General features: G+C 43.8%; 2 protein-coding genes across 8 annotated transcripts in view; both read right to left on the reverse strand.

The window, feature by feature from the left end:
- Positions 1–11,519: 11,519 nt before the first annotated feature.
- On the reverse strand, positions 11,520–72,588 carry exd2 (exonuclease 3'-5' domain containing 2). 2 transcript variants are annotated; one of them, XM_087990109.1, is made up of 10 exons: positions 72,268–72,588; positions 70,724–70,794; positions 45,403–45,906; positions 42,775–43,031; positions 35,667–35,796; positions 29,607–29,935; positions 18,906–19,012; positions 17,000–17,135; positions 14,156–14,512; positions 11,520–12,609 (listed from the first exon to the last, which is right to left on the reverse strand). In XM_087990109.1, the coding sequence occupies exons 3-10, from the start codon at positions 45,742–45,744 to the stop codon at positions 12,393–12,395; spliced, it is 1,875 nt and encodes a 624-aa protein (XP_087846235.1). In that variant the 5' UTR covers positions 45,745–45,906; positions 70,724–70,794; positions 72,268–72,588; the 3' UTR covers positions 11,520–12,392. The 2 variants fall into 2 exon arrangements, with proteins under 2 accessions (XP_087846235.1, XP_087846236.1); XM_087990110.1 differs by having other exon boundaries at positions 72,185–72,588.
- A 30,185-nt stretch (positions 72,589–102,773) lies between these two features.
- Positions 102,774–144,179, reverse strand: part of pacs2 (phosphofurin acidic cluster sorting protein 2) — a 297,732-nt gene continuing 256,326 nt past the window's right edge. For 3 of the 6 annotated variants that reach the window (XM_043698193.2, XM_043698191.2, XM_043698189.2), the window contains 8 exons: positions 140,497–140,605; positions 138,053–138,085; positions 127,099–127,141; positions 119,450–119,492; positions 118,826–118,958; positions 112,121–112,353; positions 111,771–111,884; positions 102,774–110,096 (listed from right to left, as the gene is read on the reverse strand). In XM_043698193.2, the coding sequence (XP_043554128.1) occupies positions 109,978–110,096; positions 111,771–111,884; positions 112,121–112,353; positions 118,826–118,958; positions 119,450–119,492; positions 127,099–127,141; positions 138,053–138,085; positions 140,497–140,605 (827 nt within the window). In that variant the 3' untranslated portion in view covers positions 102,774–109,977. The remainder of the gene's footprint in view (positions 110,097–111,770; positions 111,885–112,120; positions 112,354–118,825; positions 118,959–119,449; positions 119,493–127,098; positions 127,142–138,052; positions 138,086–140,496; positions 140,606–144,179) is intronic. The other 3 variants (XM_043698194.2, XM_043698192.2, XM_043698190.2) reach the window with 1 other exon arrangement.

The following is a 144,179-nucleotide window of genomic DNA, read 5'->3' on the forward strand; positions in this document are numbered from 1 at the left end:
GCTCTTCGGATACTTGGTGTGGACTCAATGGGTCAAATAGGAGAAAGTGAGGACCGCAGATACTGGAGATTACAGTCGAATGGCCTCCTTCCACACCGCAGGGATTCTACATTTCTATTCTATGATTGTCAGACATGATCTAGGAGCTATTTGCTAGATGCAGAATTGATACTGGTTTTGTATGAGTATTAGCTTTCTTTCATAGACCATTGAATTGGTGTGTATAGGTTAGACATGTCATTTCTATAAGCCTAGTAAACAAAACTAAAGCTGATATATGTGTTGGACTATCTAACCAGTACACTACTTTACAATGCATCCTATTACACAAGATGCTTACATTGGCAATATGTATTGTGTAATGCAAGCAAATATGTCGTCAATGAATAGAGTCCCACTCATGAATCACTGTGTAAATGCACCAATCAGATGGCATCAGATGTGTCAGGATTAGATCATTAGGCTATGCTGAGTTAGCCCCTCTGATTCGAATAGCAATGAGTGGCTTTAACAGCTGTTGGAAGGGTGAATTCAAGTTGCAAGGATGCTCACCCTGATGGCAATCTAGTGAGGTCTGTCAGAATGTGCATGGCATGTCAAGCAAGATCACAATAGCTATAATCCAATCGATACACAGCGCAGCTCTCAGTTAACTGAAACACACCATTTAAAGTCAAGTGTCAGGTGACTGCTACACTCGACATAAGGAAAGAAGTTATTAAAGTATTGTATGTAGTTCAGAGCCAAGATGATTCATTGTTAAGTAGAAAACAGATCTACAACTTCCAATCTATGAAGTGTAAGGGGGATGCACAAAGATGATGCTTGCTCTTAACATGATCCCACGCGGGGGGCTGTTGCATTGTAGCTAGCACAAGGTTCAGTCTGACCAGAAAACTCTCCTGTTCTTAGAACTGCAAAAGATGTTTTGGAAGACGTTAAAGGATGCTGGTCAACTTGTTTGGTTGCGTTATTATGTACCTTTTATGGCCATCAGGTTCTGAGGTGAGATTTGAACTTGAATCTTCTGAGCCACAGGTAAGGACACTACCACTGTAACACATGATCTCCTATATCTATAAGAGAGAGAAATTGGGAAGGCAAGTGTAAAGAATTTAGGAAGAATGTCAACAATTACTTAGCTAACTTGGGAAGCTGAAAGAGCTTATTGTATTGCTTTAGAGTCAGAGGCCAAATCTGTGTGTTTGTTCACCCGTTCACTCATTTTAGCATACAGGTGAAGCAAAGATGCAAACCAATGCTGCAAAAAGGAGTGGTCTCACTTGTGAGAAAACTACAAGTCGGTGTTCAGGTAAAGTTACATTACCAAAACAAATGGATTAATATGTCTGCATTAATATGTCTCTCAGCTGAACAAAGCTGTTCAAAGGGAGATTCATCTAGTGGTCCTTGCAGATGAGAGTCTAGTGAAGATAGGTCAATTTTCCCCAAACTAGATATGAATTATGGCTTTCGATCTTTCAGATGAAGAATCCAAATCCCCAAAACTTCTTCACTTCATTTAGGAGGTTTTTTTTAATTGACTACCTTCTTGAATCACACCAACGATTATTGAGCAGAGGATGCCAAGTACTATACTCTTAAAGTGGACAGAAGGTAATCTGCCAGAGAGATATAACTTACTTTATTATTCCACTACAACAGAGTGGGATGCCAGAGGGAGAGTACTGTTGCAACGCTTCCAAGAATCAAGGTTTTGCCTCAGTAACAAATGGGTTCGCCATTCAATGTTTAGGGAACATTGTGAATGGATAGGAATCAGAGCTGTTTGTCAGTAAACCAAAGCAATTGAAGAATTTCCATCTCCTCCCAATTTCACAGAGATTTATGGGAATGTGCCACATGTGGGGCATCCTTACTCAACTCAGTACATGTGAATCTGTGTCTGTTGCTAAGCCAAGACCAAGCACAAGTGTTGGGAAGACACCAACAAGTCTTACTCGATAGGATATGAGAATTGCACTGGATGTAGTGGCTAATTGTAATCCAGAACTGCCTGTGGATGCTGCTGTAGATGCAACATTAACGCACTGGGACATACAATTTCCCAGATTTTCCAACGAGATGATAAACATAGATTAGTGTATTCCCATCTCATTCTTTGACTAGAAGAGAGGAAGATACAGTGCAACTGAAAAGGAGCTACTGGGTAGATGTGCGAGACCACAATGAGCCATTGAATCCAGTCAAACTAGAGATTCCCCTTATAAAGTAATTCTATTTTTGTGGATAGTTACCAAGAAAAATAATTAATCTATTAAAAACTTAGTTTAACGCCTGGGTAACTATTAAAACCATTCCCCAGCCACCTCTCCAATTTATCTCCAACCCCAGCAGGCTCCAAATTCCGCACCCATCTCTTCATCAGCAGCCACAACATCTTCACCAACCCCCACGCACCCAAGCCCACACTTACCTGACGTATCTACCCTTTCACAGCAGATGTAAAAGTGTCTGGCAGCGCTGCTGGGCGTTTAAATCTCAGAACACGGCACAATGACCGCAGACACATTTTGACTTCCCTCAACTATCCCACACCATGAGGCGGTGTTGGACTGGGGTGGACAAAGTCAGAGGTCACACGACACCAAGTTACAGTTCAACAGGTTTATTTGAAATCACAAGCTTTTGGAGCGCTGCTCCTTCACCTGACGATGGAGCAGTGCCCTGAAAGCTTGTGATTTCAAATAAAGCTGTTGGATTATAACACAGTGCCATGTGACTTCTGACTTTATCCTGCTCTACAGATAGCACCACGTTTCTGAAGGAGTGGGTATCGGAATTCCTGGATAAAAATTGTGGAGCTTGGTACTAATGTGAAAAAAAAACTAGTGAGAAAGACAATGATTGTCACTTCTCAGACTATCTGAATTTATAGCCCTTTTTCAAATAAGAACACTGTACTGTACAATATAGCACACTACACAGTACATCAGCTATGGTCTTACAAATGCCCTGTACATTCTCAGTGAAATGGTGTGACTTTTATATTCCACACTCCCAGCAATAAACACCAACAATTCATTTGCCTTCCTTGCTGCAAGTGCACTCTAACTCTTTGTGATTCACGTACTTGGGCATCTGGATCCCTCTGTGCCACCCAGTTCTACGATCTCTTCCCATTTAAACAACAGATTAATGTTCACTTCTCCCTGAGTGAGAAGAGATTACTTTATTTTCAGAAAGTTAAACAGGAAATACTTTGTCACCAGAAATAGTAAACAATTGCATTATTTAAGAGAAAAATACTAAGTATTTGTGATTATTTGAAGCAAGGACTGAATACAGACCTTTCATGTTTCAACTTCAACAGACTGGCAGGTTTATTATTTCTATATTAGAGGAACCACTGTTCAAGCAGGCAGCATATAACTTATGAATATCAGTCCTACGTGGATGTATTTATTGGAATATACAGATGCAAAAGACGATTGGAAACTGGATTTGTAACAACACTGAACAAAGAATCATGCTTTGTTATTATGATAAATTGTCTTTAAAACTAACATTTTATGGAAGCAAATGATGAACTTTGGGTTTAGAGTGCTTGCCTTGCCACATTGTGCAGCAGTCAGAAGGTTAGGGGCTCCAGTCCCACTCCAGAGCTTGAACATATGCATAGACTGATGCCCCAACTCTACCACTTAGAGAACGCTGCAGTGTAGGAAGTGCTGTCTTTCAGAAGAGACGTTAAACTGAGGTGACATCTGTCCTCTCTGGTGGCAGCTAATTATTCCCCGGAATTATTTTGAAGAGAATCTGGAGAGTTTCTAGCCTTGTTTGTGGCTGAGTTATAACAACCGACTGCTTTGCTTTGTAGATAGACCCATATGCGCAAAGTGCAATTGTTTAAAGAGGCAAACATGATATTTTGAGCAGCCATGGAGTCCTGAGTTTGCCTGTGAAAGAAATATATCACCTTTACTCCCCATTCTTTACCAACAGCCCCACAAATATTTCCTTTTCAGCTATTACCCAATTCACATTCAGATCTTCCTATCCAATCTGTTTCAACCGTCCGATCAGCCAGTGAATTCCAGGACTTAATCACTTTGTAAAAGTAATCTTCATTAGTCACCAACATGTTTTTGCTATTTGTCTAAAAGCTCTGTGTTACCAAGCTTCTTGTCAATGGGAACAACTTCTCCATATTTACACTATCAAAACTGGACCAATAAATTAAATCTCCCCCTAGTCTTTTATTGTTGCACGGACAACAATCTCAGTCTGCCCACGCAATCTACTTGGGACATCAAAACATAAAAGTTGGAGCAGGACTAGGCCATTTGGCCCTTTGAACCTGCTCCGCCATTCAATATGATCATTTAACTCTGATCCCTGTTTCCACTTTCACCCCATACCCCTTGATCCCTTTAGCCCAAAGAACTATATCTATCTCCTTCTTGAAATCATTCAATGTTTTTGCCTCAAATGGTTTCTGTGGCAGAGAATTCCACAGGTTCACCAGTGGAGAAATTTCTCCTCATCTCAGTTCTAAATGGCCTATCCCAATGGCGGCACGGTGGCACAGTGGTTAGCACTGCTGCCTCACAGCGCCAGAGACCCGGGTTCAATTCCCGCCTCAGGCGACTGACTGTGTGGACTTTGCACGTTCTCCCCGTGTCTGCGTGGGTTTCCTCCGGGTGCTCCGGTTTCCTCCCACAGTCCAAAGATGTGCAGGTCAGGTGAATTGGCCATGCTAAATTGCCCGTAGTGTTAGGTAAGGGGTAAATGTAGGGGTATGGGTGGGTTACGCTTCGGCGGGTCGGTGTGGACTTGTTGGGCCGAAGGGCCTGTTTCCACACTGTAATGTAATCTAATCTAAATCCTTAGACTGTGACCCCTGGTTCTGCACTCCCCAGTCATTCATGAATATCCTTCCTGCATATATCCCATATAGCCCTGTTAGTATTTTAAAGGTTTCTATGGATCATTCTTACTCATTTAAACTCCAGTGAATATAGTTCGAACAGCCTCATTCCTGATGAAGGGCTTATGCCTGAAATGTCGATTCTCCTGCTCCTCAGATGTTGCCTGACCTGCTGTGCTTTTCCAGCAGCACACTTGACTCTGATCTCCAGCATCTGCAATCCTCACTCTCTCCTCCCTGCTCCTCAGATGCTGCCTGATTGGCTGTGCTTTTCCAGCACCACACTCGTACCTCTGAAGAAAGCTGATGGAACAAAGCAAAAGGATAAGAAAGTGGTAATCGCCATATGAACTGAAATAAAGCCCTTGTGGAGAACAGCAGGAAAGAATATAAATTAATACTGAAAGGGAAATTTCTGTTTGATGGTTGGAGAATACTGAATACCTTCATCCCTTTTAAGTCTCTCCCCTGCTGAACAAGCGAGCTGAAAGTATTCCAAAGTGCATTATTTACTCTGCTCTCAGGATAACTATACATGACTCTTGAAAATACAGATCGGGCAGCGAAATCCGAATGAGTATTTGCCACAATGGAATTGCTGACAGGGTGGGCAGGTTAAAGTTAAGTCTGTATCTGGCTTCAGTGATCAGCACATTCCTTGTTTAGGGCTTTTCTTAACAAAAAAAGATCAATCGCAATCACAACGATGGACAAGATAAATTGACATGACCTAGTTTCAGGACTCAGTATTAAAAGTGACTCAGCTGAACAGCTACTTAGCTGTAGCTCGTTTACTTTTAGTCAAACTTATAGAACATCGAACATACAACAGTACAGCATAAGACAGGCCCTTGACCTTTTATCCTACTCTCAGACCACACTCAACCTACATACCCTTCATTTTACTATCATCCATGTGCCTATCCAAGACACTTCTAAATGTCCCTAATGTATCTGACTCTACTACCATTGTTGGCAGTGCATTCCACACACCCACCACTCTCTGTAAAGAACCTACCTCTGACATCTCCCCTAAACCTTCCTCCAATAACCTTAAAATTATGTCCTCCCATGATAGTTATTTCTGTCCTGGGAAAATGTCTCTGGCTATCTACTCTATCTATGCCTCTCATCATCTTGTACACCTCTATCAGGTCACCTCTCACCCTTCTTCACTCCAATGAGAAAAGCCCTAGCTCCCTCAAACTTCCTTCATAAGACATGCCCTCCAGTCCAGACAGCATCCTGGTAAATCTCCTCTGCACCCTCTCTAAAGCTTCCACATCCTTCCTATGATCAGGCAACCAGAATTGAACACAATATTCCAAGTGTGCTCTAACCAGGGCTCTATAGAGCTGCAGCATAACCTCGCAGCTCTTAAACTCAATCCCCCTGCTAATGAAAGCCAACACACCATATGCCTTCTTAACAACCCTTTCAACTTGGATGGCAACTTTGAGGGATCTATGGACATGGAATCCTAGGATCCCTCTGTTCCGCCACACTACCAAGAATCCTGCCTTTAACCCTGTATTCGGCATTCAAATTCATCCTTCCAAAATGAATTACTTCACTCTTTTTCAGCTTGAACTCCACCTGCCAAAACTTATCAGCCCAGTTCTGCATCCTGTCAATGTCCTGCTGCAACTTACAATAGCTCTCCACACAATTCAACACTGCACCACCTTCATGTCATTGGCAAACTTACTAACCCATTCTTCCACTTCCTCATCTAAGTCATTTATAAAAATCACAAACAGCAGATATCCTAGAATCGATCCCTGTGGAACTCCACTAGTCACCAAGCTCCATGTTGAAAACTTTCCATCTCCTCCCACCCTCTGTCTTCTATAGGCCAGTCAATTCTGTATCCAGACAGCCAAATCTCTCTGTATCCCATACCTCCTTATTTTCTGAATGAGCCTACCATGGGGAACCTTATCAAACGCCTTACAAAAATCCATGTACACCACATCCACTACTCTACCTTCATCAATGTGTTTTATCACATCCTCAAAGAATTCAATAAGGTTTGTGAGGCATGACCTGCCCCTCACAAAGCCAAGATGACTATCTGTAATCAAGCTATGCTTTTCCAAATAATCATAAGCCCTGTCTCTCAGAATCCTCTCCGATAATTTGCTCACCAGTGACATAAGACTGACTGGTCTGTAATTCTCAGCGTTATCCCTATTGCTTTTCTTGAACAAGGGAATAACATTTGCCACCTTCTAAACATCTGGTACTACTCCAGTGGACAGGGAGGACGCAAAGATCTTTGTCAAAGATGCAGTAACCTCTTCCCTTGTTTCTCATTTTTAAATTTTGGGTATATCTCATCTGGCCTGGGGACTTACCTATCCTCATATTTTTCAAAGTTTCCAGCACATCTTCCTTCTTAACATCAACCTGTTTGCACGTGTCAGTCTGTTTTGTGCTGTCCTCACAAACGACAAGGTCCCTCTTCCTAGTGAATACTGAAGCAAATTCATTAAGGACCTCTCCTACCTCCTTTGACTCCATGCGCAAGTTCTCTCCACTATCCTTGATTGGCCCTATCCTTACTCTTGTTCTTCACATAGCTGTAGAACACCTTCAGGTTTTCCTTAATCCTACCCGCCAAGCCTTTTTCATGCCCATTTCTCATTCTCCTAAGTCATTCTTCCTGGCTACCTTCCACTCCACTAGAACCCTGTCTGAACCTTACTTTCTCAACCGTAAGCTTCCTTCTTCCTCTTGACTGGATGTTCCACATCCCTGGTCACCCAAGGTTCCTTCATCCTACCAGCCCTTCCTTGCCTCAGTGGGTCAAACCTATCCAGCACTCGCAGCAAGTGCTCCCTAAACAATCTCCACATTTCTTCCCTACATTTAATGTCCATTTATGTGGTGCTTTTCACATCTTCGGGACTCCCCTTTCTGATGAATTACTTAGTCACTTTTTAAAGTTTTATTTTAGCCGTTCTGTGCACAGAATTCTGTTGAACAACTGCTTTCTAGTTTTAGACAGTGTTGGTTGAAGATAAATGTTGAACAGGACACACAGAAAACTTCCAGAGTGTCTTTCGCATTCACTTCAACAGGTGGATGGGGTCTCATTTAGCATCTGATCTGAAAGACTGCATCTCAAGCCTTGCTGTCAACTCCTGGAATAGATTGCAACCATAGTTGGGAGGCAGATATTTGTCCTGGTCGTTATACAAGTGTTTCAGCTGTCTCGCCCTCAATCCTTGTGTGCCCTATATTTCAACGCCTGCCCTGTAATAATCTTCCATGCTACCTCACACCCTAACATCTCTACAGCCATTCAAACAGTATCCATGCCCAGAGCTCAGGAATTAGGAACCATTTGAATTTTTTTAAGAATGGCTAACAATCTAATAGAACTCGCATTCATACAAATCTAACACTGAAAATAACTCTCATCCACAGACAAATTGAAATATTTTACATTCCAAGTTTCTAATCAATGATAAAAACCTGCTTTTGAGAAATGTCAATCAAGAGCTCGATTGAAATTTCAAGAACAGATGAAAATTTTTATTTAACCTAAAAGAGGTGCCCCTACAGTCAAAGCAAAGAGTTTTTAAAAGAATTTTTGTTGACTGCTTTAGCCTTTTATTTCTATTTTAAAGGGGTGGGGATTTAAAAATTCATTTCAATATATTCACCTGTTTAAGAATACGTAAGGGTAATCCAACAATTTGTGAATTAAAGCCCTTGGTACGGTGAAAATGCGGCTGGTGTGAACTCAGTAGCATCAGGTAAAATTAGTGCTCAGTTCGGTTTTCAACCTGCGTCATTCTCATCCCTCTCCTCCATTGCAAAATGGGACCTCCATATCCAGGTCCAGCCCATTTTTAAAGGTCTCCAGAGCTGGGTTTGACTCTCAAAAGTCTGGCCCCAGACTTATGGTTAAAAACATAACACCAAGTCAGTTTGACACTTGATTTCATGCAAATCATCTCATTCTTTGCACTGTTCCCAGCAATTGCAATTAAATATAATGATGAGGCATTTCTACAGCATTTTCCACCACCCCAGAATGTCTCAAAGTGCTCTAAAACAATTAAATATTTTTGAAACGTAGTCACTATGTAACATGGTAAACACAGAAACCAATTTGTGCAGAGCAAGTTTCCTAGAAAACGTGATAAAATATGTTCTTCAGCAATTTTGGTTGTGGGATAAACACTATCAGAGCACTGTATAAAACATGACTTTTCTTTTTGAAAATGGTGTTTGGTTTTCACTGCAGACACTCAACTGGTCTCTGCTTAATGCTTAATTCATCAGTATCATTCCAAATTCTATGTCCAAGTCTCTGGAATAGGACTTGAACATAAAAGATCCAAGTCCGATACCCTGGGCTGGCTGAAGTGATAACTTAATGTCTTGGTTTCTTGTGTGGTTTTATGTAGTGGTAGGAACTAATAGGATGAGACATCCGAGTTAAATAGTTTCGTCGACAGGGGAGTGACCCCACTTAACGATTGAAGGTTAAACAGCCGTAGAAAGTGCAAAGGATGTGAACCATCCAGACCTAGGAGATGATTTAAACAAACCAACAGAAGAACTCTTTAGGAAATATATATTCTCTCAAGATATCTCAAGCAATATAGATAATGAATTACTTTGAAATACAGTCAGCCTTGGTATGTAAACATTTGACTGTCAAATTGGTGACTGCAAATGGCCTTTATTTGAGTCATCATCTTGAAATGATTACCATTATCTCTAAGATAAAATTCTAATATTTAAAGTATCCTGGCAAAACACAATGGAGCTATTGAAGAGACGGAAAACTACAAAACGTCGTGGTCTGGTGTCAGCTAAACACAGAAATAGCATTTATTCTAAGAGGTACCTACATTATTCAACAATACATATGTAAGGATTCACCACAATGCAGAAATACTCTGTAGTGATCTGCTCAAGGAGACTAATCAATCAGTAAAAATGTTCTGTGCATATCATATACTAATCCAATTCAACATATCATCTGTTCAACTTACCATATAAACTCAAGAAAAAGTTGATCTCATGTAAAAGTCGACCCCCTATTTTTAGCCAAAGCATCTAGAATTTTCCATACATCTCGGGTAAAAGTCGACCCTAGTTCTTCACAGATAACAGGTAAACATTTGAAAGTCAAGAAATTATCCTGTACATAAATGTTATTATGAGGAAATGATTTTTTTTCATGCTATTATGTGTTTTGATGTACTATTCACACCAATTTGATGTAAAAGTTTAAGATGCATCAGGATAGAGTCAAGTGACAACATCCCTTTGACTGCAGCTGAGCTGAGCTCAGTTCCCCTCTCGCACTCGTGGAGTACAGTCACATACCGAGTTGAACAGTGATTTTGCAAGATTTTAATGAACTTTTGAATTTGACATGTTTAAGATGTACCATGTAATTGTAATTTAAAGCCGTATTATATTTCTACTTCACTTTTTGAATGTATAAACAAAAGCTTACGAATTCATTTTTGTTTCTATGGTCTTTATCTGGTAATTGGCATAATTCATTGTGTTTTTTTTCTTATTTGTTTAGAGATCAGTGGGGCTTCTGCTAATGACATGGTATTTTGGATGGTAGGATGAAGTTCAACCCCTTTAAAAGTAGTATCCAAGTTATAGTCGAAGCCATAAATTTAAATTTAAAAAATAAAGTCTAAAAATTCAATTTTTATATGAGTATATATGGTTGTGAAATATATTTAAATAAATCGTTACACTGCCAGCATATTTTTATTCCTTGTATCTTTTTTGGGGAGGGTCCTGTGTACTAGAACAGGAGTACTAGAACAGGCTATGGTTGTCGTCTACTCTCCTTCTCTCCCCTGAAACAGTCTGGGTACAATGGAAATCCAGAATCAGTGTAACGAAAGCTGTGCAGTCACATCTGGAGGCAACTTTACATTGCCTTCACTGATCTCACCATGCAAGCAGAAGCAATCTATTTAAGCTGAGGAAAATTGGCTGTCTGCTGAGACTTCCTGTCTGCTGAAACTTCCATGCTCTTTCCATGATAGCATGCTGGGTTGGGTCAGTTACACCAGGGCAACATCACAACACTGAGTTGCATAGTCGTCAGACAAGGTTGTGTTCTAGCGCCAATATGCTTTGGCATATTCTCTTTACTGCTGTATGCCTTCAGTTCATTCACATATCATGACTGATATCAATGAGGCCTCAGTATTCATTGAAAACTAATTGCTGGCCAGGACACAGCAAGGGACTTCCATAGCCTTCTTCAAAAGTGTCTGTCGATCTTTCACTCAAATCAAGATAGTCGGTCAAACAGATTGGGTTGGCATTTCTTTCAACAGTACAATGGTCCCTCATTAGTACACTGTAATGTCGGCTAGATTTTGTGCTTGAACCTGCAGATTCAGAGACAATCGACAATGTAAGTCAACTGAGAGAATGATTGTTTGCCTAATGAATGAGAACTACTTGGATCATGTGATCTGCCCATTTCTCAACAACTAAATAATGGGATGGGATTCCTCAAGATGGACAGAAGCAAAATGCTGTGTGTAAGTGGCTCATGAGATCATCTGCTCAGGGAACTAAATTGGGTGATGGGAGAAAAATATTCAGGCACAAGACAATTAACTTATATTTGTAAATGATGTGTTTATTGAAGGCTCACTTGGTAAACCGTTTGCAACAAAGAATCAGGAATGTACATGCATCACATTTAGTCAGTGTTAACCCAAGACATGATTACATGGGATGAACAACTACAACGTGTTAAGAAAGATGCGTCCTCCTGTAGAAGGGCTGGGCTCAAACTGGACCCGCAGAACTACACAAACGTTATAACAGAAATTTTCATTTTCGGACAATGCAGAGAAAGATTTTTATTCTGAAACCACTTTTCTACTAATGAAATGAATCAAATATTTGGAAAGCCCCCATCTATTTTCTGGGAAACATGAATTAGCTTTGAAAACTGTATAAAAGCTAAAATATATTTTACTGTTCTGATCGGTTCTGGATGAGCAACTCTGACAAAATCTGATTATGTGATCCTCAAAAGCAGGTACAATGACTAACCTGCAGTATTCCAGATGGTATGTACTGAGATTGGAAGTTCCCTCTGCTATTGTAAACTGTTGCATCTCTCAAGCAGAAGATTCACTTATGCCTCTGGTTCAAATATATTGTTTTTATTTAAAAAATATTTTTTTTTAAATAAAGCCCTAATTTAAAAATGTACTTTCAGTGACATTGTACCAGATGTTATATTTGCAAACCAAACCTCTAAAATGTGTTAAAATTTGATAATTGTTCAGTGTTTTATTTAACTGTTCACCGTTTCAGCAGCTCTCTCCCACCTTCATAAATTTAATAAAAAAAAACTTGCAGTCCTTCCCAGTGCTTCACGAGTAGGTTGATACAAGTGGCTCATGCATCAGCATTGATCATTTCCACAGTCTTGAGAAGCAATTGCAAAAATAAAACAAAGAACTGAATTGCATCTTCTTTACGTCAACTCGATCTTCAGGTCCTCCCCATACTTGCGGATGAGCTTGCTGTGATTGTGATCCACAGACCACATGGGTGGAAGGTGCCGGGGCTGCATGTAGTCCAGGAAATGATGGCGCCAACGTTTTTCTAAAGACATTAGGGCTCGGAGACCGCCAACTGCACAGGACTGTGTCACTTTCAGACCATGAGGGACATAGCTCTCATTGAATACCCTGAGAGAGGATAAAAGAGAAGTGGATAAATGCAAAGTCATTAGATTCATGCATCATACCTCATGTCAGGGCAAAATTTACATTAGAATTTAAAAGTCACAAGAATCCTCTAAGTAGAAAGAAATACATGGTTGTGCTGATACACTTGATGACGCTTCATAAATACCAGTTGGGCCAAATGGATCGTTTCCATGATGCCTGTTCTTTGTGATTTTGATGATGAAATTAATATAGCAGCATCATGTTAGGGAACAAAGAAAAACTTTGCAACTAAAGTCCCAGCAATCACATTAAGGCAAAGCTTCCTCTGATTTACCTCCAAAAATGCACTTTAGTCTGCAACCTTAGATTGACCCTTGACACACACACCCAGGGTTTCAAATTCCCCACCAATTACTGTTGTAGTCCCAGTAAAACCATTGACCATTTGGAACTAGGCAGTGGATCTATCTTTATCTTCTCACAGTCACTACATATCACTCACCTATCAAACTAAAGCAGGTTGTCTGGTGATTGTCACATCATTGTTTGCGAAACATTGCAAATTTCCTCGATTATAATAGTGACACACTGCTGTCTGTGCTGACACACTGCACTATGAAAATGGAAGCCTTTTGTTTTATAATTGAAGATTATTTTCCAACATGAAGAGAAGGAATATATGACTGATACTTCTGAAGTGGATTCCAGTGAGCTTACTGGAAAATGAAGGCATCAATATAGAACAGCAGTCATAGAGGAAGATTTAGGCAATGCTTTACCAAAAATAAAATGTATTAAATAATCAACTGTAAGTCCAATACTAAACTCAAGTTCACCAGAGGACAGTTAATTACTTCCTTGTACTTCAGTGCACATAAAATGATCTGGATTTTTAATGTTGAATATGAGGGTTACGATGAATGCCCCCATTCCAACTGTAGCATGGAATATCACCCATTGGGAGATACATGTATAATGCATTGACATTTGTTTCTTTGTCTATAAAATTGTAGGTCCATTTCCCAGCTGATCAAGGTTTCATGAGGGGAAGGAAGCAATTCAGCAGTTTAATTCTTATTTGCAGTAAGTCTTCTTCACCTGCCAATCCTTTGCTCACTGACCTATGCCAATTCCCAATCTGTCAACACTATGATTTTAAAGTCATCTTCTTTATGTCCCTGGTTTCACCCCTTTATACCTGCAATAACCTCTTTCTCCAGACCCCAAACCCTTAGGGTACCTTGCTTTCAACTAATTCTGGGTCTCTTGCGTATCCTATCACTCCAGAAATGGCTGCCAAGCCTTCAGTTCTCTGGGCTCTGGAACGTCCTCCTCAAACCTCTGCCTTGTGCACATTCTCTCTCTCGCTCTCTAAGGCACACCTCAAAATGAACTTCTTACAGACTAATCTTTTTTAGTCATCAGCTCTACTGCCTCATGTGGCTGGTTGTTACTCATTAAGGTCCCTGTGAACCATTTTGGGATGTTCTTACTACACTTAAAGCACAAGATAACTGTAAATTGCTTAGAGTAAAGGTAAGATTGGAATCAAAAGTTCTCTCACCGCGTTTCCAGTGACGCTCCTTCTTCAAGGATCTCCCTTGTCAATGTCTCCTTACCATAGAAAGCCTTCAGGATATCCTGAAGCTCTTTCCTCCGAGTCTGGGGAAGGCCCTCAGCACGCAGCAAGGCCCGTGCTCCAGAACGCACCCGCCTGCGACCCGGATCCTCCAGTAGGCGAACACTTTCCTCACAACCAATCGGTGCATTGAACTCTGCAGCCAGCTGCTGCTTTAGAACATTGTCATAATAGTTCGAGGTGGCATGGCAGGCAGTGCATAAGAGCAGGACGTCGTGAGAATTGTGGTCTTTCATTTGGACCGGGAAGTGTCTCCGGTATTCATGGGGAACAATGTTCTTCCTAAAGAAGCACAAATCATTGAATTTTAGATAAAATAGTTGGAATGAAAACTGAAAATATGGGTTACCCAAAGTAGCCAGAATGGGAATGATTGAGTAATGTTTGCATTAATCACACCTTGAGAAACTATAACTTCACATTAGTATGTATCTATCACTCTACGCTCATTGATCTGCACTGGCATCCAGTCTGGCAACACGTCAATATTAAAAGAAATGCCTTTCCTCAAATACCTCAGTCTTAACTTTCCCTTTCTCCTTGAGTACTATAACCCTCTGATACACACTGCATACATCCAGTGCCAGTGCAAGTGACTCTTCAAAATGATGGTTGGAGTGATAACCATGTATTACGTATTGGATGGTGCTGACATGCTTCAGCATTGTTGCACTTAAGTAGGAAGTATTCAATCACATCCCGGGTCATGTCCTGTAGGTGGTCAAAAAGTTTTGCAAGTAAGGAGATTTGTTATGGGTCGAAAATAGCTAGCCTCTGATCTGCTCTTGCAGTCAAAATGTGTGCTAGACTAATTAAGCTTTGGATGATGGCGATCTTCATGATATGGATGGTGAGGAATCTGACTAATGTAATATCAAAAGATGATTTTGGAAGTGGTCATTAGCCTTGCATCTGTTTATTGCACGTATTACTCACCATCTGTCAGCCCAGGTTGTGCTGTTGACCACGCTTTGTTGCATTCATTATCTTGAGAAGTTGTGAATAAAACTGAACACCGCAATCATCAGCGGATATCCTGACTTCTGACCTCATTACAGACAGAAGTTATAATAACTATGTTTTATTTTAAAAATGTAAATTGGAAAATGGAAGCTTGGACTACTGTAATGCAGAGGGAAAAAGACAATGTGTTTTTTTAATAACTGGAAGCAAATGAAAACTACAGAGGAACCTTGATTATCCAAAGGACCCAGGTGGGCAGTATTTCGTTTTATTAATCGAATTCCAAATAATTGAATACAGGATAACATAGTTTAACCGAGCATCGGGACGTTGCCATCTTACTGGATAATCGATATCTGAATGCCAGATAATCGAGGTGCCTCTGTAGCGGATGTTTGCTCATTGGTTACACAAGAACTGTAACTTTTGAAAACTCGGAATTTGAACCTTCCGAGACATAATCTGTCATGAAATGCATTTGGGAATTAAAGAAAAACGTCCAGTAACCGCGTTTGACTGGGTTTAAGTAGCAGTTTTGTCACAGGAGTAAAATAAGAAAGCATTGGGCATAAAAACCTGCAAGCAAACCAAATCCCCTTTTTCAAAGATATCCTCCTCCAGTTAGTTATTGACTTGTCCATCATGATTTATGGCTAGATTGGCAGGACTAATTAATTGATTTTGGGATTGTTTAGCTTTGTCTAACATGCTGCCTACCTCCTTAAATCAAGGCCCTATCTCTCTTTTCAAATGAGCTTAGAAGAACCTACTATTCCAAGGAAGAGTAGGGGAGTTACCCAGCGTCCTCTGCTCAATATTTACTCCACAGTCATAGAGGTCTACAGCACTGAAAAAGGCCCATCAGCCCAGGATGTCTTCGCTAGTCAAAACGACCTATTTAACTATTGTAATCCTATTTCCAGCACTTGGCCCACAGCCTTGTATGCCTTGGCATCGTAAGTGCACATCTAAACACTTTGCAAATACTATGAGAGTTTCTGTCTCTATCATCCTTACAGACAGGAAGTTCCAAATTTCCACTCTCTGGGTGAAAAACAACCTCCTGTCCTTCACTTTAAACCTATGCCCCTTCCTGTCTGCCCTGTCTATGTTCCTCATAAATTTTACATATCCCAATCATGACCCCCTCAGTCTCCTCTGCTCTAAGGAAAACAAACCCCAGTCTATCCAATCTCTCTTCATAACTTTAACATCCTACTACATCTTTCCTGCACCCTGTGGGTGAAATGAGTTGTAAAATTCCTCATGTCCCTTTTATGTCTTCTATCATTGATAGGTCTGCTTTCAGCTACCATGAGCCTCAGAATGCAGAATTCCTTCCACGTCTCTCTCCTTCAAGGCACACTTGAAAAACTTCTTCGACCAATGTGTGTTTAGACTGTTCCACGATCACTTCACATCGTTAAATTTTCTCTGATAATGCTTCACCTAAAGTGCTTTACTTTAACATTCCATAACATTAAGGGTACTGCACAAGCATAATATGCTTTTGTTTATCAAGTCAATGCCTTATGTCAGCATATTCCAAAACGACATATTCCAAAACCAGTTTGCAGACTGATGTGGAAGTGCTGCAGACTGATGTGGAAGTGCTGAAGCCTGGTAAAGCTGAGGGTAAGATGAAGTCTAATTTATAATAAGTGTTATACAATCAGGTCAGGGCAAGCAAAATATCCAAAGTTCTAAGTAAATAATATGTACGGAAATATACAAAAGCATCTCTATTAGCTATGACGGATGAGTAAGAGATATCAATGTTTATTCCAGTGTCCAACACCACCTCACCTGATGTAAGACTCTCTCTTGCCACACACAACACAAAGGTTTTCCTTGGTTGTCAAATAATAATCTTCTTGAGATTCAGGTCTTCCTGATGGTTCAAACTTCAACTTCACAACAAATGGGTCCTCACTGATGAGCTCTAAATAAAAACACACGTTCATTCAAACTCAGAACACAACACTTTTAGATTTGAGGAACAAAAAAATCATATCACCTTCCTAGCCACGATTCAGGTTAATGTGGACACATCTGATGGCAGCCAAATGGAGTCAATTGAAAAGGATAGACAGGGGGATCCCCTGCTTTAACCCCAGGCTGCTAGGATGACAGACACAGGAATCTTAGAAAACTTAAACACCCATTTAACAGTCCTGACCAAAGAGCAGCAGGAAGAAGTGGTCACTCGACTACGGAAATTTAAAGGAACCTGCAGAGATCAGCCAGGGCTTACCTCACTAATAATTCGTAACAAAAATGTGGGAGAACACCACTCCCTACCCCATCCCAATACTGTTCTGCTGGAATTTGCACTTGCAGCCCTTATCTTAAAAATTGCTCACATTGTGAGAAAGAACAATATCAACACTGTTGCTCTTTCCCAAGTGTGAACCTATAGAATACAACAGGGGAACTGACAATGCACCTCTTAGCTGTGTATTGACTTTCAAATGTGAAAGAGAGAAGGAATGACACATTTTCACTAGGTTAACCAAACTGATCTCTGGGATGGCATATGAAGAGAGACTGGATCAGTGATGACCATATTCACTGAAGTTTGGATGAATGAGGCCAGATTTCACAGAAACCTATAAAATTCAACAGGACCAGACAGGATAAATGTGGGAAGGGTGTTCGCGAAGATCCAGGAGTCCAGAACCAGGGGTCACAGTTTAAGGATATGGGGTAGGCCACCTAGAACTGAGTCTAGATCAGAGTGCCTGATATTTCAGGCAAAGATTTTCCTGCTCATCGGATGCTGCTTGACCTGCTGTGCTTTTCCAGCGCCACTCTAATCTAACTCTGATCTCCAGCATCTGCAGTTCTCACTTCCAACTAGAACTGAGATGAGGAGAAATCTCTTCACCAAGAGTGGTGAGCCTATGGAATTTCCTGCCACAGAAAATGGAGTGGAGGCCAACAGATTGAATATTTTCAAGGAGGAGATCTTATAGTAGGGACATATCTTTCTGAGGGGTAAAGGGATTAGAAGCTATGAGGAGAAGCAGGAAGAGGATACTGAGTTGGATGATTAACCATGATCATACTGAATGGCAGAGCAGATTCCAAGGTTCTGAATGGCCTATTTGTGTTCCTATTTTCTATCTGTTTTCTTTGAACAGAAAGCTTGTTAAAAATATAGAACGATTAACATGCACAGAGTCGTCAAAATATTGAACAATGGATCCTCAATTAGAAAGGTAGAAATTATTTAAGTTGGAACTGACTCCTTAATGGGTCAACAACAGAACCAAAGTTCACCTGGTTATGAAGTTCTGAACCTTGGTGGAATCTGCTCTTGACATTACAACAAAGAACAGCAGGCAGCACTGCAGACTGATAGCCAAGGCTGCGACGAGTCCAAGTCTCCCTGAAGCCTAGTTCCAGAAAGATTCTTATATTTGCCTGCAAAGTAGACCAATTCCTTGTACCCCCAGGATCATCTTGCTGCGCCAACACCAACCTTAAAGGAATCCTGCAACTCTTGCCGTCAGTCAACTGGACATGCCTGGGAGTGGGGGATGTGTGTTGTGTTGTGGGTGTGGGTGTGAGAGTGTGGGTGTGTCCAGTCTGTCTCTCTCTCCTGTCCATAACAGATGCAACTATTTTCAGTATTCTTCTGTAATTCATTGTTCTCGGCAGTGGCAGCATAGTTCAGTCTCTTTTGCTCTCAAACTGAAGACCAACCTACCCCCAATGCCCTTGTCTATGTACCATTGAGCCTTCTTCCTGTCACAGGTGCACAGAGGTTGTCCATCTGGAGCATGGAGGAAGCAATTGTCATAGAGAGGCGATTTCCTGAAAAAAGTGAAATAATTAGCAATGATTCCCTATGAAGTAATCATCAGAAACACACCTGCAGAGGACCTGAACAATCATCTGCCATGAATAGCACAGCTCCATGTGCTAACAGAGGTTAACATTCGAACCAATGACAGTCAACCTTAGTCTTTGAAAATGCTATGTCTGCACTCACTACCCTTGTGCACAAGCTGATGTCATGCTTTTTGTCACACTTTATGTCAAATGCAAGTGACTTTCAGATTTGTGCATTTAATGTGGAGACTAACTACTGGATTCCTTCAATGTTTTTTCAGAACTTTTCACCGATGATTCCCCCGAAACCTCTGCAATCTAGTTTTCTTAAAAACTTGGATGAAATAAAATGCAGAATTTACAAGAACGTTTTTTAATGCTTGCTGAAGTTTTACCTGCAGACTACAAATCTCATTTTTGGGTTGATCAATTTGCTCAGGCTGGAGACTAGGAAAACTACATCAGGATTGTGCAGCTGAGTAGTGTGCAGAATATTTAACTTCCCAGGTTGCACAGTACTGTTCAGCCAGCTATACTGATGAAATATTCCAACCACTTCTGACCAAGATTTTCTTGAAAAGTTAACTCTTTGAATAGTAGTTTAGAGAAAACATTTTAAAATCTTCATTTAGGTAAAACATTTATTGAGACTTTGAAAAGAAGTTGTGTGTTATACAAAGGGATTACACACCGTAACATGCATTAAGCTAAGAAACGAAACATTTCCTCCCCATCTCTGGAATCATAGAATCCCTATAGCGTGGAAGCAGGCCATTGGTCCATTGAGTCCATACCGACCCTCCGAAGAGCATCCCACCCTATCCCATGGCTAACCATGTGGCCTATATATCCCTAGGTTCTATATGAAATTTAGCTTGGCCAATCCACCTAACCTGCACATCTTTGGACTGTGGGAGGAAACCAAAGCAAAGCACCCACAGAAAACCAACGCAAACATGGGGAGAATGTGTAAACTTCACAAGTCGACGAGGGTAGATTGGAACCCAGGTCCCTGGTGCTGTGAGGCAGCAGCGCTGACCACTGAGCCACCGTGCCACCTGTTGTCATGTAAAACACTAAACAGGGAATGTAATGAGAGAAAATGTGAGTTTTGCACCTTGGCAGGTAGAATAGAAGAGGTCAATATTGTTTATATGGGTAAAGACTACAGAAACCTGCAGAAAGGTTTGGGGTCCTAGTGCATGAATCACAAAACGTCAGCAGACAATTTCAGCAGCTAATAAGGAAGCAAATGGAATACTGGCCTTTATTTCAAAGGGAATGGATTATAAAAACAGGGGAGTCTTTCTAAAACTTCACAAAGTTCACAAGTTAGACCAGATCTGGAATACCATGAATAGATTTGGTTTCCCCTAATGTAAAAAAAGATGTATTAGTATTGGAGATAGTCCAGCGAAGGTTCATTGGGTTGATCCTAAGAATGGAATGACTTGCTTATGAGAGAGTCAAGAGGTCAAGTAGTTTGGGCTTGTACGCATTGGAGTTTCGGAGAATGAGAGGGCACTTTATTGAAACATAAGATTCTTCGAGGTCTTGACAAGGTAGATGCAGAGACGTGGTTTCCCTTGTGAGAGACCATTCATTTAAGGCAGAGACGAGGAGGAATATTTTGTTCCAAAGAGTGTGTGGAATTGTTTATTATGGAGGCCTGTCAAAGCCGGATGGTTAAGAATTCTTTGAGGCTGAGGAAGACAGATTTCTAATCTTTTAAAGAATCAAATGTTAAGGGGATAAGGCAAGAAAATAGTACTGTGGATTATCAGATCAGGCATGAACTAATAGGCTAAGCAAGAATCAAAGTTGTGGAATAACACCAACATTCTTGAAAGGAATAATGGGAGCACACTGCTCTTTAGAAACGAGAAGTAGAATTCTGGAAAGATATCCCACAAAAGAAGATAATTAAGATTTTGAGTAACAGATCTTGGAGGCACCATAACAATTTGCATTTACACAGCGCCTTTACCACAATGAAACAGCCCAAGGCATTTCAGATGAGCATCATCCAAAAAGCTAATAAGGAGCTATAAGACAAAAATGTAAAAATTTGGTCGAAAGGGCTGGTTTCAAAGAGATTCTTAAATTATGACAGAGACGGAGACATTTAGGGGAGGGAATTCTGCAACTGAAGGCTTCAAAAGCAGAAGCATGGCTGTCAGAGCAGCACAAAAAATACCAGGTGCTCGGGCAGGCAGAAGAGACCTTAGAGAGTTGGAGGAGATTGCAGAGATGGGGAAAAGGACAAGGCCGTGAAGACATTTAAGAACACTGAGGCAAAATCTAAGAAGAAAAATAAAGGAAGCTCAACCTAGCCCCAAGTGGGAAAAAAAAACTTCACAATGGTTTGGGGAAAGATGAGGGGAAACAGAGATCATGATACAAATGCTGCCAGAAACACATTATTCCAATAAAACAATCAATGCTTGTGGCACCTCAACTCAATTGAAGACTGATATAGAGGGATTTGACAATGAAGTCATTATGCATTGATGTCCTGCACCGGTTTATTCTTCCTGGTCCCCACAACCTTCAGCTGCTTCAGTGACCTTCAGTTTGCACAAGGTCAGAAGTGGGAACGTTTACTGATGATTGTACAATGTCCAGCACCACTTGCAACTCCAAACCTAGACAGACAGAGATAACTGAGGGACTGGTAGGGCCCTCAAGTTTAGATGAAAAGAGGCCAGGGACTGCATTGGAATCTGGTGCTATTCATTTAGATTTAAAGCTGCCTGAGCATGAGGAGAGAATGAAAAAATACTGGAGAAGGAAGGAAAAAGTCAAAGGAAAGCAGAAATAGATAACTGGAGAGAACTGTAAATGGAAAATAAAAACAGGAAGTGAAAATGAGAATTGCAGCTAGAATTGCAAACTAAAATTAGAATTGCAAAAGGAAAAGAAAGCATGGAGACATGCAGATAAGCTTAAAATGATGTGACTGAAACAGAAGATGCACTAAAGTGGAGAGAATCTGAACCATAATTTGAAATCCAGTAAGGAAATGTTTAAGTTTGCATAGGTCCTACTCAAATTAGAGAAAAAGATTTCAGAGACAATCTTCATGTGGTTTGAGAAAATGGCTAGGCAAAAGAGGGCTGTACATTGCTGATGGGAGTAAGTTGACAGGTTAAGCACAGGAAATTCATGCATCACTCTCAGTGGAGGTTTCTCAGCTCAATGATGTTATGAAGACAACTATATTGATGGCATGTGAGCTAGTCCCTGAAGCATTTAGGCAGTGTTTGGAATTTTAGGGAAACTGCCAGAGCTAACCTGCACAGGGAATCCCTGACTTATGAGCGCTCGTACTTACGGACATAATCCCATGCAAGGGTGTCATTTTAAAGATCCAACATATGAATATTTTCTGTACTTACGAACAGCTACTTTATGCTGTCCTGCATTGAGTTCCGACCTGCGCATGGGCTCGAGAATGGAACCCATTTGGAACCCTGGGGCTGCCTATATTGAACTGAAAAGGATTTCGCGAAGTCATTTTGGTATGTTGGATAGAAGCATTAGAAGCTGAAACCACGTATGAAGCTGTTAGAGAGATTATGCACTTAAAAGAATTTTTAAAAACTCACTACCTTCTGTAATAAGAACCCATGGTGAGGGCTAAAGGGTTGCATTTCCTAGACAGACAGCAATAATGCCCAATGATTAACAGCTAATCCACGAAATGTAACCTTTTATCCCAGTCACTGTCAGAAATACAAAAAGCATAGAAAAGTAAAAGGAAGGTGAGAGCCAAGAATGAATAGCTGGGAATACCCCAGGGTCTCCTCCTCAGATCAAAGGCAAAGTACTAAGGGTGGAAGTGAAAACTGGAAGCCAGTGTGTTTCCATTGTAGAAAGGTGGGGCCTTTGTTTCAGAATGCTGGAAGCTGAGACTCATTGGAGCTCTTAAGAGTGCATCTGAGTAGGAAACTCAGAAGGAAAAGGCCACGGATCAGACAGCAGCTTTAACTATAACGAAGAGACACTACGGTGAGTGCAGAAGTTGTACATAGGGTAGATGAAAGATTTGAAAGGATTTTATCTAAAAATAAGCTAACCCCCTTTTCTTCAAAGAGATCATTCAAGCTCATAACTACACTAAGGAGTACAGAGGTTATTTAAATCATGCTGCTGGAAGCCCAAAGTGTTGGTAAATGGATAAATGGAGAGTATATCCAGGTTCCATTGTACAATGCCCAATTGGATTGAGACTTGTTGGCTGCACAAGTGGTAGTTAAGAAATTATCTAGCAGCAGTGAAACCTATGGCTTTGCCTATAACTACAAAAAACCTATCTAAAGCTAAGAAAACGGAACAATCGTCAAGAGTAGGTTCTGGGTATTTTTCCATCATGTAGTGACCAGAGGGATGGTTAAACAAAGTTCATCACCAGGGGTCATAGTAACAATGCATGTAAAACATGTTGTTAGGGTGGCTGAAATGACCTAAGGAAGATAGTTCAAAAGAAGCATTTGGCATGTTTTTATTAATTAAGTCTCAGGATGCTACATCTGTCTGTCCACCCTGAAGCTGAGGGTAAATGCCATTACATCAAAAACGGAGCTCTGATAAGGAGATATCCTCACTAATTACAGAATGAAGACTGGATGGTTCTTCATTAAATAGTGGTTTGCCTCAATACTATAAGGAGATATGAAATTCTTAATGTAGGGCATGTAAGAATATACAAAATGCAGGCATTGATATACATTTATTTTATCTAGCCAAGATTCCATAAGGATGTAGTGCGGTTCCGTAAAACATATCACACATGTCAGGTGGTAGGAAAATAACAGGTAATGAAACTACTACCTTTGAAACCCATACCAGTTTGTTGAAGAGCCATTCAGTTGAGTGGTAGTGGATTGTGTAGAATCATTACCAAGAAGTGAAAGTAGGACACCAGTATATCCTTACAAAAAGGATAAATCTTACTAGACTACAGGGCTGCTCTCATTAGAAAGAGATGACTGGTAATGGTTTAATCTGAGCATCATGACATATCAGGAAAGGGGAGAAGTAGAGAAAAATAATCCTTCATAGCAACCTCAACCAGTACAGAAATTGAACCCACATTATTAGTATCACTCTGCATCTCAAACCAACTGTCCAGCCTACTGAGCTAAACCAATCCCAATTATGGATATGACAACCTGATTTACAGAAGCTATTCCTTTAAGGACAGGTACAGTTATGGTAGTAATAGATAAATTAATTTAGTTTTTCAAGCATTATTGACTAACACTTGAGATAAAGTTAGAATCCTGAGCAGACTTTTTGTTTAAAGATTTCCAGGAAATCATTAGCAATTTGAGCATAAAACAATTGAAGTCAACTGCATTACATCCACAAGCCCAGGAAACTTTGGAAATCATCAGAGACGTAAAAACCATGATTAAGGCATACTTTATTGAAAGCCCATGAATTTGGACAAAGGATTAGATTTCTTACTATTTTCTGCCAGATATTCCCCAAATGAATCTCCTGAGTCTATTTGAACTGAGTTATGGTCAGGAGATTAAAGGACCGTTAAATTGACTGGGGAGAACTTCTTGAACCAAAAAGACAAATCTGCAAAGTTGAATTACGCATCTAGCAAAGCTCACAGGAGCATGTAGAGCACAAGAGAACCTGAAGGTCTCTTAGGCAAAAATGTGAAAATAGGCAGATAAACATTCAGCAACTACTTTTCAAGGAAGAGATGACATATTGGTAGTGTTGCCTCTGCAAGGTGAGCCTCAAAGCGAAATTTAGTGGACCATAAAACGTAGTTAGGAGCATTAGTAAAATGATTTATCTGGAAAATATACCAGGTCATAGGAAGAAGAATTGGTTATGCCACATAAATGTGTTGAAAATATATCATCATAGGGAACAAGTGTGTCGAGGTTGCAAGAGTAGTTGAAGATGACACAAGAAATAAGAGTAAGGTAGGAGAGGCAAAACTCATACAGCCTCACTCACGTGAGTGTTCGGACAGTTCATAAATTGAGTCATAGAAAGTTACAGCACAGAAAGAAGCCCTTTGGCTCATCATATCTTTGTCAGTCATCAACCTTCCATCTACGGTAATCTCATTATCCAGCACTTGGCCCATAGCCTTGTGTGTTATCATGTTTCAAATGCTCATCTAAATACTTCTTAATTGTCTTGAAGATTCCTGCTATTACCATTCTTCGAGGCAGTTGAGTTCCCTCTGGGTGATAAACATTTCCTCCAATCGTCTCTAAACCTCATGCTCCTTACTTTAAAATGGCTACTGATCCCCCCACTGAGGGGTACCATTTCTTTCCAACTATCCTGTCTAAACCCCTCAGAATTTTATACACCTCAGTCAAATCTCCTGCTCAGTCTTCTCTGCTCCAAGGAAAACAACCCCAGCCTAGCTAGTCTCTCTTCATAGCTGAGTCGCTCCAGCCGAAGCAACATCCTGGTAAACGTGTTCTGCACCATGTCTACTACAATTATATTCTGCATATAGTATGGCAGCCAGAACTAACTGAACTTATATACAGCTTCATCATAACCTCCCTGCATTTGTATTTAATGCCCTGACTAATAAAGGCAAATTCCATATGACTTCTAAGTATCTACCTGCCCTGCTGCCAACTGGAGGATCTTGTGAGACTACTGAGGAAGCGTGAGGTAATCTGTAAAGATACACCTGGGTGAACTACAATAGCTAAACATAATGTGGACATAGGACAGTCAGGACCCATAAAACAGTATCCTTATAAGTTGAGACCACAAGGTGGAAACAAAGATTAAAGTAGCTGGAGTTCACCAGTACTACTGGGTTATTAAACTGATTGGATCAACTGGACTTTCTATAGTTCTAGAAAGGTAAATATAGTCACATCGACAAGTTCATATCTAAATCCACGGTTAGAAGACTGCATTGATCGAGTTGGTTATGCTTAAGATTAATCTATTGAAGTGCTATAGCCAAGTGCCAGTGACATCACAGGCTATTGAAATAGCTTAGGTAGCACCAAATGGTTTGTATTAATTTAGAGTGATGCCATTTGGATGAAAGAACACCTCAGCTACATTCCAAAGGCTTATAGATTGAGTTGTAGTTGATGTTCATAACTGTAGTTTATTTAGACAAAATTATAGTATATAGTGTCACATGGGAAGAACATAAATGATTTGGATGTGAACATAGGTGGAATAGTTATTAAGTTTGCAGATGACACCAAAATTGGAGGTGTAGTGGACAGCGAAGAAGGTTACCTCAGGGTACAACAGGATCTTGATCAGATTTGAGCTATAGGCAGAATAGGCTGGGGCTGTTTTCCCTGGAGGGTCGAAGGCTGAAGGGTGACCTTATAGAATTTTACAAAATCATGAGGTGCATGGATAGGATAAATAGATAAGATCCTTCCCCTGGGGTGGGGAGTTCAGAACTAGAGGGCATAGTTTTAGGGTGAGAGGAGAAAGATATAAACAGGACCTTAAGGAGTAACTTTTCCACGCAGAGGGTGGTGCATGTATAGAATGAGCTGCCAGCGGAAGTGGTGGAGGTGGGTACATTTACAGCATTTAAAAGACATCTGGATAGGTAAATGAATAGGAAGGGTTTAGGACATGGGCCAAGTGCTAGCAAATGGGACTAGATTAGGTTAGGACATCTGGTTGGCATGGATGAGTTGGACCAAAGGGTCTGTTTCCGTGTGGGCTGTAATCTCTATAATTCTATGTAGAAGGCCTGTTTAAGCAATTATAGTTGGCTAGTTTAATCATAAATTGAGCTAGAATTCAGGAAAGAAGAAGTAATTTACCCAGGTCATACCACAGGTCAAGGACAAGTGTTACAAAAGACAGTGAGACTGAATGCTCTAATAGAACTCACTGTTCCTAAAGCTAAACAAAAACATAGAATGTTACAGTGCAGTACAGGCCCTTCGACCCTCAATGTTGTAGTCATAACATTTTTAGGAATGTGTAGACTTTACCAGAAATTCATGCGTAATAGCTGTGTCTTGAACAAATTTGTTAAAAGAACAAACAAAAATGGCACAGTCAGCAGAACACCATCTCTTGAGAAGCTGAAGGGACAATCTAATAAGAAACAGTGCTGGTTGTCCCTATTTTTCAAGACTTTTCAAATTGGAAATTGATGAAAGTGACTTGAGTGCAGTTTTCTTGCAGGATGAAGAGTCAGCAATAGAAAAGCCAGAAAGAGAGGGGATTTAAGATTGACTGGCATTTTAACACTTTGAAGTTTACATCTGACAGTAACAAAAAATTCTAATTCACACTGAGTATAATGAATTGGCCTTCAGTGAAAAGTCGAAAACCAGGAATTCCAGGCTATTTAGATGGAATTTTTTTATTGCAACTATTTAAATTTTATTCACATTGCCGTAAAAGATAATATAATTGATGATACATTGTCCAGAATGATAAGTGCTAGGAATAAGTTAGAAGTTTCAGAAATTCTAAGATCGTAGATTACAATATAAGAATCCAGTAGCACCACTGCAGTTTTGTCTCTCAAGACCATTTCCTATTGCTCTCAAAAAATAAGTTTGTCACAGTGACATCATAGGCTAGGAAAGTCTCCAAGTCCAACTACGCATCAGTTACATTACCCAACCCTGTAAAAGATCTGAGGAAGTGGAAGCTCCATTCCTTTCTGCTTGTTTTGCAGCCAGATTCTACAGCAATCTAACAGGAATCTTCCAAATTGACACCAATATTTAGAAATTAAAAGCTTATGTGAGTTGCACCATGCGTCATTCACATTCTTGATTTAAGATTCAATTTGTCTGGAGCAGACTCTATCAATTAAACTAATCGTGTCCTCCGACCTGGCCAAGTTCTGGGTTTTCTCCAGGTGGTCCAGTTCCGGCCCACAGTCCAAGATGTGCAGGTTAAGTGGATGGGCTCTGCAAGATGTGTAGGTTAGGTGGATTAGTCACGGGGATTTCAGGATTGTATAATGGGGAGGGTCTGGGTTGGATGCTTTTCGGAGGGGGTATGGCTGAATTGCCTGCTTCCACGCTGTAGGGATTCTATAGTTCCAAGTCAAAATCAAGAGACTGAATAAATTGCACTGGTTAAAAAAGGCTCCTCAAATTATGCACATTTTTATGGAAACAGAGAAATCTGTAGGCATGTCTTAAAACAGATTATATTTGCTAAGAAACTAGCTAGTGAACACTGACAAAAACAATTTTTTCAAGTGGGCTTTAAATGACTTAGAGGTACATGAATGGACATCCTAAAAATTTGTATTTTTGGTAATAGACTCAGAAATATATATCAAGAAATGCTTAATAATTACTTTCATAATACAAAGGAACTGCTTATGCTTATTGCTATTTGTGGGGTTTTGCACATTCCCTATTTTACTGTGGTCAAAAGTATTCATTAGTTGTAGAGAAGCATTTTCAGATGCCCCGAGGTAATGCAATGTATTATGTATGACAATATGGTGACTCTGTTCAAAAGGTGCAAGAGATCCAGCAATGAGGCAAGATGCAAAAATGGAGAATGGCTATTTCATGGCAGGGAGCAGGTGACCAGTACCTATGAATCAGTGCAAGCAGAGAAATGGTAGATTTAGGTGACATAGGGACTATTGGGGCTGGTAGTGTTCAACAGTTTGAAGAAAGAATAAAGTAAATACATTTTCAAAATAAATCAAAATGCATTTTGAATATTACAAGAGAAAATATATTTAGAATTTTAAGGCTTATTCAATTTTCAGTTGAACCAAAAATTTATACCATTTACACTATCCACCCCTGTCAAAGGTCTGGGAAAGTGGAAGCTCCGTTCCTTCCTGAACCTTTTGGATAATACAGTTATAGTAACTTGTACTTTTCAAGTTCCAGTTTTGGCTCCATCTTAAACAACATTGATTAATTCAGCATGACAATCTGGAGATTCCTTATGTTTGGTAGGAGTTTAAATGCAACTTCCTACACTCAGACTGTGGCAAAGTAATTGATTAAAACGATAAATTTCAATATCACAATAAACTCTTATTCAGAAGAAAGGGCCACTTGGCTTCGGTGATTTTAAGGAACTCTCAGAGTTCAAGAGAGCAACTAGAACAGGTTCTTAGATCATTCCACTTTTACACTTCGCAACCCAACAAAGTCAAACTTGGCCAAGCGTGACGTACAAGGTAAATTCAGGAGAAGGGACAAGAGCTGAAGGGCAAGTGTTCAGAAATGGTCCATTCACTGAAATGGTAGGAGAGCAAGGAGACCAATTTTCTGATCAAAGCATCAATTTGAGGGGGAAAAATCAACAAAACTGTGTGTGAAGGAAACTGGTAAAGGACCATCAGCAAGTTTCCAGCCCCTTTTCATATCGGAAAAAAAGCTGCCACCTATTTTGTTCTCTCTTATGAAACACAGCCACACATATAAGTGGAAACACAAGAATGCACCGATACCAGATCTTTCTTAACCACCAGCTAGCACACTGCAGCACCAAGATGACCTGATCATTTTCAATCACATAAGGAAATCCCAGCTACAGATATACTAGATTGTGTACAAGTTAGAAATTAGCACACAAACTATATCTATTTTACCTGGCAGAATATCCCACCCCTAGCGGTTTGTGTTGAGTTTTTCTTGGATCTGGGGTGTTCAGGTGTGATGCAGATTTCTGGTTTGCCCCAAACTTCTTGTTTCGCCGTCTCTGTTGCGAGTTCACGTCTCCTGTTCCATCTTCCCCTCTGCTACTTCCCATCTTGCCCTTAAATGGGACATCTATCAGGCCCTGGCACCGTGCCAGCATCTGCTTCCAGGTGGGCTCACAGTCACATGGCACACAATTTTCAAGTAGTGCAGAACCGAATCCCAGCAACTGAAAGTACAGAGCCACTGATATCTGGGCATCTTGTGCAGCATAGGCTACCTGAGGGCACAAAATAGAATGCAGAAGTGAGATACAAACTAAAACCATTACCCAAAACCTGCAAATGTGTCAAAACAAATTACTGTGTGTAATAAGAGACTGGTTGGTGAATACTAGAGACATAAGAACAGGAGCAAGCCATGCAGTCCCTTGTGCCTGTTGTGCCATTAGATTATGGATACCTTTGATATAATCACATGTTTGGTGAACATAAACACACATCAATATCAGATTTAGATCTAACAACTAATACAGCACCCACTGCCATTTTCTGAAAATAAGCACAACATTTTAGATGACCCTTAGTGCGTGGAAGTGTCTTCTAAACTGAACTCCCGCAATTTTTTTCCCAATACTAGATTCCCCAGGCAGTGGAAATAACTTCTCCAAATCTACCCAATCAGTGCTCTTAATACCTTGAAAACTAGAATTAATTTTACACTTTGTCTTTCAAGTTCCCAAGGATAGGTCCTTAAATTATGTAATCTGTCCTCATCTGTTAACCACTGGAGTCCAGGTCACATTTTTTGTGAATCGATACTACACTCCCTTGAAGGTCAATTTGTCCTTGCTAAGGTGTTTGTTTGTTTGTTTTCAATGCTTCTGAAGTGTCTAACCAGAGCTGTGTATAGCTGTATCATGACTTTTGATAGCTCATACTTTAGTCTTCAAGATAAAACCATTCAACATTTTATTAGCATGTTTTATTATCATTCAGACACATCCTTGATAGCTTCATGATATGCATAAATGGACCTCCGCTGTTTCTCGCTTTTCACCATTTAAAAAAACATTCTGGTCTATGTTTTTTGGCCCAAAGTGGATGACCTCACACTTGCGTACACTAAAATTAATTTGTCACATTTTAATCTCAGTGATACTAACAGTTATTCTCATGTTTAATAGAACAAAAAGATCTAAGGCTCTACACAGGGGTATTGGAAAATGATACCAAGCCACATAATGAGGTATTCATTCAAGTGATAAATGTCTTGCTTAGAGAGGTAGGTTTCAAGGATATCTTAAGGGAAGGAAGCAAGATAGAGAGGAGGAGAAGTGCTGGGAGTGAATACCTGAGCTTAGGGGCTCAGATGCTGAAGACGTGGCCACCAATGGAGGAATGATTCAAGTTCAGAATCCTCCAGTGACCAGAATGAGAAAAGCACAGATGTTCCGGGGCCATGTGGAACCAGAACATTAAATCTTTTTTTAAAACTTTAGTCACTAGGAAGCGGGTATTGCTGCCTGGACTGCATTTGTTGCTCATCCCTCAAAAGGTGGTGGCACCTTCTTGAACCAGTGAAGTCAATTTGCTGTAGATGTACTCAAAATAATGTTAAGGAGGGAATTTCAAGACTCTGAGCCAATGGTACTGAAGGAACAGGGATATATTTCCAAGTCAGGATGGTGTGTGGCTCAGACTAAGATACCTTAATGAATTTCTGCAGAGCGTCGGCATTTTTTACACAATTCGTGTTTCTGGTCTGAAGTGCATTACCCAGAAGTGTGGTCCAGGCAGAGCCAACTGAGGCATTCAAGAGTGCACTGGATGACTAGAATTTTTAGAATTAGAATTAGAATCCCTACAGTGTGGAAACAGGCCCTTTGGCCCAACAAGTCCACACCGACCCTGCGAAGAGTAACTCACCCAGGCCTATTCCCCTACCCTATATTTACCCCTGACTAACCTACTCATCCCTGAACACTATGGGCAATTTAGCATGGCCAATTCACCTAACCTGCACATCTTTGGATTGTGGGAGGAAACCAGTGCACCCGGAAGAAACCCACAGAGACATGGGGAGAATGTGCAAACTACACAAAGACAGTTGCCTGAGGCTGGAATCGAACCTGAGTGCCTGGCGCTGTGAGGCAGCAGTGCTAATCACTGAGCCACCATGCCACCCTTAATATTTGAATGTGCAAAGGTATAGGGAAAAAGGCAGATGAATTGCACTAATCTATAATTGCTCATTGTGATTGCACCAGCTGTCGAATGTGCTGAATGACATCCTCCAGCACCATAACAATTTTGCGATTCTACGAACAGGATGGGAGATTTGAGGGAGGGAATTTGAAAATAAGGATGGAAATTGTAAAATCACAATGATGACTGATTGGGACATAGCACTCAGTGAGTACAGGAGCGATAGGGTCTTGATGTGATACAAGACAGAGGCAGTGTAGCTTTAGAAGACCTCAAGTTAAGGGGGGATAGAATGCAAAAAAAACAGCCAGAAGGCAATGGAGCAGCCAAGTCCAAAATTATCAAGATATTAATGAAAGCTTCAGCAGCAAATGAGCTGAAACAAAAGCGAAGTCAGGATATTTTGATACCAATTTCAAATTACTGACTTGGTTATGTTTATTTGGTGAATTCCAACCCTGATGTAAGATGAGCTTCCTTGGGGGTGACTGGCATGATGGCCTTTTCTGGTAGAAATACACAATATTGAACACATTTTCCATGTCCTTATTTTGACCAAAGTCAATTTTTTTCTTGACTTCTCTTCATTCTTTCTCTGATGTAATTGTCAAAGTTTTGTATTGATCGCTTGTAAGTTTCATTTCCTCGTCCCTATTTACACCTCTTACTATCTGTCTTGTCAACTTCTGTTATTCTTTAGAGCACTCCCATTTATCATATCCTATTTTTATGCATTCTTTATTTTTGTTAAGTTTTGTTTCACTTTATTCTTCACTTCTCAAGTCACCCAGGGATTGTATTCCCACCAAATGTTAGTTTTTGAAAATCTCCTAATAACTGACAAGAAGAAATTAGATTAGATTACCTACAGTGTGGAAACAGGCCCTTCGGCCCAACAAGTCCACACCGACCCTCCGAAGAGAAACCCACCCCCTATATTTACCCCTGACTAATCCACCTAACACTATGGGCAATTTAGCATGGCCAATTCACCTAACCTGCACATCTTTGGACTGTGGGAGGAAACCGGAGCACCCGGAGGAAACCCATGCAGACACAGGGAAAATGTGCAAACTCCACACAGACAATTGCTCGTGGCGGGAATTGAACCCGGGTCTCTGGCGCTGTGAGGCAGCAGTGCTAACCACTGAGCCACCATGCCACCCACCCTGTTATTTTTAGCCATTTTTAGATCTGTGCACTTTACTGTGGGAAACCTCAGTTTCAACCTGCTGAAGTTGGACTTGCCTAAATCTATCATCTTAGTAGATGGTTTGTATTTCTCCCCTTTCAAATACATTGGACACAACGATATTATTATCACTATTTGATAAATAAGCACACATCAATAAAGCCATTTCTCATTACCAAATCTAATATGGGCTGGCCCTTTTTAGGTCCCTGGAATATATTGTTACAGAAAACTACATAAATAACAGGATAATCCTGCTACTTTTTTAACAGGTGCCTATTTACTTATTCCAATGAAATTTGAACTAAACTCCTTGCATTAAAATCTGTCTGTCTTTACTACATGATAGCCCAATCTCTGGTATTAGTTCTGAGTGAGTTAAAGCAGAGGGCCAAAATGTAACTCCCAACTCAGTCTTAAATCCTTTCCATTTCTTAATTCTACCCATTACATTTTAACTGCCTCTCACATTCGTGATGGGAAATTGTGCCATTTTGACATAGCCTGTGCCAGTGGCTCAATCTTTCCTCATTCAGCTATGGTTTAGCAGTAACACCAAATGTTAGTTTTTGAAAATCTCCTAATAACTGACAAAAAGAAATTAGATTAGATTACCTACAGTGTGGAAACAGGCCCTTCGGCCCAACAAGTCCACACCGACCCTCCGAAGAGAAACCCACCCCCTATATTTACCCCTGACTAATGTATCTAACACTATGGGCAATTTAGCATGGCCAATTCACCTAACCTGCACATCTTTGGACTGTGGGAGGAAACCGGAGCACCCGGAGGAAACCCACGCAGACACAGGGCGAATGTGCAAACTCTGAGTCAGAAAGTCATGGGTTCATGTCTCACTCTAAAAACTTGAGCATAACATTTGAGGGGATATGTACCATCAGAAGTGCTATTTTTTAGGTGAGGTATTAAACCAATGTTCCACATGTACATTCAAATAGATGCAAAGAAGGTCAATTAATTCAGTTGGCTCGATGGTTGGTATGTGATGCAGAGTGATGCCAATAGCGTGAGTTCAATTCCTGTACCGGCTGAGGTTACCCTGAAGGACTCTCCATCTCAGCCTTTCCCCTTGCCTGGTGAGCCTCAGATTATATCATTACCAGTCGTCCCTCTTTAATAGTTACCTGTCTGAAGGTAGAGCAGGCATGTTCTCATTGATCTGCTCAGCATTAATCTCTCAAACAACATTTTTAAAAAAGATAATCTAGTTATTATCTAACAGCTACTTACGAGAGCTTACTGTGCACAAATTGAATGCTGCATTTTCTACATTACAGCAGTGACTTGAGAATACTTCGGAATGTTGAAAGCATTAAAATCATTGTAAAAATGCATATTATTACTGAGATCTTACTGATGTCACCATTTACTGTCATTAAGTATGTGCTCAACAAGGAAATATGACATTCATTTTTTTTTAATAAGCACTTGATGTTATTGAGGGCCAAATTAAGCTGGCATCCTGAACATGGTGACTACTTACATGAATAAAGGATGTTTTATCTGTTAAAAGGTACTAATGTGCTCTGCAGGAACCTAATGAAACCAAACATTTTACAGCCAAAAAAGGAAACGATACAACAGATGATAAGGAAAAGGTCCCTTAAATGAGAAGAGAGGTGTAGAAAGGGAAAACCAAGGGAATTCCAAAGATGAGCACTTGCGCAGCTCAAAACACAGCTTGATTCTACTTTGATTACATACAGTAAAATAAGAGTAAATTAAGGCAAGACACAGCTGCCAAAGGTGGAGCATAGAAAGTCAGATACCATATAATCCCTATGGTGTGGACACAGACCATGTGGCCCAACAAGTCCACACCGACCGTCCAAAGAGTATCACACCCAGACCCATGTCCCTACCCTATAATCCTTCATTTCCCATGATGAATGCATCTAACTTACACATCACTGAACACTATGGGCAATTTAGCATGGCCAATCCACCTAACTGGCACATCTTTGGACTGCAAGAGGAAATCGGAGCATCTGGCAGAAACCCATGCAAACAAAGGGAGAACACGCAAACTCCACACAGACAGTCGCCCGAGGCTGGAATTGAACCCGAGTCACTGGCACTGTGAGGCAGCATTACTAACTACTGAGACACTGTGCCAATGTGTGCAACAGTTGAAGATCACAAGAGACCAGGGTTAGAGGAAAGCAGAATTTTGAGGCAGGTGGTGATGGAGGACATTACAAAAATAGAGATTTAAGGTTTTGGAGGAGTTGAAACACAAAAATGGGAATTTTAAAATCCATGCACCTTGCAGTCAGTGAGCATAGGGATGATGCTTGAGTAAATATGAATTAGGAAACAGGCATAAAGTTACACAGGAACTGGTGTTTACATAGGAAGAAAGGAGATTAATTCTACTTTAGTCTGAAGAAAGGATGGGCTTTCTGCAGCAGATAGGCCAGTGACAGATGATAGCAAGAAAACGGAAGCTGTGATTGGGAATCACCACAGACCTTTCCAAATCTCTGATGAAATGGAACACAAAGGGGCTTACCTCTCAAACAAAGATACATGAATACAAAGTGCTTGCAATATTCCAAATAATTTTATAAACTCTCCTTTAACAAGAGTACCTGTTCGTTGGAGAGTTCTTCTGCCTCCCAATTGCTACACCGCAGATGGAGGGACTTGTCAAGGGTATAATTTAAGATGTCTTGAGCTAAGAACTTCAGACTGGGGGAGCACGCAAAGCTATTCTTCCTGCTGTAACAAAGAAAAGGGGACCTGGATTAATAGCCGAAAACTGCTTTAAATATACATCAACTAAACAGGCAGCAAGGAAACGCTATACAGCAGATTATAATGTAGCATCAAGCATCCTTTAAAAGTATCATAATAAGTTTGAAGTAATTTGAAGTAATACATCCAACCATGTGTGTTTGGAATCTAGATAAAAGGAAGCCAAATAACTCAACCCTCATTGTTCAAAATTCCAATATATCATACCCCTTTGGAATACATTAAACTATTACAGTTTCAATATCAGTCCATAGCACAGAACTCCAACTAAACCAACACCTTTCCCTTTGACTCATGATGAAAAGAATTTCAATGGCCTCTAAACTTTCCCTAATTCGTTCTTATTTTGCAGGATTCAATCAAAGTAAATTCTATTCACTCCAACCTCAATTCCCAATCTCTCACACAGAAACACACATATTTCATTGAAAACTCATTGTAGGTTTCTGTAGAACAGCTGACATTTAAGGGTTGGTTGCCCAGTAGGTATTTTCAATGGTAAAGAGGACTCATTGTTTGATGCATAACAATTTCTACATTACAGCAAAAGTATATTTGCCCTATGAGTGCACAACAAAGTGCAACTGTTTTCTGGACTATTTTGTGACCATTTTTCTCATCAGTAACTGACAATGTCTTTGGTGCAAAATTACACAAAACTTGAGATCATATACTGTAGCATCAGGCACCCTTTAGAAGTACCATAATTACTTCAGATTTCAGTATGAACTTATCCAAGGAATTCACTGCTATACTTTGAAAAGGTCCTCTGCCCTTCCTGCCTGTCTACAAAAGACTGTGTCAGGTCATTGAGTATATTTAAAATGGAGATAGATAGGTTCTTGATTGTAAAGAGAATCAATGGTTCCGGGCAGAAAGTGGGACAATGGGGTTGAGAAACGTATCAGCCATGATTGAATGGCGGAGCAGGCTGGATGGGCTGAATGGCCTAATTTCTGCACCTGTGTCTTATGGTCTGAGGATCAAATGCTTCCAAAAGCTGAATTCAAACGTGATAGTTTTATCCAGAGTTTGACTCTGTGAATTACATCAGATTGTGTAGCATTTCCAATGTTCCAAATACCTCAGTATCATTCAGTTGTGTTGAGGAATATGCTTCTACTTTGGTATAAATAAATTTGAAAACCATATACATTTCAAAAGTTGTACCATGTTGAAATTTACAGATTTTTAAAGAGACACTGGGTGTGTGCAAGAGACGGAAAAGTGAATGATTGCTTTCTGAATATACATCAGTTGCAAGCTTTTTGCATACTGCAAAAAGAAACTAAGAGAAAGACTTACCTCGTTTCATATTAATTAAATTTTCAAAAATGTTCAAGCCTATACTATAATAACAGAAAAGATCATTCGAATACATTCATTCCTAACACTCAGGAGAGACAGAAGGACACAAGAGCAAGAGAAAAAGAACAGGAAGCTTCTCTATTTTATAAAGAAAGTTTAAAATGAAACAAAGCTTCTGTTAATGTTAGATTGATCTAGTAAACAGGCATTAATGTTAAGTGTTAATATCAATACTTGGAGTTAAAGAGTAAGCAGGTGAGGGGTGTTAATTGATCAATTTCCCATCCACTCCAAGAGTGTGCAATAACATCTCTGAACAAATTGATTAGAAAATATCTTTCAGAAAGGTTATCCATATCGTCAAAATAGCCCCATGTGTACACACATTGCACATGGCAGGAGTGTTTGTTTTTTTTTATACACTACCTTTTTACTGGAACTAATTACATTGAATCATTAAGATTATTGATGCTATATTACTGTTTGCCTTCTTCAACTGCTGCCTACATTCCAGCACATATCAAGTCCTGTTCAGCTACCACATTAACTGCTGCTGCTGTTGTCATCATATCAAGATGAGGCCATACATGACATCACCAGGCTGGCACTGGAGATTGGAGCTGATGAAGTGAACTTTGCCTCTTTGGCGGAGTAGATTTCTTGATTCATTGAGGAGACAGGGAGAACTGAGACAGTGAACAAATCAATAAGCTCTCTGTTCAGGGAAGGAGCCGTGTCTTGGTCTGGCACGGTGGCTCAGTGGTTAGCACTGCTGCCTCACAATGCCAAGGACTCAGGGTTTGATTCCAGCCTCCAGCGACTGTCTTTGTGGAGTTTGCATATTCTCCCTGCATCTGTGTGGGTTTCCTCCGGGTGCTCCGGTTTCATCCCACGGTCCTAATGTGCAGGTTAAGTGAATTGGCCATGCTAAATTGCCCGTAGTGTTCAGGGATATGTGGGTTAGATGCATTAGTCAGGGGAAAGGTTAAGTAATAGGGTAGGGGAATGGGTCTGGGTGGGATACTCTTCAGAGGGTCAGTGGGGACTTGTTGGGCCAAATGGCCTGTTTCCACACTATAGGGATTCTCTGAACTCACCTTCAAGTTTGGATCCAGTTAATATTTCCTCGCGTGGGACAGATAGAAAGGGAGGGTAGCAACAGGAAAAGTCCCCTGGCTATGGGGCAAGTGAGATGAAGTGGGAAGTTTGGATGGAAGACAAATTGATGAACAAGAGGCGAGAGGCAAAGATACAGGGTTCGAGCAGGCCGTTTAGTGCAAGGCTGACAAAAACAGTATCGTAGAAGGGTTGGGAATGTAATAATAGTGAGATGGTGGAGGAGAAACATGAAATGGAGGACAACATGTAACGGTTGAGGCCATATTTTCCATACAACCATCAGTCTGATGCATCAGATAGCTGTTGCCTGCTTTTCCCATCGTAATTCGCCATAATGCCCGTTCCTCCTATCACTGTTCCCAAGCCCTCACTTACTGAGATTAAGTGAAATGAAACAAAGTACTGTGGATGCTGGAGATCTGAAACAAAAACAGAAATTGCTAAAGAAACTCAGTGGATCTGGCAGCACTTGTGGAGAGAAAACGGGGTCACTGGGTTTAAAACTTTAACTCTGTTTTCTCTTGATAGATGCTGCCAGACCTGCTAGGTTTGTCCAGCAATTTCTGTTTTTGATTAAGTAAAAAGGATCTATTCTTGGTCATTCCATTAAGCATGAAAGGAACTGAATACATATCATCACAATCAAGCTGACAGCATAGCATGCTTCAATAGCCCAATAACATTTGTGTAATTTTTCCCATTTGCATAAGTTGGGAAATGGACAATTAAAATGAACCATACTCCATAAGATTTATAAATTAATCATTTACAGCTAGGTTTGTAGACATTCTTTACAAGCATAAAAATTATTGGACTAACATCACTTATATCAGACTCCAACAGTACCAATAATCCAGATAGTTACTGGGGTATTAAAATGCTTTCCTCAATTTAAAGTCTGTGTAGAGACGATTAATTATTATGGGTCAATGTGAATTCAGTTTTCTAAGGCCTTTTGTAATCTGTTATAGAACCACTTGAAAAAAAAAAGGATTCCCACATCTATAATGTTTAAAAGCCAATTTAGAGCACTGAACAGTAAATTTGAATATCTCTGCTTCCTCACTCTCCACGGGAGTTGTACCGGAGGATTGGAGGGAGGCGAATGTTGTTCCGCTTTTCAAGACGGGGAATAGGGAAATCCATTCATTTAATTCAATTTTGTTTGAGAGACAATAATTTTTTTGAGAGCATGTTGTTCGATGGGCAATTAGCTTTCCAGGAGTTTCTTTCTATGGCAGTTACTCTCTGACCCATTTTCAAAATGGCTGCCTTCTTATACCTGCCAACATTGGATCGTCTCATTGGTTTGATGCTGGCAAATCAATAAATTCAAACTCAATTATGCTTTAGTATCCTGGGGCATAGTTTAAACTGATGGGTTAAATTTGAATAGTTGTCAAAACAATAACCAAAACTCAGGTATCCATTTCACAGCCAAATGTTACATATTTTCAATTTTCCACTATACTCTGGGACTGCCGACTGGCTGTATACACTGGTGCTAATAATCTCTCAGTTCAGAATATCACTCTCTCTCTCTTAAAGGTACAGTGCACACCTTCAACTTCATAACAGTACTTAAAAATTGATAAGGGACCAGAAGTGATGAGACGCATCTGAGAATATTATAGGGAGTGAGACTGGAAACTGCAGAGGCACTGGCAACAATCTTTCAATCTTCCCTGGATTCAATGATCATGCCGGAGGCCTGGAAATTTTCAAAAGTAACACCCTTGTTCAAACATGTGTGTATGGATAAGCCTAGCAACTACAGTCCAGTAACTTTAGTGGCAGGGAAATTTCTTGAAACAATTATTTGGAATAGAAGTAATAGTCACATAGGGAGGTGTGAGTTAATTAAAAAGAGCTGGTATACATGGCCTTCTAGAAGGCATTTGATACAGTATTAAATAGCAGACCTGTAAGAAAACTTGTAGCTCATGGAATAAACAGAATAGTAGCAACATGGATACAAATTGGCTTAAGGATAGGAAATAAAAGAGTAATAATTAACAGATTTTCCAGGCTGGAGGAAGATTTGTGTTGGAGTTCCCAAGGGATCAATCTTGGACCCTTGCATTTCCTGATATATATTACTGATCTTGATCTTGGTGCACAGGGGACGATTTCCAAGTTGTGAATGATGCGAAATTTGGAAGTACTATAATATGAGGAAGACTAGGTAAAACTCCAAAAAGGACAGTGACAAGTCGGTGGAGTGGATAAATGCATGGCAGGTGAATTTCAATGTAGAAAAGTAAGGTGATAGATTTTGGGAGAAAGAACATAGGAATAGAGTATGAAATAAAGATTTACAAGGATGTTGCCAGGGTTGGAGGATTTGAGTTATAGGGAGAAGCTGAACAAGCTGGGGCTGTTTTCCCTGGAGCGTCGGAGGCTGAGGGGTGACCTTACAGGGATTTACAAAATTATGAGGGGCATGGATAGGATAAATAGGCAAAGTCTTTTCCCTGGGGTCGGGGAGTCCAGAACTAGAGGACATAGGTTTAGGGTGAGAGGCGAAAGATATACAAGAGACCTAAGGGGCAACCTTTTTCACGCAGAGGGCGGTACGTCTATGGAGTGAGCTGCCAGAGGATGTAGTGGAGGCTGGTACAATTGCAACATTTAAGAGACATTTGGATGGGTATTTGAATAGGAAGGGTTTGGAGGGATATGGGCCGGGCGCTGGCAGATGGGACTAGATTGGGTTGGGATATCTGGTCGGCATGTCAAAGCTGGTGTATTTACATGCAAATAGTCACGAACAGGGACAGGTCGGATAAAGAAAGCAGTTTGTAAAATGTACAGTACCCTCAGTTTTATTAATAGGGCCAGAGAGTACAGAAGCAACGAAGTGATGCTGAATGTGTATCAGACCTGTTGGACCACAACTGCAATAGTGCATACAGTTCTAGATGCCGTGCAAAAGACAGGATGCGAACACATTGGAGAAAGCAGTTTATGAGAGTGGTTCCAGGGATGAGGAACTTCAGTTATCAAGATAGATTGGAGAAGTTGTGACGTTTCCTTTGGACAGGTGATGGTTAAGAAGAGATTTAGTAGCTGAAGGTAAATTGTTCCCTCTCATTAAAGTATTGAAAACAAGAGGGAAAGGCTATAAAGTTACTTGTAAAAATTAAATGTGACATGAAAAAAAATTGAATGCTTCACCATCTGAAGCATACTGCCTGAAGTGTAGTGGAGGCAGGTTCAATTAAGCATTCGAGAGGACATTAAATTATTATTTAAATAGAAACAATGTGGAATAGCATGGCAAAATAGAACAGACTGTCACCACTTCATCAGTCACAGTTCAGATATGATGGTCCTTTTGTACTATAACAATTCTGTAATTCTAAATTTAGCATTGCATTACTCAACAAGGTTGTGAGTGAGTCTGTCTGTAGAATTTGTGATTCAGTTTACAGAGGAACCTCAATTATTCAAGTATCTCATTCGGTTAATCGAATTCTAGATAATCAAATGCCAGATAACATAGTCTAGCCAAACATCGGGACCATGCGATCTTGCCGGATAATCCGATATTCAAATAACTGAATACGAAATAATCGAGGTTTCTCTGTATATGAAACCAATTATTACAGAAGTTAAAGTTCATCTCTAGATTAGCTTAAAACACCAAACAGAAGGATATTTTTTAAAAAACCTAAGTCAATTTTGAAAACAGACATGCATAACCTCAGAAAGAGGGAGAAAGAAAATTCTCAATTCTGCAGAAAATAATAAAAGTTTTTACAAACATTATTTCATAGGCTGTTCACTGGACATCTATAGGCCATCACTGGAGGTAGTAGTTTTGAGCTGCCTTATTGAACTTCTGCAGCCCTTAGGTCCACTTGCAAAGTTATCAGGAAGATATTTCCAGGATTTGGCCCAGTAATAGTAAAGGAACAGTGATATGTTTTCAAGTCAGAATGGTGAGTGGCTTGGAGGGGAACTTGCAATTTGAACTAAAGGGCACTATTCAGCCTCCTGACTATGTTCCACAATTCAATGACATAATGTCAGAAGTCACACAACAATAGATTATAATCCAATAGGTTTATTTGAAATCACAAGCCTTCCGACACTTCACCTGATGAAGCAGCAGCGCTCCAAAAACGTGATTTCAAATAAGCCTGTTAGAATATAAACTAGTGCCATGTAACTTCCGATTTTGTCCAACCTAGTGCAACACTGGTACTTCCACATCAATGAAATAACTGTTGACCTGTATGTTAACTACATCTGTAATCTTTGCCTAACAAAAACTTGTTGATGCCAATTCTGAAAGTTTCCACTGGCTTTCCAAAGGCTTTTCTTTCAACTTTATTGTGAAGGCATGTTTCCTGACATCAACTCATTTTAAATCCTGATTTTAAGATATGGCTCCTCATTCTAGAATCTACTACCAAACCCCTTAATTCCATTATACCTTGGCTTTCCATAAGCAACCAAATATAGACTTAGTCTTTGCAATCTGTCCTCATAATTCAACCCATCACGAACCTCTGGCGCATGGCCAAGTATCTCACATCCAAGCAGCCCCTGACCATAATGCAGTAATCTCGGAATAACTTGCAGCCATCTTCGAAAGCATCAACACCAACTTTTAGAACACTACCATTCCCCAGTAGGTCGAGCAAAGTTTTCGGCATCAAGCGACCATCCCTGATCATCTGGGGCATGCGGACAAGAAGGCAGAAGCCACTGTAAGATGCAAGCTGAAGGAGAGACACTGGGTTTGGTTTCCCCTTTATAGAAATCTGAAAAATAATTTCAAGATAGCAAGTCAAATAAATGTAATTGTTGCCAGGGTTAAACTAAAAGATTAAACATTCCAGAGACAGAAATATAACCTACAAAAACAAATCAGTTAAATCCAGTCTACTCACTCTTTCAGAAGTGCAAGTTATGCTAACTTCCATCCCAATAACTGCATTATACATGCTTTCAATGTAACCAAATTTCCCAAGGTACTTTACAGAAGCTTTGTCAAACAACATTTGACATCAAGTCTCAAGACCAGAAAGCTTATTAAACACAGGTAGATATGATTGAAGACCTAAAAGGCGACAGACAGACAGGTTTGAGGAAAGATTGCCAAATGTCAAGGATGAGGAAGTTGAAGACAGCCACCAAAAGTGGAGTGCAGGGATATGAGGATGTACAAGAGGCCAGAACTGGGAGGAGCACAGACAGTAGAAGGCTATAGGACTGGAGGAAATTACAGAAATTGGAGTGAGTGAAGCTAAAGGGATTTGGACAATGTCGAGATGGTTTTGATCCATCAGGAGTTAAGATAGGCTTATGAACATACCGTCAAAGGATGAACTGGACTGATGCAAGGTACGGTACAGGGAGCAGACCTTGAGTGAACAAAGGGTGATAGCTCAACCAAGAGAGTATCAGGATAGTTGAGGTAACAAAGAGGTGGTAGGGGTTTCTGGAAATGAGAGGTCTTTTACTTAAGCACCCTGCAGACTATGTTTTCTAACTGCACATTCCAACTTTGTTAACATCAGTGCTGTGCTCTGGTTTTAGAGGCAGTGCCTGACATACAATACTCACAACTCAGTCTATCCTCTCCATAGCACCTTGCATTTAGTAAATGCTGCTTTTGGGTGCTATGGTTGCTGCAGGCTGACAGATGGACAGCAAGGCACTAAGGGTGACACGGCTGACCATTCCTTGAGCTGGTAATAAAATATTTCACTCCATCGTGGGGCTTTACAAAATTGGGTTACATACTTGAAAACTTGTGGAGAAAGCCTGGGATTTAGCACATGGTTTTGTCGAGGTAAGGGGAAGTTAGATAAACATAGCGGAGAATGCAATAGAGGTCAAATGAAGTAAGTTGTGAAGACATTCATGTGGAGTATAAATCCGCTAAACTAAATGATTTATTTTCATGTAGTTCTATGCATGGAAGTTCAGGGTCAACTTAGAAGACACAACTGGAAGCAGTTTACTTCAACTTTAGAAACTGGCCAAGGAGAGAGATGGAGTCAGTAGCAAGATAACTGAGTTTATGGGGGGACTGAAAGCAATGTTTTAGTCTTTCCAATAGTTAGTTGGAGGGTATCATTGATCAGTTAAGGAACAAGACAAGTCAGTTTACTTGCATGCATGTGCAACTCCAAGCATTAGAGTCAGTCTTCAGCAATACCAGACCACAGGCCTTGGAAAGTCCATTTTCCAAAGGCAGTGTGCTCCACAGTATCCAGGTACCAACAATTTAAAATGCACCGTTTTATTGTCCATTTCTGGAATTTTTTTCTACAATATTTAGTACATTTTTCAATAAGACTGATCAGTGGGTTGTACTCTCCTCTCTCAAGCTGCAAGGTTGGGGCTTTGAAGCTGACTCCAGAGTTCAGCACAAGGAGGCATGGCTGAAGTGATATCCTCTGAATCAGCATTAAACTGAAGCCTTGTGTGTCCTCAGATAGACATGAAAGATCTCTTAGCACTACTAAGGAATTCTCGCTAGCATCCTAGCCAATATTAATGGCTCAATCAGCATCACTAAAGAAAACATAATCTGTTTAGCTATTACCAAATTTGTAGCAGTCCGTGTGCAAGTTGATTACTGTTTTCCCATATTCAAACTATGACTGCACTTCGAAAGAACAAGTACTTTGTCCACTATGAAGCACTGCAAAAATGGAGGAGCTGCATTATAAGCAGAGATACAGTCGGTAACACAGAGTGCTGAGGGAAGGTTTCTCTATAAAACATGTTTTTCAGACGGGACATGACAACTCTGGAGGAAATGGGACTTGAACCCTGGCCTCCTGGTCCAGAGATGGAGACACTGTCACTGCATCACAAGAGCCCCTGTGGGAATGTATTATTCTGTGACAGAGTGAACGAGCTGGATTAACATCAGTAGGTACAGTCAGTAAAACAGGGTGCTGAGGGATGCATCACTGAGTGACCATGTAGGGGAGCTGATTAAAATCAATAGAGATACAGCCGGTAACACAACATTCTTGGGGACAGGTGACTGAGTGAGTCAGGGACCTGGAAATATAATTCTTAAATTTTACCACCTAATTTCAAGTAATTTGCTTTCAATCCCATGTGGGAAGTGCAGAGCAACAGAAATCGACAGATGTTATCAATACCACTTACCCATTCACAGTCAATTCCTATGAGGGGGTAATTATCCAGTTCTGACTTCAGCAATGGCCAGGCTTGCTCCCATTCATCCTCTGACTCCACTATGAAGGCATCTGCAGAGAGCAGTTTTCCCACCAGCAAACTGGGATTGACAAAATCGTCTGTATTATCTATTTGGCAAGATTCCTCTCCATCAGTCTGTGTGGTTTCCTCTCTTTCCACACCCTCTTCATTCTGGTTCGCAAGAGCCTTCTTCCATTTGGGACTTTTAAAGGCTTTCCACAAGTACAGGCAGCCAACAGCAGTACCCAGTAACGTGGCTGCTGTCACCACTAAGGCTTGCGGCCGGGACATGGTTTACCAATCTTCTTGAGGATCTGACTCCGTCCACACATTACTTGTCAGATGGAAGGGACAGGGTGCAGCTTCCTACAGAACAATGTCCTTAGTCGAAGCTCGAAGCACTCCAAACAAAGCTACCTGCTTTACAATTTTCCAAAGAACATGATCATCAGGCTGTAAAATAAAAAAAAACTTTAGTGTCCTTTCTTTGGCGCACTACAGAATCAGAGGTTCGGTTCGCGTTAGCTGGTTTGGAATGCAAAGTGAAAGCAACAGTGCAAGTTTAACTTCCACACTGGCTAAAGTTACCATGAAGGTCCCACCTTCTCAATCTTGCCCTTCACCTGAGGCGTGATGATCCTCAGGTTAAACTGCCTGTCATGAGTGCAACGTTATTCCAAAACCTATTGTCGAGCTAAATGCCTAAGTGATTCCCTATTGTATATCTCACCCAAGTCCTTACAATCCATTTTTAATATCCAGGCAAGTATACTCTGGTATTCTGTTCCTGTTCCCTTTTTATAAAGTTGGTGGCCCTTTGCTAATTTCTAAAATACTTCCAGTTCTTGCACTTGCTCCTGCTCTTTGCAAAATTTTAAGCTAGTTTTAATCTAACACAATCCTTAGGTTCCTCAGCAGCTGATGGATGGATCTTACTGAGTTTTTGTTCTTGAATAGAATATGTTATTGGTAAAGTTTCTTTAAATGCTTCCCTCTGTTATTTACCCAATTAAGCTCTCCCCTCATGTTTACATTCCAGTATAATCTATTCTTAATGTTATGATCATTATTTCACAACCGATTTTTAATATGAAATTACTGATGAACTCTCCTTCATTGCACATTACTGGGTCTAAAATAGCGTCATCTCATTTGTTCTTCAACATACAGTTCCAGGAATATGTTATGATAGTATTTTACAAGTACGTTAAGGCCTTTGCTAATTTGATTTATCTAATTGATATGAAGTCTAAAATCCCTCACAGTTAGTACATTGCCTTTGTTATAAGCTCCAATTATTTCCTGCTTAATACTCTGCCCAACATTGTAACTACTTTGATGAAGCCCATAAACTACTTCCACCAAATGTTTTGGATGGGCTGGGGGGGTGGGGGGGGGTGGGAGAGGAGGAGGAGAGGGGCCAGGGTGCAGACAGGTTCTGGGGCATGGTGGGATGGGTGGGGGGTGGGGGGGGGGGAAGACGGGGTGGGGGAGACGGGGGGGGGGGGGGGTAAACAGGAGCGGTTGGGGCCGACGGGTTCGGCGGCAGGGTTGGGGCAGACGGGTTGGGGGCAGGCAGGCAGGATGAGAGGTCAGGGTTGAGGGGCGGGCGGGTAGGGTGAGAGGTCAGGGTTGAGGCGCGGGCGGGCGGGGTGAGAGGTCAAGATTGAGGGGCGGGCGGGGTGAGAGGTCAAGATTGAGGGGCAGGCGGGGTGAGAGGTCAAGATTGAGGGGCGGGCGGGGTGAGGGGTCAAGATTGAGGGGCGGGCGGGCGGGGTGAGGGGTCAAGATTGAGGGGCGGGCGGGCGGGGTGAGGGGTCAAGATTGAGGGGCGGGCGGGCGGGGTGAGGGGTCAAGATTGAGGGGCGGGCGGGCGGGGTGAGAGGTCAAGATTGAGGGGCGGGCGGGGTGAGAGGTCAAGATTGAGGGGCGGGCGGGCGGGGTGAGAGGTCAAGATTGAGGGGCGGGCGGGCGGGGTGAGAGGTCAAGATTGAGGGGCGGGCGGGGTGAGAGGTCAAGATTGAGGGGCGGGCGGGGTGAGAGGTCAAGATTGAGGGGCGGGCGGGGTGAGAGGTCAAGATTGAGGGGCGGGCGGGGTGAGAGGTCAAGATTGAGGGGCGGGCGGGGTGAGAGGTCAAGATTGAGGGGCGGGCGGGCGGGGTGAGAGGTCAAGATTGAGGGGCGGGCGGGGTGAGAGGTCAAGATTGAGGGGCGGGCGGGGTGAGAGGTCAAGATTGAGGGGCGGGCGGGGTGAGAGGTCAAGATTGAGGGGCGGGCGGGTGGGGTGAGAGGTCAAGATTGAGGGGCGGGCGGGCGGGTGGGGTGAGAGGTCAAGATTGAGGGGTGGGTGGGTGGGGTGAGAGGTCAAGATTGAGGGGTGGGTGGGCGGGGTGAGAGGTCAAGATGGAGGGGTGGGCGGGCGGTGTGAGAGGTCAAGATTGAGGGGCGGGCGGGCGGGGTGAGAGGTCAAGATTGAAGGGCGGCGGGGTGAGAGGTCAAGATTGAAGGGCGGGCGGGGTGAGAGGTCAAGATGGAGGGGCGGGCGGGCGGGCGGTGTGAGAGGTCAAGATTGAGGGACGGGCGGGGTGAGAGGTCAAGATTGAGGGGCGGGCGGGCGGGGTGAGAGGTCAAGATTGAGGGGCGGGCGGGCGTGGTGAGAGGTCAAGATCGAGGGGCGGGCGGGCGGGGTGAGAGGTCAAGATCGAGGGGCGGGCGGGCGGGGTGAGAGGTCAAGATCGAGGGGCGGGCGGGGTGAGAGGTCAAGATGGAGGGGCGGGCGGGGTGAGAGGTCAAGATGGAGGGGCGGGCGGGCGGGGTGAGAGGTCAAGATGGAGGGGCGGGCGGGCGGGGTGAGAGGTCAAGATGGAGGGGCGGGCGGGCGGGGTGAGAGGTCAAGATGGAGGGGCGGGCGGGTGGGGTGAGAGGTCAAGATGGAGGGGCGGGCGGGTGGGGTGAGAGGTCAAGATGGAGGGGCGGGCGGGGTGAGAGGTCAAGATGGAGGGGCGGGCGGGGTGAGAGGTCAAGATGGAGGGGCGGGCGGGGTGAGAGGTCAAGATGGAGGGGCGGGCAGGGTGAGAGGTCAAGATGGAGGGGCGGGCGGGGTGAGAGGTCAAGATGGAGGGGCGGGCGGGCGGGGTGAGAGGTCAAGATGGAGGGGCGGGCGGGCGGGGTGAGAGGTCAAGATGGAGGGGCGGGCGGGCGGGGTGAGAGGTCAAGATGGAGGGGTGGGCGGGCGGGGTGAGAGGTCAAGATGGAGGGGTGGGCGGGCGGGGTGAGAGGTCAAGATGGAGGGGTGGGCGGGCGGGCTGAGAGGTCAAGATGGAGGGGCGGGCGGGCGGGGAGAGAGGTGAAGATGGAGGGGCGGGCGGGCGGGGTGAGAGGTCAAGATGGAGGGGCGGGCGGGCGGGGTGAGAGGTCAAGATGGAGGGGCGGGCGGGCGGGGTGAGAGGTCAAGATGGAGGGGCGGGCGGGCGGGGTGAGAGGTCAAGATGGAGGGGCGGGCGGGGTGAGAGGTCAAGATGGAGGGGTGGGCGGGCGGGGTGAGAGGTCAAGATGGAGGGGTGGGCGGGCGGGGTGAGAGGTCAAGATGGAGGGGTGGGCGGGCGGGGTGAGAGGTCAAGATGGAGGGGTGGGCGGGCGGGGTGAGAGGTCAAGATGGAGGGGTGGGCGGGCGGGGTGAGAGGTCAAGATGGAGGGGTGGGCGGGCGGGGTGAGAGGTCAAGATGGAGGGGTGGGCGGGCGGGGTGAGAGGTCAAGATGGAGGGGTGGGCGGGCGGGGTGAGAGGTCAAGATGGAGGGGTGGGCGGGCGGGGTGAGAGGTCAAGATGGAGGGGTGGGCGGGCGGGGTGAGAGGTCAAGATGGAGGGGTGGGCGGGCGGGGTGAGAGGTCAAGATGGAGGGGTGGGCGGGCGGGGTGAGAGGTCAAGATGGAGGGGTGGGCGGGCGGGGTGAGAGGTCAAGATGGAGGGGTGGGCGGGCGGGGTGAGAGGTCAAGATGGAGGGGTGGGCGGGCGGGGTGAGAGGTCAAGATGGAGGGGTGGGCGGGCGGGGTGAGAGGTCAAGATGGAGGGGTGGGCGGGCGGGGTGAGAGGTCAAGATGGAGGGGTGGGCGGGCGGGGTGAGAGGTCAAGATGGAGGGGTGGGCGGGCGGGGTGAGAGGTCAAGATGGAGGGGTGGGCGGGCGGGGTGAGAGGTCAAGATGGAGGGGTGGGCGGGCGGGGTGAGAGGTCAAGATGGAGGGGTGGGCGGGCGGGGTGAGAGGTCAAGATGGAGGGGTGGGCGGGCGGGGTGAGAGGTCAAGATGGAGGGGTGGGCGGGCGGGGTGAGAGGTCAAGATGGAGGGGTGGGCGGGCGGGGTGAGAGGTCAAGATGGAGGGGTGGGCGGGCGGGGTGAGAGGTCAAGATGGAGGGGTGGGCGGGCGGGGTGAGAGGTCAAGATGGAGGGGTGGGCGGGCGGGGTGAGAGGTCAAGATGGAGGAGTGGGCGGGCGGGGTGAGAGGTCAAGATGGAGGGGTGGGCGGGCGGGGTGAGAGGTCAAGATGGAGGGGTGGGCGGGCGGGGTGAGAGGTCAAGATGGAGGGGTGGGCGGGCGGGGTGAGAGGTCAAGATGGAGGGGTGGGCGGGCGGGGTGAGAGGTCAAGATGGAGGGGTGGGCGGGCGGGGTGAGAGGTCAAGATGGAGGGGTGGGCGGGCGGGGTGAGAGGTCAAGATGGAGGGGTGGGCGGGCGGGGTGAGAGGTCAAGATGGAGGGGTGGGCGGGCGGGGTGAGAGGTCAAGATGGAGGGGTGGGCGGGCGGGGTGAGAGGTCAAGATGGAGGGGTGGGCGGGCGGGGTGAGAGGTCAAGATGGAGGGGTGGGCGGGCGGGGTGAGAGGTCAAGATGGAGGGGTGGGCGGGCGGGGTGAGAGGTCAAGATGGAGGGGTGGGCGGGCGGGGTGAGAGGTCAAGATGGAGGGGTGGGCGGGCGGGGTGAGAGGTCAAGATGGAGGGGTGGGCGGGCGGGGTGAGAGGTCAAGATGGAGGGGTGGGCGGGCGGGGTGAGAGGTCAAGATGGAGGGGTGGGCGGGCGGGGTGAGAGGTCAAGATGGAGGGGTGGGCGGGCGGGGTGAGAGGTCAAGATGGAGGGGTGGGCGGGCGGGGTGAGAGGTCAAGATGGAGGGGTGGGCGGGCGGGGTGAGAGGTCAAGATGGAGGGGTGGGCGGGCGGGGTGAGAGGTCAAGATGGAGGGGTGGGCGGGCGGGGTGAGAGGTCAAGATGGAGGGGTGGGCGGGCGGGGTGAGAGGTCAAGATGGAGGGGTGGGCGGGCGGGGTGAGAGGTCAAGATGGAGGGGTGGGCGGGCGGGGTGAGAGGTCAAGATGGAGGGGTGGGCGGGCGGGGTGAGAGGTCAAGATGGAGGGGTGGGCGGGCGGGGTGAGAGGTCAAGATGGAGGGGTGGGCGGGCGGGGTGAGAGGTCAAGATGGAGGGGTGGGCGGGCGGGGTGAGAGGTCAAGATGGAGGGGCGGGCGGGCGGGGTGAGAGGTCAAGATGGAGGGGCGGGCGGGCGGGGTGAGAGGTCAAGATGGAGGGGCGGGCGGGCGGGGTGAGAGGTCAAGATGGAGGGGCGGGCGGGCGGGGTGAGAGGTCAAGATGGAGGGGCGGGCGGGCGGGGTGAGAGGTCAAGATGGAGGGGTGGGCGGGCGGGGTGAGAGGTCAAGATGGAGGGGTGGGCGGGCGGGGTGAGAGGTCAAGATGGAGGGGTGGGCGGGCGGGGTGAGAGGTCAAGATGCAGGGGTGGGCGGGCGGTGTGAGAGGTCAAGATGGAGGTGCGGGCGGGGTGAGAGGTCAAGATTGAGGGGCGGGCGGGCGGGGTGAGAGGTCAAGATGGAGGGGCGGGCGGGCGGGGTGAGAGGTCAAGATTGAGGGGCGGGCGAGCGGGGTGAGAGGTCAAGATGGAGGGGCGGGCGGGCGGGGTGAGAGGTCAAGATGGAGGGGCGGGCGGGGTGAGAGGTCAAGATGGAGGGGCTGGCGGGCGGGGTGAGAGGTCAAGATGGAGGGGTGGGCGGGCAGGGTGAGAGGTCAAGATGGAGGGGTGGGCGGGCGGGGTGAGAGGTCAAGATGGAGGGGTGGGCGGGCGGGGTGAGAGGTCAAGATGGAGGGGTGGGCGGGCGGGGTGAGAGGTCAAGATGGAGGGGTGGGTGGGCGGGGTGAGAGGTCAAGATGGAGGGGTGGGCGGGCGGGCGGGGTGAGAGGTCAAGATGGAGGGGTGGGCGGGCGGGGTGAGAGGTCAAGATGGAGGGGTGGGCGGGCGGGGTGAGAGGTCAAGATGGAGGGGTGGGCGGGCGGGGTGAGAGGTCAAGATGGAGGGGTGGGCGGGCGGGGTGAGAGGTCAAGATGGAGGGGTGGGCGGGTGGGGTGAGAGGTCAAGATGGAGGGGTGGGCGGGCGGGGTGAGAGGTCAAGATGGAGGGGTGGGCGGGCGGGGTGAGAGGTCAAGATGGAGGGGTGGGCGGGCGGTGTGAGAGGTCAAGATGGAGGTGCGGGCGGGGTGAGAGGTCAAGATTGAGGGGCGGGCGGGGTGAGAGGTCAAGATTGAGGGGCGGGCGGGGTGAGAGGTCAAGATTGAGGGGCGGGCGGGCGGGGTGAGAGGTCAAGAGTGAGGGGCGGGCGGGCGGGGTGAGAGGTCAAGATTGAGGGGCGGGCGGGCGGGGCGAGAGGTCAAGATTGAGGGGCGGGCGGGCGGGGCGAGAGGTCAAGATTGAGGGGCGGGCGGGCGGGGCGAGAGGTCAAGATTGAGGGGCGGGCGGGCGGGGCGAGAGGTCATGATTGAGGGGCGGGCGGGCGGGGCGAGAGGTCAAGATTGAGGGGCGGGCGGGGCGAGAGGTCAAGATTGAGGGGCGGCGGGGTGAGAGGTCAAGATTGAGGGGCGGCGGGGTGAGAGGTCAAGATTGAGGGGCGGGCAGGGCGAGAAGTCAAGACTGAGCGGCGGGCGGGCGGGGCGAGAAGTCAAGACTGAGGGGCGGGCGGGGCGAGAAGTCAAGACTGAGGGGCGGGCGGGCGGGGCGAGAAGTCAAGACTGAGGGGCGGGCGGGCGGGGCGAGAAGTCAAGACTGAGGGGCGGGCGGGCGGAGCGAGAAGTCAAGACTGAGGGCGGGCGGGCGGGGCGAGAGGTCAAGATTGAGAAGCGGGCGGGCGGGGCGAGAGGTCAAGATTGAGGGGCGGGCGGGCGGGGCGAGAGGTCAAGATTGAGGGGCGGGCGGGCGGGGCGAGAGGTCAAGATTGAGGGGCGGGCGGGCGGGGCGAGAGGTCAAAACTGAGGGGCGGGCGGGCGGGGCGAGAGGTCAAGATTGAGAGGGGCGGGCGGGGTGAGAGGTCAAGATTGAGGGGTGGGTGGGCGGGCGGGGTGAGAGGTCAAGATTGAGAGGTGGGTGGGCGGGCGGGGTGAGAGGTCACGATTGAGGGGTGGGTGGGCGGGCGGGGTGAGAGGTCAAGATTGAGGGGCGGGCGGGGTGAGAGGTCAAGATTGAAGGGGCGGGCGGGGTGAGAGGTCAAGATTGAGGGGCGGGCAGGGCGAGAAGTCAAGACTGAGCGGCGGGCGGGCGGGGCGAGAAGTCAAGACTGAGGGGCGGGCGGGGCGAGAAGTCAAGACTGAGGGGCGGGCGGGCGGGGCGAGAAGTCAAGACTGAGGGGCGGGCGGGCGGGGCGAGAAGTCAAGACTGAGGGGCGGGCGGGCGGAGCGAGAAGTCAAGACTGAGGGCAGGCGGGCGGGGCGAGAGGTCAAGATTGAGAAGCGGGCGGGCGGGGCAAGAGGTCAAGATTGAGGGGCGGGCGGGCGGGGCGAGAGGTCAAGATTGAGGGGCGGGCGGGCGGGGCGAGAGGTCAAGATTGAGGGGCGGGCGGGCGGGGCGAGAGGTCAAGATTGAGGGGCGGGCGGGCGGGGCGAGAGGTCAAAACTGAGGGGCGGGCGGGCGGGGCGAGAGGTCAAGATTGAGAGGGGCGGGCGGGGTGAGAGGTCAAGATTGAGGGGTGGGTGGGCGGGCGGGGTGAGAGGTCAAGATTGAGAGGTGGGTGGGCGGGCGGGGTGAGAGGTCACGATTGAGGGGTGGGTGGGCGGGCGGGGTGAGAGGTCAAGATTGAGGGGCGGGCGGGGTGAGAGGTCAAGATTGAAGGGGCGGGCGGGGTGAGAGGTCAAGATTGAAGGGGCGGGCTGGGTGAGAGGTCAAGATTGAGGGGCGGGCAGGGTGAGAGGTCAAGATTGAAGGGGCGGGCGGGGTGAGAGGTCAAGATTGAAGGGGCGGGCGGGGTGAGAGGTCAGGATTGAGGGGCGGGCGGGCGGGGTGAGAGGTCAAGATTGAGGGGCGGGCGGGCGGGGTGAGAGGTCAAGATTGAGGGGCGGGCAGGGCGAGAAGTCAAGACTGAGCGGCGGGCGGGCGGGGCGAGAAGTCAAGACTGAGGGGCGGGCGGGGCGAGAAGTCAAGACTGAGGGGCGGGCGGGCGGGGCGAGAAGTCAAGACTGAGGGGCGGGCGGGCGGGGCGAGAAGTCAAGACTGAGGGGCGGGCGGGCGGGGCGAGAAGTCAAGACTGAGGGCGGGCGGGCGGGGCGAGAGGTCAAGATTGAGGGGCGGGCGGGCGGGGCGAGAGGTCAAGATTGAGGGGCGGGCGGGCGGGGCGAGAGGTCAAGATTGAGGGGCGGGCGGGCGGGGCGAGAGGTCAAGATTGAGGGGCGGGCGGGCGGGGCGAGAGGTCAAAACTGAGGGGCGGGCGGGCGGGGCGAGAGGTCAAGATTGAGAGGGGCGGGCGGGGTGAGAGGTCAAGATTGAGGGGTGGGTGGGCGGGCGGGGTGAGAGGTCAAGATTGAGAGGTGGGTGGGCGGGCGGGGTGAGAGGTCAAGATTGAGGGGTGGGTGGGCGGGCGGGGTGAGAGGTCAAGATTGAGGGGCGGGCGGGGTGAGAGGTCAAGATTGAAGGGGCGGGCGGGGTGAGAGGTCAAGATTGAAGGGGCGGGCTGGGTGAGAGGTCAAGATTGAGGGGCGGGCAGGGTGAGAGGTCAAGATTGAAGGAGCGGGCGGGGTGAGATGTCAGGATTGAGGGGCGGGCGGGGTGAGAGGTCAAGATTGAGGGGTGGGCGGGGTGAGGGGTCAAGATTGAGGGGCGGGCGGGGTGAGAGGTCAAGATTGAGGTGCGACAGGGTGAGAGGTCAAGATTGAGGGGCGGGCGGGGTGAGAGGTCAAGATTGAGGGGCGGGCGGGGTGAGAGGTCAAGATTGAGGGGCAGGCAGGGTGAGAGGTCAAGATTGAGGGGCGGGCGGGCGGGGTGAGAGGTCAAGATTGAGGGGCGGGCGGGCGGGGTGAGAGGTCAAGATTGAGGGGCGGGCGGGCGGGGTGAGAGGTCAAGATTGAGGGGCGGGCGGGCGGGGTGAGAGGTCAAGATTGAGGGGCGGGCGGGCGGGGTGAGAGGTCAAGACTGAGGGGCGGGCGGGCGGGGTGAGAGTTCAAGACTGAGGGGCGGGCGGGCGGGGTGAGAGGTCAAGACTGAGGGGCGGGCGGGCGGGGTGAGAGGTCAAGACTGAGGGGCGGGCGGGCGGGGTGAGAGGTCAAGACTGAGGGGCGGGTGGGCGGGGTGAGAGGTCAAGACTGAGGGGCGGGCGGGCGGGGTGAGAGGTCAAGACTGAGGGGCGGGCGGGCGGGGTGAGAGGTCAAGATTGAGGGGCGGGCGGGGTGAGAGGTCAAGATTGAGGGGCGGGCGGGGTGAGAGGTCAAGATTGAGGGGCGGGCGGGCGGGGTGAGAGGTCAAGATTGAGGGGCGGGCGGGGTGAGAGGTCAAGATTGAGGGGTGGGCGGGGTGAGAGGTCAAGATTGAGGGGCGGGCGGGCGAGGTGAGAGGTCAAGATTGAGGGGCGGGCGGGGTGAGAGGACAAGATTGAGGGGTGGGCGGGCGGGGTGAGAGGACAAGATTGAGGGGTGGGCGGGCGGGGTGAGAGGACAAGATTGAGGGGTGGGCGGGCGGGGTGAGAGGTCATGATTGAGGGGTGGGCGGGCGGGGTGAGAGGTCAAGATTGAGGGGTGGGCGGGCGGGGTGAGAGGTCAAGATTGAGGGGTGGGCGGGCGGGGTGAGAGGTCAAGATTGAGGGGTGGGCGGGCGGGGTGAGAGGTCAAGATTGAGGGGTGGGCGGGCGGGGTGAGAGGTCAAGATTGAGGGGTGGACGGGCGGGGTGAGAGGGCAAGATTGAGGGGTGGGCGGGCGGGGTGAGAGGGCAAGATTGAGGGGTGGGCGGGCGGGGTGAGAGGGCAAGATTGAGGGGTGGGCGGGCGGGGTGAGAGGGCAAGATTGAGGGGTGGGCGGGCGGGGTGAGAGGTCAAGATTGAGGGGTGGGCGGGCGGGGTGAGAGGTCAAGATTGAGGGGTGGGCGGGCGGGGTGAGAGGGCAAGATTGAGGGGTGGGCGGGCGGGGTGAGAGGGCAAGATTGAGGGGTGGGCGGGCGGGGTGAGAGGTCAAGATTGAGGGGTGGGCGGGCGGGGTGAGAGGTCAAGATTGAGGGGTGGGCGGGCGGGGTGAGAGGTCAAGATTGAGGGGTGGGCGGGCGGGGTGAGGGGTCAAGATTGAGGGGTGGGCGGGCGGGGTGAGAGGTCAAGATTGAGGGGTGGGCGGGCGGGGTGAGAGGTCAAGATTGAGGGGTGGGCGGGCGGGGTGAGAGGTCAAGATTGAGGGGTGGGCGGGCGGGGTGAGAGGTCAAGATTGAGGGGTGGGCGGGCGGGGTGAGAGGTCAAGATTGAGGGGTGGGCGGGCGGGGTGAGAGGTCAAGATTGAGGGGTGGGCGGGCGGGGTGAGAGGTCAAGATTGAGGGGTGGGCGGGCGGGGTGAGAGGTCAAGATTGAGGGGTGGGCGGGCGGGGTGAGAGGTCAAGATTGAGGGGTGGGCGGGCGGGGTGAGAGGTCAAGATTGAGGGGTGGGCGGGCGGGGTGAGAGGTCAAGATTGAGGGGTGGACGGGCGGGGTGAGAGGTCAAGATTGAGGGGTGGGCGGGCGGGGTGAGAGGTCAAGATTGAGGGGTGGGCGGGCGGGGTGAGAGGTCAAGATTGAGGGGTGGGCGGGCGGGGTGAGAGGTCAAGATTGAGGGGTGGGCGGGCGGGGTGAGAGGTCAAGATTGAGGGGTGGGCGGGCGGGGTGAGAGGTCAAGATTGAGGGGTGGGCGGGCGGGGTGAGAGGTCAAGATTGAGGGGTGGGCGGGCGGGGTGAGAGGTCAAGATTGAGGGGTGGGCGGGCGGGGTGAGAGGTCAAGATTGAGGGGTGGGCGGGCGGGGTGAGAGGTCAAGATTGAGGGGTGGGCGGGCGGGGTGAGAGGTCAAGATGGAGGGGTGGGCGGGCGGGGTGAGAGGTCAAGATGGAGGGGTGGGCGGGCGGGGTGAGAGGTCAAGATTGAGGGGTGGGCGGGCGGGGTGAGAGGTCAAGATTGAGGGGTGGGCGGGCGGGGTGAGAGGTCAAGATTGCGGGGTGGGCGGGCGGGGTGAGAGGTCAAGATTGAGGGGTGGGCGGGCGGGGTGAGAGGTCAAGATTGAGGGGTGGGCGGGCGGGGTGAGAGGTCAAGATTGAGGGGTGGGCGGGCGGGGTGAGAGGTCAAGATTGAGGGGTGGGCGGGCGGGGTGAGAGGTCAAGATTGAGGGGTGGGCGGGCGGGGTGAGAGGTCAAGATTGAGGGGTGGGCGGGCGGGGTGAGAGGTCAAGATTGAGGGGTGGGCGGGCGGGGTGAGAGGTAAAGATTGAGGGGTGGGCGGGCGGGGTGAGAGGTAAAGATTGAGGGGTGGGCGGGCGGGGCGAGAGGTAAAGATTGAGGGGTGTGCGGGCAGGATTGAGGGGTGGGTGGGCAGGGTGAGAGGTCAAGATTGAGGAGTGGGCAGGCAGGCAGGGGTGCGGAGGCTCGTGCACGGTGTGCTGCTGCCTTGTCTCCTGAATGGGGGAAAAACTTACCTGAAAACTCCAAGCCCAGAGGGAATCAATTAACCGAATAATCAATTATCGGAACAAAATAGTGTCCACCCACCTCGTTCAGATAATCGACGATCCTCTGCACATGGAAAGATACAGCAAAGCATCCACAGATACTGCCTGAGGCTAACAGGATACCAGCATAATAGACACAGAGCATTGATGATTAGTGTAAGGCGGGTGGGGGACATTAGTAATGTCTACTGTCCGCCGGAGTGTCTGAGTCCAGCCATCACCTTCAATAGAAATGTTATCTACCTGAGACTGCTTGTATACAAGTGTTAATACTTCAGACCTGCAGTAATGGAAATGATCACGACCACTGAAACTGACAATGATTTTGTAACGTTCTCTGTAGCTGACAGCTGTGCTGACGATCGTGTGTGTCTCTCTCTCTCTCTCTCTCTCTCCCCCCGGAGTTCGGGTTTCTTTGTACAATAAACTCTGTCGTTGAATCCCAATTCTGACTCCGAGACTGGTGATTTTTCCCACAACAACTGGCACTGTGCGCAGGGTCTCCTATTCCTGGTGTTCTGGTCAAAGGCCACAATCGGAGGCTGGGGTAAGAGATATTTTGAATCTGCAAATGGGAAGAGTCAGACTGGGCCAAAGACAGTTTATAGGGTATATCATTGTAGTGTGTAACCTGTGTGATAGTACTGGGTTGTGTATAAGTGCAGGTATATGGAGTGTAAGTGGGAAAGTGTACTAACTGGTGTGATAAGCAGTTGCTTGTGCTGAAACGACTAGAGGACAAGGTAGTGCCTGCCTCAAAAACTGCCCTAAACCAGTTATTAAGAGGGATAGCCCCCTCCCCATGCAATGGTTGGGAATTGAAGTGGGAATTGTGGCACCAAGGGCACTAGGAGTTGTGAAGCACAAGTGGCAATGTTGGTTAACATTGGACTCTGCAGTGGCGAGCAATGCAGAGTCCAGTTAGAGCCTAGTTGAAGGTTGGGTGCTGTCTGTTATTGTGTTACTCTGACCAAGAGCCAAACTCCAGTTTGAGCAGCACATTACCAAGGTGGGAAGCGTGGACACTGAGTAATTGAGATACCCTGTCTGTCTGTAGCAGAATGACACAGCTTAAATAGTGGTGGTGGTCGGGAGGGTATAAAGTCCCTCCGATAGAGAGCACATCAGGCTTGAGGTAGGTTTCTGGGCCGATTGGGTGGTGTTGGAACAGTCGAGGTGGCAGGAATGGTAGAGGTATCCTGGAAGAGAGTACATCCTACTGAACCAACATTCCCAGCTGACCTGTAGGTGCCGACTAGTAGTGATGGCCAGGAGGGTAGAGAGCACACCTTGCTAGGAGGCTGCTACCACCATACGGACAGTGCTGGGACAATATTAGTTGCCAGGGGATAGAGATGTCCCACTGGTTAAGGACACTTTACTGTTGGTGGTATCCGGGGGGTACACAATCTGTGAGAAGGCAGATCAGGATTTTAAAGAGAATACTGCAGGTTCCCTTATTGAGAAATACAAGGCAGGCAGACGAGCGCTGACAGAACAGATGAAGAAAGGGGAGTTGGGATCCATCTTAGACATTAGTACAGCAGCGGAATTGGATGACAAAGAAAAACGAAATAAAACTAAAAAGATAGGGGTAATGTTAGTGTACCAATGAGCAGGCCTAATTGAATAAGTAGATGCCTCCACTAGCAGGTGGGGAAAAGGCCAAGAATGAATTGAGGAGCTGGAGGATAGGATAAAGGAGCTAGAACAAAGATTAGAAAAAGTACAGGAGGAAAGGGAGACGGACTCTCTCCCCTCCTACAAAACAGTACAGCAGAGACGAACTGCTCCCTCAGCAAAGCAAGAGCTGTAACAATATAATTAGATTAGATTAGATTACATTACATTACAGTGTGGAAACAGGCCCTTCGGCCCAACAAGTCCACACCGACCCGCCGAAGCGCAACCCACCCATACCCCTACATTTACCCCTTACCTAACACTACGGGCAATTTAGCATGGCCAATTCACCTGACCTGCACATCTTTGGACTGTGGGAGGAAACCGGAGCACCCGGAGGAAACCCACGCAGACACGGGGAGAACGTGCAAACTCCTGAGGCGGGAATTGAACCCGGGTCTCAGGCGCTGTGAGGCAGCAGTGCTAACCACTGTGCCACCGTGCCGCCCACAATCTAGCACCAGTCACTGGGGGGGGGGGGGGGGGGGGGGACACAGAGTTGCAGACTATAAACCCTTTACCCGAGGAGAAAGGCAACAGATCCTGGGCTCCCTGGGCTAATTACAGCCCCGAAATGCAAACACGATGTTCTGGGAAGAGCTAGGCAATATATGGGCAGGGCACTGACTGCACTTGAGGGATATATACCAGCTGGAGGAGAAAGTGAGGTCTGCAGACGCTGGAGATCAAAGCTGAAACTTTATTGCTGGAACAGCACAGCAGGTCAGGCAGCATCTAGGGAACAGAAGATTCGACGTTTCGGGCACATGCCCTTCTTCAGGAATGAGCAGAGAGTGTTCAGCAGGAGAAGATAAAAGGTAGGGAGGAGGGACTTGGAGGAGGGGCGTTGGAAATGTGATAGGTGGAAAGAGGTCAAGGTGAAGGTGATAGGTCGGAGTAGGGTGGAGGCGGAGAGGTCAAGAAGAAGACTGCAGGTCAGGAAGGCGGTGCCGGGCTGGAGGGATTCGGCTGAGACAAGGTGGGGGGAGGGGGGATGAAGAAACTGGTGAAGTCCAAGTTCATCCCCTGTGGTTGGAGGGTTCCCAGTCGGAAGATAAGACGCTCCTCCTCCGACCGTCGCGTTGTTGTGGTTTGGCGGTGGATGAGTCCAATGACCTGCATATCCTCGGTGGAGTGGGAGGGGGAGTTGAAATGCTGTGCTACAGGGTGATTGGGTTGGTTCGTCCGGGTGGCCCAGAGGTGCTCTCTGAATCGCTCCGCAAGTAGGCGGCCTGTCTCGCCAATATAGAGGAGGCCACACCGGCTGCAGCGGATGCAGTAGATAATGTGGGTGGAGGTGCAGGTGAATCTGTGGCGGATATGGAAGTTTCCTTTGGGGCCTTGGAGAGAAGTGAGGGGGGAGGTGTGGGCGCAAGTGTTGCACCTCCTGCGGTTGCAAGGGAAGGTGCCGGGAGTGGAGGTTGGGTTGGTGGGGGGTATGGATCTGACAAGGGAGTCGCGGAGGGAGTGGTCTCTACGGAAAGCTGATAGAGGAGGGGAGGGAAATATATCCTTGGTGGTGGGGTCCGTTTGGAGGTGGCGGAAGTGACGGCGGATGATGCGCTGTACATGGAGATTGGTGGGGTGGTAGGTGAGGACCAGTGGGGTTCTGTCCTGGTGGCGGTTGGAGGGGCGGGGCTCAAGGGCGGAGGAGCGGGAAGTGGAGGAGATGCGGTGGAGGGCATCGTCGATCACGTCGGGGGGGAAATTGCGGTCCTTGAAGAAGGAGGCCGTCTGTGTTGTGCGTATTTTGAACTGGTCCTCCTGGGAGCAGATGCGGCGGAGACGAAGGAATTGGGAGAATGGGATGGCGTTTTTACAGGGGGCGGGGTGGGAGGAGGTGTAGTCCAGGTAGCTGTGGGAGTCGGTCGGTTTGTAGTAGATGTCCGTGTTGATTCGGTCGTCTGAGATAGAAACAGAAAGGTCTAGGAAGGGGAGGGAGGAGTCCGAGACTGTCCAGGTGAATTTCAGGTCGGGGTGGAAGGTGTTAGTGTAGTGGATGAACTGTTCAACCACCTCGTGGGAGCACGAGGTAGCGCCGATACAGTCATCAATGTAGCGGAGGAAAAGATGGGGGGTGGGGCCAGTGTAGTTGCGGAAGATGGATTGTTCCACATACCCTACGAAGAGGCAGGCATAGCTGGGGCCCATGCGGGTGCCCATGGCTACTCCTTTTGTTTGGAGAAAGTGGGAGGATTGGAAAGAAAAGTTGTTCAGGGTGAGGACCAGTTCAGTCAGTCGAAGGAGGGTGTCGGTGGAAGGGTACTGGGTGGTACGGCGGGAAAGGAAGAAGCGGAGTGCTTTGAGTCCTTCGTGATGGGGGATGGAGGTGTACAGGGACTGGATGTCCATGGTGAAGATGAGGCGTTGGGGACCGGGGAAGCGGAAATCCTGGAGGAGGTGGAGGGCGTGGGTGGTGTCACGGACGTAGGTGGGGAGTTCTTGGACTAATGGGGACAGGACCGTGTCGAGGTAGGAGGAGATGAGTTCGGTGGGGCAGGAGCAGGCTGAGACGATGGGTCGTCCGGGGCAGTCAGGTTTGTGGATTTTGGGCAGGAGGTAGAAACGGGCGGTTCGGGGTTGTGGTACTATGAGGTTGGAGGCGGTGGATGGGAGATCCCCTGAGGTGATGAGGTTATGGATGGTCTGGGAGATGATGGTTTGGTGGTGGGGGGTGGGGTCATGGTCAAGGGGGCAGTAGGAGGAGGTATCTGCGAGCTGGCGTTTGGCCTCAGCGGTGTAGAGGTCGGTGCGCCAAACTACTACTGCGCCTCCCTTGTCAGCTGGTTTGATCTGGATATATACCAGCTGTCTGGGCAGCCTGCCCAGCTGGCAGATGGAGACAGGTAGATGGTAGTCACAAAGCCACAGCTGAGACTATGTGGGAGGGGGGGTGAACATTGGACACATGCTGTCACCCCTACAGCCGAGGTAGATGCCCAGCAGACCCCCTTTGCCCATTTTAAAGAAGAGATCCAGCAGATATTAGGAAATGCTCCCACAAACTGGAGCAAAATCACAACCTCTCAACAGCTTAAAGGGGAAGGAGCCTCTGAGTATGGGGAACGATTATTTTGGGTATACCAAGAGTGCTCAGGACAAGCAAACCCAGATCATGGGGGCCAGGCACTTATTCAGGGTTTTAGAGACAGGCTGTCTAGCGCCCACCAATCCATCCTGAAAGTGGCAGTGATAATGTCCAAAATTTATGAATACCTGGTAATGTGGGTTAGCGGGGTGCAGCACGGGGAAGCTCCCACAATAAAAACAAAACCTGACAGAGCAACCTACCGGAATGGTGGCAAAGGCAGATCCAAACCATCCTGCCACAACTGTGGCCGACAGGGATACTTTGCCAGAGACTGTAGGGCCCAACAGGCAGGGAATAGGACAAGGGACAGCACAGAGTACTGCAGCCATTGCAACAGAGCAGGTCATACAGAGGCAGTGCGCTGGGAAAAGCATGGGGGAAACCCCATCAAACATCAGTTAAGAATCCAAGCACTGCTGAGTGCCAGCGAACTGCCAAAAGAGGCTGCAGTAATAAAAATCAAAGAGCACCAAAAGGAGCCAAGGAAAGATAGTCCAGGCTGGCTGTAATTTAAAGGGAACCAAGCCACAGACAGAGCAACCCAGCCAGCCTTAAAGCAGGAAACCACTGATGAGGTTTCAATAGCAACAACAAAACTAATGGAAGATGATATTCACATACAGCAGCTGCAGGAGGACAGCCCGCAGAGAGAGAGAGAAAGAGATGGAGAATGTAGGGAGCACTTAAAGGGGTGGACGATGTCTGGAGGCAAGCAGACAAGGTGGCAGCATCAGCGTGCACACAAAACACCTTGCTTGAGCTGCAACATGAGCTCTCACATACAGGCAGGGAAGCTAAGATAGCAAGTCTCGGGAGAGTGGTGGTGGAAGGGAATGGGAAAGGATGTAGATGCGTGGTTTTCGCACAGCACAACTCAGGTAGACCCATAAACATTAGGATGGGACACCAATCAAGGCTAAGGGGACCCTGGGAACATGTCCAAATGGATTTCACAGGGCACTACCACCTTCCTGTGGAAAACGTACTGCCTGTTCATCATAGACCACTTCATCCGGTGGGTTGAGGCATTCCCCACCATAATCTGTACTGCTACCACTGTAGCCAGGATTCTAGCACAGGAGGTAATCCAGAGGTGGGGGGTACCCCGACAGATCGACTCCGATCAAGGGACACATTTCACAGGCAAAGTTACAAACACAATATGCCAGCTACTACAGATAAAACAAAAATGTCATATCCCCTGTCACCACCAGAGCTCAGGGGTGGTAGAGAGAATGAACAGAACACTTAAAAATGCTTTAGCAGGGCAAGAGTTATAGCTGGGGGAAAAGCAATTATGATGTGATTAGTCAAGATTTTGAATTCATAGGACGGGGAGGGAAACTGCAGGGGATGGGCACAATTGAAATGTGGAGCTTGTTCAAGGAACACCAACTGTGGGTCCTTGATAAGTATGTACCTGTCAGGCAGGGAGTAAGTGGTCAAGTGAAGGAGCTGTGGTTTACTAAAGAAGTTGAATCTCTTGTCAAGTGGAGGAAGAAGGCGTATGTTAGATGACACATGAAGGCTCACTTAGGTCACTTCAGAGTTACAAGTTAGCCAGGAAAGACCTAAAGAGAGAGCTAAGAAGAGCCAGGAGGAGACACGAGAAGTCACTGGCAGACAGGATCAAGGAAAACCCTAAAGCTTTCTTTAGGTATATAATGAATAAAAGAGTGACTAGAGTAAGATTAGGATCAATCAAGGACAGTAGTAGGAAGTTGTGTGTGGAGTCTGAGGAGATAGGAGAAGTGCCAGATGAATATTTTTCATCAATTTTCACTCTGGAAAAAGACTATATTGTCAAGGAGAATACTGAGATACAGGCTAATAGACTAGACGGGATTAAGGTTCACAAGGAGGTGGTTTAGCAATTCTGGAAAGTGTGAAAATAGATAAGTCCCCTGGGCCAGATGGGATTTATCCTAGGATTCTCTGGGAATCCTGGGAGGAGATTGCAGAACTTTTGGCTTTGATCTTATATCATCATTGTCTACAGAAATAGTGCCAGAGGACTGGAGGATACCAAATGTTGTCCCCTTGTTCAAGAAGGGGAGTAGACACAACCCTAGCAATTATAGACCAGCAAGCCTTACTTTGTTTGTGGGTAAAGTGTTGGAAAAGTTATGAGAGATAGGATTTATAATCATCTAGAAGGGAATAATTTGATTAGGAATAGTCAACACAGTTTTGGGAAGGGTAGGTCATGCCTCACAAATCTTATTGAGTTCTTTGAGAAGGTGAACAAACAGGTGGATGAGGGTAAAGTGGTTGATGTGGTGTATATGGATTTTAGTAAGGCGTTTGAAAAGGTTCCCCACGGTAGGCTATTGCATAAATATGGAGGCATGGGATTGATGTAGATTTAGCAGTTTGGTTCAGGAATTGGCTAGCTGAAAGAAGAGAGAGTGGTGGTTGATGGGAAATATTCATCCTGGAGTTCAATTACTCATGGGATCTGTTTTGGGGCCACTGCTATTTGTCATTTTTATAAATGACCTGGATGAGGGTGTTGAAGGATGGGTTAGTAAACTGATGGATGACATTAATGTTGGTGGAGTTGGGGATAGTGCTGAAGGATGGTGCAGGTTGCAGAGGGACATAGGTTAGCTGCAGAGCTGGGTTGAGAGATGGCAAGTGGAGTTTAATGTGGAAAACTGGGAAGTGATTCACTTTGGAAGGAGCAACAGGAATAAAGAGTACTGGGCTAACGGTAAGATTTTTGGCAGTGTAGATGAGCAGAGAGATCTCGGTGTCCACTTACATAGATCCCTGAAAGTTTCCACCCCGGTTGATAGGGCTGTTAAAAAGCGCATGGTATGTTAGCTTTTATTGGCAGAGGGATTAAGTTTCGGAGCCATGAGGTCACGTTGGAGCTGTACAAAATTCTGGTGTGGGCATACTTGGAGTATTGCGTACAGTTCTGGTCACCGCATTATAGGAAGGATGTGGAAGCTTTGGAAAGTGTTCAGAGGAGATTTACTAGGATGTTGCCTGGTATGAAGGGAAGGTCTTATGAGAAAGGTTGATGGATTTGCAGCTGTTTATGTTAGAGAGAAAAAGGTTGAGAGGTGACTTAATTGAGACATTAGATGATCAGAGGTTTAGATAGTGTGGACAGAGCCTTTTTCCTTGAATGGGGAGGGCCAGCACAAGGGGACATAGCTTTAAACTGAAGGGGGTGACAGATAGAGGACCGATGTCAGAGGTAGTTTCTTTATTCAGAGAGTAGTAGGGGCGTGGAATGACCTGCCGCAACAGTAGAGGACTCACCAAATTTAAGGGCATTAAAATGGTCATTGGATAGACATACGGATGAAAATGGAATAGTGTAAGTTAGATGGGCTTCAGAATGGTTCCACAGGTCGGCACAACATGAATAGTTAGCCAGAGCGGCAAAGAGCACCAATAAACACAGACGGCTCACAGAATCACTCTCTGAAAGGTACCTGTTCATATGAACTCTGTGCAGCAGAAGACCCACAAAAATTTACAGAGGAAGATACAGAGGAGGAGCGACACATCTGACTGGTTTTGAAATTTGAATTTTTGTAATTGGAGAGTTTTATCGGATCAGTATAGTGTTGTAGAGTGGAAGGTAGATAAATTGTTAAGACAAAGGAGGCTTACAGTGTTGATAGTTGTTTAATGTTCTCTTTTTTTCCCTTGGAGTTAAACAATAAATTGTTAATTTTTCTTTAAATACTGGGATTTGGTAGTTTTTTGTCACTCATACGTCTACAGATTACGAGACAAGATTAGATTTTCTGTGTATCTGGTTTAAATTATCAGAAGAGTTTACCCAGAGTCATAATAGCTGGGGGCTCTGGTCTGTGATTTGGACAGGTTTGAATAGATTTGGGGTACAAGAAATGCCCAGTAGATTTAAACACTTGCAGGTTAGTTTCCTAGATCTTTAAATAAAACGTATGTGAGACAATTTGTTTAATTTTGGTTACTTGTGGTTGGTTAAATAAAAAGTGAGAGAAATGGCTTTTAAAATTGCTCAAGAGGTCTGGGATTTGAAGATGAATCCTAAATTTGTGAAGGAAGTTTAGAAAGAAAGAAAAAACCTTACTTTTCGAATTAGCAAAGAAGTTAGAATTGCATTGAAACAAGGACAAAAGTATAGCAGAAATTGTAAGGGAGTTACTCAAACACTTAAGCGTGTCAGAGAAATAGACAAGTGCAGTTGAGTTAGAAAAAATTTAACTTACAATTGAGGAAAATTGAGTTATAAGATAAACAAAAAGAAAGGAAGGAGAGAGGAAGAGAGAAAGAGAGAGAAAGAAAAAGAGAGAGAAGAAAGAGGTAAAAGAAAGAGTCTTAGCTGAGCAAAGAGAGAGAAAAAAGGGAGAGAGAAAACATGAGAGAATTTGAACTGGAGATGTTGCGACTTAGTCAGCAAAGTCAAGTCAACAGGATGGAGATTAAAAGAGAAGGTAGCGATACATAAAAATATGGCAAAACTCTGCTACATTTTGATGAAAATGATTTTGAAGCCTTTTTTATTTCATTTGAAAAATTGGCTGGGCAGGTGGAGTGGTCGAGGACTTGTGGGCAATGCTAGTTCAGATTAAACTGGTAGGCAGAGCTAATGAGGTATTTACAGCGCTGTCAAATGAAAGGTCAAGAGATCATGAAGAGGTCAAACTGGCTATTTTGAGTGCTTATGAATTGGTACCAGAAGCAAATAGACAGCTGTTCAGAAACAAAAGAAGGAATCAGGTCAGACTTATGTTGAGTTCGAAAGAATTAAACATAATCATTTTGATAGATGGGTGCGTGCTTTAAAAATAGATAAGATCTATGAGGCTCTAAGAGAAACTATTCTGCTATAGGAGTTTAAAAACTCACTTTCAGAGATGATAAGAATTCATGTGGATGAACATAAAGTGAGAAGAGCAGCAGAGTTAACAGATGAATGCACATTGGTGCATAAGACAAGCTTCCTAAGGGGTATTACCTGAAAGAACTGGAGAAACAAGTGTTAGTTACTGCTGTGCAGAGTGAGGAATCAAATCAGATGTTGTAGCATTTGATGTGCCTCAAAATATGTTAAACAATGAGGAAGTCCTTGAGAAGTGGGATAGGTTAGTAAACTATTTGTCTCAAGAGCAAAGAACACAGTTGAAATGTTTGTTACAGCAGTATGAGGACATATGCAAGAATCCGATGGGGAGGACGAATGCTACTGCGCATTAAAGTCACTTTCAAAGCCACACAGGTCCAGAAAGAAGTGAAAGCCATGCTCAACGAAAATATCATCAAACCGAGTCAAAGTGAGTGCAGTTTGCCAATCGTCTTAGTTCCCAAACCTGATGGGACTCAACGGTTTTGCGTGGATTATCAGAAGGCCATAACAAAATCGGAATCATACCCAAAACAGAGATTGGAGGACTGTATAGAGAAAGTTGGACAAGCCAATTACATCATAAAGTTGGGCTTACTGCGTGGTTATTCGCAGGTACCTTTATCAGAGATGTCAAAAGAAATTTCTGCATTTGTAACCCCAAATGGGCTATATTAATTCAAAGTGATGCCCTTTGGAATGAAGAACGCACCCGCCACATTTCAAAGACTCATGAACAGAGCTGTGGCTGGCTTAACAAACTGTGTAATCTGTTTGGACAATATAGCGATCTTTAGTGAGTCCTGGGAAGATCACAGGGTACAGAGCTCTTTGAACGACAAAACATGTAATAAACTTAAAAACTGAATTCATGAAAGCAGAGGTAACCTTCTTGGGATTATAACATTAGTCATGGAAGGTTGACCCCAAGGAACACAAAGACGAAGGTCATCGAGGAATTTCCATGACCAACCTCAAAGAAAGAGGTGCTTCAACTTTTTGGGACTAAGCGGATTCCATCAGAAGATTTTTCTGAACTTCAGCAGTGTAGTAGCACCGTTTACAGATTTGCTGAAGAAGAACACAAAATGTTGGTGGACATAACAATGCCAGGAGGCATTTGACAGTTTAAAAGCAATATTAACCATCGCACCAGTTTTAGCTACACCAAACATTTTGAAACCTTTCAAAGTTGCCTTATCAATGCTAGTGTCATTGGAATATACTGCTACAGGAAGATGAAGATGGAATTGAACTGCCAGCCGGTTACTTTTCAAAGAAGCTCAACACCCACCAAAGAAAATAGTCTATGATCAAAAAAAACTATTGAGTTTGGTAACGGCCTGCCAACATTTTAATGTTTGTCACAATGTGTCGGAGATGGTTGTATACATGGATCACAATCCTCTTACATTCCTGGATTGCTTTAAAGACAAGAATATTAGGCTATTTCATTGGAGTCTTACATTACAGATTTTTAATTTACAAATCATACATGTTGCGGGTGGTGAGAATGTAATAGCAGAAGCATTATTGCGGATTTAACTGATAAAGTACAGATGAAATTGGTATCTATTCAATGTTATATATATGTGTGGGAAGAAGTTAATATGAACTTAAGATTAAAGTCATACATTTGTTATGGTAATGTGGTTAAGAAATAGAAAAAACCCATCTTTTCATTATGATGGTTCATTTTCTCTTAAGCGGGGAGGTGTTATGAAGGTCTAGGTGCATACTGTACCTTTAAGAGAGAGTGGAAGCGGGCAAAGACTTCACAAGCACAGAGTATGCTGAAAAATTAAAAAATTTCACATTTGGCTGTGAAACAACTAGCTGAGCTGTTACATATCAAATTCAAATTTGGTCAATCAGTTTAAATTATGCCCCAAGATAACAAAATCCAATTGAATTTGAATTTTACTGTTTTGACGACATCAAATTAATGAGACCATCCGATGTTTTGGGGTATAAAAAATCGGGCTTTTTGAACAGTTAGCCAGAGCGGGCGGCAAAGAACACCAACAAACACAGAAGGCTCACAAAATCACTCTCTCAAAGGTACCTGCTCATATGAAATCTGTGCAGCAGAAGATCAAAGAAAAGACCCTGAAAAACCTACAGAGGAGGATCGACACATCTAATTGGTTTTGAGATTTGAATTTTTTGTAAATCTTAATCGGCGGGTTTTATCGCATCAGTATAGTGCTGTAGGGTGGGAGGTAGATAAATTGTTAAGACAAAGGAGGTTTACAGTGTAGATGGTTTTCGTTTAATGTTCTCTTTTTTTTCCCTTGGAGTTAAAAAATAAATTGTTAATTTTTTCTTTAAATACTAGGATTTGGTAGTTCTTTGTCACTGATACTTTTACAGATTATGAGACGAGGTGAGATTTTCTGCATGTCTGGTTTAAATTAGCAGAAGGTTTACCCCGTGTCATAACAATATCATTGAATCGTACATGAGCCACAACTGGATTGTCCCCTCAACATCAACTCTGATAACATATTTTTAATCTTGCATCAAGCCCATAATAGATTCTTCAGAAATCCCAGTTGAGATTGCAGAGAAGTATCTGTTCTGATTATATTGCCCTCATTACTACCACACTGTTATGTAGTATTATGATTACATAGGGGTTGGTGGCATAGTGATAATGTCACTGGACTGGCAATTCAGAATCCTAGATTAATGATCTGAAGAAATAAAAACTGAAAGAACTGCACATGCTGAAAATCAGAAACAAAACAGAAATTGCTGCAAAAGCTCAGCAGGTCTGGCAGCAACTGTGGAGAGAAATCAGAGTTAACATTTTGGGTTGAGTGACCTTTCCTCAGAACTGTTGAGGGTCACTCGACCTGAAACTTTAGGTCGATGCTGCCAGACCTGCTGAGCTTTTCCAGCAATTTTTGTTTTTGTTTCTAATGTTCTGAGGATGGGAGTTCAAATCCCACTATGGCAGGTTGTGAAATTTAAATTCAATAACAATCTGGAATAAAAAGCCAGTCTGCTGACAAAAAAACCCATCTGGTTTGCTATTGTTATTTAGGGAAAGATATCCTATATGCGACTTCACACGAACAGCAATGAGGTTGGCTCTCAGCTATCCTCTAGATAGTTAGGGAAACAAAATAAATGCTAGCCTAGCCAGCGATGCCCATACCTCATGAACAAATTTTTTAAAAAAACTTTTTCATTCCCTCCACTTGAATGACTATCTACATGGTGGGGCCATGTGCAGTATACTAAACTACCCTGCAGTCTTTGTTGTATAAATTTTAAAAACAGCTCAGCCATGACCTTACTAAGGGGTAATGGAGACTAATCGTTTTCCTTTTTATATGTGTTCTCATCCACCCTGCAATCTTTGTTCTCATATAATATTTCTTGCAGACTCATGTGGATGTTCTCATTTTCCTTTCTTTTCTCAGTTTCTTTGTCATCCATTGTCAAATTCCAAATGGTTTCCAATCTACAGGTTTGCCATATATTCTGGCATCCGTATAAACCATGTCCTCTGAGCTAATGAAATCTTTTCATTCTTTTGTTAACCACAGTTGATTCACCTTCTCTGTTGAGTATTTATAAGAGTGTATGTTGTAGACCACTTAATACTTTAAATGCTAGCCATTGGCTGTCTACTATCAAATCTTTTAGCATATTTTCCAACTCACCATAGCCACCCATTCATAGTTTCTTGTGTTAGGGTTAGATCTTGTTCAGATTCAAGATCCGAATAAACTTTCTGAAATTCAAACAAAGTGAAATCTATCATAATAATTGCTTAAATGCTCCTTAATAAGTTTTTTTCCCCATTACATAATACAAACTTTAAAACAGCCAAACATTAAAACAGCCCAACTGTTAATTGGTTCTTCAGTGAACTGTTCCAGACACCTGTTAAGAGTTTGGTGCTGGAAAAGCACAGCAGGCCAGGCAGCAACCGAGGAGCAGGAGAATTGATGTATCGGGCATAAGTCCTTCATCAGGAATGAGGTTTGTGGGCCAGGGGTCGGTTGGTGGTGGTGAGAGATAAATGGGAGGGGGGTTGGGGTTGGGGGCAAGGTAGCTTAAAATGCAATAGATAGATGAAGGTGATGGACAGGTCAAGGGGGCGGTGCTGAGTAGGCTTGGGACTGGGAATAATATGGAGGGAGGTGAAAAGAGGAAACTGATGAAATCCACATTGATCCTGTGTGGCTGCAGGGTCCCAAAGCAGAATATGAAGCGTTCTTCCTCCAGGTGTTTGGCTGAAGAGGAGGCTCAGGACCTGCATCTTCTTGGTGGAATGGGTGAGGGAGTTGAAGTGTTTAGCCATGGGACGGTTGGGTTGGTTGGTATGGGTGTCCAAGAGATGTTCTCTGAAAGGATCCACAAGTTGGCATCCTGTCTCCCCGATGTAGAGGAGACCACATTGGGTGCAACAGATATAGTAGATGACATTGGTGAAGGTACAGGTACATTTCTGTCAGATGTGGAAGGATCCCTTGTGGCCTTGAACGGAGGTGAGGGGGGAGGTGTGGGTGCAGGTTTTGCATTTCCTGTGGTGGCAGGGGAAGGTGCCGAGAGTGGGTGTACGTCCACCCATGTCATCTATGTATCCGTTGCACCTGAAGTGGTTTCCTCTACGTCAGGGAAACAGGTCACCAACTTGTGGATTGTTTCAGAAAACATCTCTGGGACACTCACACCAATCAACCCCACCGCCCCGTGGCTCAACACTTCAAAATCCTCTCCCACTCCACGAAGGACATGCAGATCCTGGGCCTTCTCCATAGCCAAACCCTTACCACCTGACGCCTGGAGGAAGAACGCCTCATATTCCACCTTGGCACCCTGCAACCACACAAGATCAATGTGGCTTTCACCAGTTTCCTCATTTCCCCCCCCCCCCCCTCACATTATCCCAATCCCAAGCCTCCAACTCGGCACCGCCCTCTTGACCTCTCCATCACCTTTCCCATCCATTCACTCCACCCTCCTCTCCGACCTATCACCTTCTCCCCCAACTTCACCAACCATCACATTCTCAGCTTCCTCCCCCCCAACTTCACCCCTCTCCCATTTATGTCTCAGCACCCCAGGCCACAAGCCTCATTCCTGATGAAGGGCTTATGCCTGAAATGTAGAGTCACCTGCTCTTCAGATGCTGCCTGACCTGCTGTGCTTTTCCAGCACCACACTCTTGAATTTGATCTCCAGCATCTGCAGTCCTCACTTTCTTCTAGTTGTTCCAGATACTTAGCTTGTACACATTCCACAAATTCATCCTCCACACATTAGTGATTAGGATTTTTTGAGGCTACATGAAATTCAAAGCTGCCCATTATTACTATATCACTGCCATCCATGGATTTCTAATTTCTGAATTATACTGTGCCCACCATTACATTACAGTTTGGTGACTCAGAAACAAATGTCACCAATGTTTGCTATCCCTTTCTCTTCTTTCCCTCTACCCCCAAAAAAAACTTGATCCTTTAACTGAAGATTCACTCTCCTACTGAACTCTAACCCTTTCTCTCTATCACTCTCTTTCCATCCACTTATCCTGCTCTCCAAAATACCAACATTTTCTGCTCCTCTGCAGTCTTATCTTGCATCTGCCTGTCTCACCTTTCCTAATTCCCTGTAATTCCCTCATTAACCCCTCCCTCATCCTCTCTATTCCCTCACAATCCCTCTAACCTCTCCATTTTCCTCTTTCCTTGTAACCTCTCAAGTTCTTCCCCCATCATTCCCTCTTTCCCCCTGTCCAAATTATTCCCTCTAGTCCCCCTCCTGCCAGCATTCCCTCCATCATTCCTTCAATTCCCCTTTTCCTCTCTTCCCCCATCATTTCTCTATTCCCCCTTTCCCTCTATTCCCATCATTCCCACTATCCCCAACTTCCCTCTATTCCTCCATCATTCCCTCTATTCCCACCTTCCCTCTGTTCTTCCCCCATTCCCTTTATTCCCACCTTCCCTCTATTCTTCCCCCATTCCCTTTATTCCCACCTTCCCTCTATTCTTCCCCCATTCCCTTTATTCCCACCTTCCCTCTATTCCTCCATCATTCCCTTTATTCCCACCTTCCCTCCGTTCTTCCCCATTCCCTCTATTCCCCCTTCCCTCCGTTCTTCCCCATTCCCTTTATTCCCACCTTCCCTCTATTCCCCCTTCCCTCCGTTCTTCCCCATTCCCTCTATTCCCCCTTCCCTCTGTTCTTCCCCATTCCCTTTATTCCCACCTTCCCTCTATTCCCCCTTCCCTCCGTTCTTCCCCATTCCCTTTATTCCCCCTTCCCTCTGTTCTTCCCCCATTCCCTTTATTCCCACCTTCCCTCTATTCTTCCCCCATTCCCTCTATTCCCCTTTCCTCTGTTCTTCCCCCATTCCCTTTATTCCCACCTTCCCTCTATTCTTCCCCCATTCCCTCTATTCCCCTTTCCTCTGTTCTTCCCCCATTCCCTTTATTCCCACCTTCCCTCTATTCTTCCCCCATTCCCTCTATTCCCCTTTCCTCTGTTCTTCCCCCATTCCCTTTATTCCCACCTTCCCTCTGTTCTTCCCCCATTCCCTTTATTCCCACCTTCCCTCCGTTCTTCCCCATTCCCTTTATTCCCACCTTCCCTCCGTTCTTCCCCATTCCCTTTATTCCCACCTTCCCTCCGTTCTTCCCCATTCCCTTTATTCCCACCTTCCCTCTATCTTCACCCTCCTCCCATTATCTTTCCTTTACCTGGAGCCTCTCGTGCGGCTGCTGTTGAACAAAGACAGCGCGCTGGCGGCAGGATAGGCGTCTTGCTAACACACACTCTCAGTCCTCCCAGATCCTCACTTGGACCTCCCAGTGGTGCACATGCGCAGCGCGCGTGTTCAGCTGGAGCTTAAAACTTTGTCCTGTTCGTCACTGGTTGTGGTGTTCCTTAAGGCTTTGTAATTCACTATCGCCACTGCTTTAAAAGTTCAGGAGCCGATCACTTCCGAATTAAGTTTGGGAACATGATCTCAGAGAGTGATCCCAGGGAGAACATGATCCCAGGGAGTGATCCCAGGAAGAACATGATCTCAGAGAGTGATCCCAGGAAGAACATGATCTCAGAGAGTGATCCCAGGGAGAACATGATCTCAGAGAGTGATCCCAGGGAGAACAGGATCCCAGAGCGTGATCCCAGGGCGAACATGATCTCAGAGAGTGATCCCAGGGAGAACATGATCTCAGAGAGTGATCCCAGGAAGAACAGGATCCCAGAGCGTGATCCCAGGGCGAACATGATCCCAGGGAGTGATCCCAGGAAGAACATGATCTCAGAGAGTGATCCCAGGGAGAACATGATCTCAGAGAGTGATCCCAGGGCGAACATGATCCCAGAGAGTGATCCCAGGGAGAACATGATCTCAGAGAGTAATCCCAGGAAGAACATGATCCCAGAGAGTGATCCCAGGGAGAACAGGATCCCAGAGCGTGATCCCAGGGCGAACATGATCTCAGACAGTAATCCCAGGGAGAACAGGATCCCAGAGAGTGATCCCAGGGAGAACATGATCCCAGAGAGTGATCCCAGGGAGAATATATCCCAGGAAGGACACAAACCCAGAGAGTGATCTCAGAGGGAACTTGATCCCAGACTGTGATTGGAGAGAACACGCGAGGTGTTGCCTTTTGGTAAAGCAAACCAAGGAAGGACTTGTACAGTTAATGGTAGATCCCTGGGGAATGTTGCTGAACAAAGAGGCTTAGTGCAGCAAGTGCATAAGCAATTGGAAGTGAAGTTGCTGGTGTTAGGTTCTTTTCAAGAGGTTTCACACACAAGATGCGTTTTGCACACACCATAAACATGTTTATTAAAGCATGTACAATGTACAAAGCATGTTAGGTGACCCCCTTTGACCCAAGTGAAGCCCTGAGTAAAGAAAATACATGCCCTTTATACAAGTCAGTTAGCAATGCTACATTTGCTCTGGCCACCCCCCAATAGTCACATGCCACTCAAGACAACCCCAGTTACTCAGTCACGTTATCCCAGGTACAGTGGCAGGATGAGATCATCCTCAGAGATAATGCAAATATTAATGCCCTACTCCTGAGGGATCAAATGCAGATGATTTCCTGACTGAGTGATTCCCCAACACAATGCAGGTGCGACATTAACTCTGTCCAGAAACCATTTCTGAATGGAAGAGATTGAACGATAGTTTAACTTGACAACAGCAAGGAGGAATAGTAGCAAATGACTGTCTAATTGGAGAGGGAAGCATTCACATTCCTTCATGATTGTTGTCCTCACTGAAAGACAGTGCAGATTAACCCTTTAATATGACATTAATGTCCAGAGAGACAGTACATTTTAATCTTTTAACATTACATTCCTCCCTCTTATCATTCCATGATAACCACCTAGATGACACTGCCAGCTTTCATAAGATTCTGACAGCCAGTATTTAAGCAACTTATTGATACACAACATGCAATGATTATAACAACAAAAATTACTAGTCAATTCAGTAGATAGAATTTCTAGGATCCTCCCATGTGGGAAAAAGTTCACTAGTAAAGTTCTTAAATCCACAGTCCTTAATGAACACTCCACCTGCTCCTAGCCGAGTGGAAATGAGCCAGTTGTCCAAGATCTCCTTCAGTAAAGTCCAACCTGAAAAGAAAATTCAGTCTATCCTTGCACACCACTCCACGGAGAAATCCGAGTTCTTGGATAAGGGCAGTTAAATACTTAAACAAAACTGACAAGACTTCCATCCTTTCGGAGATGCTTCAGATGGAGGATACAGTGCATTTGAACATACAGCAGCTGCTGCAGCTACAGGCTAGGTGAATGCAGCTTTCTTTGCTGCTTCTGCTCCTGCTCTGCTGGTAAACATAACAAAGCCATCTGGTTGTTGTGATCAGCTTGATCAGCTTCATATCCTTTAAATCCTTTATCCTTTAAAGACAAGGTAAAGCTCATATGGTTTAATGTCCATAGGAAGGCCACTGACAAACAGCGTACAGTTCTCCTCTTCACTGTTGCTAGTTTTTGTGCTCATGATTGGGGAGCAGATTGAATCCTTTAGGTCAGGTTGTGGAGAGGTGGGCGGTGGTCCAAAGATGTGCTTTACCTGTGAATGGAGAAACTCGAGAGATAATGTTAGCTGCTGAAAGCATATTTGCATTTTCTCTCTCATTCCTTCCTGGCCAAGGTGGCTATCAGTATGAAGACAGTCACACATTTAACTACACTAAATTGTGTCTGCCTTTTTCAACTTCTCAGTCATCTTGAAGTCTGTTAGTCTATTCACTATTTATGACATTATCAAGTTTGATACAATCCATAAACTTCTAAATTATACTGCCTAAACAATTCAGTCAGTTATAAACAACAATCAATGGTCCTAAAATCAAACCTTCGGATACTTCATTCAGGTTATTCAAAAATTATTTTCCTTTAACAAATTGATACTTTGTCAATGTGAAAGCTGTCAGGAAAAGTATTTCAAGAATCTGGAACAGCAAGAAAACAACAACATGTTTCCTGGGCTTTTGCCATTGAAGAGGCAGTTTCAGTTCAGATTTAAATCTCAAAATATTCGTGGCAAATAAATGCAAAACATTAAAATATGTTCTCCAAATGAAACTTCCTAAATAAAACATTCGGAATTACAGTGGCAACTTTGGTAGAGATCAACATGCTTTGAATTTGCAATATGAAGGGGCCAATGAAGTCTTAACAATAATTAAAAGAACTGAAACAGCTCAGCCTCAAGTTCTTCTCTAAAATCTTAACAAAACATCAGACTTAAAATGCACTCGTCCTTTTGTGAACACTGCATTAAAAACACAGCAGCAAAGATATTTTAATACAATACCCTCATCTGGCCAAAGCATGACCACTGACAATTGTTTTTTTTTTCAAACAGGCATTGTAGAATTTCAAACAAATCAGGGGCTCAAGGCACTCAATCAATTTGTTTTAAGGTTACAAGTTTGATCATTTTAAAAAGGACATAGTGTACAATTTCAATGTAAAAACAAAATCAGCCCTATTACATAGCCCACAAGCACATTGAATTGAGATCTTAATTCAAACAAGGCAAAACAGTTACTTAAAAGGATTTTCTGAACCAGGATTTTAACAAACCAAGATATTTAAATATCAAACAATCACAGTATAGCACAATTTACATTAAAACTTTCCCCCCTCAACCCAAGTACTAGTACAACCTTAATTTCAGCATTTTTTGAAGAGCCTTTGGTCAGAATTGTTCTCATTTGGGACACCATGCCGTCCCAAAAGTACATCTAAGGGGAGGTGTGGGGGACAAAGGCGATAACTTTAAGTACCAAATTCTAACTTTTTTTTATCGGAGCCTCAAACCTCGGATGTCTGTAGAGGACTTTAAACTCCTTTCTACCTGGGGACTCTGACCCCTTTTTAACCCTGGGACTCTAACCCAGATTCAACCCTGGGACTCTAACCCGGATTTTAACCCTGGGACTCTAACCTGGATTTTAACCGTGGGTCTCTAACCCGGATTCACCCTTGGGACTCTAATCCAGCTTTAACTGTGGGACTCTAACCCCAGTTTAACTGGGGGGACTCTAACCCTGACTTAACCCTGAGGACGTTAACCTCGACGTAATCCTTTTCAAAACCCTTTTAAAACCCAGCTTCGCCCAAAATGACTCGTTTGTGTGCAAGTGTGCAAGTTACCTCAAAGATTCTGTCACCACAAAGTCCCAGGAAACGAAGGATCAACTCTGTGTTAAGTTTAGTCAGAGAGATCAAGGTGAAGCTTACCTTGTGGGCCCATCCGTCTCACACAACCAACACTCAGACGATCGCTTATTCAGAAGCTTTATAGAGTCATAGAGATGTACAGCATGGAAACAGACCCTTCGGTCCAACCCGTCCATGCCGACCAGATATCCCAACCCAATCTAGTCCCACCTGCCAGCACCCGGCCCATATCCCTCCAAACCCTTCCAGTTCATATACCCATCCAAATGCCTCTTAAATGTTGCAATTGTAACAGCCTCCACCACATCCTCTTTTGTATCTTTAGGTCTCTTTTAAATCTTTCCCCTCTCATGCTAAATCTAGGCCCTCTAGTTCTGGACTCCCCAACCCCAGGGAAAAGACTTTGCCTATTTACCCTATTCATGTCCTTCATAATTTTGTAAACCTCTATAACATCACTCCTCAGCCTCCAACGCTCCAGGGAAAACAGCCCCAGCCTGTTCAGCCTCTCCCTATAGCTCAAATCCTCCAACCCTGGCAACATCCTTGTAAATCTTTTCTGAACCCTTTCAAATTTCACAATATCTTTCCGACAGGAAGGAGACCAGAATTGCACGCAATATTCCAACAGTGGCCTAACCAATGTCCCGTACAGGCGCAACATGACCTCCCAACTCCTGTACTCAATACTCTGACCGATAAAGGAAAGCATACCAAACACCTTCTTCACTATCCTATCTACCTGCGACTCCACTTTGTGTATGTTGGAAGCCCACCGCTGCCACCATATGTTAGGTTTTTTTCCCGAGGTTTCACACACGAGATACAATTCGCAGACATCAAGCTGTTGAAGTTTATTAAAGCTTATACATGCTAGGTGACTCTCTTTGACCCCCCACAGGCATCCGAGATTGAGTCAAAGTGAGGCCCTAAACAAAGAAAACACATCTCCTTTATACAGGTCAGTCGATAATGCTCCAGGGTCTGGGCAGGAGATGGTCTGGCCACTCCCCCATAGGCACATGCCACTCAAGACAGCCCCCAGTTACTCACAGTTACATGTTACCCCAGGTACAATGGCAGGTTGAGATCATCCTCACAGATAATGCAAATGCTAATGCCCTAATCCTGGGGAATCGTTATGCAGACAATTTCCTGACTCAGTGATCCCTCAGACAATGCAGGTGCAACATACCTCTGGCCAGAAACCTTTTCTGAATGGAAGAGATTGAACGATAGTTTAACTTGACAATAGCAAGGGGTAGTAACAAATGACTGTCTAATTGGAGAGGGAGTCATTCGTATTCCTTCAGGATTGTTATTCCCCACCCAAAGACAGGGCAGTTTAATCCTTTAATATTACATTAATGTCCAGAGAGATAGTACAATTTAATCTTTTAACATTACACAGGTAGACAAGGTGGTGAAGAAGGCGTTTGGTACACTTGCTTTTATTGGTTGGAACACAAGTATAGGAAGTGGGATGTCATGTTGTGACTGTACAGGACATTGGTCAGGCCACCTTTGGAATACTGCGTATAGCTCTGGTTGCCCACGTGTAGTAAGGATGTTGTTAAACTTGACAAGGTTCAGGAAAGATTTACAACAATGTTGCTGGGACTGGAGGGTTTGAGTTATATGGACAGGCTGAAAAGACTGAGGCTGTTTTCCCTGGAGCATCAGATGCCAAAAGGTGACATTATAGAGGTTTATAAAATCATGAGGGGCATAGATAGGGTGAAGAGCCAAAGTCTTTTTCCTAGGGTGGGGGAGTCCAACACTAGGTGGCATAGGGTTAAGGTGAGAGGGGAAAGGTTGAAAAGGGACCTGAGGGGCAACATTTTCACAGGGGATGTGTGAAGGGAATGAGCTGCCAGAGGAGGTTTTGGAGGCTGGTACAATTACACCATTTAAAATGGATCTGGATGGGTGTATGAATATGAAGGGTTTAGAGGAATATGGGCCAAATGGTGGAAAATGGGACTAGGTCAGATTGGGACAACTGGTTGGCATGGATGAGTTGGACTGAAGGGTCTGTTTCCATGCTGTTTGACTCTATGACAATAAGAGAGTGATCCCAGAGAGACATCCCGGAGAAACACAATCCCAGACACAATCCATAAAGAGAATATGATCCCTGATCTTGATTCCAGAAAGACCACGATTCCAGATCATGATCCTGGAGAGAACATGATCCCAGTCAGTGATCCCAGGGACACTACAATATCAGATGGTGATCCCAGATAATACAGTACGAATAGTGACCCCAAACAGAACATGACACAGGATATAAGAGCAGGGAGGCTATGTTGGAACTGTACAAACTTTTGCTTAGACAAATGATTCTAAAAGGTCACTGACTTGAAATGTTAATTGCTTTCTCTCCGCAGATGCTGCCACACCTACTGAGTTTCTCTAGCAACTTCTGTTTTTTCAGATCTTCAGCATTTGCAACTTTTTGTTTTATTTTGGTTCAGCTACAGCTGGAGTACTGTGTGCAGTTCTGTCACTACACTATAGGACAAAGGTGATTGCACTATAAGGGGTGCAGAGGAGATTCACCAGGATGTTGCCTGGATTGGAGCCGCTTAGCTATGAAGACGGGCTGAATAAGCTTGAGTTATTTTCTTTAGAGCAGAGAAGGTTGAGAGGGGACCTGATTGAAGGGTTTCACAGTATGAACAAGGGATAGGAAGCAAGTGTTGCCCTTGGTTGAAGGATCAGTAATGAGAGGATGTAATTTAAAGATTAAGCACAGAAGGTTCAGAGGATTTTAGGAAACATATTTTCTCCCAGGTGGTGGGAATCTCGAATACACTGCCTGGGACAGTAGTGGAGGCAGGAAATCTCACAACCTTTAACAAGTCAAAAATGGATGAGCACTTGAAATATCATAACATTCAAAGCGATGGGTCATGTGCTGGCAAATGGGACTAGTGTAGATAGGTCAGCGCAAACTCGATAGGCCGATGGCTTTTTCTATGCTCTATGACAAATCCAAAACAGTGAAACCAGATCATAGATTTCCTAGTAGTCCTCCCAAATAAAACACAATCCCAAAATGATCCCGAAGAGAACACATTCCCAGACAATGATCCCAGGGACGTTACAATCCCAGCCAGTGATCCTGGTGAGAACTGTTGACAGCCATAATAAAGAGGGTGCATGGCTCCCAAATGGGGCAGACCTCTGCCCCTCTAAACAACAGAGGAGGCAATAGTCTACTGGTATTAACCATACACAATTAACCCAGAGACCCAGGTAATGTCCTGAGGACCCGTTGAACTCCCACTATGGCAGATAGTGGAATTTGAATTCAAGAAAATATCTGGAATTTACATTCTAATGATGACCATAAAACTGTTGGAGAAACTCAGAAGGTCCAGCAGCATCAGTGAAGAGAAAGCAGAGTTGCTATTTCAGGTCCAGTGACCTTTCTTGCACAAAGCAATTTCTGTTTCAGGTTTACAGCATCTCCATTTCTTTTTACTATAAAGCCATTGTTGATTGTCAGAAAAACCCACTTAGTTCACTAATCTCCTTTTAGAAAGGAAATCTGATGTTAACAGATTTGGACTACATGTGACTCCAGACCCATAGCAGCATGGTTGACTCTTAACCACCTTCCAGGCAATTAAGGATGGGCAATAAATGCTGGCCTAGCCAGTGATGTCCACATCCCATTAATAAATTAAATAAAAATTCCCAAACACCTTCATGTAGTCTGATCTGCAGACAACTCCACAATGGTCTGTCACTGTTCCACATTCATGGACTTACTGCCAACTGATTACATGATGCTACTATTGGTATGCACCCTATTTAAAGAAAGTTCCGATGAGATTTTCAGTTTTTGGTTCCTCAGCTGAACAAGGACTTCAGTAAGGCGTTCGACAAGGTTCCCCATGGGAGACTGGTTAACAACGTTAGATCTCATGGAATACAGGGAGAACTAGCCATTTAGATACAGAACTGGCTCAAAGATAGAAGACAGAGGGTGGTGGTGGAGGGTTGTTTTTCAGACTGGAGGCCTGTGACCAGTGGAGTGCCACAAGGATCGGTGCTGGGCCCTCTACTTTTTGTCATTGACATAAATGATTTGGATGCGAGCATAAGAGGTACAGTTAGTAAGTTTGCAGATTACGCCAAAATTAGAGGTGTAGTGGACAGCGAAGAAGGTTACCTCAGATTATAACAGGATCTTGATCAGATGGGACAATGGGCTGAGAAGTGGCAGATGAAGTTTAATTTTGATAAATGTGGGGTGCTGCATTTTGGGAAAGCTATTCTTAGCAGGACTTATACACTTAATGGTAAGGTCCTAGGGAGTGTTGCTGAACAAAGAGACCTTGGAGTGCAGGTTCATAGCTCCTTGAAAGTGGAGTCGCAGGTAGATAGGATAGTGAAGAAGGCGCTTTCCTTTATTGGTCAGAGTATTGAGTACAGGAGTTGGGAGGTCATGTTGCGGCTGTACAGGACATTGGTTAGGCCACTGTTGGAACATTGTGTGCAATTCTGGTCTCCTTCCTATCGGAAAGATGTTGTGAAACTTGAAAGAGTTCAGAAAAGATTTACAAGGATGTTGCCAGGGTTGGAGGATTTGAGCTATAGGGAGAGGCTGAACAGACTGGGGCTGTTTTCCCTGGAGCGTCGGAGGCTGAGGGATGACCTTATAGAGGTTTACAAAATGATGAGGGACATGGATAGGGTAAATAGACAAAGTCTTTTCCCTGGGGTTGGGGAGTCCAGAACTAGAGGACATAGGTTTAGGGTGAGAGGGGAAAGATATAAACGAGACCTAATGGGCAACATTTTCACGCAGAGGGTGGTACGTGTATGGAAAGAGCTGCCAGAGGATGTGGTGGAGGCTGGCACAACTACAACATTTAAAAGACATTTGGATGGGTATGTGGAAGGGTTTGGAGGGATATGGGCTGGGTGCTGGCAGGTGGGACTAGATTGGGTTGGGAAATCTGGTCAGCATAGACGACGTGGACCAAAGGGTTTGTTTCCGTGCTGTACATGTCTATGAGGAGAAAGTGAGGACTGCAGATGCTGTAGATCAGAGCTGAAATGTGTTGCTGGAAAAGCGCAGCAGATCAGGCAGCATCATTTGAGTGGGAGCAGCGGCCGAGTAAAGGCGAACCCGGGAGACTACAGCTAAGGTAAAACAGTTTGTTTCAAAATTACTTACCTGTAGCGGGCAGCGGTGTTTTTTTTCTCTCTTCACAAAAAGAGCGGGAGCAGCAGAGGAAGTGATGGCAAACAGAGGGGCAGCCGGGAAGGAGAACTGTGAGTATAAATACTCACCCTTTAATCACCAACGGTCATTTGAGTGGGAGCAGCGGAAGTGAGGTTGGAGCGCATAGCTGGGCGGGAAGGTAAGTGATTAGTATTTGAGTGGGTGTGACTCAGTGTTCTTGTTTTTGGAGAAAGTGTACAGTCATGGCAGCGCAGGCGGTGGAATGTTCCTCCTGCAGGATGTTTGAGGTAGGGGTGACCACCGATACTCCTGCCGACTTCGTCTGCAGGAAATGCAGTCAGATCCTGATCCTCACCGAACGAGTTAGGGAACTGGAACTGGAGTTGGATGAACTGAGGATTATTCGAGAGGCTGAGAGGGTGATTGATAGAAGCTACAGGGACATAGTTACGCCGGAGAACAGAGGTAGCTGGGTAACAGTTAGAGGTGGGAAGGGGAAGAAGCAGGCAGTGCAGGGTTCCCCTGTGGTCGTTCCCCTAAAAAATAAATATACAGCTTTGGAAACTGTTGGGGGGGACAGCGTTGCAGGTGTAAGCTGCAGTGAAGGGGTCTGTGGCTCTGAGACTCAGAAGGGAAAGGGGGAGAGGAGGAGAGCACTAGTTATAGGGGACTCTCTAGTTAGAGGGACGGACAGGCGGTTCTGTGGACATGGGCGAGACTCACGGATGGTTTGTTGCCTCCCGGGTGCTAGGGTCCGAGACGTCTCAGACCGTGTCTTCAGAATCCTTAAGGGGGAGGGTGTGCAGCCAGAAGTCGTGGTGCACATTGGCACCAACGACATAGGTAGGAAGAGGGGTGGGGAGGTCATTCAAGAGCTCAAGGAGTTAGGCTGGAAGCTAAAAGCTAAGACAGACAGAGTTGTCATCTCTGGGTTGTTGCCGGTGCCACGTGACAGTGAGGCAAAGAATAGGGAGAGAATGCAGTTGAACACGTGGCTGCAAGGCTGGTGTAGGAGGGAGGGCTTCAGATATTTGGACAATTGGACTGCATTCTGGGGAAGGTGGGACCTGTACAAACAGGACGGGTTGCACCTGAACCAGAAGGGCACCAATATCCTGGGGGGTAGGTTTGCTAGCACTCTTCGGGGGGGTTTAAACTAATTTGGCAGGGGGATGGGATCCGGACTTGTAGTCCAGCAAGTAAGCTAGCTGTGTTTCAGGATGCCCAAGACTGTAGGGAGGCTGTGGAGAAGGTAGCACTGACAGGGACTACTTGCGGACACAGAGATGGGCTCAAGTGCGTATACTTCAATGCAAGGAGTATCAGAAATAAGGTGGGTGAACTTAAGGCGTGGATCGGTACCTGGGACTACGATGTTGTGGCCATCACGGAAACGTAGATAGATGTGGGACAGGAATGGCTGTTGGAGGTTCCTGGTTACAGGTGTTTCAGTAAGATTAGGGAGGGTGGGAAAAAAGGAGGGGGGGGGGTGGCATTGCTAATTAGAAATGGTATAACGGCTGCAGAAAGGAAGTTTGAGGGGGAATCTGCCTCTGGAGGTAGTATGGGCTGAAGTCAGAAATAGGAAAGGTGCAGTCACCTTGTTGGGTGTTTACTATAGGCCCCCCAATAGCAGCAGAGATGTGGAGAAACAGATTGGGAAACAGATTTTGGAAAGGTGCAGAAGCCACAGGGTCGTAGTCATGGGCGACTTCAACTTCCCAAATATTGATTGGAAGCTCTTTAGATCAAGTAGATTGGATGGGGCGGGGTTTGTGCAGTGTGTCCAGGAAGCTTTTCTAACGCAGTATGTAGATTGTCCAACCAGAGGGGAGGCCATATTGGATTTGGTACTCAGTAATGAACCGGGACAAGTGGTGGGCTTGTTAGTGGGTGAACATTTTGGTGATGGTGACCACAATTCTGTGACTTTCACCTTGGTTATGGAGAGAGATAGGTGCGCACAACAAGGTAGATTTTATAATTGGGGGAAGGGAAATTACGATGCTGTAAGGCAGGATTTGAGGAGCATACGTTGGGAGCATAGGCTGTCAGGGAAGGATGTGGTGGAAATGTGGAACTTTTTCAAAGAGCAGATACAACATGTCCATGATATGTATGTACCTATCAGGCAGGAAAGAAATGGTCGTGTGAGGGAGCCTTGGTTGACGAGAGAGGTTGAATGTCTGGTAAAGAGGAAGAAGGAGGCTTACATAAGGTTGAGGAAACAGGATTCAGACAGAGCAGTGGAGGGATACAGGATAGCCAGAAGGGACCTGAAGAAAGGGATTAGGAGAGCTAAGAGAGGGCATGAAAAATCGTTGGCGGATAGGATCAAGGATAACCCCAAGGCATTTTATGCGTATGTGAGAAACCTGAGGATGACGAGAACGAGGGTAGGTCCGATCAAGGACAGTAGTGGGAGACTGTGTATTGAGTCGGAAGAGATAGGAGAGGTCTTGAACAAGTACTTCTCTTCAGTATTTACGAACGAGAGGGACCGTATTGTAGAAGAGGAGAGTGTGAAATGGACTGGTAAGCTAGAAGAGATACCTGTTAGGAAGGAAGATGTGTTGGACATTTTGAACAACTTGAGGATAGACAAGTCCCCCGGGCCTGACGGGATATATCCTAGGATTATGTGGGAAGCAAGAGAGGAAATTGCAGTACCGTTGGCAATGATCTTCTCGTCTTCACTGGCAACGGGGGTGGTACCAGGGGACTGGAGAGTAGCGAATGTTGTGCCCCTGTTCAAAAAAGGGAATAGGGATAACCCCGGGAATTACAGGCCTGTTAGTCTTACTTCTGTGGTAGGCAAAGTAATGGAAAGGGTACTGAGGGATAGGATTTATGAGTATCTGGAAAGACACTGCTTGATTAGGGACAGCCAGCACGGATTTGTGAAGGGTAGGTCTTGCCTTACAAGTCTTATTGAATTCTTCGAGGAGGTGACCAAGCATGTGGATGAGGGTAGAGCAGTGGATGTAGTGTACATGGATTTTAGTAAGGCATTTGATAAGGTTCCCCATGGTAGGCTTATGCGGAAAGTCAGGAGGCATGGGATAGAGGGAAATTTGGCCAATTGGATAGAAAACTGGCTAACCGGTCGAAGGCAGAGAGTGGTGGTAGATGGTAAATATTCAGCCTGGAGCCCAGTTACAAGTGGAGTTCCGCAGGGATCAGTTCTGGGTCCTCTGCTGTTTGTAATTTTTATTAATGACTTAGATGAGGGAGTCGAAGGGTGGGTCAGTAAATTTGCAGATGATACGAAGATAGGTGGAGTTGTGGACAGTGAGGTGGGCTGTTGTCGGCTGCAGAGGGACTTAGATATGATGCAGAGCTGGGCTGAGGAGTGGCAGATGGAGTTCAACCCTGCCAAGTGTGAGGTTGTCCATTTTGGAAGAACAAATAAGAATGTGGAATACAGGGTTAATGGTAGGGTTCTTAGTCAGGTGGAGGAACAGAGGGATCTTGGGGTCTATGTACATAGATCTTTGAAGGTTGCCACTCAGGTGGATAGAGTTTGTAAGAAGGCCTATGGAGTATTATCGTTCATTAGCAGAGGGATTGAATTCAAGAGTCGTGAAGTGATGTTGCAGCTGTACAGGACTTTGGTTAGGCCACAGTTGGAGTACTGTGTGCAGTTCTGGTCGCCTCACTTTAGGAAAGATGTGGAAGCTTTGGAGAGGGTGCAGAGAAGATTTACCAGGATGTTGCCTGGAATGGAGAGGAAGTCGTACGAGGATAGGTTGAGAGTTCTCGGCCTTTTCTCGTTGGAACGGCGAAGGATGAGGGGTGACTTGATAGAGGTTTATAAGATGATCAGAGGAATAGATAGAGTAGACAGTCAGAAACTTTTTCCCCGGGTACAACAGAGTGATACAAGGGGACATAAATTTAAGGTGAAGGGTGGAAGGTATAGGGGAGATGTCAGGGGTGGGTTCTTTACCCAGAGAGTGGTGGGGGCATGGAATGCGCTGCCCGTGGGAGTGGTAGAGTCGGAATCATTGGCGACCTTTAAGCGGCATTTGGATAGGTACATGGATGGGTGCTTAAGCTAGGTTAGAAGTTTGGCACAACATCGTGGGCTGAAGGGCCTGTTCTGTGCTGTATTGTTCTATGTTCTATGTTCTATGTTCTATCCAAGGAGCGGGAGAATCGGCGTTTCGGGCATGAGCCCTTCTTCAGGAAAATTCATGCCCGAAATGTCGATTCTCCTGCTCCTTGGATGCTGCCTGACCTGCTGTGCTTTTCCAGAACACATTTTCAGCTCAGTACATCTCTATGACTCTAAGGAGATGTGAATTAACTTTAAAAATCACACAACACCAGGTTACAGTCCAACAGGTTTAATTGGAAGCACTAGCTTTCGGAGCGACGCTCCTTCATCAGCTGGTTGTAAGCGTCGCTCCGAAAGCTAGTGCTTCCAATTAAACCTGTTGGACTATAACCTGGTGTTGTGTGATTTTTAACTTTGTACACCCCAGTCCAACACCGGCATCTCCAAATCATAAATTAACTTTGGTACCCATGTTGCTGTCACTTGTGATGCAAGATGTGTGATTTAACTATATTATTATCATTTATTTTTGAATTTGAATTTTGAACTGCTGGCATATGATTTTTCTGTGTGTTTGGCGGAAGGAGGTTGACAATTGGCTACTAAGTACTTCTGTCACCATAGTGATTTTGTTTTAAAAATGCTATGAGAGAGAGAGTTTGTCTTGTGTAATGGGGTCTTAGCTTCATTGGGAGAGTTTTACAAGCAAAGTAATACAGTTGTGCATTTGGCATTCCATGTAGAAGGTCAGGAATGGATATTTTTTACTTTTGACTGAGGGAAGCAGTCAAGCTTGAAAAAAAAATTGACATTTCAGTTCTGTAGAAGTCTTGACTGAAGCTGCATATGTAGAAAGCCACTCCTGAGAAAGGGAGATTGTTTAGAACTGCTAAGAAATTGATTACCTCCATATAAGGAGTTTTCTTTTATAGTTCCAGACCAGAGGTATTTGGTCATAACCCTGAAGGGGTCAGTTGAAGCTGAGAAAGTTCACACTCAAGTTGCATGAAGGGTCAAAGGAGAAGTGATCAGATTCTCCAAACTGGTTATTGAAGGCACAGCTAAATCAAACCGTCTGTGTGTTGTATTATCTCTGGTGTTGTTACATGTGGAATTGGGATTAAGGGGATTGTAGTTTCTATGTGTTTCAAAATCTTGAACGTCATTTTCTGCTTTTCCCAGATATATTTTTCTGTAGTGCGGACCTCCAAGAGCCACACCCAGTAGCAACTTCTGTGGGCTTAAGTCAACACTGGGGAGTTTTGTTTAACAAAGAGACCTTGAAGTACAGGTTCATAGCTCCTTGAAAATGGAGTTGCAGATACTTAGGATAGTGAAGAGGGCATTTGGTGTGCTTATCTTTATTGGTCAGTGCCGAAAAGTGTGGTGCTGGAAAAGCACAACCGGTCAGGCAGCATCCAAGGAGGCTTCATTCCTGATGAAGAGCTCATACCTGAAACATCGACTGTCCTAATTCTCAGATGCTGCCTGACCGGCTGTGCTTTTCCAGCACCACACTTTTCGAGTCTGATCTCCAGCATCCGCAGTCCTCACTTTCTCCTCCCTGATTGGTCAGTGCATTCAGTATAGGAGATGGGAGGTCATGTTGCGGATGTATAAGACATTGGTTAGGTCACTTTTGGAATACTGTGTTCAATTCTGTTCTCCCTGATATATATTAAGTATATATTAAATATTAAGGGTTCAGAAAAGATGTACAAGGGCATTGCCAGGTTTGGAAGTGGGGGTGTGGTTGAGCTATAAGGAGAGGCTGAACAGGCTGGGGCTATTTTCCCTGGAACGATGGAGGCTGAAGGCTGACCTTATAAAAGTTTATAAAATTATGAGAGGCATGGATAGGGTGAATAGCCAAGGTCCTTTCCCCATGTTGGGGGAATCCAAAACAATAGGGCACAGGTTTAAGGTAAGAGGGTAAGATTTAAACGGGACCTAAGAGGCAGCTTTTTCACTCAGAGGGTGGAGCGTGTATGGAATGAGCTGCCAGAGGAAGTGGTGGAAGCTGGTACAATTACAACATTTAAAAGGCATCTGGATGGCTATATGAATAGGATGGGTTTAGAGGGAGATGGGCCAAATGCTGGTAAATGTGACTAGATTAATTTAGGATATCTGGTCAGCATGGACGAATGAGTTGGATTAATGGGTCTTATTTCCATGCTATACATCTCCACGATCTAATCCATCAGCATGTTAATCAGCATGTACAGGATGTCCAAGTGGCTGTGCCACATTGCTTGTGTTATATAGTTTAATTAATTCTATTTTATCTTTTTTTTCTTTGCATAATAAACTTGCATTTTTCTGATAAAACTACACCTGTAGCATCATGGGCTTGTGTTTCAGTGAAAGATCACCTCATTAATACCAAAATAAAAATATAATTTGTCAAGCCTAATTTCAGAATGAGATCTGACTTGCCCAGTAATAAAATCAGTCGGGAACATCGAGTTTGATAACCAGGGGCTGGTGAAATTATCTACTTCTACATATATCCTAATGTAAAATCCCTCCATCATAAGGTCAGAAGAGGGGATGTTCACTGATGCACAATGTTCAGTGTTATTTGTGAACTTTCAGCTACTGAAGCTGTTCATGTCCAAATGCATCAGGATCTGGATCTGGTCAGTGTCCAAAGTTGGGCTGACAAGTGGTAAAACATTCATGCCACACAAGTGCCCGGCAAATGCCATTTCCAACAAAAGAGATTCCAATCATTGCCCCTTGACATTCAATGGCACTATTACTGCTGAATATCTCACTATCAATAACTTGGGTGTTACCATTGACCAGAAACTGAATTGGACTAGCGAGATAAGTACTGTGGCTACAAGAACAGGTCAGAAGCTGGAAGTTCTGTGGTAAGTAACGCATCACCTAACTCCCCAAAGCCTGATTACCAGCCAGAAAGCACAATTCAGAAGTGTGTGGAGTACTCCTCAAGTGTCTGGATGGGTGCAGTTCCAGCAACACTCAAGAAGCTTGACACCACCCAGGACAAAGCAGCTAAATATTCACAGTCGTCACCGCTGAAACACAACAGCTGAGGTGTGTACAATCTGCAAGGTGCACTGCAACCATCCATCAGGGCTCCTCAGACAGACTTTAATACACACTACCGCTATCATGTAGAAGGACACATCTCCACGTTTGTGTTTCACTTATGCCCTGATGGTGGAAACTGAACACAGTGCTCAAATTAACCAAAATACTTGACATCTTGGGGGTAAAAGAATGGAGAATTGGTGATCCTGTAGGCATTGTGGGAATGGGGATAGATCATAGTTCACTGTAAAGCTTTCCACCAAACGGCAAGGTCCGGATTCAAATGTTAACTCTGCAAGTGGACTGGCACTATATCCTAACTATTACCAGTCAATGCTACACAGAGGCAATATACCTTCCCGACCCCAGGCAAATAATTCCTATTTGAGCGAATGAAATAGATATATGTGTTTCCTCCTTGCAGTAAGATACATATAGGGCCAGATATTTCCAGAAGTGGCAATCATAGTCAGATTGTCATTCAACTCTGATGTTTTTCAGAGCTCTACATTTCTAAATAGACGTTACAATTAGGGATCCCTCAGAAATGTGAAGCACATTTAAATTTAACAGGTTCCTGGTCATGCACCCCACTTTCACCGCAGTAATTGCAGAATTTTGCAACTTAAATGCCCAGAGCACAGGCATCTATTGTGACAGTACCTGTGAAAGGGTAAGTATGGAATTAAGATGCCTGTAAGAGGAATGTTGAGGGTAAATTTAGGTGAGTGGGGTGGAGTGTTGTGTCTGACAAGGGAGGGATGCGTGTGCGTTTCTTTCTTTGCTTAAAGTAAATGACTATCTGGCCATTGTAAAACCCAGGTGTTCATGTTGAACTGAAAAAGCAATGTGTGTCCATCTAGATAGCTGTCAATAATACAACAGTCACTTGGAGATAGTAAGGACTGCAGATGCTGGAAGTCAGAGTTGATAAAACGTGGAGCTAGAAGGGCACAGCAGGTCAGGCAGCACTGGAGGGGGAGGGAAGTTGATATTTTGGGTTGGGACCCTACATCAGGACTGGGGAGGGGATAGGGAGCTGAGAAATAAATAGAGGGAAGGGGGTGGGGCTGGGGGAAAGTTGGGTAGGATTGTGATGGGTGGATGCAGAAGGTGGTTCACTACCACCTTGTCTGGTCTCCTGGGAATGGACAACAAACAAAATTTCGGTCAGTTTGTCATCATAGCCACCAGTGTTATGTTAACCAGTTCCTGTGGTTCTACTCTGCAGCTTAGTGTCTTCAGACACAAACGTGTTCTGTAGACATTATCAGATTGGGCTCTGGGTTGTTTAGATGGAGGGTGGCCACGAAATTCTCCTTTCAACTTTGACAAAACAAACTGTGATCAAACTATACCAATCACAATAGCCCTACCTGCACCCACCTGTCACCATCCTACCTACCTTTCCCCCAGCCCCACTTCCCCTCCCTCTATTTATTTCTCAGCCAATTATATAACAGTTGTTGCACTCAGCAGTCAAAACATTTTGGATTCAAGACCTGCTCAAGATATGGAAATCTACCATTGAGGCTGACATAGCAGTGAGTGGGGTACACTGCGAGAAGTGTAATTTCTCAGGCGAAATGTTGAGGCATCTCTGTTGCCCTCAGTTGTGGCATCCAGTCATGGTTGATCACCCTGATGGTATGGTCAATATTTAAACCGTAACCACCAACTCGAACAGATACTCTGATCATTTATTTAATGGCTGTTTCTGAGATCCTACTGTTTACAAATTGGCAGTTGTGCTTTCTTCGACAGACTGGGAGGTTTGATATATAAGGAGGGGCTGGATAGGTTGGGACATTTTTCCCTGGAGCATCGGAGGCTGACGGCTGATCTTAAAGGGGTTTATAAAATCATGAGAGGGATAGATCAGGTGAGTATTAAAGGTCTTGTCCCCAGGGGGAGGGGAATCCAAAGCTAGAGGGTACAGGTTTAAGGTAAGGGAGGAACGATTAAAAAGGGACCTGAGGGGCAACTTTTTCACTCAGAGGGTGGTGTGTATATGGAACGAGCTGCCAGAGGAAGTGATAAAGACAGCTAAAGTTATGACATTTACACAGGTACATGGAGAGGAAATGATTGGAGGAATATGCCCCAAAATGCAGGCAAATTGGACTTGTTCGGTTTAGGAAACTTGGTCGGCATGGATGAGTTGGGCCAAAGGGCCTGATTCCATGGGGTACACCTTTATGAGTCATAGAGGGCTACAGCACGGAAACTGACCCTTTGGTTCAACTGGTCCATGCTGAGCAGATAGCTTAAATTAAATCTAGTCCTATTTGGCCTATATCCTTTTAAACCCTTTCTGTTCTTATACCCATCCAAATGCCTTTTAAATGTTGTAATTGTACCACTTCCTCTGGCACTTCATTCCGTACACACAGCAGCCGCTGCGTGAAAAAGGTTGCCTCTAGGTCCCTTTTAAATCTTTCTTCTCTTACCTGAAACCTATAACCTCTTGTTTTGGACTCCTCTACCCTGGGGAAAAGACCTTGACTATTCACCCTACCCATGCCTGTCATGATTTTATAAACTCTATAACAGTAATTGTGCTTCAAGAGTTACTAAATTGGTTGTAAAGTGCTTCAGAGAACCCAAGGTCATGAAAAGTGTTTTGTAAATCCAAATTCATCCTTTCTATGAGTTTGTGAATAATGATAAAATATCCTCTCATGCATTTAACTTACTGATTGCATTATAGTTACTGGAACAAGCTTATGTAGAGGATTGTGCTGGGTAGAAATGTTCAGCATGGTCCAAAGCTAACTAATCACCTCTACCACAAGTGGCAGCACAGGTGAATTTTTATAATGGTTGACGTTTTGCCATTGTGATACTGAAAAACTGCCTAATGCCATAATGTTAATGGGAGTAAGATACTGAGGGCTATTTCATTCATTAGTAGTCCCTCAATTTAACAATGCCATCTACACAGAGTCGAGGGTTGCTACAGTGGGCTTTCATATGACTGAACCATCTATCTACAGATCTTTGAAGCAGGATACCCCTCAGAATAGTGGGATCTGATTGAGAGATTCATTTCCTATTTTTGCCTGCTCTGCCACCATTGTATAATCAGGTGAGACATTGCGACTCAAAGTATGAGTAGTCAGTTTGAATGCTCCTCGTCATTAAAACCATTTTTGCAGTGGGCCTTTGAAGCATTTTGTTTTGTCCTCCCTGGCACACTGGCCATTTGAAAGTTGAAAAATCAAGACTTGGCAGAGAGATGGCATCCAGAATGTATCCAGTCTGTCACAGTCGGTTTGGCAGGAGTCTTCGGGAATGGGCTGGAGGAAGGGCATTTGTTGTAAGGTCCTCCTAGTGGACCTGGATGTCATTGCCAGAGACAGTGCTAATGGAATTTCTCTCGTGCCCTTATCTGTAAATTACATTAATACTATACTACAAACTAAATAAACCCTTGAAAAAGAACTAATTTTGTTCCGGATGTTCTCCTCTTTCCTCTGTACTTCAACTTTTTAAAAATATGATTGTCTTCTTGGCATTTTAGCCTTTGTTCTACATTCATATTTATTTTTAAATCCATAGCTCATCTTTTCTTCTGTCTCTGTTCTATTCTTGGAGAAAGTGAAGCAGTTCTTCATGAGGGCGATGTCTAGAATGAGGTCATCAATTTGTGACAGGGGACTGGATAAATGTGGGTTATAAGACATGATGACGACAAGGTTATGGGGTTATTTGATTAAGGCAGTCGAAAATAATGAAATGATTTACAGGGATATTACTACTATTGTAGTAACAGGGGATGTGTTTGTAAAATTTAAAGACACGGAAAAGTAAATCCAAAAAAAGAATCTTCATGTTTATTGGGATAGGGAATAGACCTTCCAATAGGATGAGGTCATGGTTGCAAGATCAATTTGAGCGGCTTGCAGTGATGTGGAGAAAGGGACAGTTTTAGGATTAAAAAGGAAATGGGGTCTTCAAACAAAGCGGCAGGTTAGGTTTTCTGGAGGCAAGTGTGTATTTTTGTCCTTTGTGCACATCTGTTTGAATCATTTTATGACACAACTACGTTTTCAAACAGTCGGAATAACACTTTTTTCTGGTTCTATCTATAATAGTAATAGTCCTAGAAAGTATCGCCTGTGTTAAGTGCTTTGCAGAAAATGTATACTTGCACCCCCAGTATTTCAGTCCAACAAGTCCCTGCCTGTGTATTTCTCCAACATGAGTCTGCTTCTCCCCCTTTTCACTTAATCCCATCAGCATGTTGTGTCATTTCCTTTCTCTTCGTGTGCACATCTGGCTCCTTCTTGAATACACCCACCAAATTTACCTCAAATACACCTCTGGTAGAGAGCTCCACATTCTAGGCACTCGCTGGGTAAAAATATTACTTCCAAAATTCCTGTCAGATTAATGAGTGAATATTTTGGAGTTATGGCTCCCTGCATCTGGTTTCACCACAAAGGGAAGCATTCTTTGTGTGTCTGTCAAATGCTTTCACAATCTTGAATACTTCTTTGAGTACAAGAGTTGGGAGGTCATGTTGTGGCTGGACAGGACATTGGTTAGGCCACTGTTGGAATATTGCATGCAATTCTGGTCTCTTCCTATCAGAAAGATGTTGTGAGAAACTTGAAAGCGTTCAGCAAACATTTACAAGGATGTTGCCAGGGTTGGAAGATTTGAGCTAAAGGGAGATGCTGAACAGGCTGGGGCTGTTTTCCCTGGAGCGTCGGAGGCTGAGTGTTTACAAAATTATGAGGGACACGGATAGGATAAATAGACAAAGTCTTTTCCCTGGGATCGGGGAGTCCAGAACCAGAGGGCATAGGTTTAGCATGAGAGGGGAAAGATATAAAAGAGACCTAAGGGGCAACTTTTTCACGCAGAAGGTGGTACGTGTATGGAATGAGCTGCCAGAGGGTATGGTGGAGGCTGGTACAATTGCAACATTTAAGAGGCATTTGGATGGGTATATGAATAGGAAGGGTTTGAAGGGATATGGGCCGGGTGCTGGCAGGTGGGACTAGATTGGGTTGGGATATCTGGTCGGCATGGACGGGTTGGACCGAAGGGTCTGCTTCCGTGCTGTACATCTCTATGACTCTATGAGGTCACTTCCCAGTCCTTCCTTTCCAAGAAACAAGGTCCCCAGCCTGTCCAAACCTTCTGTCAGGAATAACCTCTCAAATTCCGGTGCAATTTTAGTAAGTCTTCATCCTACCTTTCCAGAAATACTCTTTATCATTTTTTAACATGGGGGAAAAAAACAAATGTAGCCTAACAAGGGTTCAACAAAATTTTAACAATTCCTCTCTCTCACTGGAAATGCTTTTTCTTACCTGTCATTAGTAAGGTATGCCACCATTTTAATGATTCATGTACTTTATCTGTATACCTAAATCCCTGTTAATGATATTTTGTTCAAAAAAACCTTCATATTCTGAAGACTGAAGCATGACTTGCATTAAAAAAAAACAAGCTGAAAAACAAGCAAATGTTCCTCTACCTGATTTAGATACATTTCCAAAGGAGTGTGCCATCTTTGCATTCTTCTTACCAAAATGTTGCACTTTGCGCTAGCCTGTATTGAACCTTATTAACCAATTATTCATCCAATTAAGTCAGTTTGACTGTGGCTCAGTGGTTAGCACTGCTGCCTCACAGCACCAGGTTTGATTCCAACCTTGGGTGACTGTCTGTGTGGAGTGTGCACGTTCTGTCCGGGTGCTCCGGTTTCCCCCCACAGTCCAAAGATGTGCAGGCCATGTTAAATTGCCCATAGTGTTAGGTGCATTCGTCAGAGGGAAGTGGGTCTGGGTTGCTGCTCGGAGGGTCGGTATGGACTTGTTGGGCTGAAGGGTCTGTTTCCACACTGTAGGGAATCTAATCTATTTCATCTCAGTCATAGAGCTGTACAGCATGGAAACAGACTCTTCGGTCCAACTCATCCATGCTGGCCAGATATTCCAAATTAAGCTAGCCCCATTTGTCAGCATTTTGCCCATATCTGTCTAAACACTTCCAATTCATAAACCCATCCAGAAATCTTTTAAAAGTAATCGTACCAGCATCCACCACTTACTCTGGAAGTTCATTCCATACAAGCACCACCCTCTGTGTGAAAGGGTTGCCCATTCAATCTCTTTAGATCTTCCTCCCTCAGCTTAAGCCTATGCCTTCGAGTATTGGATTCCTCCGCCCTGGGGAAAAGACCTTGGCTATTCAACACATCCATGCCCCTCATGATTTCATAAACCTCTACAAGGTCTCCCCTCAGCCTCCGACGCTCCAGGGAAAACAGCCCCAGCCTATTCAGCCTCTCCCCATAGTTCAAATCCTCCAATCTTGGCGACATCCCTGTAAATCTTTTATGAACCCTTTCAAGTTTCACAACATCTTTCCTATAGCAGGGAAACCAGAATTGCATGCAATATTCCAATAGTGGCCTAACCAATGATCTGTACAGCCACAATATGACCTCCTAACTCCTGTACTCAATGCACTGACCAATAAAGGCAAGCATACCAAATGCCTTTTTCATTATCCTATCTACCTGCAACTCCACTTTCGAGGAACAATGAATTTGTGCTCTAAGGTCTCTTTGTCCAGCAATACCCCCCAGGACCTTACTAATAAGTGTATAAGTACTGCCTGATTTGCTTTTCCAAAATGCAGCACCTCTCATGAATCTAAACTAAACTCCATCTGCCACACCTCGGCTGATTGGCTCATGTGATCAATTCCCTGTTGTACTCTTCGCTGTCCACTACACCTGCAATTTTAGTGTCACCTGCAAATTTACAAACTATACCTCTTGTGCTCGCATCCAAATCATTTATATAAATGATGGAAAGAAATGGACCCAGTGCCAAGCCTTATGGCACTGGTCACAGGCCTCCAGTCTGAAAAGCACCTCTCATCCAACACCCTCTGAGTTTTGAACCAGTTCTGGATCCATATGGCTATTCTCCCTGTAGGTGGAGGTGGGTACTGCTGATGTTGGAGATTAGAGTCAAGATTAGAGTGGTACTGGAAAAGCACAGCAGGTCAGGCAGCATCCGAGGAGCAGGAAAATCCACATTTCGGACAAAAGCCCTTCATTCCTGATGAAGGGCTTTTGTCCGAAATGTTGACTTTCCTGCTCCTCAGATCCTGCCTGACCTGCTGTGCTTTTCCAGCACCACTCTAATCTAGACTCTATTTCTCCCTGTATTCCACATGATCTAACCTTGGTAACTAATCTACCATGAGGAACCTTGTCGAATGTCTTACTGAAGTCCATCTAGATCACATCCACCACTCTGCCTTCATCAATCCTCTTCGATACTTATTCAAAAATCTCAATCAACTTAGTGAGACATTGAATGTCTCTAATCAGTCCTTACCTTTCCAGTTACATACAAATTCCTGTCACTCAGTTTCCCATTCAACAACTTGCCCACCACCAATGTCGAGTTCAATGGTCTATAATTCCCTGTCTTTTCCTTACCACCTTTCCTAAATAGTGGCATCACGTTAGCCAATCTCCAGTCTTCCAACACCTCACCTGTGACTATCGGTGATACAAATATCTCAGCAAGGGGCCCAGCAATCACTTCCCTAGCTTCCCACTCTTCTCCCGAATAACTATTCCTTCCAATTTGCAGATTTTGAAATTATATTACTGATTCCAAAGGCAAAATTGTTTGCGTCAGTAGTGAACATTGGTTCAAGCACTGAGCCTTTGGAGACCGTCTTCCCACCATTTGCTAATCCAAGTAACAACCCATAATCCTGTTCTCTAATTTGTAACCAATTTCTAATCCAACCTGCTGTGTGTCCTCTGACTCGACACGCTCTGATCTTAATCATGTATCTTAATATAGATGCCTTCTCAGAGGCGTTTTGGAAACGTAATTATGCCTACTGCATAACCTTTACCTGCCCCGACTACTACATTATTCAAGTCTATTTTTACATTACTAATATAAAGGATTTGGGGAATTAGGGAACTCTGGAATTGTGTCTGCTACATATCAACTGTTAAATTGATTTGGCTTGCTTCCTTTGAAAACATGCATATATTATTTGTCTCTATGTGATCTGTCCTACAGAAGACAATCATAGAATCATACAGTTCAGAAGACGGTCTTTGGCCCATCAAGTCTGTACTAACCTATCCACACTTAGTCCCACTTTCTTGCAATAAGCTCATTGCCTTAAATGTTATGACATTTGAAGCCCTCATCAAGTACTTTTTAAGGTTTGTGAGATTTCCGAACTTAACTACCTCTCTACACAATGCATTCCAGATTTCCACCATCTTCTGGGTGAACAGAATTCCTTAAATCCCCTTTAAACGTCTTGCCATTCAACTTATAATTATGCCCCCCGTCCCCCACTTCAACTAAAGGTAACAACTGTTCCCTGTCCATGCCCTTCAATCACACACATCTCAGTCAGGTGCCCTCAGCCTTCTCTGCTGAAAGTTGCCACCCAGGTAAATAGTGCGGTGAAGAAGGCATATGGCATACTGGCTTTTATTGATAGAGGAATTGAGTTCCGGAGTACTGAGATCATGTTGCAGTTGTATAAGACTCTGGTGCGGCCGCATCTGGAGCATTGCGTGCAGTTTTGGTCGCCATACTATAGGAAGGATGTGGAGGCACTGGAACGGGTGCAGAGGAGATTTACTAGGATGTTGCCTGGTATGGTAGGAAGATCATATGAGGAAAGGCTGAGGCACTTGGGGCTGTTTTCATTGGAGAAAAGAAGGTTTAGGGGTGACTTGATAGAGGTGTACAAGATGATTAGGGGTTTAGATAGGGTTGACCATGAGAACCTTTTTCCACGTATGGAGTCAGCTATTACGAGGGGGCATAGCTTTAAATTAAGGGGTGGTAGGTATAGAACAGATGTTAGGGGTAGATTCTTTACTCAGCGAGTCGTGAGTTCATGGAATGCCCTGCCGGTAGCAGTGGTGGACTCTCCCTCTTTATGGGCATTTAAACAGGCATTGGATAGGCATATGGAGGATAGTGGGCTTGTGTAGGTTAGGTGGGCTTGGATCGGCGCAACATCGAGGGCCAAAGGGCCTGTACTGCGCTGTATTTTTCTATGTTCTATGTTCTATGTTTCTATGTTCTATGCTCTTAAGTAAACACTCAAGCTTATCCAGCTGCTCTTCAAAGCTAAAGTGCTCCATTCCAGGGAACACCATGATGAATCTCCATTGAATCCCCTTTAGTGCAATCCTATCAGAACTACATACACAGTTCCAGCTGTAGCCTAACCAAAAATTCTTTACAGCTGCAATATAACCCCTCCGTTCCTATAATCTATGTCGTGACTGATACAAGACAAATTGTCCCGAAGCTGACCTGTCACCTTCAGGGATTTGCAGACAAACACTCCAAGATCCCTTTGTTCCTCTGGACATCCTAATGTCCTGCCATTCATTGAATACTTTCTTGTCTTGTTTCTTCTTCCAAAGGGCATTACCTTTCAATTTTTGGGGTTAAATTCCATCTTCCGTTGATCTTCCTTTAATCTAAGACCACCTTCTTCACTGTCAACCATCCAGCTAATGTTTGTGTCAACAGCAAATTTAATTAGCATACCTTCCACATTTTGATCTATATTACTCACATATCCCAAAGAATCAGGGACTCTGTACTGATTCCTGTGGTAAACCACTGGACACCAGCTCCAGCCACGTAAACAGCGTTCAACCACCACCCTGTATCTCCTGCCACTTAGCCAATTTTGGATCCAACTTGCCAAGTTACGCTGCATCCCAAATGCCTTTACCTTCTTTATCAGTCTCCCATGTGGAACTATGTCAAAGACCTTGCTGAAATCTGGATAAGCTACATCAACTGCATTACCCTCATCTACACAACTGACCAACTCCTCAAAGAAAAATTCAAAATTGCATGGTATGACATCTTTCTGACAAAGCTGTGATGACTATCCCTCATCAAACCTCTAATTCCCTGTTTTATCTCTACTGCCTTTTTTGACAGGTGAAACCCCATTAGCTGTCACCCAATCCTCTGGCACTTCATCTGTGGCCAGGCAAGAACTAAAATCTGGATCAGAGTCCCTGTAATTTCCTCCCTCATCTCACACAGCAACCCAAGATACAACTCTTCTGGACCTGGGATATTTGTCCATCTTCAAGCCACCAAAACCTCACTCCCTATATCAATCTGTTCAAGAACTTCACGGTCTCTCTTCCTGAATTCTGTACCTATATCTCCTCCCAAGTGAAGACAGATGTGAAGTACTCATATAACACCCAACCACAATGTCTTCCTGCTCCACACATAAATTGCACTCTCGGTTCCTCACAGGTCCTACTTTTTCTCTAGTTATTCTCTCCCCCTTGATATAAGTTATGCAGCATAGAAACAGATCCTTCGGTCCAACTCATCTGTGCTGACCTGGTCCCACTTGCCAGCATTTGGCCCATAACTTTTTCAAACCCTTCCTATTCATGTACCCATCCAGCTACCTTTTAAATGCTGTAATTATACCAGCCTCCACCACATCCTCTGGCAGCTCATTCCATATATCCACCACCCTGTGTAAAAATTTACCTGCTCTTTTCTCTCATCTTAAACCTATGCCCTCTAGTTTTGGACTCAAGGAAAAAGACCTTGGCTGTTCACCCTATCCATGTCCCTCATGATTTTCTAAACCTCAAAAAAATCTCTGATGATAGAATAGCTCAAGATTCTCCCTAATCTTACCTGCCAGTATTTTTTCATGCCTCCTCTTTTCTCTAACTGCTTTCTGAAGTTCCACTCTGCACTTGCTACACACCACTTGGGTCTCTGTTGATTTGCTCCCATTGTACCTGTTAAAAAGCCCTTCCTGTTGTTCTTATCCTGAAAATTCCTAGCCAGTCATGGTTCTTTGGGTTTATTGCTCCTACATTTCACCCTAAAGGAAAACATTTCAGGACGGTACACCTCCAAATTCTGTTTTGAACCTCCCCACACCTTAGGCTTGTTCCCTTCAATGTTGTAACGACCAATTAATTGAACGTATAGTAAGAGACTGACTCCATCTCCCTTACAGAGATTTACTGTTACTTTCTGAGGTGTTGTGGTGCAGCATGTAGTGTCCCCGCCTCCTGGTTCAAGTCACATTTCAAAGAATTGATGGCTAGATGTGTTGAAGATTAATTTGTAAGCCCTTCCAACATACACAAATGGCAGACAGCATGGGAAGTTCCTGGTTAACCATGCAATGAAAAGAAAATTGGAAACCATACCATCACCAGCGATAGCCCCAGACAGTAGCCATGTAAAGGTGCAAGGTGCCACAGCAACACTCACTCCTAAGGTTGGTTCAGTTGGCTGGACAGCCAGTGTGGATCATATTCAAACTCTGTTCTGGCTATGGTGGATTTGTGATCTGTCTCTTTTCCCTCCTCATTGTGCCTTCAGCAAAGAACTCAAGATGATTATTGAGGTGTGACTGGAGGTAGATTTATATCCTTTAGTAAATTGTGGGCAGAACCGCCACTGGGAAGGAAAGCAAGGTGTGCTGTCTAATGCAGTGCATGCTAAGTGTGGTGCACCGGCTCATCAGCAGCAGAAAGAGTCGATAATCATAAATTCAGATTAATTAATATCAGAACTGCATGTGCCCCTTAATCAGATGAGCACGTGGAGGAGCATTAAGCAAGAGGAAAAAATGTACGTTTGAGAATTAGGTTACGACAGAATTCTCTCAGTGAAGCAGTTGATTTTTGCGGACGTCTAATACCATGAGTGCTGAACATCGAAGATTTAGTCTGTTAGGTCTGCAAAGGCCTTCCTTCTCTAAAATTGTTATATCTGTAAAATGAAACTGAGATTTTATGCTTGAATTTCTATAGTTTCATTAATAATAGTACGAGTAATGTGGAATGTTAATTGAGAAGAGAAACATTTGTGTTATTCGCTTTAGAGCAGAGAAAGTTCAGGATAGATTTAATAGAGCTATTCCCAGTAATTAAGTATTGACTATGTTAATAGGGTGAAACTGTTCCTGGTAGCAGAGGCATCAGTAACCAGACAACACAAGGTATTTTCATAAAAGTACCAGATTCATAGAACCAGCAAAAAAAATATGACCTACGATTCTGTGGGTAAACAAAAGATTGAACTGTTAAAGATGGTTTCTGTAGTGAATCCTGAGATATATGTACACAATTGAAAGGTACCACAATCAAGCTCATTTAACATTTTGAGAAGGCAACTCTGAGCAGTTGCTGTTACACTTCTGAAAACAAGAATAGGAAAAGCATCTTCCATTCAACGCAGATGAGTTTGAGAGATTGGAGGAAGGATGATGAATTTAACAGAAGGTGCACGCTTATAAGTCAGATCTTTTTGCTTTGAGAAAATTGAAAATTAGTATTGTGGTCCCAGACAGATGGGGAACGGATTACAGATGCATTTGGTAGAACCTCTTTTAAAAAGTGTCATGAGGTTATTAAATCCCAGCTCTGGCACGATGGAGAGAGAGAGAGAGAGAGAGAGAAAAAAAAAGAGGGAGAGAAAGAGAGAGGATACTTTGTACAAGATGTCTTCTGGGATTTTCATGTGTTCTTTCTCTTTATTATTTTTCCCTTGGTTTTTCCAAAACCACATCATAGATCACAGCAAAGCAGCTGTGAGATCATGTTCAAATAACAACCAAAATCAGTGAAAGTGGTGAAAATAGCGCTCTTTTATTCAGCAATCACAGCACAACAGGATCCCGAAATACAGTTCTTACAAGAGCTTGTTTATACAGTTCTTACATATATTAAAATTCCACTACTATGGTGTTACTTTTTTTTTTAAATCTATAGTTCACAAAAGTTTGAAGGGCTTCTGTCCTGGGAGACAGGTAATGGGTTAAAACATGTGCTAAGTGCTGGCTGTTACTTCTGATGGGATTAAGAGTATCTGTCTAGTCTGCTTTCATAATTAAGAGGAATTTGATGAAGGGCTTTTGCCCGAAACATCGATTTTTCTGCTTCTCGGATGCTGCCCGACCTGCTTTTCGGATGCTGCCCGACCTGCTTTTCCTATCCAGCAGCATACTCTCAACCTATTCAGGGATAGCTAGGCCTAAACACTGCTTGTAGCAAAGGCTGATAAAGTATGAAAATGCAGTAATGGGTTTGAAAGGGTTGTTTGAATTTGGTCTATCTCATGATAATAAAATAGACTATAAAACTGAAGTTTTATGAATGAATGAATGAAACTATGTTATAGCAAATAACAGGTTAGTAAAGGGTTATGAATGAGTGAACAGGAACCCAGTATTAATGAATATACTGAGCTGTTGAGTGAGTTAAAGATTAGATTCCCTACAGTGTGGAAACAGGCCCTTCGGCCCAACAAATCCACACCGACCCTCCAAAGAATAACCCACCCAGATGCAACCAACACACTGGGCAATTTAGCATGGCCAATTCACCTGACCTGTACATCTTTGGATTGTGGGAGGAAACCGGAGCACCCAGAGGAAGCCCACGCAGACACGGGGAGAATGTGCAAACTCCACACAGATAGTCACCTGAGGCTGGAATCGAACCCGGGTCCCTGGCACTGTGAGGCAGCAGTGCTAACCACTATGCCACTGGGGCTGCCCTTTTTAAAACCTTAACTCTCCCTTCCCTCATCCTGATTAGATTAGATCCCATACAGTGTGGAAACAGGCCCTTTGACCCAACAAGATAACCTAAAAACACAATATCGCACAGCATTTATACTGCAAAACTAAAATACTGTGGTTGTTGCAAGTCTGAATTTAAAAGAGAAGATATTGGAAGGAAATCAAACAACGCTGGAAATCACAGCGGGTCACGCTATGTTCATGGAGAGCGAGCACACTAATGTTTCAAGTCGAGATGACTCTTCATCTCGACTCAATATTAGTTTGCTCTCTTTCCATAGATGCTGCCTGACTTGTGATTTCCAACGTTCGTTGTTTTCAGTACCTGCAGGTTCCAGTATCTACAGTAATTTGCTCACAGATAATGGAAGGATATAGCTAGCTTAGTTAGCATCTGTGGAGAGGGAGAGTGACGCTGGACATTGACGGACACCATTGCTTTCATTAAGCCAAGACGAAATATAGAAAGAGTACATTTGGTCTTGTTATTATATGTGATGTAATGTTATGTAACTTTATTATTATTGATCATTGATTTCATGTTAGTGTCTGCCCCTTCTGGCTAAAGTTTACTCACAACTATTCTAGACTTTCAGCTCTGGAAGTGTCTCCTTAAACATCTTCACCTCCTTTAAAATTTTCCTCAAAATCTCTCTTTGCCCAAACCTTTGGTCACCTGTTCTGGTATTTCTTTTTTTTTGTCAAATTGTGTCTGATTAAACTTCCATCAAAGGTTATCAGATGTTCTGTTTCAGTGAAGGTGCTATGTATAAATGCAATTTGGTGTTGTGTCAGAAATTCAAAATAAAAGTTTAAGTAGCAAAATGAATGATCACCACTCTCTTATAATGACACAATTTATGGATAACGGTTATTTTATTTAATTGTAGTACTCAATGTATTACATGTCTGTTCCTTCATAAGTCTTCACCAGTATAAAAAAAGAAAACAAAAACTTGTGCTACATGGGCTTGCAAAACACAAAAGACTGCAATCTATTATCAGCCTCCTAGAGTGAAAATCCAAAAATAAGTTTCATTAAAAAAATTAAAAACAAAACTTTTTTTTAATTCTGGACAGCAAAACAGTGCGTACTTTCATAAAGATGCATCTGTATTCAAAATCATTCACATACATACAGCAGTTTCACACACACTGCTTCCATACTGATTCCAGGTCACAGGCAGATGTTCACAGCGCAGCACAGACTGTGACTGACTCTTATAACAAGATGCTGATTAAAAAAGAATGCTGGATATGGTATTTGTTGTTAACACATTGGCTGTTTATTTGGTACTGGTTGATTGAAAACTTGGGCAATACTTGGAACTCTTAATTCCCTCTCATCTTTAGACTTGTAACTACTAACCAAAGCCACTGATGTCAGATGTACATCATCATTAGCTCCAAACCAAAGAACAAATGATTCACAAAAGCTGTGTCATGCTCATCATTTGTAAAACATATGCCAAAGGTCTTCTGGCTCCTGTTTCTGGAGATCAGCCTGAAAACTAAAGAGCTGTGGATGGGGTTTCATCGCCTTCTAATTCTGGGCAGAGACCAGTAAGGAAAGGGGAAAAAAAAAGGAAACAATAGAGAAATAATAGAGAAAACTTACATCACAAGAGACAAAAATTTTAACACAAACATTGAAACCAGAAGCACAGTAGGGAAAAACAGGAATGAGTAACAGTAGAAAGAGCAATGAGAAAAAGTTCCAAGGAATAATAAAAACAAATAAAACAAAGAAAAAAGTAACAAAATTGCAGACAAAAACAGTAATAGCAGTGAAAGAATAAATGAGAAAACTAAAATAAGAAAAAAGTAAAAAAAAAGGTAAGCTGTAAAGAATAAGTAAAACAAATAGGAGGAAGCTCAGAAAAGACTAATATTTGTTGGTAATGTGACCACTTTAAAAGGTTATTATTAAGCGGTTACAGTTTAGCAAGTGTCAGTGTAAAATCTCAAGTAAGTATTCATGATTACCATTAATGGACATTAAAAAGCTTCAAAGAGCATATTTGTAAGAGTCAGGTGGCAGTTAATTCCTCACCCTTAAAAAGAAGTGGGCATGTACCTGCATGTCTCGAAACAGTGCACATGGTGTTACACCAGCAACCTGTTTTCTAAGTCAACTGCAAACTTACTCAGCACTATAGTGCCAACATATTGTGCCAATATAAATACATCGCTCCAGGTTACTGAGCTATATTAGTAAAGTGGAATGGGTTTTGAGTCACATCCTGACTAGTGCATTCCATGATCACCATTTAGTGAGAAAGTGGCTTACCCTTATGCTTGTTGAAAAAAAGCTCAGGAGGAAGTGCAAAAAAAATGCAAAATGCACTCAGGATGTTCTAGAACCAGTTAACATTTGGTATGCACTCAAGTGATGACATTGTGTTTTTGCAGCAGTTAAACTCTTATTACATGATCATTTAGTCTATAGCACCTCTAATTCATGTCCTTTGGAATTTAGCATCCAGTCCGGAACAAAATAGCACAAATGCACTTGATAAAACAATTTCCTTTTTTCTCCTCCAACATGGAAAGCATCATATCCAAGCATGATACCTTAAGGGACCTGTGCTGCTGACCCCACAGCCCAGATAAGCTTAGTGAACACAAAAGTACCAAACAGCAGAGATCAGTGGTTTTCGATATAGCCTGCCTGTGGATAAGTCCCACATCATAACACCTTTTCACAAAATCAATATTAAATGCTACATATTGAGCACTGGAGATGGAATGAGGATTTTGAGACTGGTAATATTACTTTTCCCTTAAAGAAAATAGCAGCATTTCAGGACCTGGAAGCAGTATGTGAATAACAGAGTTTGACATTTACCGACAATGTAGAATTAGAGTAGTACCATTATAAACAATTGTATATTTCCACAGTCACAAAGCAGTCTTTAGTACATCAGGTTAATTCAGAAATGGTATTGGATAAGCATTTTCATTTCTTTGCTCATATTAAGTAACATGGAAAATAAATTAGAAAAACAGTAGGTTTTTGAATGATCAATAGCACAGCTGTCAGTATGTGAATCCTAAATTCTCAGGTCTCCAATAATGGAGAGACCTTGCCCTCAATCCTGAAGACCTACACTATTATGCCAACACCTTTCAAAAGCAGCCATTTTGGTGGTTTCAATGATAAAGTTTTTTTTATTAAAGTTTGAGTGTGTATAGCATTGTTTTACTGATAGGGCTTCTTAGTGCATCAAGACTGATATAGAACGTTCTGGAATACCTACTTCCTTCCAATTTCCAAGCTCTTCCAGGGATTTACAACTTTTGAAACAAAAATCCTCCTCTCTTCCCTTGCCCCGTTAATTTTCTTTTCTGAAGGTGTCGATTCTGTCTAGGGTACGATTCTGTGGACCATCTCACAGCTGAGCGCCTGCCCTTGGTTTTGGTGAGTTATTCACAAGGCATCACGATCAAAGCTGACCCTGTTACACTTGACACACACATTCTCCTGAAGAGTGACTGAAGAGGGACAAGGAGCTGGAATGTTGGTAGATTTTCCTAAACTAGGCATGCTACAGATAATTTATAATACCCCACTTTTAAGTTCTCCAGGAATCAAATAGCTCTATGCAAGCCATGCATCCAAGCAGAGGTCTCCTGTACAGCCAAGTATAATACAGGACAAGAATCTACTCATCCTGAGGGGGATTACTTAATTTATTCCCACTTTGAAGCATAGTGGAAAATTGAAGTGGTAGCAGTGAAACAAAATACAGGACATGAAGTAGAACAGACAGGATTGATTTGGCTGCCCAGTACACATCTGATCAATACTGTTTGACAGGTAGCTGAAATGATCTAACTTGCAACGTCCAATTTCACTCCCAATGAACTGAATAACCCTGTAAAAACTTTTAGTGCACTGAAAGTAAGGAATGAGGCAGCTACCTGGTTAAAGACTACACATATCTAAGACACATTCTTACTTTTCTCAAGCCCTTCTAATTTGACCTTTGGAAATGGCCAAACATCACACACTCTTCTATTAACTAGTGGTAATAACCTTTGGAATAGACAACTGCCGAGAACCAAATTGTGAAAATGGTACTTATAATAAACTGGGTCAGAGATCTGAACTCACACAGGAAGCAGTAATGCAATAGAAACTGAATGCTTATACTTTGTGTTATGTAGCTTTGATGTAAGGCTAAATCTACATGAATGTATTATTACACAAAGGCATATAAACTAATGCAGAGATTAGTGGTCTAGCACCAGATACTGAAGATGGATGCCAGATTTTCCATATCTACAACTCATTTAAACTTCAAGACACTTAAAGATTCGCAGTATTACTTGTCACTTTTACACCTGCAATTTGATGCACTCTCAGGCATTAGTTTACAGGCAAATTAGACCCCGTAGGGAGAGCTCCTGACTTTGTCATGTTTTAAGGCAGGTGAGATCCAATTAATTCCCAACCAGAATTATAACTTAAACACATTTTGGCACATTAAAACAAAAAGGTTCAAGGTATTTGCAAAAACAGAAAGCACACACAGTCAAGGTTAAACTTCATAATGAGATTATTAATATTTTCCAACATGTAGGAAATCAATGCAACATGGTTTATTTTCTGGTAAGCTACAAGCCTAATTTTGAACCACATATTCTGACCTATGTAACATCATTTTAAAGCTCTTGTGCCAATACAAGGTATGGGGAAAGAAATTCATTCTGTTAAAAGCAAATGCCCTTTGGTGCTTGTAGTGCCAGATTTTGCACCATCACTGCACCAGTCGATATAAAACTGTACAACATAAGTTATTAGTGTCAAAACAAATGTCACCATGCACTCCCTCAAGAAATAACGTTCTTTTTCAGGAGGCCTAGTTAAATGCATAAAAATTATATTTTTAACTATCAAAGCTATGCTAACAAACTGTTATGTACACTGCAAACTTTCAGCAACACCACAGGGAAAAACAGCCACTTTTCCCTCTTCATTGATAGTTAGATACACTCAAATCAAACAGAGAATCTGAATGATTTACTGAATAGATCTATGTTACATTTGGGGGGAAAAAAAAAGTCCCATCCCCACCACCCTACCCACTCAAAAAATTAAAAGTTAGGAGTTAGAAATCTGTACAACCCAGGTTATATCACAAAATGAGGTTCAAAGCTGGATATCTGGGACAAATTGCCATGGTTCACTTGCAAGCGTGGTGAAAGCAAAGTCACAGAATTGCTGTGAGGGACAAAGTGTGGGAAAGATCTCAGCTCTTGAGTTTTTAAAAAATGTCTTGTTAGTCAACCACAAACTTCACCCATAAAGTGAATTTTTGAATAATGAATAAACCACCATAAAAAAACATTAGAGCTTAATTAAAACATGGTGTGACAGTAATATAGAAGTGCCTTTTATAGAATCACCACAGTGCAAATCAAACCCATTTGCCAGCTTACAAAGTTGAAGAAAGCTTTCAGTGGGGCAACCTTCAGGCTGAACAGCCGAGGCAGGGTCCCTTATTTGTCTGACTTGATAACAAGCACAATCCTCATGCCAAAGCCCTGCTCAGAATGGTAGTGAAGAGCCTGGATTAAGAAGTAAGGTTCTTAAAAAAAAAAAGGTACCAAATCAAATAACCATAAAGATTTCATCTTCAGAAATCACGTGTTGAAGGCCCACTCCATACGTAGCCACTATTGAAGTTGTGGGGATTGGGGAGGTAAGAGGGGGACTGCAATGGCCATCTAGGCATTTAACAAACTTGCTCTCAAGATTCAGAATGCATTTACTGGGGGTGGGGTGCAGGGGTTGGGTGGTGTGCACTAGGGTCATGTGGACCACAAAATTGGTTTGCTGTAACAATATTTAATTGCAGTCAATTTTGTTTTGGCCTACGTGGATGAGATATGGCTAAATTGTGGTTTACACTTCAATATGCAGACTTCACTTCTATCAAGAGCTGAAAGACAGGAAGCAATGGCCATAAGGAAACAGGGCAAATGGTTCACCTGAAATTACATCCATATGGCATCCTCCCCTTCCCACAGAAAAGAAAGTGCTGCATCATGCTCAGATAACCTTCTGATAAGGCTCATAAGGATATGCATTTTATTCCTTGCCTTAGATCATTGTTTTTAAGAAAAAAATGCAAAGCTCTGACACTGCACACAAGCAGCAGGCACCTCCAGTTCGAAATAGGTTCTTGGCACTGACTAGTTGCTGGCTCCTAGACCAGCTACAGGTTAAATATTTCTTGCTTAGCTGGGAAGGTTTAGTAAGCGGATTTCAAATGGCCAAAGATGCCAATTGGGAAGTATTTCACATGAGAGGACCACTGAGCAGCAAGCTGGAAAAACTTCACATCGTTCCATTCCACTCCATCAATTGTTACTGGAAGAGAAACAGAAGAAACAGTGAGCAGGATGGACAACAATGTCTGTACTTGCTGTTGGGAAGAAAAAACAAACACTTAGATGAGAATCTATTTTGACATAATGTGTTATGATTAGATTAGATTAGATTCCCTACAGTGTGGAAACAGGCCCTTCCGCCCAACAAGTCCACACCGACCCTCCGAAGAGCAACCCACCCAGATCCATTCCTCTGACTAATACACCTAACACTATGGGCAATTTAGCACGGCCAATTCACCTGACCTGCACATCTTTGGATTGTGGGAGGAAACCAGAGCACCCAGGGGAAACCCATGCAGACACGGGGAGAATGTGCAAACTCCACACAGACAGTTGCCTGAGGTGGGAATTGAACCCGGGTCCCTGGCGCTGTGAGGCAGCAGTGCTAACCACTGAACCACCGTGCCGTCATATTATGGTCTGGAATTCAGTCTGAAAGCTTAGTGGAAGGAGCTTCAATAGTAACGTTCAAAAGATACATACTTGAAAAGGAACACACTGCATAGCTAGTGGGAAAGTGCAAGGGGATGGAAGTAAATAAAATGGCTTTTCAAAGAACCAGTACAAGCCTTTGGCCCTGTGTGACTAATTAATGAATCAATAGGTAATCAACACCAAACCAACCCATGCTGTTACCTGCTGGGGAGGAAGTGACTCCTGTTTGTATCTTGTATCAACTATAGGAAGATCCCTGCATCAATTCACAGTGTTTTGAAGTGGGAGCAGATCCAAGGAAGTTTTCACCAACTATGCATTTTATATTAAAAGCCAAATTTCTAAGCAAGGAAAACTAAAACTGAAATACTCTAGTTTATTAGATAGGTCGCTAAAATTGTTAATTAGGCAAAAATTGCTCTTTCCCATCAAGAGGGCGTATGCACAGGACATGAATCTCTACAAGGCGGAGTGAGAAGAATAGGGTTCAGCAAAACATAACCTCGAAACTAACCATCATAGCTTCATGGTTGGAACTAAGATTCAGCTGTGATCTGGAGTAGCATTCTCACTTCACCCAAAAAAGTCCTGGATTTAAGCCCTAGTCACAAATCTCAAAATAAAGCAAAATACTGTGGATACTGGAAATCTGAAGTAAAAATTGAAAGTGCTGAAAAAGTGTAGGTGGTCTGGCAGCATCTGTGTTGTCAGAGAAACAGAGTTAATGTTTTGGGTCTGAAATTCTAAAAAAAAAAAGGGGCCCTGTTTCTCTCTCCACATCTGCCAGATCTGCTGAGCTTAAAAGGTTGGCTGACATTTGCATTGCAGTACTGAGGAAGTGCTGCACTGTTAAAAGTCACCTTTTGGATGTCATGTTAAACTGTGAACATAAAAGAACACAAGTCAGAGTTCCTCAAACAACAGTATTGAAAAAATGAAACTGTCTGGCCATTATTATATGCTGTTTGTGTGATGTTACACTATGCCAATTGACTTCTGCTTTTCTTACATTACAAAAGTGACTACATTTAAAGTGCATTATTAGGTTTAATTTACTTGGAATGCCCTGAGTTTGTTAAAGGCACTACATAAATGTAAATGCTTCTTTACGTTCTCTCTGAAACATCATAACTGTGTATTTCACCACTGAACAACACTAAAAAAGCACTGTTGTGAGGTGTTCTGCTGCTGTGAATCTAATTTCCTTTTTTCTTACCTCGCAGCATAGTCTGTTGCTGCTTTGCAGTACAAATCAATCGGCTGATGCCTTCAATCACTTGGCTCTTAGATTCCAATTCTTTGTCTTTTGCTTTCTTGGGCAAAAACATCACTATAAAGAAAGAATACAAACATACTTTTATAAATAACGAAACATTGATATTTGGAGGAACAGCTGCAAATCCAAAAGCATTTCTACTATCAATTAACATATAATAGATTGATTAGTATGCCAACAAAGACCACCTTTCCATAAGAAGTAAAGGGGGCAGGCCAAACTAAACACTGGTCCATCTTAGCAGCTACAATAGCAATTAAAAAGTCAGCCTGGTCTGTGCAATATCTTACCCTTTTTGTTCTTCTCCTTTGTCACCACTGTCATAGACATTGTCGGCAGGGTTGTAACTTCACCACCGCTTGGCAGTCTGCTGACCTGAAGGGAACGGAAGGTACACTTCAGTGTGTTCTTTGCTGTAGCATCCTTCTTCTCTGGATCCTTCTTCTTGTCAGCCAGCTGTTGTGCGATCCAGTAGTCAACCTGCAGTCCCATCAGTTCTCCACTGTGGCCAAGGCTCTGTGAACTGATGAGAGTCAAGTATCATGACATTACTGACTGCGAACTGTACACATCAGTGCTCAGAAAAATCTCATCATTTAACAACACTGGTCATTTGGACTTGGCTGTCTATATTGAATGAACAAACAAGACTATGTGATAACTGTGAATTTGCAACAAATTTGAGACATGGATTGACCAATGTAATTCAACACAGGATCAGCTCTGCTGAATGTGTTCAGTGGGGTCGAGGAGCTCTCTCATAGGGAAGGAGGAAATTAAAGAAATTAGAGGACAAGTAGATAACACTACTGTCACATGCCAGTGAGCAGTCATACAGCGAGAGGCAGGGGAAATAGTTACAAAAGGGAAGGTAAAACAGAATACAGACTTTGTTTTTAACATAGTTTAATTTCTTATGTAAAAACAAAGAATGTGAATGCTGGAGATCTACCTGCGACTCCACTTTTAAAGAGCTATGAACCTGCACTCCAAGGTCTCTTTGTTCAGCAACACTCCCTGGGACCTTACCATTAAGTGTATAAGTCCTGCTAAGATTTGCTTTCCCAAAATGCAGCACCTTGCATTTATCTGAATTAAACTCCACCTGCCACTTCTCAGCCCATTGGCCCATCTGGTCCAGATCCTGTTGTAATCTGAAGTAACCCTCTTCGCTGTCCACTACACCTCCAATTTTGGTGTCATATTAGATTAGATTAGATTAGATTATTTACAGTGTGGATACAGGCCCTTCGGCCCAACAAGTCCACACCGACCCACCCGAAGCGCAACCCACCCATACCCCTACATTTACCCCTTTTTTAACGTAACACTACGGGCAATTTAGCATGGCCAATTCACCTGACCTGCACATCTTTGTGACTGTGGGAGGAAACCGGAGCACCCGGAGGAAACCCACGCAGACACGGGGAGAATGTGCAAACTCCACACAGTCAGTCGCCTGAGTCGGGAATTGAACCCGGGTCTCTGACGCTGTGAGGCAGCAGTGCTAACCACTGTGCCACCGTGCCGCCCACCATCTGCAAACTTACTAACTGTACCTCTTATGCTCGCATCCAAATCATTTATGTAAATGACAAAAAGTAGAGGACCCAGCACCGATCCTTGTGGCACTCCACTGGTCACAGGCCTCCAGTCTGAAAAACAACCCTCCACCACCATCCTTTACTGGTTTCGGCTATACCCACTCTGGTTTGAGACTTCATCAAAAAAAAAAGTCTAATAAATTAGACAAATTTCCCTTTCATGAAGTCACGCTGACTTTGGATTAAATTATTATTTTCCCAAAGGTGGTATTATTACTTCCCTAATAATCGATACCAATACTTTTCCAAAAAACAATAATAAATGTCTGGCGAGTTGGCCTAGAGTTACCCACATTCTGCCTCCCTCCCTTTTTGAATTGGAGTGTCACAATGGCATTTTTCCAAATCCTCTGGTACTTCTTCAGAATCCAACAATTAACAACACTACAACCAATACACCCACTATCTCTGTAGCTACTGCTTTTAGGATGCTAGGATGCAAGGGGACATATATGCCTTTAGCCCCATTAGCTTGTCTGATACTACTACTTCAGCGATGGTGGTGGTCCTTAATTCCCCCCTGGTATTCTTTAGTATTAATGGCACATTTGAAATATCCTCCCTGTAAAGATTGCTACAAAATAACTATTTAAATCCTCTGTAATTTCCATGATCCCGATAACTGTCTTTCCAGATTCATTTTCTAAAAAGGCTCAGTTCACTTTGACATAGTTTCTTTTTGTAATTTAAAGAAGCTCTTACTATCAAGTTTTTATACTACTTGCTAATTTGCCCTCATACTTTATTTTCTCTGCCTCCTTTACTAGATTCTGAATTTACCTCCGTCTTCAGGGATATTTGGCCTCCTTATATACTATTTTCTTTGAACTTAATACTCACCTTAACTTCCTTGGTTAGCCATGGTTGGTTTATCCCTCTCACAGAATCTTTCCCCCTTATTGGGATGTATTTTTGCTGAGAGTAATGAATTACCTCCTTAAATGAATGCCACTGCTTGCTTACAGTCATTCCTGCTAATCCATCCATCCAGGTCACTTTAGCCAAAGAATCATTTCATTGTAATCCCCTTTAAGTTAAATATAGTTGTTTCCAATTCAAGTTTCTCATTCTTAAACTGAATATTAAATTCTATAATGTTATGATCACTACTGCCTAGGGGATCATTTACTCTGAGGCCATTTATTTAACTTGCCTCAATATTGATATCCAGATCATAGACAACTCCATGGTTGGCTGTATTTTGCTCTCGAAATCTATTCCTAATGCATTCGATGAATTAGTTGTCATAGATACCCTTTCCCATCTGATTAACCTAATCAACAAGATTAAAGTCATCCATAATTATTGTTCTATTATTTCTATATGCTCCTAATATTTGTTCATTTATAGTCTACTTTTTAGGGGTTTCTCACCACTGTCACCAAAGTCTTCTTTCCTTTGCTGTTTTGTTTCTACCCCTACCAAAATGGACTCTATATCACCCCCGCCTAGATTGTCTCTCAACATTTCATCCACTATTAACAGTGCTACTCTAACATCTTTTCCATCCCTCTAGGCTCTCTAAAAGGTCAAATATCCTTGAATGATTAGTTCTCAGTTTTGATCTCCTTGTTACCATGTTTCTATAATGGTTTTGAGACCATAGTCATTTACCTCAATGTGCACCATCAATTTGTCCACTTTATTCCAAATTCTCCACGCATGAAGATGCAAAGCTTTTAAGTTTGTTCTATTATCAAATTTCCCTACATTTTTATGGTTCCTTGGAACAATATGACATTCACAGCTTCTGCACCTTCCTTTTGTTATTTTCTGGTGAACAATCAGCCCCATCACTAACCTGCAATCCTACCTTCTCCTTTATCTTTGATTTTAGAATTTTCCATGCAACTGAATACATCCTCACACTATTTCGTTTAAATCCCTATCCATAACCCTAGTTATGCAATTAATCAAGACTCTGGTCTCAGCATGATTCAGGTGGAGCCAGTCCCATCAGAACAGCACCCTCCTTCCCCAGAACTGGTGTCAATGTTCAAACAGAGGAAGAAATGGGACTTTTGGCAAATAATACATTTCATAGAGAGATGTACAGCATGGAAACAGACCCTTTGGTCCAACCTGTCCATGTCGACCAGATATCCTAATCTACTCTAGTCTCTTTTGCCACCATTTGGCCCATATCCCGCCAAACCTTCCCATTCATATACCCATCGAGCTGCATTTTAAATGTTGCAATTGTACCAGCCTCCACCACTTCCACTCATTCCATTCACGTACCACCCTCTGAGTGAACAAGTTGCCCCTTAGATCTCTTTCATATCTTTCCCCTCTCTCACTAAACCTTTGCCCTCTAGTTCTGGACTACCCCACCCCATGGAAAAGACTTTGTCTATTTATCCTATCCATGCCCCTCATGATTTTATAAACCTCGATAAAGTCACCCCTTAACCTCTGATGCTCCAGGGAAAACAGCCCCAACCTATTCAACTCTCCCTATAGCTCAAATCCTCTAACCCTGGCAACATCCTTATAAATCTTTTCTGAACCCTTTCAAGTTTCACAACATCCTTCTGATAGGAAGGAGACCATAATTGCACGCAATATTCCAACAGTGGCCTAACCAATGTCCTGACCAGCCGCAACATGACCTCTCAATGCCTATACTCAAAACACTGACCAATAAAGGAAAGCATACCAAACGCTGCCTTCATTATCTTATCCACCTGCCAATCTACTTTCAAGGAGCTATGAACCTACACTTCAAAGTCTCTTTGTTCAGCAACACTCCCTCGGACCTGACCATTAAGTGTATAAGTCCTGCTAAAATTTGCTTTCCCAAAATGCAGCACCTTGCGTTTATCTAAATTAAACTCCATCAAGTGGAATAGAATTGAAGGTTTTGGGGTGTTTTTGAAACATGCGAGTCACACATAAATGGGAGTGAGTTACACATTGGAATCTAATCGAATGGGTTCCGGGTGATTCATATAATCCCGACAGTGGGGAAACAAGCCCTTCAGCCCAACAAGACCACACCGACCCTCAGAAGAATAACCCATCCAGACCCATTTCCCCACATTTACCCCTGACTAATGCACCTCACCTACACATCCCTGAACACTCTGGGCAATTTTAACAGGGTTTGGATTGGATGGTTAATATACAGACTAACAGATACCCAGGAGTGCGATCCAGACTGGAATCTAATCAAAGGATTGAGCTGGCTAATGTACAGAGTCCCTTAAAAATGGAAGTCAGTTACAGATTGGAATTTTATCAAAGGGATTCGGGACGATTATGTGTAGAATAACAGATACCCAGGAGTGAGGTGTAGACTGCAGTCAAATTGAGGGGATTGGGTGATTTACAAAAAGAGTAACGGGATACGAGAGGGGAGAAAGCAGAGGAGAAAGTACCCACCTTGGACCAACTCAAAAATGAGCTGAGCCAGACAGGATTCAACTGCTGTATGTGGAGGTTTTCATGTGTTCTGAAAGATGGGAGAGAAACAGGCAGATACTCTCACTTTCTATGATGTTGCAGTCAAATATCTGAAGGACAGTGTTGAATTCTTATGATTTGGAGGTGCCTGTATTAGACTGGGATGGACAAAGCTAGCAATCACACAACACCAGGTTATAGTCCAACAGGTTTATTTGGAGGCACTAGCTTTCGGAGCACTGCTTCAACCACCTGATAAAGAAGCAGTGCTTCCAAAGCTGGTGCCTCAAAATAAACCTGTTAGACTATAACCTGGTGTTGTGTGATTTTTAATTTTGAATTCTTATAGAATTCGTAGGCATTCGATAAGGCCACCTTGACAGAGAAATTGATTCTTTTCTTGCATTTTAACAGAACGAGAAACATTGAAGTCTCGTACTTCAGGCTCCTACCTCAAAGTTGAAATGTTGGCCTCTCATCTATGAGTATCTGGTCAGAGTCAACAAAAATGACCACCAGCATGAGGACAACTAAAAAATGACCCAAGCTGAAGTGATGGATAGAGGAAGAGGTGAGCATGCTGACTGCTTCACTACCTGCCTTGTATTAATTTGTTAGGCAGGTTTGAATAACTGATTGACATAGGAGAAACTACAGTCCCCAATACAGTATATTAACAGGCACTTAGAGACAGAGGCTATACTTAATCTGGCAGCCACCTTCTTTAGATAGAGGAAGTCTGGGAAAATAAAGAAGATGGAAGGAGAGGGGGCGAGAGCTTCCTAACTCTTCAGTTACTAAGGGGAATTCTGGTGTCACAAACTAGAGAGATCAAGACTCGAAACACTATCCATTCATTCATTTTCCAGGATTAAATAAACTACTTTTGGCTGTCACAGGTACAATGGTCTTCCTATCGATGTAGCTGATACATCATATCACAACTATTACTTCTTAATTTGCTTAACTGACTTTCTTAAAATAATTTACAAATTCTCGACTGCCTTTTAACAGACAAATCCTGAACCTCAAAACTTGCAGACAAATTCAGAGTCTGGGCTTTCTGTGGTGAGTAATACCTGTTTGGTACCCCATCCATCACCTTCAACATTCAGCACCCTCACTCCTGACACACAATGGCAGCAGGATGTACCAATTACCAGATGCACAGCAGTTACTCACCCAAGCTCTTGTTTCAAATTTGCAACCTCCACATCTAAAAGATAAAGGGTAGAAGATGCTTGGGAACACCATCACCCGCAAACTCCTTTCAAAGTCACACACCATCCTGACTCAGAGTTATATTGCCGCTCCTTCACTGTCACTGTCACATCCTCTTTTTGATGTACTTACACTCTATGCAGTGCAGTGGTTCAAAGTGGCAACTTCCCATCACCTTCTCAAGGGAAATTAAGTTTGGGCAATGAGCACTGCTCTAGTCAGTGACACCCACATCCCATGAACTCCAAAGCCTGCCCACCATCAATAAGCCAGGAGTGTGATGAAATACTTATCTGGATGGGCGTAGCTCCAACAACACTTTAAAAGCTCAACAATATTCAGGACAAAGCAGCTCATTTGCCAGTCATCCCATCTGCTACATTTAACATTCACACACTCCAACATTGAAACACAGGTCTGCAGTGAGTACCATATACAGATGCAGAAAGGGAATTCACATAGGCTCCTTTTACAATATTATCCAAGTCTGCAACTTCTGTCACCTAGAAGGGAAAAGGCAGCAAATGTTTGGGAACACCACAAATGGAAGTTTCTCGCTGAACCACACAAATCCTGACATGGAAATACAACACATTCCTTCATCACTATGGATAAAACCTCGCCACTCCCTACCTAACAGCATCGTAAGTCTATCTACACCAGATGGACTGTAGCAGTTCAAGAAGGTGTCTCACCTTCTGGCCTCACCAATGATCTTCACATTCTGGGAAAGACTTAAAAGAAAGGCTTCTCTCAAATGCTTACCTTGAGTACAGTCCACTTCCAACAGACGGGGAGGAAGGTGGTGTAGGGGAAGCTTCTTTCATTGCTGGAGACAGTGTTGGAGGAGTAGAAGACAAGACACTAGGGCCTGAAGTAGCAGCATCATCAGAATCACCTGCAGGTAATATAACTTTATTTAGCACTATTATGATATGATCTGACAGTGTAAGTCTAAGACATATTTGAAAAACATCTCTAACCAATGACAGTATCAAATGCCAGAGAGCACAACACTCATTTGGCCAAGAGTCAAGTTCCTTTCCATTAATGGTTTGCAAACTGGGTTCCACAGATACTTCTCAAGAAGCCCATGAAATAATGTGAAAATGTTGCAGCTGCATGTGCAATGCAGTGTGGGCTGTCTGTCTCACCTGGAGATGCATAGAGTGACACAAATGCAAATGCCTGTTTTCTTAGAAGTATTATTGAAAGACTCATAACATGCATTAGAATTGAGATTGGGGTAGAGTGTTGATCAGTGATTACTAGCCCATTTGTGCAGGGGTAATGCAAAGAAATAAGCTTGAGAACCAGTTCTCTGCATGGCCTCACACATATTTCCCATCATTTGCAGGGAATCAATTGAGCTCAGAGGAAATTACCAACCTGACGTCGCTGAAGACTGCTCCACAATTCCGACTTTCACCACCTGCAATATTATAGATTTAGATGTATTAAGAGCAGAAAGTATCGAGAATCAGCAGCCAATTACTATGAAGAACATGTGTTGATATGCAGTTTATATGCATATCTTCCTCAGTATCTGGGCTGTTTGTACAGTATTAGAATCCCTGTGGAAACAGGCCCTTTGGCCCAACAAGTTCACACCGACCCTCCGAAGAGTAACCCACCCAGACCCATTCCCCCACCCGATAATTTATCCCTGACTAATAACCTACACTATGGACAATTCATCTAACCTGCACATCTTTGGATTGTGGGAGGAAATCGGAGCACCCAGAGGAAACCCACACAGACACGGGGAAAATCCACAGAGACTGGAATCGAACCCGGGTCCTGGCACTGTGAAGCAGCAACGTTAACCACTGAACCGCCGTGTCACCCATGTGGAGCACAAGACTCTCATCATCTGATCATACAGAGTCAGCCTCTCAATTCCAAAATAGGGAGTACAGCTTCTCAGTATCTGGATTTCATGGAATGTTTAACCTTCTATGTTTCTGTTGATTATATACAGGCTATAACCCATAATTTTAAATGAAAAATAAGTTACAGTGACACAAAAGCAAACTACGCAAATGTTTAATACACCTACCTCAAAATGCAAGCATACACTCAATTCACTTCCTCAAAGACATGCATATCTATTCAACCTTTTCTCCAACTGGCATCAATTCCTCGACTCTCTTCATGGTGAAATACATTCAGCCGTCCTCCACAAATATACACAAGTATTCCTTCAGTGCTTCCTCAGTGTTCCTGACTAAATTTGTAGCCCATCCCTAAACCACCCAGAATGCATGCATTTACTTTTTCAAAGTTGAAAATCACACAACACCAGGTTATAGTCCAACAGGTTTATTCGGACTATAACCTGATATTGTGCGATTTTTAGCTTTGTACACCCCGCCCAACACTGGCACCTCCAAACTACATACACTTTTTCAGGTCACGTGCCCATCAAAATCACTCTACAGTCTCACATACAAACACAAGCTTCAATGAAAATCTAGTGTACACTTGTTCAATCACAATCTCCATCCAACTAAATGCCCACACACCTACAACTCTCATGTCTCAACAAGCACACAAAATGTAATATTCTTTTCTGTTGAGTTCATAAAACATTCTCTTTCTTGATAATAAGCATTAAACACTGTAGACCATTTAGCCTCTGGATCTACTTTACCACTCAATAAGATTATGGCTGATCTGATCGTGAATTTAACTCCACATTCTTTCCTAATCTACATAACTTTTGATTCGGAGATGCCGGTGTTGGACTGGGGTGTACAACGTTAAAAATCACACAACACCAGGTTATAGTCCAACAGGTTTAATTGGAAGCACACTAGCTTTCGGAGCGATGCTCCTTCATCAGGTGATTGTGGAGGGCTCGATCGTAACACAGAATTTATAGCAAAAATTTGCAGTGTGATGTAACTGAAATTATACATTGAAGAATTGATTGTCTGTTAAGCCTTTCATCCGTTAGAATACAGTGATAGTTTCACTTTTTTCATGTGTAAATCACAAAACCCTTTTTTATATAAAAGTTGCATTCTCAGGTTAGCTGTTAACAATGGTGATAGCTAGACAATATGTTGAAGGTGTTAGCCCCCTGTGTTCTCTGTCTATGACCTGATGTTTAGATTGATTCCAATCTAAAAAGTGAAATAACAGAGTTTTACATAAATTCATGCAGTTTTTGCGCTCAGAGTTCGACATGAATCTATGTAGTTTTTGAGCAAAGTGCAATGTAACTCTGAAAGTACCAATAAAATTCACCACACACAATATACATGTGTGCATGTGGGTCTTTGTCTGTCTGGGGTGGGGGTTGTGAGAGTGTGTGAGAGTGTGTGAGAGTGTGTGAGAGTGTGTGAGAGTGTGTGAGAGTGTGTGAGAGTGTGTGAGAGTGTGTGAGAGTGTGTGAGAGTGTGTGAGAGTGTGTGAGAGTGTGTGAGAGTGTGTGAGAGTGTGTGCGTGCGTGCAGTGCAATGGTGATCACCTGTAATGTGACATGAACCCAAGGTCCCGGTTGAGGCCCTCCACCGAAGTGGTCCAGGATATTCAGCCTCGGACCTTCGGGTGACCATCCTCCAAGGTGGACTTCGGGACAGGCAGCAGAGGAAAGTGGCTGAGCAGAGGCTGATAGCTAAGTTCGGTACCCATAGGGAGGGCCTCAACTGGGATTGGCTTAACAGACAATCAATTCTTCAATGTAAAATTTCAGTTACATCACACTGCAAGGTTTTGCTATAAATTCTGTGTTACGATCGAGTCCTCCACAATCACCTGATGAAGGAGTGTCGCTCCGAAAGCTAGTGTGCTTCCAATTAAACCTGTTGGACTATAACCTGGTGTTGTGAGATTTTTAACTTTGTACATAACTTTTGATTTCCTTGACAATCAAAAATTTAGCTAACCTAGTGTGACATATATTTATGATCCAGTATTCACTGCTCATCCAGGAAGAGACTAAGTTCGAAAACTAACAACCCTTTGAGAGAAAAAATTCTCCCTCATTGTGTTTTAATTAGGATTTCTCATTTTTAAATTGTGCCTCCAGTTCTAGATTATCTCACCAAGTGGAACATTTTCCACCCCGGTACAATCAACTCTCAGTAATACTTAGAATCAATAGCTAGTAATACGCAGCAAGACCATTCATTATAGAGTCGTGATTAAAATTTACATAACAGGAATTGAATGATAGTGAAGATTTCAGATGTGTGATTTGAGCAGGATTTGAAGGAAAGAGGCATGTCAAAGCAGAGAGATTTACAAATATATGACAACTAACAGTTGAACAGTAACGGAGGAGACACCAGAAAAGCAGAATGTTTGATGATAGAGAATTTGAGAGTTTTTCCCATATTCATCTCCAGATGTGGTTAGCCCAATTGTGCAAGAGGTGGTGGTGATGAGCTGCCTCCTTGAACAACAGCCTACCATGTTGTGTAGATGCACCCATAGTGCTATGAAGGAGGGAGGGAATTCCAGGATTTTGACCCAACATCATTGAAGGAATTGCAATATATTTTCAAGTCAGGATGGTGACTGGCTTGCATGGGAACTTGCAGCTGGTGGTGCTCCCTATGTACCTGCTGTCCTTCCAGATGGTAAAGGTTGTGGGCATTGAAGGTTTTGTCGAAGCAGCCTTTTTGAGTTATTGCAGTGCATCTCATAGATGGCACACTGTGTAAGAGAATGAAGTGAATGTTGATGGGGTTAGCTGGGGTTGAAGTCAAGCTGGCTGTTTTATCCTGGACAGTATCAAACTTGAGTATTGGAGCTGCACTCTTCCAGGTGAGCAAGGAGTATTCCATCACATTCCTGACTTGTACTCCATTACTCACAGCTGGATTCCTAGCCTCTGATCTGCACTTATATTTATATTGGCTCAATTTATGGCCAATGGTAACCCCCAGGATATTGATCATGGGGGATTCAGTAATGCCACTGAGGATAGTTAGGTTTTCCCTTGTTAGAGATAGTTATTGCTTGACACTTGTATGACATGAATATTGTTTACCAACCCAAACCTGAATGCTGTCCACGTCCTGCTGTATTTGGACAAGGGCTACTTCAATATCTGAGGAATCACAAATGGAGCTGAACACTATGCAGTCAACAAGGAACATGCCCACTTAGAGTCAGAGATGTACAGCATGGAAACAGATCCTTCGGTGATGAATGGAAGGTCATTGGTGAAGTAATTGAAGATGTTGGGCTTAGGATATTACCGAGGAACTTACAGATTGATGCCCTGGATTGGACTGATATCTAAATTGCACAACCATATTCCTTTGTGCTAGGCATAATTCCAACCAGGGGGCAGTGTTTCCTAATTCCCATTGATTCCATTTTTGCTAGGGTTTCTTGATGCCACACTCAATCAATTGCTACCTTGATGTCAAAGACAGTCACATTCACTTTTTGAGTTCAAGCTTCCCTGTCCATGTTTGCAGGAGCTGAGTAGGCCATTAGACCCCAAACTGAGTGTCAGTAAGTAGGTCACTGTTGAATAAATACCGCTTGGTTTGCACTGCCAATGACACCTGCCATCAGTTTTCCGATAATTGAGAGTAGGCTAATTGGATGGTAATTGACCAGGTTTGATTTGTGCTAATTTACAAGATATATCTGGGCAATTTTCCACATTACTCTGTAGATACAGTGCTATAACTGTACTGTTATAGCTTGGCTAAGGACATATATAGGTTTGGAGCACAAGTCTTCAGTACTGTTGTTTGAATATTATCAGGACACACATCCTACACAGCATCCAGTGCCTTCATATATTTAATTAGAGTGTTGAGTCAGCAGATCTGTTCTAAATCTGTCCATTCAGCGTGGTGCCACACAATGCAGAGGGATGGCATAGTGGTAATAACACTACATTCCTGAAGAAGGGCTAATGCCCGAAACGTCGATTCTCCTGTTCCCTAGATGCTGCCTGACCTGCTGTGCTTTTCCAGCAACACATTTCCATCTCTGATCTCCAGCATCTGCAGACCTCACTTTCTCCTGGTAATAACACTAGACTTGTAACCAAGAACTTCAGGGAGATACTCTCGGGCCATGAGTTTGAGTCCACCATGACTGATGGTGAAATTGGAATTGAACAAGAAACTGCTCTAATGGCAACCACATGCTTTTATTCACTTGTGGGACACGGGCATCGCTGGCTGTCCAGCACTTTTATTGTCCATCTCTAGTTGACCTTGAGGTACTGTGCTGATCTGCCTTCTTGAACCGCCACAGTCCACATGTTATAGTTGACCCACAATGCCATTGGAGGGAATTTCAGGGTTTTGACCCAGCAACAACAAAGGAATGGAGATATATTTCCAAGTCAAGATGATGAGTGGCTTGGAGGGGAACTTGCATGTGGTGGTTTTCTCACTGATCTGCTGACCTCATCCTTCTAGATGGAAGTGGTCATGGGTTTGGAAGGTGCTGTCTAAGGAGCCTTGGTGAATTTCTGCAGTGCATTTTGTAGGTGTGGAACTAATCAAGCAGGCTGCTTTGTCTTGGATGGTCTCAAGGTTCTTGATTGTTGTTGGGTAAATGAGAAGTATTCCACTACATTCCTGGCTTGTCCTTTGTAGATGGTGAGCAGACTTTAAGGAGTTAGAAAGTGAGTTACCTTCCTGACGAAGGGCTTTTGCCCAAAATGTCAATTTTCCTCCTCCTCAGATGCTGCCTGACCTGCTGTGCTTTTCCAGCACCACTCTAATCTAGACTTGCCTCAGTATTCCTAGCCTCTGACCTGCTCTTATAGCGATTGTGATATGTGATACATCCAGTTGGGTTTCTGGTCAATGGTAGTACCCAGGATGTTGATAGTGAGGGATTCAGTGATGGTAACACTATGAAATATCAAAGGGCAGTAATTAGATTGGCTCTGATTGGAGATGGTCATTGCTTGGCTTTTGTGTGGCATGAATATTACTTGGCACTTGTCAGCCCAAGATGTTTATTGATGTAAAAACCCATTTGGATCACTAATGTCCTTTAGGGAAGAAAATCTGTCATTCTTACCTGGTCTGGCTTACATGTGACTCCAGACCCACAACAATGTGATTGATTCTTAACTTCTTTCTGGTTAGTTAAGGATGGGCAATAAATGGTGGTATAGTTAGTGATGCCTCCATCCCATGACTGAATAAAACAAAACCCAATGAAGCGTGTCATCCAATAAAGGCAAGACTTCATCTCCAAAGGACTGTTTGGTGGTTGCTCCTCCCAATACGGTTATAGAACATACAACACAGTATGGGCAGATAAACTTGGTACAAGCACATTGGAGAGGACGAGGTCAAGCAAGCCTCTCCTCACACCTGCTGCAACTTCAAACAAGCACTTATGTCTTTTAAGGTTTGGCCAATTTGCTCAGTACTACCCAGTTGGTGCTACCCAGCCACTCGATGGCAGACATTGAAGTCCCCCACCCAGAGTACATTCTGTGCCCTTACACTCCTCGGTTATCCTCCAAGTAAAGTTCAACTTTACTGGGCCATTTCAGAACACACTTTTGAGTCAACCACATTACTGTAGATCTGGAGTCACATGTCATACAGACCAAGAGAGGATGGCAGATTTTACTTCCTTGAGGATACTGGTGAAGTAAATAGATTTTGATAACTGATAAAGCCTTTGTGGTCGCCATTAAACTAGCTTTTAACTTTAGACCTATTAATTGAATCCAAATGTTTGTGGTGTGATTCAAACTCATGTCCCTAGAGTATGGACTGCTACCCCAGGGACAATGCCATTATACTACCATCTACCAATGGTTAATTGAATACACAAGATGGAGTAAACCCACAGAAAGATTTTTATACAGAGCAAATTTTGATTTCACTGCTTATCAGAGAATAGCTTGTGGTAGCTACTGAGGATCAGTGAATAGGATTGGCAAGGAGGTAAGATAACATTGAAGAAGTCTGGTTTAGTTGAGGCTTATGTAGAGCAAAGCTTTGAAGACTTATTGAAAGCATACCGCAGAATTAAAGGTTTGAATGTGGCTGCCTGCTATGCTGCAATTGAGATGGGAGTATTTCAGAAGTGGAAGTGAGTCGTCTCGATAATAATCTAGATGAGGGGTTTAAAACTCAGCTGGAGGAGAAGCTAGTTGTCACCATTAGATTCAGTTTAAACAAAATGAGAGTTAATGTGCGAGACAATCCCTATGAAGAGCTTATGCTTGAAACATCGATTCTCCTGCTCCTTGAATGCTGCCTGACCAGCTGTGCTTATCCAGCACCACACTCTCAACTCTGATCTCCAGGCCTCACTTTCTTCCAAATCCACCTACATGTACTAGAAGGGTCTCCTAGTTTCCAAGATACAGGCAATACCAAGAATCAACTGCATTTTGATATGGAAATTGAAATAATGCAGAGGAATAAGGTCACAGAGGCAGCATCCGAATGATGGATTAATAAGGGACTGCAGCTGACAGTCCTTGGGATTGCTGGAGCTGACCATGTTTAACACATCCCCTGTGTTGTGTTTTCTTATGCACAACTACTTACATCTATATAATGCCTTGGGATGCAATAATATATTGCCAACTGAAAAACGAACGTTATATGACCACTTGTAACACCAAAACTAAAAAAAAACACATTTTAAAACAGGGGAGATCACAGAAGTAGATTTAAGGAAGATGGAGTTAGAGAGGCAGCAAGGTTTAGAAATCAAATTCCAAGCTTGGGGCTTTAAAGGTTGCAACAGCAGCTTCCACTCTGAGGTGAAAGAAATGGTGATACCCTAAAAACCCAAAACAGAGTTGAATAACTATCTCAGAAGGTTCGAGAGCTAGAGAAGGGTACACAAATAAGGAAAGCGAGACTTGAGGAATTTCAGCAGAAAGATGAACCATTTAATCTTGCTAAACTGGAAGCCAACTTCAGTCATAAGCCACAGGTGAGCAGGAAGATAAAAATAGAAGCATGAATGGACAACATCATGGAGGAAAAGTGATGGGGCATGACAGAATATTGAACATAATGAAGGACACACAGAGGAGAAACTTTAAAATATAAACTGAAATAACTTACCCCAATAAATGGAATAAACTTCTGACAGGAATCTTCATCTGGGCTATAGGTTAAGAGGAAAACAAGAATCAAATCTAATCCATAAAATCACGAGAGAAGGAGAACCAAGCGATGCAAATATTAACATGCAGTAACAATTCTGTTTGATCAAATACTCATCTTTCAATTTGCATTTATACGCAGGATCATTCTTCAAATTGGCTGCAAAAATTTACGCACAGCATATATGCACTAGCAGGAGAGTAATGTACAGTAGTATGGCTTTAGGTACAGAGCACTCCAACTGGTATTATCTTCCAAGCTACTTTAATGTCAAAATGTTTAAACAATTTTGAAGCAATTTACTGGAAAGGTACCATGGAGTTCACATATGTGGAAGAGTCTAGATCTACTCTCAAAGTATACCTTTACTTTCCAATCAATATTTCAAAATGTGCTAAATACTTTAAAACAAAGTACTGGAATCAAACTGTGTGGGAAGTTGTTCAAACCTACATTGGGGGCCAAAAAATGACAAGGAGAAACTACTTATGTAATTCTTATATATGATACTTCCAACAATTAAAAATGTTAGTATATCTGCAGATGAGAGTGTAAATATGGAAAAGAAATGTAACGGATAAGGTGTTAACATTAAGATAAAATAATGACTCTAGATGTCACTTTCACAAATAATGGTACAAGAGATGGAGAGTCTTTGGGAAAAGCTGGGGTAAATACTGCGAATAATGCAGGAGACAAAAGTCCTTGGTGAATAGCTTGATGATTATTGGGAATGCTGCAGGATGCAGGAAACCTTTCATCATAATGGGCATAGTACAAGACACAAGAACTCAGGCTTGGTAAAGAATTCAGGAACTCTTAGACAGTCTGGGTCTGTCTGGTTAATCACTATTTCTGAGGTTATAACAATACAATTGATTCATTCTGATGAACATTTTGAAAATAATCAGATTCTATGTCCGCATCAATTTAGTGTTTGTTTCGAAAAATCTTGGATTAATTTCAAGGTCCCTGCAGAAGAATGGCATTTCTAAGGTAAACGGTCAGGTTTCTTGACCTGTGAAACTAGCCAGAGCAAGTATTGCTGGTTATGACTACATGAAAAAGTCATGCCTGAGCAAAATACCATGTGATAGGTCCACAGTTTAAACATCAAACTCAACATTTACATTGCACCTAATGGTACTGGAAAATATAATGATCAAAACGACAGCTCATATTCAGTATACATGTAAATTGCACATTTTCCTAGTTGCTAACATTTCTGAAGTATCAACAATTGCAAAATGTTAGCTCTATTTTCTTCCCTCAGATGCTGCCAGACCTGAGACTTTCCTGCAATTTCTATTTTCAATTCAATAAATAAATTGGAAAATAGTCAAAAGGGCCAGATTTCTAGAAATATGGGGAAAGCATAACAGAGTAAGACCATTTGAGTGGTTCCCTCAAAGAGCTGGCCCAGACACAATGATTCCTGAAGAAGGGGTCATGCCCGAAATGTCGATTCTCCTGCTCCTTGGATGCTGCCTGACCTGCTGCGCTTTTCCAGCAACACATTTTCAGCTCTGATCTCCAGTATCTGCAGTCCTCACTTTCTCCCAGACACAATGGGCCAAATTTTACATAAATCAAGGTCCTGAGTAGAAAGAAGGTTTAGACCTGTTGCTCTCCTACATTGTCAGGAGTTTATCAGCTTGTCTGTTCCTCTTGGAACAAAGGAAATTTGATTGGTTTGTTCATCATAACAGATCATATTTAGATCAGGCAAACAAAAGCTGTCCAATTACTTGTTAGCAGATGGACTAGGGGACACAGGTGTCTGTTGTACCAAACAAGCTCAGATAACATAAGAAAAGATAAGAAAAGATGAGGAAGACAAACATTGTTAGAACATCTTTTTTGTTGTCATGTAGTCGGCTAAAAACAAGCAGGAGGTGAAGTCACTCAAGTGGCAAATATTCCAATGGCGCTGGCCCAAAATCATTAAAATCACTCAATTATTAAGACAGATTATTTTAAATAGAAAATAATATTTCAGGAAAAAATGCATAGCTGTATGTAAAGGGAACGGCTACAAAGACTTCTTGTCTGTACTACTTTGACAGCAAGTCCAGGTGCTGCAATCACTGCCATTAAAAAGGCCACCAGCTGTCCTACCATGAGAACACTGACATCTTCAAATTTCTCTTCAAACTTTGCCAATGATACCAACAGAACTGTGGCAGACAATGTTGAGTGTACCAATCAACTGCACCATAACACATAAGTCAGGAGTATGGGCAGACAGGAAGCAAGTTTAATTTAATACATACTGGTAAATGTGCGGTAATAGAACATAGAACATAGAAGAATACAGCGCAGTACAGGCCCTTTGGCCCTCGATGTTGCGCCGATCCAAGCCCACCTAACCTACACTAGCCCACTATCCTCCATATGCCTATCCAATGCCCGCTTAAATGCTCATAATGAGGGAGAGTCCACCACTGCTACTGGCAGGGCATTCCATGAACTCACGACTCGCTGAGTAAAGAACCTATCCCTAACATCTGTCCTATACCTACCACCCCTTAATTTAAAGCTATGCCCCCTTGTAATAGCTGACTCCATATGTGGAAAAAGATTCTCACTGTCGACCCTATCTAAACCCCTAATCATCTTGTACACCTCTATCAAGTCACCCCTAAACCTTCTTTTCTCCAATGAAAACAACCCCAAGTTCCTCAGCCTTTCCTCATATGATCTTCCTACCATACCAGGCAACATCCTGGTAAACCTCCTCTGCACCCGTTCCAGTGCCTCCACATCCTTCCTATAGTATGGCGACCAAAACTGCACACAATACTCCAGATGTGGCCGCACCAGAGTCTTATACAACTGCAACATGACCTCAGGACTCCGGAACTCAAATCCTCTACCAATAAAAGCCAGTACGCCATATGCCTTCTTCACCGCACTATTTACCTGGGTGGCAACTTTCAAAGATCTGTGTACATGGACACCAAGATCCCTCTGCTCATCCGCACTACCAAGTATCCGACCATTAGCCCAGTACCCCATCTTTTTGTTACTCTTACCAAAGTGAATCACCTCACACTTAGCTACATTGAACTCCATTTGCCACCTTTATGCATTTTGACATAAGGAGAGACAATAAACTTAATGACCCAGTTCTAAAGAGTGTGCACGACAAAAGGACCTGGGGTTCCTGTGCCTAGACCTTTGAAGGTGGTAGGACATTTAAGAATGTGGTTAAAAAAAATGCGATCTTGTGTTTCGTAAATAGAGATGGAGTACAAAAGCAAGGAGGTTATTCTGAATATTTACACTGCTCTACGTAGTCCACAACTAAAGTATTCATTGAGTCATACAGCACGGAAACAAACTTTTCGGTCCAACTTGTCTATGCAAACCAAGTTTCACAAACTAAAACTAATCCCACTTTCCTGCATTTGGCCTATATCCCTCTAAACCTCACCAAGTCACGTACCTGTCCAAACGTCTTTTAAATGTTGTAACTGCACCTGCATCTACCACTTCCTTTGGCAGCTCATGCCACATACAGACCACCATCTGTGAGAAAAAGTTGCCCCTCAGGTCCCTTTTAAATCTTTCTCCTTTCATCTTAAAAATTTGCCCCCTAGTTTTGAACTTCCGCCTCCCTAGGGACAAGTTCTCTGTTATTCATCTTATCTATGCTGTTCAAGATCTTAGAAACCTCTATAAAGGTCACCTTTCAACCTCTTATGCTCCAGTGGAAAAAAACCCAGCCTATCCAGCCTTTATTTATTACAAAACTTTCCATACCCAGCAACATCCTGGTAAATCTTTTCTGAACCTTCTCTAATTTAATAAAATTGCTCCTATATCAGGGCAACCAGAACTGTACACAATATTCTAAAAGTGACCTCACCATTGTCCTGTACAACTTCAGCATAATGTCCCAACTCTGATACTCAATGGTCTGAGCATTGAAGCCAAGTGTGCTGAACACCTTCTTAACCACCCTGTCCACTAGCAATGCAGCTTTCAAAGAACAATGTACCTGAACCCCTAGGTCTCTCTGTTCAACAACCCTACACAGGGTCTACTATGAATTGGATAAGTCCTGCCCTTGTTTGTTTTACCAAAATGCATTACCTCACATATATCCAAATTAAACTCCATTTGCCACTCCTTAGCCCATTGGCCCAATTAGTCAAGACCCCTTTATAATCTTCTTCACTGTCAGTGATACCACCAATTTTGGTGCCACCTGCAAACTTAGTAACCAAGCCTCCTAAATTATCATTTAAATTGTTTACATAAATGACAAATGAAAGTGGACCCAGCACTGATCTCCAGTGTTCCAGTCCAAAATCCAACCATCTACCATGCTCCCATCTCTTACTATCAAGCCAATTTTGTATTCAACTGACAAGGTCTCCCTGAATCCCGTGTGATCTAACTTTACTAATTAGTCTACCATGTGGAATGATGTCAAAGCCTTTACTAAGTCCACAAAGACAAAATCCCCCGTTCTGCCATCCAGATCTAATCACTAAACTTTAGAAACAATTGAAGGGTCTGTGAGAAGGTGCAGAGGAGATTCAGCAGAATTGATCCCAATAAGAAATTTTAATGATAAAGCTAGGTTGGAGAAGCAGAGACTGTTCCCATAGAACAAAGGAGATTTGATAGGATTGTACAACATTATAACATCAGATTTAGAAAAGACAGACAAAATCTAGACCATTATCTGATCCCAATCAGGGAGCCCTGGCTGCCAGATAACAACAGGAGTGTCAGGCATCCTGCTCACTCAGAGCTGGCTCTGAGGGACATGGATCCGTGTCAAGTCCTCTCCACATATAAACAAAGGTGACGACACAAGATACCAGCCTCTGTGGAGTTACTTCAGTGGTGAGGAGAGAAAAGCACATTCCTGAAGACATTTGCTCGCAACAATTGTCTTTGAGTTGGGTGAACATTTCAGGCTTGTGCTGTTATTTGGGAAGCTAGACTCTTTTGTTCCTTCCAAAGACTGGGCCTAGTCAGTGGAAAGAATGCTTTTTTTGGGGGGAAATGACATTTGAGGCAGATGAAAAGCAATAAATAATTCTCCTGACAACTTGTGGACCGGGTACTTTATTGGTTGTTAGGCACCTAACTTTCCCCGAGGCACCTTTCAGGAGTTGATGGGTTTAGTTAAAGAACATTATAACCCCAAGCCTCTTCTAATTCTGAGATGCTATCAGTTTGACTCAGCAATTCAAGAACCAGGGGAATCCATATCCAAATTTTGGACGAGGTATGTGAGTTTAATTTAACCCTTAAAGAGATGCTGAGACACCTTTTGGTATGTGCAATTAATAAAGTAACCATGCAAAAGCACCTATTAGCTGAAGCTTAACTGGACTTCAAACAGGCACAACAATTAGCTTTATTATTAGACATCCTCGCCACTCCGATTGAGCTTGGGGAACATCACTTGAGTGAAGGCAACTGCATAGCTGCTCTCAGGATATACCCTAAACAGAAGGACTCTAGGTCAGCCCACAGTAAAAGCCCAAAACAAAGCCAAACCTCAGCCAAGTGGCTAAAATTTCCTTCAGGATCCGGGCCAGTAAGCATTGTAGTGGCTGCAGGTATGCAGACTCGAGACAGCAAGAGAGTCCTACTTGACCTAAATTGAGTAAGAGGATTCTGAGGCTGATATGTGGGAGAATATATACCCTGGGAAGTCCTCCTACATCTGGTTTGGAACAGTTAAATTGGTTCTGATTTGGATGTTATGAAGCAATCAAAGTAAATATTTGGTCAAATGACGTTCCAGTTCTAATGGAGCTTGATACTGGCGTGGCTGTTTCAGTGCTTGCAGAACTGGTCTTTAACAAAATTCACTCTGGACTCCTACCCTTAAGTTTGTACAAGACCTCAGCAAGACTGAGAACCTACATCAGGGAACCTTCACAGAACTTCGGCTCCAGCCTCTTATGAGGAGTAGCTGGTTCAGTTCCCACTGATTATAGTAAAAGGCTTGGGCCCAAGCTTGATGAAGTGAAGTTGGTTGAGTAACATCCACCGAGATTGGCTCCACATTTTTTTATTACAAAACAGCTGCTTGAGTGAAGTCCTAATTAAACACCCGGAAGTTTTTCAGGAAGGTCAAGGAGCCAGTGTCACCTTGCATGTTGAGCAGGAAATAATTCCACAATTCTGTATGGCTCGCCCAGTGCTATTTGCCTTACGGGAAAAAGTAGAGGAAGAAATCAGAAGGCTGGAAAACAAAGGACTGATCAAACCAGTCCAGTATGAGCAATTGGCAGCACAGTTGCATCAATCAGTTTGGTTCACTTTTGTGGGATTTTTAAGGAACTGAAACCGCCTTATGCGTTTGGATAAATATTCAATCCCTCACTTAGAGGATTTCTACCTAAAGCCTGCAGAGGGGCTATCCCTTATGAAACTGGACATGAGCCATGCTTACTTGCAATTAGAGTTAAATGAGGATTCCCAGAATCATGCTACAATTAATATCCATTTGGGTTTGTATCAATATACATGACTGCCATTTGGGGTATCGTCAGCATGTGCAATTTTTCTGTGGAGGATGAAGAACATTTTACAAGGTCTACTCCAGATCACCATTTAACTATATGATGTGCTAATAAAAAAGGAAAACGAATAAGGAGCAATTAGAGAACTTCAAATAGTCCGTAGATATTTCCTCCAGGCCAGCGTTTGCCTTAGAAGGGAAAAATGTGTGTTCCAGGCACCCTAAGTGACCTTCTTGGGTTCCAGAGTCAACAAGATTGGGTTATGCCCATTGAAAGATAAAGTGAGGACAATCAAAGATGCCCTGGCTCCTACATCTGTATCAGAGCTTGGGTCTTTCCATAATAATTCACCAGCCAAGGAAAGTTCATACATAACCTGGCCTCCATCTTAGCACCTTTGCAGCAACTCTTACAACAGGGTCAATTTCAGAAATGGTCATGTAGCCAAGCCATAGCTTCCAGGGAAGTGAAGAAACAGCTATTATCTCTAAGGTGATGGCACACTATGATCCCAAGCGAGATCTGATATTGGCATGCGATGCCTCCCCGTATAGCATTGAGGTAGGAATTGCTCATAGGTGGCCCAATGGAGAGAAACATCCAATAGCATATGCGACCAAGATTTTGGCTAATGCACAGTGCAAATAACCCAGACAGAGAAGGAAAGTTGGTGGTTATATTTGTAGTCAGGAAGTTCCACTCATAACTTTATGGACGTAAATTTGGAATAATAATGGACCACAAATCCCTGCTAAATCTGTTTAAAGAGGACAAGGCAGTGAAGCCAAATTCAGCAGTAGGCTCGAATACTAAGTGCATATAATTACAAGTTAGAACACCATCTGGGAAGCCAAGTAGCAATTGTGGATACATTTGAGCGGTGTCCTGCTGGCAGATACACCACTGGAAGAGTCGGTCATGGTTTTAAATTTTCTGGACGTATGTCCAGTCACAGCCGACAAAGTCAGACTCTGAACACAAAGATCCGGTCTTGAAAAAACTGAAACAGTGGGTGGTGATGGGGGAAACCAAAGGGCTGTCACAACCAGAATTACAACCTTATTGGACCTGGAGAGACCAGGTCACAGCAGAGGACAGCTTATTATTGCAAGAGCAAGAGTGATTGTCCCGAACAAGAGTCACTGCCAGATACTGGCTGAACTCACCCAGGGTCATCTAAGGGTTTCCAAAATGAAGATATTGGTGAGAGGTTATGTCTGGTGGCCAGGATTGGATGCAGATATAGCTACAGCTCGCCACATTCATGGGAATGGTTAGTTAAACCCTGGACTTGATTACACATTGACTATGCTGGTCCTTTCATGGGCTCAATGATTTTGGTCATTGTGGACATCCACTCAAAGTGGCTGGATGTGCATACAGCACATTTGTCAAACACCATGATGATGATAGAAAAGCTGCGTGCATTTTTTGCAACACATGGACTCGTGGAAGTGTTGATCACAGATAACAGGCCATCGCTTACCAGAAGGGAATTTCCGTATTTTCTAAAGTCGAATGGTGTTCAACATAAGGACAGCTCCATACCATCCAGCATCCAATGGTCGGTAGAAAGAGCAGACCAAACTTTGAAAGCAGGATTAAACAAACTACCTACAGCTTCACTAGATATCAAACTGTTACTATTTAATTTAGTTATAGGGTCATCTTTCAAGCAACTGCAGGGAGAGCTGCAGCAGACTTGCTAATGAGAAGAAGACTCCGCATCAGGTTAAATCTGATATTCGCAGAGCTGGGAGAGAGGATGAAATGGCTAAACACAAGACTCCGCTAAGTGAGAGAGACAGTGTACTTCAGGTTTCGTGTAGGAATCATGGGAATAGCTCTGCATGGGTAAGAGGTATGGTCGACACAAGGTAAGTCCAGTGACGTATAAAGTTTGTGCAGATGCAACAGTCCAAAACAAGAAAGTGGACCATATAAAAGGTGCAAACTCTCAAACTGTGAGAGAGCAAAATGTGCATGGCTCGTCAACAGTCTTTTCAGTTCCGGAACCTGTGGGTTCTCCCTCTCCATCAAGAATCTGAGATGGACACAGCAGATGTTGCTGCCTGGATGTCTTTGTCTTCTAAGTAGGGAATGAATTTATTCCAAAATGCTCCAGGGACAAGGGGTGAGCTACTGTGTATTGATGCTGCCCATATTAGAGGCTGAGTTGGAGGAATCTGAGCCAGTGCGAAAATGCCCCAGCAGGAGTTACAAACTAAAGAACCAGCCTATTTCCTCAGACTCAGATAGGGAGGATGTAGTGATCGTGAAGAAGTCAGCCAGGTGGACCTAATAGAATACAAGTTTCCTGATTGGGGCTGTTAATCTGGTCCCATCAGGGAGCCCTGGCTGACAGATAAGAACAAGAGCGTCAGGCATCCTGTTCACTGAGAACATGCTCTAAGGGATCAGTATCAAGGACTCTCCACATGTAAATAAAGGGTGACTTGGTGACAGGACATCGGCCTTGGTGTAGTTATTTCACCAGGAAATCACTGACCTGGAGTGCGCTAGAAGTAGGCACAATTCATGATTTCAAAAGTAAACTGGATGGTAATTTGAAGCGAATAAACTTACAGGCCATGAAGATAGAGAGGGGGAATAGGGTTACCTGGGTTGCTCATGGAGACCCAGATTAGATGTATGTGTTCTTCTGTGCTGTAATGATTTGATGATGTTGAGACTCATAGCAGGCTGACCTAGACATACATTCGGTGTGTTCAATGTCGATGAATCAAAACTCTGGATGCTGGGAATACTTTACTCCAAAAATAGAATCATAGAAGAAAGGAGTAGAAGACCCTTCAGCCTTTTGAGTCTGCTGCATCATTCAATATGCCCTGTTTCCACTTTCTCTCCACACCCTTTGATCCTTTCAGCTCCAAGAACTATATCTAACTCCTTTTTGAAACCGTTCCCTGTTGGGCCTCAACCTCTGGTAGAGAATTCAAAAGGCTGATCATACTTTTGGTGAAGAAATTTCTCTTCCTATCCTACCCTGTAACTTTAGACTGTGACCTTTTGCAGTTTCCTTATCTAGTCCTATTAGGATTTTATACATCCCTATGAGATCCCTTCTCATTTTTCTAAACTCCTGTGAATATAGTCCTAACCACTCCAGTCTCTCTTCATGTGTCAGTCTTGCCATCACACAAATCAGTCTGGTACACATCTACTGCACTCCTTCTATAGCCAGAAAACCCTTCCTCAGGTAAGGAGACCAAAACTGCACACAATAGTCCAACACTCTATACATAAGGCAGCAAGACATCTCTACTACTGTACTCAAATCCATTTGCTATGCAGGTCAACATACCATTTGCCTCTGTCAGTGCCTGCCAATCTGCAAGGTTACTTTCAGGAGCAGTGTACTAGGATACCCAGGTCTCGTTGCACTCATGGTTACCTAACTTCCTGGTTTTGTTATCAAATAGATAACTTCACTTTTAACCACATTCTACTTTATCTGCCATGCATTTTGCCACTCCCTCAACTTGCAAAAATCACACTGAAGCATCTCAGCATCCTTATCTCAGTTCACCCTCCTACCCAGATTTGCTTTATTTGCAAATATCTGGATAAATTACATTCACTTTCCTAATCGAAATCATTCACATAGAGAGTATATTGTGAATAACTGGGATTCAATCACTGATCTCTGCAGTACCTCACTCGTCACTGCCTACAACTCAGAAAATGACCCATTTATTCTTTGTTTTCTGTCAGCCAGCTAGTTATCGATCCATGTCTATACACTAGCTCCAATCCCTGTGCTTTAATTTAGCTTCTAAATTGCAAGGACTGTAGTTCAAGAGGTAGCTCAATACCATCTTCTCAAGATTATCTGGGGATGGATAATAAATACTGTCCTCGGATGCTGCCTGAACAGCAGCACACTTTTTGACTTCTGCCCTTGACATGCCTATCCTGAGTAGAAGAAGATTTCTCAGTGTTGTGCTTCAGTTCTATTGTCATAGTCAGTGGAGAAGACAGACGGACAATGCAGTGACATTAAGGTAATGTGATGCATTGAGATTCATGGATATATCCTTAGAAGTCATCAATACGGGTGGGGGGAAATTAGATTGGATAATATTTGTTTAGGCAGGGCCAGTAAAGTATTCTCTGGAAGTGTGATTTACTTTTCAGATACCAGACCAGTAAATGCTTATTAGCATGCTCATGGGAAATACTAAATGTGTACACTACTCTCCAATGTTAACATGCTCCAGCAGATTCACCAAATTTCCAATCTTAAGTCATACAATTGTAATCCAATCATCATACCAGGCAACAATGTTAAGCCAACAGGAGAAGAAAAGACTGGCATTAAATATACATATATTGACAAAGCATTATATATTTATTTTTTTTAAAAAAATCAAAACCCAAGCAGACTCTGGTACCTTATGTTAAAATCAAAATGAAAGCTCTTTTTCCTTTATTGAAAGCAACCACAAGAAAACAAAAACCACACGTTATTACACGGAACAGGTCGATCTGAGGGTTGTATCAATAATAAGGACTTGCCATTTCCTCACTGGCTGCTGATAGCGGAGTATTAAAGTCAGTCAAATGCATTTATAGCTGGCTGCATATCACATGAGGATACAGTTTTTTGTGCTGATTAAAGACCAGAAGTAGTTATTATGGAACAAGAATTATTGATAGAACGGACCTGAGCCGTTTTTTAAAATGTAAGTGTATCCTTTTTGATTAATCATTCTCTCGACTCCAATCTATTCTCACTATCTACTGAAGACCACAGCACATTAGTTGATCAGTGTGTACCAATCTGTTGCTGGTTCAGGAGGGTGTAGATCTACAATGATATCATTTTACAACATGGGCACAATTCTTGGAGGAGAGCTCATTGGGCTTCTCTGTGTCATGTGGGGGACAAGGATGTTGCTTGGATGTTCAATTTTTGCTAGATAAATAAAAAGGATATCCACACAGTGGATCAATTCACTGATGAGGGAAGGAATAGAATATGTAATTTTAAAAGCCACTATTCAGAGCATGCTGAATAGTATCTTAAAAGATACAATTTTAAGCCATAGCATTGTGTGTCGACATTCAGCCAATTCTCTTGGTTTTCAATATGTAGCATTGCACTCAGGGCATTGCTTTAAACAAAACTTTCTCACTTGCAAGAGCAATTGGTGGAAAATCCACTGAAACCTTTGCTGCTACAGCTTCTTGCATAAGAACAGCTGTTCTGGTACAGGATGCTACAACCGCATTTGTCTTAAATCTACAATATCTAATTCAAAAAATGACAGGGAACTTGTCTATGTTAGCACTTTTAACCAAAGCCAGTGTGGAAAGGGCATTTGAATTTAAAAGTAATAGCCACACATGTAAACTTAAAAAGGTAAACAATAAATACCATAATTCCTAAGCTGCTATAATATTACTTGGTTATCACAGAAGATAATTAAACAACATTATCATAGACCTTGTTTTAAAGAGAGATTTTCCTGAAGAACATGTTCCAAGGTGAAGTGCATAATCTGTTATTTACATTATTTTATTAAACAACCTTAAAGACTTCCTCAGGTTCTCATCATCATTACTACTTGCTGAACATGACCAATTACAAAAGATTATGATTACTGAGTGTGTATAGGAGTCACTGAGCATAGCTGTTTGAACTGTGGGATACAGCTGATTTTAAGTGCACCATCAATGGTTGTGATGGCTTCAGCTGTCTAAGGCAAGTTCTGGAATTCCCTCCCTTAGAAGCCTTTGCTTTTCTTTCCTTCTTTACCTTGCTCCTTAAAATGTTCTTCTTTCTGACCAGCTTTGGCTCATGCTCTTACATCACTTTATGTGGCTGGAGTCAAATTTTAATTTATAAACCTCCTACAAAGTGCCTTGAGGCATTTTATAATATTAATTGCAAGCTGTTGTCAGGATTAGTGCGCGTAGTGTCTCAAACTCATTTATCAAGAATCAATGATTCGGTCCATATCATGACAGTAGCTCCTTCCTCCAGAACCTTATTTTACTAATTCTGTCACGAGTAATGCTTCCTTTGCACTGCTGTTTAACAACCTCTCCCATCATTATATTACTGACTGTATATCTAATGATGTTAATTAGCTCCCTTACACAGTCTCTCAGAAACAAACTTCCATCACCCTGTGAGACGAATGGCATCTCAACTAATGTTAATCCAGTTCTGAAAGGTTTTGTAACTCTTCAAATACTTTTGCTAAATACTGATTTTCTTTTTTCTCAATGTCGCCACCCACTTTAGGCAAAAATGTTGCAGGAGAAAATGTACAAGATGTTAAACTTATCTCAGTGTATATTGATTGGTTAACTTTTGAAAGAGGTATTTAATACTGAAAAATCACATTGTGAATTATTATGGTCTAGCTAATTTACATCTGTAATATACCTGAGTGAAACAGGTTACTGGCTGACCTCTCAACACTCGACAGCCAAGTATTCTGCATTTATATTAAGATATTTACTGTGAAAAAAGATGACATATAATAATAAGAAAACACATCAACCAAGTACTGCTGACTTGCAAGAGCTACAAAGGTATAACACAAGGTTTCATGACATGTCATGAAAGAAACAGGGATAGAGCGAGACCAACAGATTGATTTATTGTCACAGAAATATTTACTTTACTGAATATGTGCACTATTTTTGGATGTCTGGTGATTATTATGGTGTAAGGTCTCAATTATGTTCACCCGCAGGCATGAAAACTGCCTGCTGCTGTCACAGAGTTCCATTTGGCTGAGTTTGTAGATTATGTAACTTCTTGAAAGCATTATTGATTTTCAAATGAAACTTTATGTAATCAGTGTAAAAATCAAGGCTGTACCTTTTCTGCTTGTAGGTTAACATAGCTTCCGCTATAGGTAATTGGTGGGAGATGTTTGCATTGGAGATGTACTGGGTAACTCTAGTGACAACGTCCGGTATTTCCTGCACTGCAAATAAGACACAATCAACAGGTTAAACAGGTCATTGGCTCCATTAATCACAGCATGTCTTTCTTACAAAAGCAAAACTACATCCACAAGCAGGGAGAAAAAGTAGTTAAACAAATTTCCAGCAAAAATTCTAAGTAGCTATGCACACCACACACAACAAAAGACAAAGACGTTCATATATATGAGTCAAGGGTGGGGTGCTGGAAAAGCATAGTAGGTCAGGCAGCTTCCGAGGAGTAGGAATGAGGCTTGTGAGGGGGTGGAGAGATAAATGAGAGACGGTGGGCTGGGGGGAAAGTAACTGAGAGTCTGATTAGTAGATGGAGGTGGGGCTAATGGTGACAGGTCAGAGAGGAGGATGGAGCGGATAGGTGAGAAGGAAGATGGACAGGTAGGACAGGTCATGAGGGCAGTGCCGAGTTGAAAGGTTGGAACTTGGATAAGGTTGGGGGGAGGGCAAATGAGGAAACTGGTGAAACCCACATTTATGCCGTGCGGTTGGAGGGTCCCAAGGCAGAAGATGAGGCATTCTTCCTTCAGGTGGCAGGTGGTTAGGGTGTGGTAATGGAGGTGGCCCAGGACCTGCATGTCCTTGGCAGAGTGGGAGGGGGAGTTGAAGTGTTCGGCCAAAGGATGGTGGGGTTGCTTAGTGCAGGTGTCCCGGAGATGTTCTCGGGAATCTATACAAGTAGGCATCCTGTCTCCCTAATGTATTTGGGAGGGGGGGTCTGTTCTTGTTGCAGTTGGAGAGGTGGGGTTCAAGGGTGGAGGTGCGGGAAGTGGATAAGATGCACTAGAGAGCATCATTAACCACATGGGAGGGGAAATTGTGGCCTTTGAAGGAGGAGGCCATCTAGTGTGTTCTGTGGAGAGATTGGTCCTCCTGGGAGCAGATGCGGCGAAGGCAGTGGAATTGTGAATAAGGAATGCCGTTTTTACAGGTGGCAGGGTGGAAGGTTATGTAGTCCAGGTAGCTGTGGGAGTCAGTGGGCTTGTAGAAGATGTCCGTGTTGAGTAGGTCACTGTTGATGGATATGGAGAGGTCCAGGAAGGGGAGGGAGGTGTCCGAGATGGTCCAGGTGAACTTAAGGTCTGGGTGGAATGTGTTGGTGAAGTTGATGAACTGTTCAATCTCCTCATGGGAGCACGAGGTGGCACCAATACAATTATTAACATATCGGAGGAAAAGGAGGGGAAAGAGACGGGCATAGCTGGGGCCATGCGAGTGCCCATGGCTACCCCTTTCATCTGGAGGAAGCGGGAGGATTCAAAGGAGAAATTGAGCGTGAGGACCAGTTCAACCAAATGAATGAGAGTTTCAGTGGAGGGGTACTGGTGGGGACGCCAGGAGAGGAAGAAATGGAGGGCTTGGAAGCCCTTGTCATGGCAGACAGAGGTGCATAGGGACTGGATGTCCATGGTGAACGTGGCAAAATACTTTCCAAGAATTCAGGACATCCCAAAGTACATTTCAGTAACTAAGTTGTTTTGAAATGCAGTCACTGTTCCAATTTAGGAAATGTTACAGGTACATTCTAAGGAGGAAGTTAAAGGGGGAAAAGAAAGGCACAAGAATTCTGAATTTTAGGGTCTAGTCAGCTAGAGTTTCAATATAGATCCAAATCAGGATGGTGGGCAATCTGAAGGGAAAATTGCAGATGTTGTTTACAATCAGACCAACAACAATCTTGTTATACAGCAATTACTGAGAAACAAATATGACAACTGACAAGAATTTTCAGAAATCATATTGCGAGCACTGTGGAAACCTGATAGTCAGGTTGTTCAGAAGGTAACATAGTCTCATTATAAAATACCAGCTATTGTGAGCATTGAAAATACCGATTACAGGGACTTAAGGCCTTCAAAGAAATGTGCAGCAGATATTGAATTTATAACAGAAGAGTACAAAATATATGTAATATGTCTAAAAAGGCAATAACTGAACAAACAGTGCACCACTTACATACTCATTTACTCATTACTACTTCCTGAACAGAGTCTCAAAGGCAAGTCTACATTGTGTAATAAAGATTAATGTTTCAGTCACTTTTAATATCAAGGTCATTAACAGTGTTAGAATAGGGATTAATCTATTTTATCAATAGCAAGTAAAGAAAGAAAGCCAGGAGACTGACCATTCATCAAAGTTATGTTAATCAATTCAGACACTAGCTTCAGACACAAACTATTAGCAAAACTTTATTAAAACAATAAAAGCTTTCACTCAAAGAATAACCCAATCGAACAAAGAGCTAGAAGCAAAGATGTTATTTAAGTGCCATGTTGAGTGTCACAAATGGATTAAAAATCAATGAACATATACTTAGGATTATTTGAAAAACAACATACAAAACAGCCCAACAAATGTGGCTGCTCCTAGAAATCTCCAGCATTTATCATGACAAAAGCCAGCTTATCATCTCTCTGGAACATCAGCTCTATATTTTATATATCATTCCAGTCAAGCCATTCAAAGGAATACTACACAAGATGGCCATCGCCAGTTCTAAACAAAGGAAACCATTGAAACACAATATACAGATGATTTTATTGTCAGTTTTTATATTCCTGGTTAGTTTGCTCTCAGTTTATTTTCTCTACCTTTATTATCATTTTAATCCTCTTTTGCTGAATTCTGAATTTATCCCAGTCTTCAGGGTTACAACTGACTTTGACCTCCTTATATGCCTTTTTCTTTTAAGTTAATACTCTCCTTAATTTCTTTGGTTTATTCCTCTCATAAACCTTTCCTCCTTACTGGGACGTATTTTTGCTGAGAGTCATGAATTACCTCCTAAAAGTCTACCACTGCTTGCTTACTGCTAATCTATCTGCCTAGTTCACTTTAGCTAACTCTACTGTCATTTCATTGTAATTTCTTTTATTTAAGTTAAACACAGTTGTTTCCAATGCGAGTTTCTCATTCTCAAACTGAATATTAAATTCTATCATGTTATGATCACTACTTCCTAGGAGGCCATCTTTTCGTGGAGGCCATTTATTTAGACTAGAGAAGTACTAGAATTAATAGATCTGGTCAGCATGGACAAGTTGGACCAAAGGATCTGTTCCCATGCTGTACATCTCTATGACTCTATACTCGTGTGGTCTTTTTCCTCTTCTCTGTAAAACAACCAAGCTGTCAAGGGTTGCTGTCAGCAGAATTCACAGCAGAATATGTGACGCCATTCATTCCACTATTTTACTTTAAAGTGACAGTGGCAAAACTATCAACCTTATATATATCTTCATATTTGTAACATACCTTCTTTCAATTTAAATATTTAATCAAGGTTTTCTCAATTGGAGGTTTTACATTTTGAGAGCATCTGATCTTTCCACTCTACTTTCTGTTGCAACATGCTTGCAAATTGGCCGTGGAATTGGCCTATATTGCGGTTACTGCACTTCAAAAGTAATTTATTAGTTGTAAAATGCATGGGGTTATCCTGAGGATTCAAAAGACATTGCATAAATACAAAGTAATTCATTCTTACTTATCCCCAAATTTCATATTGTGAAATCAGCTTCAGCAATTGTGTTATGGTATTCAACTTTAAAATCACTG

Source organism: Chiloscyllium plagiosum, unplaced genomic scaffold, assembly GCF_037043375.1.
Source record: "Chiloscyllium plagiosum isolate Xiang-an unplaced genomic scaffold, Cpla_swu_hap1 HiC_scaffold_8, whole genome shotgun sequence".
In the NCBI taxonomy this organism is placed as follows: domain Eukaryota; kingdom Metazoa; phylum Chordata; class Chondrichthyes; order Orectolobiformes; family Hemiscylliidae; genus Chiloscyllium; species Chiloscyllium plagiosum.

Bases quoted from the DNA above. Each gene is read 5' to 3' on its own strand.
- exd2 (XM_087990109.1), bottom strand. From the start codon at position 45,744: ATGTCCCGGCCGCAAGCCTTAGTGGTGACAGCAGCCACGTTACTGGGT. The intron at 19,013-29,606 runs GTAAAATAGATA...CACTTTTTTCAG, and splicing joins GGGGTGGGATATTCTGCCAG to GAAATCGCCTCTCTATGACA. The intron at 14,513-16,999 runs GTGAGGTGGTGT...GTGCTTCTTTAG, and splicing joins AAGAGAGAGTCTTACATCAG to GAAGAACATTGTTCCCCATG.